Source organism: Cydia fagiglandana, chromosome 26 (genome assembly GCF_963556715.1).
Source record: "Cydia fagiglandana chromosome 26, ilCydFagi1.1, whole genome shotgun sequence".
NCBI lineage: Eukaryota > Metazoa > Arthropoda > Insecta > Lepidoptera > Tortricidae > Cydia > Cydia fagiglandana.
Window position 1 is genome coordinate 8899387 of NC_085957.1, and position 136152 is coordinate 9035538.

The following is a 136152-nucleotide window of genomic DNA, read 5'->3' on the forward strand; positions in this document are numbered from 1 at the left end:
GACCTTTTAGTGTGTGCAGGCGCCCAGAATGCAAGAGCGCGCGTAGCGCGCTGAATGTCGGGCTTCGCCCGATCTTTCTAGTGTGAGCAGGCGCCCAGCATGTAGGAGCGCGCGTAGCGCGCTGAATGTCGGGCTTCGCCCGACCTTTCTAGTGTGAGGGGCGCCGCAGGCGCCCAGTATGTAGGAGCGCGCGCAGCGCGCTTGAATGTCGGGCTTCGCCCGACCTTTTAGTGTGTGCAGGCGCCCAGAATGCAAGAGCGCGCGTAGCGCGCTGAATTTGCCCGACCTTTTAGTGTGAAGGATGCTTGGTAAGTGCGCTGGAGTCATTTATATGCACGGTAGCCGGCGGCCGGAGCCCTCCACCACCACGACCAACCCCCCTATAAGCGACTCGGAGGTATATATACGCGACAGGAAAAATTTCTATAGCGCGATGTAGAACATTCCAAATTCGAAAATTTAGTGATGGCTGAAATTCATAAATATGAGCGCGAATCGTTGATTTCCTTTTTTTTTTAAGTGCCAGGTACTCTGTTCCGTAGCGGGTTTTATTCTATTATAGTTTTCATGCCAAGTGTTACGCCAAGTATGGAGAATATAGCGACATTTTGTACGCATTCTTACTGCCAAGTTTGCATAAATGTTTTATTCTCATATGTTTCTGAACGCACCCTAAAAAAGTTTCAAGATAAAAAAGTAAACTTTGGCGCGGAACACCATTCACAGGCCAATATTTATATACTTTTCTTTCATAAATATAAATGTTCGTTTAAAATGAGCCGTGCAAAGCGTAATCGTAATCGCATTTCTTATTACGAACCGGAGGAGCCTAGTTTCGACAACTTTATTTGTAAGTTTAATTTATGGCCCACAGAAGGTGTTTTTTATATTTTAGTCGGCGTCTGTAGTCAGAACGGGAAAGTAGGTAACGTAAAACAATACGGTAAATAGGCGTTGGCATAGGCTAAGCTAACTAAGAATTTACCAGAAGAAAAGTAAGGGAGTGTCATTATAAACGCCCAAGTTTTATAGTAATTTGATGACATTACCATACCTACTTTGTAATGCAGTTACCACGTCTTTGCTTCCAGTTTGCTCGAGCTGTGGCGACTACGTGTATGAGTACTGCTCCATCCACGGACGCCTTCTAGTCATTCCCGACGATGAGGTAAATAAATAAATATTTGGGGACAATATCACACTGATCGACCTAGCTAGCCCCAAACTATGCAAAGCTTGTACTATACCTACTAGAGATGCAACGGATAGTTGTTTGGCCGGATAGCGGATATTCGGCCTGCGGAACTATACCTACATTTCGATTTTTCGCACCTGAAACACATTGCACATTGTGCGTTTTGAGCTGTTTCGTAGTGAACCTTCGCACGGATTCATTTCTAGGTTCGAAATGAGTGCACGTGCAAGTGGGTGGAATGTTTAAATTGTTTTAAAATAATAAACGAGTACGATTATGACCGTGACTGTTTCTTATTCCAATTGTGTTTAATCCGAAATCAATTAATGTTACTATCTGGTATCGGGCCGGATACCGAATAGTGGCCTACTATCCGGCCGGATACCGGATAGTAACATTCCTTGATTTCGGAGTAAACACAATTATATGTTAAAATAATGGCCGGATAGGCCGGATACCGGATAGTAACCGAATATCCGGTGCATCTGTGCATCTCTAATACCTACGTTGAGACGGAACATTCTTATGGTACCTAGATGTCGCTAAAGTTAGACCAACAATACCATTTATTATTTTATTACTAGACCTATAAAGGGATCATCCATTAATTATGTCACACGAATTTCTAGGTTTTTTGACCCTCAGTCACACTTGGTCACATTTTGCAAATCCCTCCCCACCTGGCGTGACGTCACATTTTAGGAAATTTTGTTTTCAACGAAATCGGCAATACTAACTCGGCATTATTTTTTTAATAAAAAAAATATTTTTGGTAAAAGAAATATTATTAATTTTATAACAGTACAAAACCAATTAGGAACGAAAATTACCTACTTCCAAAACCTCATTATTTAAATGTACAGCGAATAAAAAAATATAAATTAATTTTCGGGTACTGATGAATAGTGATGCTGATGAAGTTAAAATGACGTCACAATGTTTGTGACTCCCCCCTCCCCCATGTCACATTTTCTTGACGCCCTCCCACCCCTTAAACGTGTGACGTAATTAATGGATGACCCCTAACGAGTATTACACGTTGTATATTATACATGTAGGTGCCCCCTCCGCCGGGGCCCCCCGCCCCGCGCGCCGCCCTCCCCCTCCCCCGCGCCGCCCTCTCCCTCCCCCGCGCCTTCCTGCACTTGGCTCCCTCCACCATACCAGGTATACCAACCTTGAACTATTATATGATCTGTTGCATTTAATTAAAATCATCTTTTAAATGGAAATGTGCTGTACCGGTACCTCCCCATTGGTACATACTAGAAATGCACCGGATATCCGGTTACTATCCGGTATCCGGCCTATCTGCCATTATTTTACTATCCGGCCGGATACCGGATAGTGACGTACATCCGACCGGATACCGGATAGTGACGTACATCCGGCCGGATACCGGATAGTAACATTGCTTGATTTCGAATAATCGGCCGGCGGATACCGGATATTCAGCCGATGGTCAGGCCATATATCCGGTATCCGGCCAAACAACTATCCGTTGCATCTCTAGTACATACAGAAAACATATTATTGAATAAAGAGTAACCCCCTTATTCATAAACGCACTATAAACCTCAATTAGCTAATAATCGTTTGTCCTTATCTGTCATTTTGACTTGTGTATTTGTAAGAAAGGGATAAAACATAATTTAACTAAATCAGGCCCGTAAAGTTTTATGAATAAGGGGGTAAATAAATTCAATAAAGAGTATTTGTATTGTATTGTATTGAAGGTAAATGTAAATCCTAACAATAGTGTAAAATTCTAGTTTATTTTTTGAATTTTATTATATCGATGCCGATGCTCGTCTTTTGCTCGCTTTAAGCTAAAAACTATTAGAAACAACAGGAAACCTATGCTGGCGACATCTATAATAGTTAATTGTTTTACAAGGGAGCAAAGTTGTTGATGAACCCATGCTAATATTAATATACCCAAGCAAAAGGAGTATTCTAAAATTGAGCCACGAGCGTTAGGAAGTCGTTCGAAAGTTGAATCTTGAGCGTTGCGAGGGTTAAACAAACTTTGCTGCTGAGTGAAAACCAAAATTTTGACCACTAACTGAGGTGGAGATTCAAAATCATCACTTAAACGTGAATGTTAATAGATACCATCTTTTGCTTTGCCTCTCTTGTGAATAACATGCAACTTTCTAATAAGTTTTGAAGAATAAATAGAGCCTTTTTACGAGCTGGTGTGGTATATAGAGATGCAACGGATAGTAGTTTGGCCGATACCGGATATTCGGCCTGACCATCGGCCGAATATATGGTATCCGCCCGCCGAATATTCCGCCAGCGGAACTATACCTACATTTAATATACGGTATCCGGCCGGATAGTAGGTCACTATCCGGTATCCGGCCGGATATTAAAATAATGGGCGGATAGGCTACCGGATACCGGATAGTAACCGAATATCTGGTGCATCTCTAGTATAAAACCTGTGACAAGCCCATTTTACATAATGCAGGTGCAGGGATAGGAGTGTTCAGTACGCTGACGCTGCCCACAGGGGTCCGCTTCGGGCCCTACCGCGGCCTCAAGACACAGGCCGTGACCTCGGCCTACTGTTGGCAGGTAGGTGTCTAATTATTCCCACTAGTTACCACCAAGTTGTTACCGTTTCAATAAATATAGCACAGACCACATATATACAGACGCTGCCATCCCATACATTAAAAATGCGCCAGCCTAAAAGCGCATCGTTACCAGATGGCGTCACTAAAAATGCGCTATTGCCTATCATGGACACGAGATAGCGCTGTGTCACATCCAAATCATAGAACTCCTAACGACATCTATACATCTTCATTGAAAGTTAGTAGACATATGCCGTTGCCAACGATTAGGAATAATCAACAGATGTCGCTTTATAGTGAATTGAATAAATCATGAATCTACTCACATACCACATATATACTATAGCCACCTTATACTAAAATTAATGCTGTTTATAGGTGAATAGAATTAATTTTTAGGAATTACCCTATTTTTAACCTGTCTTATATAGATTTTCGACGGCGAGCGCAAGCCGTCACACGTTCTGGACGCGCGCGACGCCAACAAGTCCAACTGGATGCGCTACGTCAACTGCTCGCGGCACTTTAGCGAGCAGAACCTCGTGGCGTTCCAGTACCAGGGCCAGCTGTACTACAGGCGAGTACTGGACTAGCACGAGTACTAGACTAGACACAACAATAAGTCCAACTGGATGCGCTACGTCAACTGCTCGCGGCACTTTAGCGAGCGGAACCTCGTGGCGTTCCAGTACCAGGGCCAGCTGTACTACAGGCGAGTACTGGACTAGCACGAGTACTAGACTAGACACAACAAGTCCAACTGGATGCGCTACGTCAACTGCTCGCGGCACTTTAGCGAGCAGAACCTCGTGGCGTTCCAGTACCAGGGCCGGCTGTACTACAGGCGAGTACTGGACTAGCACGAGTACTAGACTAGACACAACAACAAGTCCAACTGGATGCGCTACGTCAACTGCTCGCGGCACTTTAGCGAGCAGAACCTCGTGGCGTTCCAGTACCAGGGCCGGCTAGGTACTACAGGCGAGTACTGGACTAGCACGAGTACTAGACTAGACACAACAACAAGTCCAACTGGATGCGCTACGTCAACTGCTCGCGGCACTTTAGCGAGCAGAACCTCGTGGCGTTCCAGTACCAGGGCCGGCTGTACTACAGGCGAGTACTGGACTAGCACGAGTACTAGACTAGACACAACAACAAGTCCAACTGGATGCGCTACGTCAACTGCTCGCGGCACTTTAGCGAGCAGAACCTCGTGGCGTTCCAGTACCAGGGCCGGCTAGGTACTACAGGCGAGTACTGGACTAGCACGAGTACTAGACTAGACACAACAACAAGTCCAAGTGGATGCGCTACGTCAACTGCTCGCGGCACTTTAGCGAGCAGAACCTCGTGGCGTTCCAGTACCAGGGCCGGCTGTACTACAGGCGAGTACTGGACTAGCACGAGTACTAGACTAGACACAACAACAAGTCCAACTGGATGCGCTACGTCAACTGCTCGCGGCACTTTAGCGAGCAGAACCTCGTGGCGTTCCAGTACCAGGACCGGCTGTACTACAGGCGAGTGATGATGATGATGATATCCTGTTGTCCCTAATAGTTGGTTAAGACTGTTAAGAGCGAGTGTTCCAAAAGGTCGCATATTCGAATCTTGCCCGAAACCATAGAGAAATATAAGTAATAATACTTATAAATCTAAATCTTTACTTTTATTTCTCTATACCCGAAACGGTGAATTTCTGCAATTCACATAAGGTTTCGTCGCAGAAGAAATAATAATACTAGGTACAGAAGACTAACTCTCTAACAAAACGCGATTGTTACGATCAGCAGATCAGCACAGATATGGCCGCTAGGTGTCGACAGCGCCACGCGCGGCTTATGGCAAACCCCAAAATTGGGGTCGAAAGAATGTACTTTTAGCTACCTGTAGCAAAGCGACGAAATCGCGGAGTGAGCCACGCCTGGTTTCGTTTCGTCTAGACCGCGGGAATAGTAAAAAATGATTAAAAAAGCTGTTATCTTCAGGACAATAAAGATAATCCCTCGCTTCACGGAGCTGCTGGTGTTCTACGGCAGCGAGTTCGCCAGCCAGCTGCGCGTGGACCTGCGCCGCTACCACGCGCCCTGCACCCACACACTCGGTAATAACATAAAGTAATTTTCACCATACCAACCCGAAGCAAATATTAAATGTAAAATATCATTCAAAATCAAACCAAATCAAATACAAATGAATGTTATTAAATATTTATCATCCATAATCATAATTTAAAAGTCAATTCTACCAGCAAACATAAGAAAACAACTCAAAATTTGCATTCGATTACTTTGCCTCACATGTGAATAAAATGCAACTTTGCTATCAGTTTTTGAAGTGCAAAGTAAGCCTTTCCGAGCTGGTGTGGTGAAAAGTAATATACCTAAAGAAAGAGTGGTAACTCCATAAATCAGTTTTCTTCCCAAAACGCGCTTTATTTCCTAGTCGACATCAAGCGTCATTTAGCGGAATATATCAGTACTGCTAGTCGACAATAGATGTCGCGGCGAACAAAAACCCTAATGCTCAATAATTTTCTACTAAATATTATAACCGGATTACTCGAAACTCTATTTTCAACTCCTTCTGCTTCTAATATTAATTGTAAATTGTTTTAGCAGTACATTTTTCGTCGGTAGCGACACTTGTGCCATCTGGTGTCAAGTAGCGGTACTAATAGTTCCAATACTTGGCGTTAGATGTCGACTACGAAATAACACGCGTTTTAGTATTAAAACTGGTGTTTGATGTATGAAGTTACTACTCTTTAACAAAGCGCTGGCCGAATATTACAGGGTTCTATGTTTCACTTTTATCGAACTGAAATTTGAACATTGTCACAGTGACATTAAGTCGAATTTCAACTATCCTGAAAATGTAACATAGAACCCTGTAATATTCGGCCAGCGAAAGTTACCTACCAATCACAACCATATCAAAACTAAGAATCAAGTATTAATATTATTGTTTTCCAACAGTAAAATGTGAAGCTGAAAATGAGGAAGACACTAAAATACCAGAAGAGAAGCTTGTTACTGAGACTGCGGTTGATAATAAAGAAAACGTGATTCAAACCAGATACCCTCTGGAAGTTGAGCAGATATATGATGACAGTAAACATTCCTCTGAGGGTGATTTTTTAGGCTTTCGTTTGAACGAGTGGAAGAATGTAAATGTGGTGCAAAAGCCAGATCCTCTGGAGGAAGATATATATGATGAGATTGAAGAGAGTAAACACCAGTCCTCTGAGAGTGAAAGTTTAAAAAGTCATTTGAACGAGCACATGAATGAAAATATTAGTGTAAATGAAAATGAGAATATTAGTCTAAATGAAAATGAAACTATTACTTTAAATGAAATGGAAAATGATAATTATAGTAAACGTGAGCAGATGTTTGATGAAAAACCAATTTTCAATGACACAACACATAGTTTTGTTAAAAAAGTAGCTACAAATGATCATAATAAAATGAACACATATTCATGCCCTATCTGTGTGGTTGCATTTTCAACTAAATGGGAGTTTATCAACCATGACATTAAAACTCATAATTCCAAGAAAAATTACAAAGCCTGCAACATATGCGATTATAAAACTGAAAAAAGTTTTCGTTTAAAAATCCATATGGAATCTCACAGTATGCATAAATATAAATGTGATATATGTGGGTATGAAACTCGGTATAGCAAGTACTTACAAAGGCATACAAAGACTCATGCCAAGCCTACTTGTAAAATCTGCAAAGACACATTTGAAACAAGTAAAAGATTACAAACGCACATGCGACTTCACAAGGAAAATACATATGATTGCACAGTATGTAAGTTGAAGTTTATTATAGAAAGTGAATTTATCACTCATTTCAAAACTCATACAGAAAAGAGACCTCACACATGCACAGTTTGTGGGAAACCATTCAGAAAACCGTCGTGTCTAAAAAGGCACATGATGACGCATAGCCATGATAAGCCGCTTGCATGCGAGATTTGCAAACGCGGTTTTGCACAGATGTACCATTTGAAGCACCACATGAAAGTACATACCAATGAAGTACCTTAGATTAATAACTAATAATGGGATAATTTTTATAAATGCATGATAACTAAATTACTTAAATGATATATTGTTCAGTGAATTTAAAATTTATGAAGTATGATTTTAATAATAAATTTAAACAATGGGTATTCAAAGGGAATAAGCGTACCATTCTGTAACATAATATTGTTTTGTTTTGTAATTATTTTGATTGTGATGATTCATAGCATTATGTTGATTGTTTTGTGATTATGATTGAATTATTTTTAATTGTTAATGTATTTTAATCTACCATGGTGTTCTGAAAAGCAGGAGAAAAGAAAGAATAAAGCAAAAAAAAGCAAATCTTTTAACCACTTTTATTTGTGCATTATTTTACAGTCCATTTTATGGCAGGAGGACATCGCCCCACAAAATTATTTCATCCTCACATGCCGTTAACAAGTAGTCTTCTGTAGGATGGTGGCTCAAAGACACCACCGGCTTATTCTTACTATGAACTAACTTACTACTAACATTACTGCTAATTAAATCCCAGAAAAATATTTCCCCTGTCGCCGAGCCAGAGATAATATGACTATCTTTAGCATTCACTGCATTTTCTAGCAAAAAGTCTTTACTCTCGTGACCAGTAAATGTATTAAGCAACTCTCCGGAATCCTTATCAAATAACTTAACGGTACTGTCTGCACAGCTTAGAATATAACACTGGCCATCGTGAGTTAAGCTCCCATATGTTATTATATGTCCAATATAGTCTGAAAACATCTTCCCCACCCTCATATCATACCGTCTTACGTGGGAATCTACGGAACAGGTCACAATTTCGTAATCTGTCACTTGTATTGAGGTTATAGTGTCTTTAGCATCCTTTAAAACTTGCACAGGCTCTTGCCGACGGCTTAGGACATCCCAGAAGGCGACTGTGTTGTCCACAGAGCCGGAGACAGCCATAGTAGATTCCTCGTTGTACTTGACGCGAGTCACTGAGCTGGCGTGCCCGCGGTATCGTCTCAGCGGCTGCCCTGTCGTCACGTCCCAGAGAATAACCGATTTATCAGCACTGCAGGATATAATTTGACTGCTATCACAACTCCCGGCAGCATCTAGGACCTCATTCGCGTGTCCTCCGTAAGTTTTAAGCAAGAGCTGTCGGTGTGGGTTCCATAGTTTGATCTTCTTGTCCGCGCCGCAAGTGAGGCAGTAAGTGCCGTCAATGTTGAAGCGCACAGCTCGTATGACTTGTTGCTTACATTTTATTGTAACTAGTGGTTTTAATTCAGTCATAATGTAAAAATAATAAATTTAAACGCGAAGCAGACGAAAGGTAAACAAACATCAACTAATATGACAGTGACAGTTAAGTAGCTGTCTTTTTTTAAAAACAATTATGGCCTGGATGCGAGTTCTTTAAGCCATTAACTGAAATACTTTCCTTGGACCTGGATTCTAGTTTATTAGCCGGATTAATAATCCCCTTAGACTCCTTAGAGCAGAGTATATAGTTTGTCAAGACTATCTCATCCCAATCATAGACAGAGAGAATCATCTATCTTTGTCTCACACCAGTAGTAGCAACCAAAAGAAAAGGATGAGTATAGTTTTCCTGATTCTTACTGACTGACAATTTATTGGTTTGACCAACTATAGTAAGCATATACTTTATTTTACTCTTTGGCATGATGCAAGATTTTTACTATAACATAATAGTCCACGCTACGAGTATGTCTGTGTCAAAGAATATAATACTGTCTGTGTACTCTTGTGTATGATCCTGAATTTTGAGTAATTTTATTCGAGAAGCATATTTTTGTGCTATGGTAGCGTAGCACGGTCGCGTTTTTATCCCTTGTCACCATACCTGTCACGTTCTAACAAGTACGTAAGTGCGAAAGGGACGCGCATAGTGATAGTCGATAAAAATGGAACCGTGCTGCGCGAACGGGAGTGTGTAGGTATTCGTTTTCCAAATAAGAATAAGAATCTTTTATTTGCTATAAATATTACCAGTGCCCCGTTTATCAAAAGCTTGTAACTTGTAATACAAGTGGAAGTCCGTTTCTAACAAACGCTGTCAATGAGGGACTTCCTCTTGTATTACAAGTTACATGCTTTTGATAAACAGGGCACTGGTGTACATCGGTGTTCATGCGATAATAAGACAATTATTGTTGTGTTAATATCAGTCTTTATTATACAAATCAATGAAATATACCAAATATAGTTATTAGACTCACTTGTGTTTGTGTTGAGTGACTAAAAACAAGTAAGTCTAAACCGTCTAATTATTCAATGTTAGTATGTCTCACAACAGTTTAAATTCGATACAAAATATAGTGCATCAGCCATTTTAGTCAGTAAAAAAGACACTATTTTTAGTGACAGTTTTTAGTCCAGACTATACTTGTAATAACTAGAGTCCGTCAAAAAAAACTGGACACAGATCTACACTAACATTTAAAAAAAAACCGGACAAGTGCGAGTTGGACTCGCCCACCGAGGGTTTGTTGTTATAGCGGCAACAGAAATACATCATCAGTGAAAATTTCAACTATTTAGCTATCACGGCTCATGAGATACAGCCTGGTCACCACACAGACAGTGGAGTCTTAGTAATAGGGTCCCGTTTTTACCCTTTAGGTACGGAATCCTAAAACGTGAAGTTATCATAGAAATTTGACGCTATGAATTAGCTAAGTCCGACTTATGACGAGTTTTGCCTACCATCTTCATCACAGGAACGGGCCGCGGTAATTAGGTACCTACCACAGAAGGTAGCATCCTATAGAAGTGGTATACGCGTGCCTCCGTTAGGGACAAAATATACGCAATGCGACACTATGATTGGTCGAATTTATTTTTTGCCCATCGTAATACATATACTTGGTCAAGCAGATCTTGTCAGTAGAAAAAGGCGGCAAATATGAAAAATGTAGGCGCGAAGGGATATCGTCTCATAGAAAATTTGAATTTCGCGTCTTTTTCTACTCACAAGTTTTGCTTGACCATCTATACCAGTGAACGCATATATTTAGTATGGAAACCGCCTTTAGGAACATTACCGTTCAAATTCTCGGGCCAAATTAGCACACATACAAAATTACGCCTACATTTAAATAAGACGACGCGTTTACAGAGCCTGTAATCAAAGCTGGTAAACAAAATAATAGTCATCTTTATTACACTAATGGTACATAGCTAAGTGTAGATGAAATGCATATAATGTCAATAACTACCAATCAGCGACATTAATCCGCTAATAACCTTCTTGCTGTACGTACTGGCCGCTGAGAGTTTGCGGTTCATATTTGATTAGAATATGACTTGGACAGGGATAGGTTTATGCCATACATTGAAGAACCAGTCAAATAATTCACGTATAATAATTTAATGCAGATTAAAAGATAACTAGTTAAAATGTTGTTATGAAATGACAGACTGACTCAACATAAGTAAATATATCATTGTTGTATAAATGTATTCCGCTATAATAAGTATTTTGTATATTTTACTATCAATCTGTATGGCAGTGCGAAGTCACGTTCAGGTATAGTCTGTCCGTTTTTCTAAGATCAAGTACGCCATTGTAATGTATGGTAAACTTGATCTTAGAATTCGGACTGGCTATACAGCCTGCAAAATTTACATGGGTACACGAATCGGGTCAAAAATGGCTTGAGACAGAACCGACATATATGTGACGATAGAGGGTGGATTCGAATGATCAACATTTTCAGATAATGTGTGTATTTGTTAAATTAATCCAGTGGAAGTGTATCTACATATAGGAGACCGGGTATGATTATCTCACGAGTTATATCTCATGAATAGAACATATTCTAGATATCTTTCCAGGCATCCACTTAATTTCATGTCTCTCTAATTGGACAGCTTTTTTCCATAGTTCTCTGCGAATAGCATCTTGTGGGAATCTGAATGGAAAGTAATGTAAAATGATAATATCAAATTTGATTATGAATTTGAAAGAATAAGGTAGTTTTTTTACAGCTCCGTCTCATGAAATAAAAAAGGAAAATACAAATCTGTAAGAAAGAATTCATTACCTACTACATTTATAATTATATAGAAAATACCTAAACCAAGCACAAGTTAATAAAATAGTCTACTTCATTTGGCATAACACCATCCCTATTATCCTTGCAATTTAAAAAGTCGTATGTTGTTATGAAAGTCGTATGCAGTTGTTACGTTTTAGCTTAGCACGGTAGTATTGAAAACAAATCGTCATGTTTATTCCAAATTTTACTGAAGTTATCTGTTTACTACAAGTGAAAAGTGATTCCACTATCCTTGGTATGAACTAAAATAACTTCTGCACCACTTCACGACACATGAAGACATTTTTAATTACAAAAAAACGTTGTTTTTATAAATCAATTTAGCCATCCGTCACTGACTGTCATCTCGGACGAACTGAAGTTGCGAATCGAATAGTTTGTAAGCACCGCCTACAATCGAATAGTTTACGTTGGGTCATAACTGAGCGGACAGAATACTTCCATGTATAACAGTTCGCTGATCTATACTAAATTTACGGTGAGGAATACAAAAAAAGTGAGACAAACAAAAGCGCTTTCGCTACTACACCTACTGAAAGATAAGTACATAAGACTATCCCGTTCGGTCATTTCCCCCCACCCCCCATGCCTGATCCAGTTATATACTAGAATCATGGTACCGGCATTTTTTATTTATTTATTAAGAAACAAACAGTCTTATAAAACAGATAAGTTTATAGAGTAACATTCTTCTAGTAATAGACTTATAGTTTCCTATATGTAAACAAAATATTATAATAAAAACGAATTACTAAGTGAGGAAATCTTAATTTAGGTGGTCATACAAGTGTTTTTTATTTTAAAAACTATTTTTTTAAACAACCTTAGCTGCTAAATATGTCAACGTTTTGGCACTTTACACTAACGACGTGGCTAAAATCACATTTTATGTGATTTTAGCCACGGTTGGCGAGACTATAGTGTGACCAGCGTGACTATAGTGTGACCAGCGTGACTATAGTGTGACCAGCGTGACTATAGTGTGACCAGCGTGACAGTGAACCATGTGTGAGCTAGTCGTCGTCCCGCTGGTAGGCGATGCTGTTGCTCTGCGTCTGGTGGAAGATCTGCACGAGCGGGGAGGTGGGGGAGAGCGCGCCGAGCCGCACCCACTCCTTCAGCGTCGACGCGATGTCCGGGCTCTTTAGCTCTATGGTCAGGTTTATGTTTTTCTTCAGCCTGCAAAATATATTTAGTCTGTCAAGCCGCTTCCGTCAGTAAAAAGGCGGTAAATTTAAAAAAATGTAGTCGCAAAGACTGGTCGTCCCTAGACAATTCGAATTTCGCGCCATTTCTACTGACAAAGTTGTTTGATCTGCTATATTATACGTAATTGAATCAGTCAACTTTTTTTTACAGTATTTCAAGGGTCGCGGTAGTGGAATATTGTGTGTTGTTTTTTATAGTCCTAGACAGTATTCTGCGTCTATAAATGTTTTTTTACTATCCAAATTATAAAAACAAAACACATAAGTAATAAATAAGTACATTTTTTGCTTCTTTCTGGATGGCTATCTTTTTAGTTTTATTTTATTTATATGTATGTTGTTTACATGGGCTATGATAACCGCTTACTATCAGGAGGTAAGCTTGTTTATCAACAACACAAGGAAAATGAAAACACGTTAAGGACAATTATTGATACGGCCCGCAAAAAATAAGCGAAGGTCTGGCATAGACCAGGGCTAGCATAGAACAAAACTGTACCCAACATTACCTATTAGGGTCAAAGAAGGGCTCGGAGGTCTGTATCTTGAGGTCCGTCATCAGCGGCGGGTTGGGGCCCATCACCAGCTCCATGTACTCCTCATTGTAGCCCCTGGGGAAAGAAAGTACCCACATTATAATGTGACATAAAATATTTAGTCGAAATTAAATAAAATAAAACTAAAAATATCCATACTAAATTGTTGCCATGTTTAAGAGCCCATCAACGTGCACACTACCGCCACTGCTAAATAATCGTGATTATTTAACTTTAAGGACATGTATTTAAAAAAAGGGGCCGCTATATACTGTATTTTGTATTTGAATACATACCTTTTGAATACATCAAACTAGTTTTAATGTTGCCGGATTCGTTGATCTATGAACTCGAAACAAAAACGGCCGTTTTAACTTAGGACGCATAGATTGGCAAACTTATCCCTTTCAGTGTTCACTTTTAGTTTGGTAATTATTTTACAATAAACAAAGTTATAAATGTGTGCAGCAAGGGTCCCTGTGAGCAGGGCTAGGACTCACTTGTAGGTGAAATCTATGCCGTTATCGGTGAGCAGCGGCTGCGGGCGGTACTCCGGCGCGCCCTGGAGGAGCCCCGCGTGGTCGCCGCCGGCGCCGCGCCCGTGTATACGCAGGAGGGACGGGATGTCGCGGCCGTGCAGGCTCTCGTCCGTGTAGGTTTTGTAGCCGAGACCTCAGATCAAATATAGTTATTATTATAGTTCGTTTTTTTTAGCATTAGAAAGAATTTCAAAGAAGGTAAGCGATCTTGGCATGTCTTTTAATTGAAAAACGCTTTTTAAAAATCAATAACTATTACTTATGAAAGCAGAAGAATATAAATGATCGTATTAGATTCATAATTGTTACATATTTGCCGTAACTTATTTTTAAAATGTGTTTTTCAATTAAAAGACACATCAAGATTGTTTACCTAATTTCTAATGCTAAAAAAAACGAAGTATAGTTATGTATTAAGGGCGGTAAACAAGAAATTACGAACGAGCGTGAATTAGAGACCGAAGCCGAAGTCGAGAACTTAATTAACACGAGTTTGCAGTTCCCGTATTGGCCGTGGCGCACAAAGCTTTTAATCACACTTATGAAAAATAAATTCAAGCTTCAAACTTCAACATTTATTCAGCAAATAGGCCACAAGTTTAGGCCAAAGGTATGGTGCAATCTTTTCGAGCGATGGCGCCATAACCTTCAGCCTACTCTCGAGTAGATGGCGTTAATATCAATATTTAACAAGTTAACACATATCAGAGAAAGAATAATGATCAAAATCAAATGGTGTTCTAACAGTTTTAATTGTCTCTCGAAAGATGGCAGTAAATGTATTGCAGCTATCATGACAGTAACTCTATATTTCAAATTCTCTTTGCTATCACTTTTGGCAATTACCTTCTACGATGGCCTTCAGCATGGTCTTGGCCCCGAGCGAGCTGAGCAGCGCCACGGGCCGGCCCGGGGGCACCGCGCAGTACAGCGTGTTGCCCTGCCTGCTCGCGGACACTAGCTGCACGCTGAAGTACACCAGGTCACCGATGTTCACCGACTCAACCTTAAAAACAATTTTGGGAATAAATATGAGGAAAATTTAATGTTCTTATGAATGCGCATTCACACAGGTATATTATATTATATCACACAATTCGTACAGGAGGTGACATGAGCACATTCGATGTAAAATTCTAAGTGGTTAAGGTTAAAGGGGTTCTACTGTATACAGTTTTCTGTCATACCACAGTGGTCATATTCTTGGGCGCCTTGGCCTTCCGCAGCGCGTGGCGCACGCGAGACGTCATCGCGGCCGCGGACACGGGCTCCTCGGACTCAGGCTCCGAGAGTGACACCAGGTGCCACACTCGGCTCTGGGTTGCTACCACTGCAATGCATTATTTAATTTATTCGCTTGCTTCCATAATATCCCTTCTTTAAATTTAATGGCCTTGTAGCAAAAATGTCATGAGTAAAATGTCCCTCTCAATAGTCTCAATCCTAAAATTAATCCATTATGAAAAATGTACAGTCAGCATCAGATATGTCAGACCAATCAAGGTGTTCACCAATATCTGATCATAGCCCCTATTATTAAAATGTTAAGGTGTATGTTCAGATATTTTCGAGTACTCTGCAAAATGCCCCTTCTCTGAAATTACCTGACAACTTGTACACAATTACTTAATTATATACTCTTTGTATTATTTGTCTGACATCTTAAAATCTACTTTTTAACTTGTCATTAATTGTGATACTTTTAAATTGAAAGAAAATATAACAGATGTGCAATTATGGCCTACTTACCAGCTAGATATCATACTCAGGCATATAAAAGAACCTTGGAGGCCTCCTTAGAATACATATTTCAATAAAGTTTACTCACATTTAAGCTTCAATCGGTTCAACAAGTCATCATATTCTTCAGCCGGTAGCGACCGGGCTATATGTTTGCAGAGCACCCTCGCGGCGCTCGCTGGCGTCATGGGCAGCCTTGAGGCGCGAATAGCGCGCGACACGTCGCCCCAGAGGAGCCCCAATTCCGGTAATACCGCGACACAGCACGCCTCCAGCGACATTTTGGAAATCGTTGCTTGAAGCTCGGATAACTCTGAATACATAATAATAGGTTAGTTATTTGAAATAAAATCACACTGCAAATGTCCAGAATTTACTATTTTTGCAGAAAGACAGTGGAAGTACACGTAAAGGCATTCAAATATCAAAATCATATTTTACTAAATTAAAATGCAACTGTTCCATAACTGTTCGTATAGGGCAGCAATTATATATTTTTATCACTTACTAAATTTAGGATCAGCGGTCATCTTGGAGACTTTTTATCACTATTAATCAAAGCAAATCTCGAAAATTGATATAAGATTTCGAAAGATACAATCTAACCAATTCAAAACATACGTAACGGTACGATGCTGTCAAAACAAAGTGCAGCCCATCGACACCCCATACTTTGATAAATTAAGAACGTACTTGTTACCAACATTGAGGCATAGAAATAATCTTATCGAATTAAAATGACTGCTGTTGCATTTTGGTGGCACATACCATACTTGCTTTTAACATAGACGTATTATACTTACTTTTCTTTAGGTTGGTATGATTGGTAGTAAAACGTCAAACGTCATTTGAATTGTCGTGAACGTGGAAATACGTGGTTATTTTTTATTGTAATTGGTAAAATAACTTTAGCTGTTATTTAAATGGGGGCCAAATCTTTAAGAAAATGTGAAGTTTGTAGTGGGTGTGTAAGAAGACTAACTAATGACGCATTTTTGGCCAAATTTCCACTTGATCCGAACAGGTCGATAAACTGATGTTTGTATGCAATATTTTCATTTTTTACTTTGAGTCGTTAACAGTTAATAATTTAATTAGTTTTAGTCGTGTACAATCCATGATTAAAACGAAAATATTTTGTGAATAAAGTATTTTTAAGTAAAAAACTAAGTAACCTATGACACGAATAGTGTACGACCAATTTATCGATAATCTCTTTATTTCAGATGTCGATTATGGGCAAAGCTGAGGAAAAGGAAATGAGGATTTGGCGTATTTATTTACCTATTCAAAAGCTGAATGGAAACAAGTTCATTTGTGGAAATCATTCTCCATCCAGTGCCTTCAATAAAAAGGGACCAGATTAAAAAAGAATGCGCGCGAATTCAGCATAGTGTAATATGCCTACTTGAATAATAAACTATGGTTTTTTTATCATGTAAAATAAAATTGTTTATATATATAATGTTCTTTTATTTTATTAATCCACGTGATTCTCAAAATGTACTGTTACAGTAGTACTGTAGGTAAATACAGCAGCACGTATCGCACATTTATCGATATCGATAAACAGTAGGTACTGGAAGTGTCGAGCCCTAGCGTTGTTTTTTTTGTGTTGGTAGTATTGTGTGTGGTTTTTTTTTTAACAATTATGGCCTGGATGCGAGATCTTTAAGCCTGTATTTGGTGTGTTGGGATATGTACGTTCATAATTCGGTTCGAGGATTGTTCGAGAGTGCCGACTCTTAAAACGTAGTGATTCAGAGGCGTAGCTAGAGGATATGGCGCCAGGGGCAGGCACCGAATTTGCGCCCCCCCCCTCCCTCCTAACGAAAGGTCTTGTGCATTTTGGCGCCCCCCCGTTGGACGGCGCCCGGGGCACGTGCCCCCTCCAACCCCCCCCTAGTTACGCCACTGTAGTGATTATATGCTCTTTGACAAAGTGCGCCAAGAAACCATGGACAAACTGTTTTTTATCCCATAATAAAGCCTACACACATGTGCCAAGTCTAAGGTTAAGGTACACTTCCAGAGAAACTTGGCACATTGATATACTGGGCTTCTCATGATCACGAAATACGTTATAAAGTAGAACGCTTGTATTTACGCAAGTAAATAGCTATTATTATTTTGCTTTTTATTATTGAATTTCATCAAATAATGATTACGATTTTAACTTGGCAGCTTGGCAGTTTAAGAATATTTCCAACTGCATAAAAAAATTCTCCCGCCAAATGTGGCCATGTTTTGATTTGACATCTTGATAATTTGAGTTGAAGATGGTCGACAACTGCAATAAGTGAAAGCCTTTTTCTTATACTGTAATGGAAGAAAGTTACTGAAATGAGTGAATTAAAGTGATTAAATACAATTGATATTAAAATATATTCAAGCTACGATTTACGGCTTCCAAAATGGCTGCTAAATTCCTGAAAAAACGGGAAGTAGCGAAGCTTGTTACTGAAAACAGGCAGCCTTGTATTTTCTGCAATCAGGATGTGGACGATGAAGTGATTTTCGGCAAATTATACTCTTATGGTGATATACAATGTCATTACTTCTGTGTGGTAAGTTGCAGTTTTGTCACCATCATGTAAATTATGAAGCCCATCCCTTTTTAGAAGACTTCACTCTTTAGTGTGCTTTTCTGGAAACATATTCTTCAGTAGCGTTGATATATTTTCCCAAAACATGCACGATACTTAAAAACTACAAATGGTTAGTTATTGCAGAGGATATCTCTTCTATAATAAGTAATCAAGCTGGAAATTGTATCTGTTGGAAATTTAAAAAACACACTAAGCGATTATTAAATCATAATGAATCAACTACATAACAATCAACTCAATACTATCCATCAAAGCATCAAAGGAATTGAAGAGATGTTTACAAAAACAACATAACTGACTACACCTGAAATGATTAACAATGTTCTTAAAACAGTGTCAACTGCTCTAAGCAGTTATGTTGTTTTTGTAAACATCCCTTCAATTGTAATCGCTGCCTACCTCTTAGGAAACAGACATAGTATGTCATTTCTGATACGATTTATATTATGAGCTTATCTTGTGTTGTAATTTATTAGTTTTTAAAATTTTTTGTTTACATAAGTATTTATAGTTATTATTATCTTGTTTTTGCATTAACTACACAATTGTGAAATTTGTTGCATTAGCTCCAATTCAAGCTCTCTGAAACAGAGAGAAATCTAGTCTGTTTTTTAATATTATTTAGAGCTAATATTTATCTTTTGTTGTCATTCTAGAGATAAAAAAAGGGTAGGAGACAAATTAAATTAGTTTCAAATTAGAAACTTCTAGTTCATTGGATTGATATAGGTCATTGTGCTAGTTTTCGTCCGGCTCTAATTTTCGTCCACTTGACAATATTTGATTAAAAACCTACATTCCTGCACAAATTTGAACTTATTGCAATTCTTAATGAATAATTTTAAAAGTATTGGATATCCAGTTTTTCGGTTAACAGGGTTGCAATCCCTGTGCCATATAAAACAGAACAAAACGTTCAGAAATAAATGCAAAAATATGACTTAAATATAGTTCAGAACCCTTATCATGCACAGACTTAATACATTGTCTATTTTACATTTGTTAAAGGCCTGTAAACGCCGGATGCGTGTGTGTAAGACATACTAGTGTGATTGTAGTATACAAATTCTTATGAGAGGTGGCACACCGCTTGCATGACGTGTGTGAGTGTGAGGCTCCAACATTTTAGCACAAGTTCACGTCACGCACACATAGTGGGTGTGCTCTGGCCTTAATTCTCACTTTCATGTTTCAGCTGTTATCCTGCTGCCTGGTGCAGAAGGGTCGGGACTCGGAAGGCCTGTTTGGTTTCCTGTACAAGGACATACTGGCTGAGGTGGAGCGGAGCAAGAAACATGTATTGTACTATATGATAGCCTCCTGAGCCTCCTAACCCCTCCACAATCTATTCTGAACTTTTGTTTATTGACAAAAGTTTCCAATTTTAATTTATTTTAACAAAACAACTGTACCTGGGGCTCAAGAGATGTAAAAAAGTATTTGGTTTATTTTTGAAAACTTAAAAAAATACATTTTGTACTCATTGGGTTAAGTAGTTTTAGTTAGATTAGGGTTATCTTTTCTAGGGGGCAATTGCACAAAAGATCCCTATGGGTCGAAGTGTCGAAAACAATAATAATAAGATAGATTAATGTTAGTTTACAATAGATTGGTGAACCTTTCAAAAAAATCAGGTTTAAAAAGTTTAATATAAATGTAATAGGGAACCCTAAAAAAAAAGTTGGTAGATATGAAAATTTGAAAAAAAATTGTTATAAAATTGCGACAAGTTAGTTGATATTTATCTTGCAGAAATGTTCGTACTGCGGGCGCGGCGGCGCCAGCCTGGGGTGCTCGGCGGCGGCGTGCCGCAAGCAGTTCCACCTGCCGTGCGGCCGCCAGAAGAATGCTGTCTCGCTCTTCTACGGCAATTATAAGTATGTCTCTTTTTACAAGCTTTTATTTAGTTTCACCTGACCGTTGTCTGTAATCAAATCTTGCAAGTTAAATTTGATCCACTTCCCGGTTTCCGATTGAGCTGAAATTTAGCATATCTACGTGAGTCGGGTGACAATGCAATATTATGGTGTCATCGAGCTGATCTGATGATGGAGACCGGAGGTGGCCATAGGAACTCTGTGATAAAACAACGAAACCTAATTATGTTTGGGGTTGGGGTTTTTAGAATTGTCTCGATGAGTATTAGTTGCCTGTGGAAAGAAAAGTACAGTCAGTGATAAAAGCTTGTACCAAAAATGTAATTTTTGCCAAAAACTTATTAGTCCGTCTGCCCCATTATGGGTAATTTAGCATAATAAGCAGTACGTAATTTATGGACAGCCCCTAGGCCAAATATCATAGAAAAAGGGGCAAGCTATGATGGCGCCATCTATGCAAACCTTTGACAGTTGCCAACCGCATTAAAATTGCAGATCGTTCTGCGAAGTCCACGCTCCGAAGCAGAAGATATCAGACGCCGTGATGGCGAAGGCCAAGGAGCGGATGAAGATCGAGAAACTGAAGAAAGCGGGCAAGATACCCGCCAGTGGGCAAGGAAACCAACAGGCCGGTATGTTAACATTTTTTGAACAAAGACTTAGAATAACCTCTAGCGGCCCACCGTACAAGGAAAATTGGCAATCGAATTTGAATCAACGGTATTAGAAAATAGAGTTGAATTTGTTTTTAAAATCGAACGAAACGAAATAAAAGAAACTATTATTTCGTTGGAGGTAATTTGTACTAGTATTAGGACATTGAACCCCAAGAGGGTATAAAATTGTGTATGCGCCACTTGCACCATCCGACTAACCCGGGGTTATCCAGTTAAACCGTCAACCCAGTGGCAATTCATATTGGTAATCATGGTAACTCCAGGTTTAACCGGTGAACCCCGGGTTAGTGGGATGGTGCAAGTGGTGTTTAGTGAGTATTGTTTGTTTAGATTAGATCGTTATCACTACACCTTATAAAACAAAGTCCCCCGCCGCGTCTGTCTGTTTGTGTGTATGTATGTTCGCGATAAGCTCAGAAACTGCTGAACGGATTTTCATGCGGTTTTCACTTATCAATAGAGTGCCTTGAGGACGGTTTAGGTGTATAATTTGTTAAAGTTTTGTGTAACCCGTGCTAGCTGTTGTTGTTTTATTGTAAATCATAAAGATTGATATACCTATTTTTGTCCGATATTCAGAGAGTCCAGAGGACCCGGCGCTGGTGTGCGTGATCTGCTACGAGCCGGTGCCGGCGTACCCGGGCACGCAGACCTTCTGGCCGCCGTGCTGCGGCCGCGACGCCTGGCTGCACCGCACCTGTCTCCAGGTCTGTCTACTTCTTCCTCCTCTTCTTCCCCTTCTTCTTCTTATCTTCTTCTTCCCCTTATACTTCCCCTTCTTCCTCTTCTTGTTATAGTTAATTTTTTTTAGCATGGAAAATAAGGTGAACAATTTTGATGTGTCTTTTTATTGAAAAACACGTTTAAAAAATAAGTCACGGCAAATACAGGGTGGCCAACTTGGAGGTATACAACTTTTTTTGCCGCCATTTTGTTTTGGCGGCAAATATGACAGTTGTTGCATGAAAATTACTTTGTGTAGATTCGGCAAATTTGTTATGGAGCGTTTACAAGACGGGGACACGATCACGCGCCACGAGCCACATTAGAAACATTAAAAATAACGTTTCCCGGTCGATTAATTTCGTGAACCGGTGACATTGACTGGCCCCCAAGATCGCCTGATTTAACAGCTCCTGACTTTTTTCTGTGGGGCTATCTAAAGGGACGTGTCTATGCTAATAGGCCAACGAACCTTCAGCAATTAAAACAAAATATTCGAAACACTATCGCTGAAATAACGCCAGAAATGTGTGAAAAAGTGATGAAAAGGGTTCGCATCTGCCATGCTGCTAGAGGTGAACATTTGTCTGACATTATTTTCCATGTGTAATTGCTGACCCTACATATTATACTTGACAAGGAATACTTAATATTTTTTATGTTTTATAGAATAAAATTTCAAAAATAAAGTGTATAGCTCTTATTTGGCCAGCCTGTTTATAACAAATATGAATGTAATACGATCATTTATGATTTCAGCGGATGGCTCTAAGCGCGGGCATGCACTACTTGAAGTGCCCACTGTGCAACGACAAGGACAACTTCTACGATGCTGTGTGCGAGCAAGGCTACTATCTGCCAGACCGGTAAGGCTTGGAATATTTGATAAATAACTATACAGCGTAGGGGGCTTTTTAAACTTGTTAAAGTTATACTTATAGCCAACGGCCGCTTTCTATCACCGCACCGCTCGCCGTCGGCAGGGTGTTCATCCTCACACCCTAGATCATACGATAGCGTACTGTGCGATTTAAGAGGAATTTCCTCCCGCGGACGCTCCGGCTGTGGAATGAACTCCCTCCCGAGGTTTTCCCGAGGGTCTACAGTATGGGGTTTTTCAAAAAAGGAGTGTACAGGTTGTTAAAAGGTCGGCAATGTGCATGTAACATCTTTGAAGTTGTAGGCGTTCATAGGCTACGGTGACTGCTTACCGTCAGGCGGGCCGTATGCTAGTTTGCCCCCGATGTGGTATTTAAAAAAAGTTATAGTATTTGAGAGACACAGGTTAAACGCTTATTGTGTAGTTGACAGAGAGAATAATTTTAACCGAAACCGGTCTGGCCTAGTGGGTAGTGACCCTGCCTATGAAGCCGATGGTCCCGGGTTCGAATCCTGGTAAGGGCATTTATTTGTATGATGATACAGATACTTGTACCTGAGTCATGGTTGTTTTCTATGTATTTAAGTATTTATATATCCTATATATTGTTGTCCGAGTACCCACAACACAAGCCTTCTTGAGCTTAGGGCCCCCCCACATCTGGCGTCTTTCGAGCGTCGGCGTCTACAATTCTATGGCCGACGTCGACGCAACGTCGACGCAGCGTCGACGCAACTGCGCAGCGACGTAATTTTCCATAGCGCTGGACCGACGCCGACGCTCGAAAGACGCCAGATGTGGGGGGGGGGGGCTTACCGTGGGGCTTAGTCAATTTGTGTAAAAATGTCCTATAATATTTATTTACTGCAGCGATGCAGCTTGGGAGTTGGAGCAGAACGCATTCGCGGAGATATACAGTCGGGAGGCGTCGTGCGCCGCCCCGGAGTGCCGCTGCCCCTTCGGGCGGAGCCACGACGAGCTCGGGTAAGGGAACAAAACTAAACTCGAACAAATTATAATCCCCATTTTTAGGGATCCGTACCCAAAGGGTAAAACGGGACCCTATTACTAAGACTTCGCTGTCCGTCCGTCCGTCCGTCCGTCCGTCCTTCCGTCCTTCCGTCCGTCCGTCCGTCTGTCACCAGGCTGTATCTCACGAACCGTGATAGCTAGACAATTGAAATTTTCACAGATGTATTTCTGTTGCCGCTATAACAACAAATACTAAAAACAGAATAAAATAAAGATTTAAATGGGGCTCCCATACAACAAACGTGATTTTTGACCAAAGTTAAGCATCGTCGGGAGTGGTCAGTACTTGGATGGGTGACCGTTTTTTTTTTTTGCTTTTTTTTGTTTTTTCTTGCATTATGGTACGGAACCCTTCGTGCGCGAGTCCGACTCGCTCTTACCCGGTTTTTTTCTTCTTAACCGCTCCCCCATTGCTGAGGATCGTGACTCCACTTGCGCTTTATAAATTACCTCCAACTGTTTCGGTCTGTCGCTTGATGGAGGACGGTGGTGACAGGTAGCTCCAGCTGTTCGGAGATCTGGTCCGACCATCTCTTTGGACTTCGTCCTCTAGGTCTTTTACCCTCGACCTTTCCCGTCACCACTAGTTTTTAGGGTTCCGTACCCAAAGGGTAAAACGGGACCCTATTACTAAGACTTCGCTGTCCGTCCGTCCGTCCGTCCGTCTGTCACCAGGCTGTATCTCACGAACCGTGATAGCTAGACAGTTGAAATTTTCACAGATGATGTATTTCTGTTGCCGCTATAACAACAAATACTAAAAACAGAATAAAATAAATATTTAAATGGGGCTCCCATACAACAAACGTGATTTTTGACCAAAGTTAAGCAACGTCGGGAGTGGTCAGTACTTGGATGGGTGACCGTTTTTTTTTTTTGCTTTTTTTTGTTTTTTTTTTGCATTATGGTACGGAACCCTTCGTGCGCGAGTCCGACTCGCTCTTACCCGGTTTTTTTCTTCTTAACCGCTCCCCCATTGCTGAGGATCGTGACTCCACTTGCGCTTTATAAATTACCTCCAACTGTTTCGGTCTGTCGCTTGATGGAGGACGGTGGTGACAGGTAGCTCCAGCTGTTCGGAGATCTGGTCCGACCATCTCTTTGGACTTCGTCCTCTAGGTCTTTTACCCTCGACCTTTCCCGTCACCACTAGTTTTTAGGGTTCCGTACCCAAAGGGTAAAACGGGACCCTATTACTAAGACTTCGCTGTCCGTCCGTCCGTCCGTCCGTCTGTCACCAGGCTGTATCTCACGAACCGTGATAGCTAGACAGTTGAAATTTTCACAGATGATGTATTTCTGTTGCCGCTATAACAACAAATACTAAAAACAGAATAAAATAAATATTTAAATGGGGCTCCCATACAACAAACGTGATTTTTGACCAAAGTTAAGCAACGTCGGGAGTGGTCAGTACTTGGATGGGTGACCGTTTTTTTTTTGCTTTTTTTTGTTTTTTTTTTTGCATTATGGTACGGAACCCTTCGTGCGCGAGTCCGACTCGCTCTTACCCGGTTTTTTTCTTCTTAACCGCTCCCCCATTGCTGAGGATCGTGACTCCACTTGCGCTTTATAAATTACCTCCAACTGTTTCGGTCTGTCGCTTGATGGAGGACGGTGGTGACAGGTAGCTCCAGCTGTTCGGAGATCTGGTCCGACCATCTCTTTGGACTTCGTCCTCTAGGTCTTTTACCCTCGACCTTTACCGTCACCACTAGTTTTTAGGGTTCCGTACCCAAAGGGTAAAACGGGACCCTATTACTAAGACTTCGCTGTCCGTCCGTCCGTCCGTCCGTCTGTCACCAGGCTGTATCTCACGAACCGTGATAGCTAGACAGTTGAAATTTTCACAGATGATGTATTTCTGTTGCCGCTATAACAACAAATACTAAAAACAGAATAAAATAAATATTTAAATGGGGCTCCCATACAACAAACGTGATTTTTGACCAAAGTTAAGCAACGTCGGGAGAGGTCAGTACTTGGATGGGTGACCGTTTTTTTTTTTGCTTTTTTTTGTTTTTTTTTTTGCATTATGGTACGGAACCCTTCGTGCGCGAGTCCGACTCGCTCTTACCCGGTTTTTTTCTTCTTAACCGCTCCCCCATTGCTGAGGATCGTGACTCCACTTGCGCTTTATAAATTACCTCCAACTGTTTCGGTCTGTCGCTTGATGGAGGACGGTGGTGACAGGTAGCTCCAGCTGTTCGGAGATCTGGTCCGACCATCTCTTTGGACTTCGTCCTCTAGGTCTTTTACCCTCGACCTTTCCCGTCACCACTAGTTTTTAGGGTTCCGTACCCAAAGGGTAAAACGGGACCCTATTACTAAGACTTCGCTGTCCGTCCGTCCGTCCGTCCGTCTGTCACCAGGCTGTATCTCACGAACCGTGATAGCTAGACAGTTGAAATTTTCACAGATGATGTATTTCTGTTGCCGCTATAACAACAAATACTAAAAACAGAATAAAATAAATATTTAAATGGGGCTCCCATACAACAAACGTGATTTTTGACCAAAGTTAAGCAACGTCGGGAGAGGTCAGTACTTGGATGGGTGACCGTTTTTTTTTTTGCTTTTTTTTGTTTTTTTTTTGCATTATGGTACGGAACCCTTCGTGCGCGAGTCCGACTCGCTCTTACCCGGTTTTTTTCTTCTTAACCGCTCCCCCATTGCTGAGGATCGTGACTCCACTTGCGCTTTATAAATTACCTCCAACTGTTTCGGTCTGTCGCTTGATGGAGGACGGTGGTGACAGGTAGCTCCAGCTGTTCGGAGATCTGGTCCGACCATCTCTTTGGACTTCGTCCTCTAGGTCTTTTACCCTCGACCTTTCCCGTCACCACTAGTTTTTAGGGTTCCGTACCCAAAGGGTAAAACGGGACCCTATTACTAAGACTTCGCTGTCCGTCCGTCCGTCCGTCCGTCTGTCACCAGGCTGTATCTCACGAACCGTGATAGCTAGACAGTTGAAATTTTCACAGATGATGTATTTCTGTTGCCGCTATAACAACAAATACTAAAAACAGAATAAAATAAATATTTAAATGGGGCTCCCATACAACAAACGTGATTTTTGACCAAAGTTAAGCAACGTCGGGAGTGGTCAGTACTTGGATGGGTGACCGTTTTTTTTTTTTTGCTTTTTTTTGTTTTTTTTTTGCATTATGGTACGGAACCCTTCGTGCGCGAGTCCGACTCGCACTTGCCCGGTTTTTTCTAAATTGTTGGCCCCTCTTCGTGCGATATGTGGCCAAAGTAGGTAACAACACGGTGTAGACATATAGAGAACAGACGTTGGGTGTTCTCCATTCTGAGTTCTTTGAGGACCGAGGCGTTTGTGCGGTGGGCTGTCCAAGGACTCCTTAACATACGGCGCCAGCACCACACTTCGAAAGCATCGATCCTCTGCCTATCAGTGGCTTTCAGCGTCCAGGTTTCGGCCCCATACAGAAATATGAAGAAGACAAGTGTGCGGACGAGATATATTCTGCCGAGTTGGGTCATTGCTGTCTTAGTCATGCCGATACGTCTGCGTATCTCCGGTTTACAGGTCCCTTTTTCCCTATATTTTTTAGAAAAACGGGACCCTATTACTAAGACTTTATGTCTACCGTTCTCCAATTTTCCCTCAACTGCTCAAGGGTTAATTGGAAGAGATCCCTGAAAGGGATAAGTTCGCCTTTGTACTAATGATGTGTGTTCTTTCATGTTTTATGTTTCTTTTTGTACAATAAAGTATTTTACTACTACTACTAGTACTAAGACCCTACTGTTCGTTTGTCCGTCTGTCTGTTTGTCACCAGGTTGTATCTCATGAAGCGTGATAGATTTTCACAGATGATGTAGGTATTTCTATTGATGCTGTAACTACAAATACAAAAAAATACAGAACCCTCGATTTGTCCAGTTTTTTTTTTTTCATATTAGAAGTCGTAGTCAGTTAAAATTCTATCATTTTTAAAAAAGGAACAGGTTTTAATAGGTATGATGACACACGTTAATCGTCGTAATAATATCTAGTTAAATGTAGATATGGAATTGATAAAAATAATACAAGATTTTAGTTTGAAAGGTTTTAAGTTTATTAAATAAATTAAAAGTTGTTATTATTGGATTAAATAATGAATGTTATTGGAACAAAAATTGTGTATATGTACCAATTTTTTGTTTATACATGTTTCAAGAATCAAAGTTTAAAGAATTTTCTTAGTACTTTTTGGTGATTTTGGGGATATTTCAAGACAAAGTCTACCCGTGGTACCGTCATACTTTTACAGCGATTGTGACATTTAGACCGTCCGAGCCTGTACGGAGGTAGGTCGGAGGAAGTAACTATAGTTTGTCTTTTTTAGCATTAGAAAGAACTCGAAAGAAGGTAAGCGATCTTGACATGTCTTTTAATTGAAAACCGCTTTTTAAAAGCAGTAACTATTACTTATGAAAGCGGAAGAATATAAATGATCGTATTAGATTCATAATTGATACATATTTGCCGTAACTTATTTTTAAAATGTGTTTACAATTAAAAGACACATCAAGATTGTTTACCTTTTTTTTTAATGCTAAATGAAACGAACTATAGATGTTGATGTTTCCAGCACTTGGGACATCAAGCTGTGCCTGCTGTGCGGCAGCTGCGGGCAGCACGCGGGCTGCGCCGCCGCGCGCGCCGTGTGCGGCGCCTGCGCGCCCGCCGCGCAAGGGATCGAGCGGCTGGAGGCCAAGCTCACGGAAGGTAATACTTATTTACAGTTGGCCAACGGCATGGCAAAGTAAAAAAAAATTAGGCGCGAAGGGTTGAATTCCCTTAGAAAATTTATATTTTCTATCTACAAAATTAGTTTGCTAGAATATAATTATATTAAACTATAATCTAAATCCGTCAGCGATTCCTATGTACATTAACTCGGCAGTCTATCACAGCGATTTTGTCTATGTTTCACTATTAATCTTCCGGTTCTTTATTTCTTGCATTGTGTAAAATAATTTATTTTAATAACTGTGAAATAAGCTGACGGTTTATTGATCGACTAGTTTTCGGTTTTCAGTGATGCTGGCGGAGCAGGCGCAGACGGCGCAGCGCGCGCGCAGCGGGCCCGTCATGCCGAGCCGCATGTCCCTGCGCCGCACCAAGGGCCGGCTACAGACACACAGGTATAGTTCGTAGCTTTGTAACTAATCCTATTGTCTAATGTTAAGTAAAACCGCACGTGCTACTTACCTGCAAAAAAGAGTCATACTTATTATATCTGCCAATTGAGCGCGGGCTAGTCAACGCTCAAAAAACCAGTGTAGGTGCGCTCTCCGATAACGCGCCTTTGTTACGCATCTCGATGACACATTTCAGACTAGTTCTGTAGTGTTCGACTCGCCGGCACTCAGTAACCGAAGTACGCAGGTGGTTGTGGCACGTGGCACGAGCGGTTTTACTTAGCAATAGACAATAGGATTAGCTCTGGCTCTATTAGAAACCTACGAACTATATACTCAAACTATAATATATATCTTTAGGTATTTAAATAAAAGTAAACAAACGGTTTATAAATTCTCGAGCAGTCCGCCTGGACTAGTCACTGAACGACGAACGACTTTAACCTACATTATTTGATTGTGTATTGTTTTTTGTCTACCCTCAACTGGCTTAAGGAGCCACTTGAAGGTAGATTTTGTTTACAACTTATTTAAATACCAAAAGATACAGAGTATAGCGAAGAAGGCTGAAGGATATAGTACTTCGCCTGCGTTCAATGATAATGATGATTCATAAACACCAACCACCACCATTCAACCAACCAACCAACCAACCAACCACCAACCTACCAGCCAACCAACCAACCACCACCAACCAACAACCACCAACCAACCAACCACCACCAACCAACCAGCCAACCAACCACCACCAACCAACCAACCACTACCAACCAACCAACCACCACCAACCAACCAATCACCACCACCACCACCACCACCACCAACCAACCAACCAACTGCCGAAATTCTATGTGGAAAGTGTCTCTTGTTTATAGAATTAAAAAAAAATTGTTGAGTTATTCAAATTTTTAACTCATATTTGTGTTGCTTAACTTCAAACTCGGGTAAATCCATTGGACCCTCTCAGCAAATATCTACCCTATTACGTTTTCTTAATACCAAAATCGCATAATCTGACAGATGGATTTACCCGAGTTTGAAGTTAAGCGACTCATTTCTTTCATTTTCAGTGCTTCAAGTTCATCACAAAATTTGCCGAGTCACGAAACTCAAATCAAGACTGAATGTAAGTTGTTTTTCAAATAATTTTTAAATTATATAACGTCGGGTGACAAGCAAAAGTCATTAAGAACTGTCAAAAAATTTAAGTAACAATGCACTTTATTACACTTGTAACACGGTTTATTGTCCAATAAGGGGTCATCCATTAATTACATCATACGTTTAGGGGGAGGGAGGGATTCAAGAAAATGTGACATATTGTGACATGGGGGAGGGGGGAGACACAAACTTTGTGACGTCACTTTAACTTCATCAGTAACCGAAAATTTATTTATTTTATTTTATTCACTGTACATTTAAATAACAAGTTTTTAAAACGATAATCGTTTTTCTTTTAATTTTCTTTCCTAAGCAGTTTTGGGTTATAAAATTACAAATATTTATATCGTCAAAAATATTTTGATAAAATATTAATAATACTTAGGTACTTACTTAATTCGATTTGGCGATTTCGTAGAAAAAATGTGACGTCACACTAGGGAGGGGAAGGGGTTTGCCAAATGTGACCAAGTGTGACAAGGGAGGGGCCAAAAAACCCAAAAATTCGTGTGACGTAATTAATGGATGACCCCTAATTTCAGTGGTGTTAGTTAGTGACTTTTGCTTGTCACCCGACGATAAGTTCCCTTATAACCCTAACCTTCATATTTGACCTGTCAATTTGTAAATTTATCAATAGTACATTTAACATTACGATACAAATGCGAAAAATAGAAAATTCGTAGAGTGGCGATAAATTAAAACACGACCGAAGGGAGGACCGTCTTATATTCTCTTAAGAGCCCTTCAACGTGCACACTAGCGCCACTGCTAAATAATCGTGATTATTTAAATTTCACGAATGATATTTAAAAAAAACCGGGCAAGTGCGAGTCGGACTCGCGCACGAAGGGTTCCTTACCATAATGCAAAAAAACAAAAAAAAAACAAAAAAAAACGGTCACCCATCCAAGTACTGACCACTCCCGACGTTGCTTAACTTTGGTCAAAAATCACGTTTGTTGTATGGGAGCCCCATTTAAATCTTTATTTTATTCTGTTTTTACTATTTTGTTGTTATAGCGGCAACAGAAATACATCATCTGTGAAAATTTCAACTGTCTAGCTATCACGGTTCGTGAAATACAGCCTGGTGACAGACGGACGGACGGACAGCGAAGTCTTAGTAATAGAGGGTCCCGTTTTACCCTTTGGGTACGGAACCCTAAAAAGGAGGCCGCTACGGACTGTATTGTGTATTTAAGTACCTTTTGAATACATCAAACTAGTTTTTATGTTGCTGGATTTGTCAATCTATGCGTCCAAAGTAAACACGGCCGTTTTTGTTTTGAGTTCCTAGATCGACGAATCCAGCAACATAAAAACTAGTTTGATATATTCAAAAGGTACTTAAATACACAATACAGTCCGTAGCGGCCCCCATTTTTAAATACCTGTCGTTAAATTTTAATAATCACGATTATTTAGCAGTGGCGCTAGTGTGCACGTTGAAGGGCTCTTAACAATAAAGTCGCATCAAGATCATTTTGAACACCTGGCCCGCTTAGCAACTTTTGCTGCTGACTGTACTGTAAAAACATACTATTTGACTAGAGCAAAGACATATGTAACTTCGTATAAGATAAATAAAGTCTAAGAAAAAAACGTGCCCCGGAAATCAAGAAAAAGTCATTCTCGCATAGATGGCGCACACACTTTTGGCCTATGCACAGCTAGATGGCGTGACGTATTTTTTTGATAATTTTATATGTGTTTATTTTGAGTTATAGTCGTGTGTCGAGAGATAGCAGTAAATTTACAGTGACTGCTACATTTAGTATGACAGGACCCCTCTATACTATCTATTCTTTTTGACTAGACTAAAGATCGGTTTTCCTAGGATAGCGGTGCCGCCATATAGCGGCCGTCTCCATACTAAATAATTCGGCTAAATATGGATGTCGCAGTATTTGTATGGAGACGGCCGCTATATGACGGCACCGCTATCCTAGGAAACTAGAGCATAAACAAAGACATATGTAACTTCGTATAAGATGAATAAAGTCTAAGAAAAAAACGTGCCTGTATAAGATGAATAAAGTCTAAGAAAAAAAAGTAATTCTCAGATAGATGGCGCACACGCCTTTAGCCTATTCTCGGCTAGATGGCGTGACGACACCGTTTCATATTTAACAATTTTAACACGTAGATATCAGTGAAAAAATTTGAATTTTTTTTTGATAATTTTATACGTGTTTATTTTGAGTTATAGTCGTGTGTCGATAGATGGCAGTAAATTTACAGTGACTACAACATTTACTATGACAGGACCCCTCTATACTATCTATTCTTTTTGGCATTACTGACTTATAATGTTACCACCGTAGATTGCATTCCAAAAACACCAATTTAATTTTCCAGCACGACCCACCGACCGTGTGGACCTGAACCTGAAGACCCCCCGCCGGCCCAAGCTCCTCGCCCCTACCCCCAAGGAGCCAGAGTCTAGACTCCTCACCCCTACCCTCAAGGAGCTGGAGTCCAGACTCCTCTCCCCCATGAAGCTGCTGGAGCAGACGTACCTGGAGAAGGGTGGGGGGGACGTGGTGCCCGGGGATGTGCTGGAGACGATTCGGCTGCGGTTCAGCAAGCCGAGGCCGCTCAGTGCGAAGAAGAAGATTGTCAAGTGAGTACCGTTAGGGCAGTGGGGAGACACTCCTCCCTTCGGGTAAACTCGGCTCCTTTCGGCTTAGCATTGCTCAGAGCAATTATTATTGGCACAACTTGAGTAATTACACCACATATTTTAAACTTCCGCGTTTTGAATACATATTAACTCACATTATAGACGGGTCTAACGCGAATTATATTCAATTACCTTGATTTACCGACGTTTCGACACAGGTTTCACTGGTCGTGGTCGCGGCTGACACCAGTGACGACCAGTGAAACCTGTGTCGAAACGTCGGTAAATCAAGGTAATTGAATATAATTCGCGTTAGACCCGTCTATAATGTGAGTTAATAATTATACCACAGGTATAATTACTTCAATTTTGACAACTCCAATGAGCCGTAAGGGATAGTGCCCTAAGTTAGAAAGGGATATCGTTATTCGGCACAACTTGACGTCCCTTTCCGTGAACGACCACAGGTAAGATAATGACTTGAATTTTGACAATCCTAATTAGCCGTAAGGGATAGTGCCATAAGTTAGAAACCCTGTGTAGACCCTGAATCGCTGTCAAACTTCGGTTTTGTGGGAAGTTTTCTTTCTGTACGGTAAGACTTTCTGTCTGTGAGACTGCGACAAGGACAAACAATAATAGCTCTTTCGCTGCTACTCCTACTAAAAGATGCATAAGACTATCCCGTTCGGTAATTTCCTCCACCCCTCATGCCTGATCCAGTTATACTAGATTCATGCTTATAGGCTAATAAAAAAAAACCTTTTTTATTTTCCAGTGAGATCTTAGACGACCTATTCAAGAATGTCTTCAAGGAAAACCAGAAGAGCAAAGACCCGGTCCGGGAGTGGCACTCACCCAAGAAATCCTGTGACATCACTGCCGACATGAACCAAGTAAGTGTTGATATTAGGATATTACTATAGTTTGGCAAGGCATCTCCGTCAGTAAATAAATAAAAATGATATCACATTTTTACACGAATTGACCAAGCTCCAGGGTAACCTCATGCAGGCTTGTATATCATACCATCACTTATAGTAAGTTTGTCATTTATAATTTTAGTATTGATGCACTATTTTTTTCTCAACAGGCAGTAAAGGAATTTATGGAGCCAACTCTTAAGACGAATGAAGAGGTTCAACAAAATACAGAAGAAAAGTCCAAGAAAGCTGATGAAGGCGGTGGAAATCAACATGAAAATGATAGAGAAAACATAGAAGATAAATCAGATATACTTGATGAAAACTCAAGTGATAAAGAAAACAATATAAATCATAACAATGGAAACGACGATAAAAGCGATGACGAATCGTCATCTAGCACCTTCCGATTGCCTTCAGAATTTATAGCCGACAGTGATGACAGCTTGCCAATCATCGACACACCGAAAAAACTCAAAATGGTGGACATTAAACAAGACTCCATTGAAATATCGAAGAAAGATGAGATAGTTAACATAGACGTAGTGCAAATAGGAAGCGGCAAAGAAAAGGAGTTTGTGAAAAACTTAGATTTGAAGAGTCCTGTTAAGAATAAGATGTTTTCGTTTAAATTCAGTCCGTTGGACAAAGAGCCTTTGAAAAATGATGTAGATATGGACGTTGAGAGTTTTAAAGACCAGTACCTGAATGAGGTAGATAGGGACAAATGTGTTAAGCATTCTACAGAAGAGAGAAAGAAAGTTGATTCGACTGGCAAAAAATGTAAGAAGAGAAAATTAGAAATGACAGAAGAAGTACGTAAGAAAAGAAAGAAAGACGGTAAACGGAAGGATGGTGTGAAACATAAGAAAATTAAACTCAAAATAAAGGTAATAGATCCGGAAAAAGGACAGAAGAGAATGAAAAAGATGAAGAAAATGAAAGAACCTAAGAAAATAATAAGAGATAAGCATGTAAGCATTAAAATAAGACTAAAGGATGGAAATAAGTGTAAAGCGAAAAAATCCAAGAAATTACAGAAGGTAAAGAGTTATAAGCAGTATGTGTTGAAATATTCGCCATTACTGAGCAGTAATATTGCCAAGCCGGAGACAGATGTTACTCCAATGAAGAGGAAATATACGAAGATAGAGAAGTCACCGTCGGACAAGCTAGTTCAGACTTCTATACAGAGTTTCTTTAAAGCGAAATAGACTCCGACCACGCCAAGTTTGCACTAAGTTGGGAGTAACAATCTCCTTGGATTTCACGGGCCTGTACATCCCGGTCGTTTGATAGGCTTGCGTGGGGATATAGATCCAACACGGAGAGGCCCCTTGGAGAGCTTTAATGTCATGTAGAACGCCTGCTGGAACCCGTTCACAGGCGCAACAATAGACACCCATGAACCGGTCGCAGCAGGCATTGGGACCATTGTAGAAAAAGTGAACAGTATACTGGTCTATAGATTGAAGTTTGGGTGGACAATGAGACTGGGCTATTGTAGAGAGGTCGGACACCTGCCATAACAATGTTTTACACGTTATCAAGGCAGGCGGTTACCGCTGACTAGATGGGCCCCTGAAACTGCCGTCGCGAAGACGACCAGGAGCAACATCATCAATCTTATATTACGGCGCCCTTCCACACACTTTCATCCATCGGGATCTTATGTGTATTCGCCCCCTCGAGAGCTCCCTTTAGTCTACCCAAGAGCTTTCTTGACCGTTGACCGTCATAATGTGTCGAATTATGGAGCTCAATGTGTGAACTTTGAATTCCTTTGGTTCCAGATAGCCTTTACTCTCCGTATAAAATTAGTGTACCTAGCCTGACTAGATATGAGTTTAAAACCATAGGCGCTGATAATCTGAGGGGGTAAGAGACAGGTGCGAGTCAAACTCGCCCACCGAGGGTTTCGTACAAAAACTGCTTTACGAACTTGTAATTTTCATATTTTTCCCTGTACTTGTAGTATAAGACGATATTATTTGCCAAATTACATAATTCTAGGCCAACGGAAAGTATCCCATAAATGTCGATTTCCTTGAGAGTGTCGAGATAATTAAATGGTGAGACTTGAATAGACTGACGGAAAACAAAATCCTAAAAACACCTATGTGCCTTTATATATTATACAGTTATACAATTTAAAGTATACAAACAATAATGTGTAGTTTTTTTAATTGATATTTGAATAAACTAGTTCTATATATTATATCTGCAGATGTAGTGCATAATTATTTTCCATAGTTTTTTCACACGTACGAACATGTCTTGCTATTTCAGTCAGTCTCGGCACAAAAAGTACTGAGGTTGACTGAAGTAGCATGACAAATACGAACGTTTCCGAGAAAACACGATGGAAAACAATTATGCACTACATCTGTAATTTGGATCGTGATTTTCGGATAGCCCATTTCTTCATGATGTCTTTAAAAACGTCCAAAACTATGTTAAGCTAAGTTAGTTTTGAAAAATAACTAAAATAAGTAGTATTACAGTGTTTCTTAATATTTAATTTTAAATTTATTTAGATTGTATGCCTAATTATAAGATATTTATATAGAGTTGTTAATGTGTTCCATCTAATTTAATATGGATATAAATTTATTATGATTTTTTAATCTGTTCTTATCTGTAATTCTGTTCTGACCCTATCATGTAGAAATTATAGAATATTAAGTGCCAAGCTTATGTTTTTTCATATACCTATTAACTGTTGGTGATAACTTTAGGAGGTGCCTTTTTATGCAAGATAATTTTGACATAATTGTGCTTATGTTATTATTATATATCAAATTGAGTTAAGTTTACTACGTAGCCAATCTTTTAGAGGTTAAAACTTCTAAAAATCTAAATTATAACTTTCATCCGTCAATTCAAAATATTATAAAACTTAGTTTTGAGTGCTATACCATCCGTCCAATGTGTATTTTGTCTCACATTTTGCTTAAATGAACGAATGAGACACACTGACATTGGATAAAGAAATTGGACAGGATACCACCCTTCGAAGCGTTTTTGATTTTTCATGATAAGTCCATAGTATTTTTTATATTTTGTACGGTAGAAAATAGAGAACAAAGAATAGAATTAAACTTTTTCAAAGAATAACAAGATTTTATTTATTATCTACACCCCACACACATGACGAGCCTCATAAACAATTATTTTTGCTAGTTGTTTTGAATAGTATAGCCCATCAAACAACTTTGCCAGTAAAAAAGGTAACAAGACGACCCTTCGCGCCTACATTTTTTAAATTTGGCGCGTTTTTCTACTGACTGAACTGGCTTGACAGATCTAGTCCTTAGTGTTGCTACAAGTAAGAAAAAACTACTACTTATTTTATATTTACACCTTTTGTTCCTTTTACTTACCAGTAATTCTCTCGGTAGCTCATTCACGGCAACGGCATATTCGAGCGATAGAAAGGCAGATAAAAGAAATTTAAATTTTCACGATAAGGCTTGTTATTATAGTTGTAATCTTCCATTTGAACAAGCCAAATCAAGGCTTCAGTCTATCTATACCTATGTAAAGGCCCCTGTACATATTGGGCCAACGCAGGCCAGTCCAAGGGACGCAGCCATGCGGTAGAATGAGATAGCAGTCAGTTTAGTTAATTAAAATATTTTGCATAATAATATGACAAATTTCTGTCACGTACGTCCCGTCCCGCCGAACAAATGAGTTCGCACGGGGTGATTTGATCGGACAATTTAATTAGATTGGCGAAAAATTGTCCCCGTCTGGAGAGGCCTTAAGATAGTTTTGCAACAATTTTGATAGCACACTCAACGAATAAAGTAAGTATATAGGTAGCACACGCAGTGCAACTGTTATTTATACGTCATAAGCCCCCTCCAGACTATGCGCGTGAATCGCGGGCGAAGCCGCGAACGCGAGTGTGGAGTCGATTTCGCTGTCTGCGAAAATCGACGCCACACTCACGTTCGCGGCTTCGCGCACGAGTGTGGAGGAGGCTTTAGGCGAAACCTTAAGCCCCCTCCAGACTATGCGCTGTCTGCGAAAATCGACTCCACACTCGCGTTCGCGGCTTCGCCCGCGATTCACGCGCATAGTCTGGAGGGGGCTTTACCTAGGCTCTTTGAAAATTACCTATGCAAATTAAGACAGATCCGTTCTAGTTAATCCTTTTTAATTTAATATTTATAGTTCGTCAAACCAATTTGTCAGTCAGTGAGAACCAGGAAAACTATACTCGTCCTTTTCTTTTGGATGCTAGTACTAGTGTAAGACAAAGATAGTATGATTCTCTCTGTCTATAATTAAAATCCTTTGACAAATTATATTGATGTTTTATTAGCTATAAATATAATACAATTTCAATAAATCAATTAGAAACACAAACAGGGAGAAACAAACAAATAAAGTTGGTCAAGCAGATCTTGTCAGTAGAAAAAGGCGGCAAATTTGAAAAATGTAGGCGCAAAGGGATATCGTCTCATAGAAAATTCATTTCGCGCCTTTTTGTACTGACAAGATTTGCTTGACCAGCTATAAATTAGAAACACCATAAGCCTCCTCCACACTCGTGCGCGAATCGCGGCGCGAAGCCGCGAACGCGAGTGTGGCGTCGATTTTCGACGCCACCCACACTTGCGTTCGCGGCTTCGCTCGCGATTCACGCGCATAGTCTGGAGGGGGCTATAGGTGTTCTAAGTGTAATACCTTTTTTACCATGTAATTAATTGTAGTAGTTTTAGTAGCTTTTTCGAATGGACTCTGGCAACACAGCGTCTTTGTTTGTTTACTCCTACCCAAACGAAAACAAGCTCGCTTCGTTTAATCAGTTATTTTTACACTTTCTAGCGATTACTATCTTATAAAAAAAAAGTAGTTCTTTTTTGACATCATTTTGTACGTTTGTAGTTTTTAAACTAGTAAACTTGAGTTATTTATGAAATAATAGTGTTTTTTAAACATAAAAGACGGGTTTTCTTTGTTCAAATAAATTCAAAGTGCTTCAAGCTGAGCGACGTTGCCGTTCCGCCATTCTAGTTTTGGGACAACGAAAAGTAATACTTACGTTGATATTTTGATGTTTTTTCTTGTTGGCCAAATACTTTAACATTATTTCTGTGGAATTAACAATAAGTTATGATCAAGTGTCTTGAAATGTGTAAATCTGAACGTTCTCAAATTTCTGATGCAATAACCATTTGGCAACAGCGCACGGAATCGGATTGATACCAGCCATCTAGATGTATTAGCAAAACTCACGAAATCGTGACTTATCCACATAAATCTTCAGTTCATGAGGTGAGTTCGTAATTTAGGCCTATTTTAAACGTATTTATGAATTATAATTTACTTTATTTTAATTAAAAGTATGTGAAATGACATTTTTTGTATTTCCCGCCGAGTGACGTAATTTGTCTAACCATCCTCCATCTTTTTTTGGACGGCCAGTCATCTGTCAAGCGTTCAGTCTTATTCATCCGAAGTGGAAAAAGAAAAATTATCCGCTCATAGGGTGTTTTTAACGCGAAAAATTATCACGGAGGCATCCGGGTAAGTCTTAAATTGTCATTTCTCATAATTATTTCTATCATTTTCATTGTGTTATGTTTGAAAATTGTCTTTGTTCGGAACCTAACCTAAATGGGGTCTTAGAACCGTAAGGACTCGTTTTTTGGGTCAACCAGTGTCGTCTTCGTCAATAATTCAGTGTTTGCTTGGATAAATTTGCATAATCGTCACTCAGAGCCCCTTTTACGTAGGTGAAATCTGTTTGACTTCAAATCGCCTTCGACGTAGGTAGAAAGTCGCGCCTAGTAACAACTTGTTCACAAATCTGATGATTTCGAGAATTTTCTATGAGGCTATATTAATAGATATGATTTTTCTTATATAAACGTAGAAATATTTTGAACAAAATTCTAAAAATATCTAGGTTTTTAAAGAACTTGTTCAAACTTGTCTTAGGAATTTGCCCAATGTTTTATCATCTGTAGGTACCTATTAGTCATAGGTGTAATATGAATAATCCAACTTTGGATGATGTATAAAAATAAAATAAAATAAAAAAGCCCTTTATTCATTGTAAAAAGTTTACATAAAAAATTTAAAATAAAACTAAGACTTATATAATATGTGTTTTACTAATGAATCCCTAGTGGGTAAAGGCCTCCTCCAATGCTGCCCATTTGTCCCTGTCCTGTGCTGTCGCCATCCAGTCTGTGCCGGCTGTTCTTTTTAGGTCTTCATCCCAACGCATTTGTGGTCTGCCCCGGCCTCTTTTGCCAAGTGGACCTCTCCATTTGGTGACTATTAATGTCCATCTCTTATCTGTAAGTCTTGCTGTATGGCCTGCCCACTTCCACTTTAGTCTTTTTGCATAGCTCAAGGCATCTGTTGCTCCTGTTTTTTCTCTTATTTTTGAGTGTCTTATTTTTTCTATTTTTCTTATATTGAGCATGCTTCTTTCTAGCGCCCGTTGGATGATGTATTTTCATCAAATTTAATATGAATGTTTTCACTTTCAATAATTTATTTTAGTACAATGAGGCGCCAACATTTCTAACGGTTTCCAAAACTTGCACTTGCGAATTTTCAGGTTAAAAAAGAACTAATACTGACCATGCGGTTGTTGGCCGCTTCCAACATAATTTAAAAAAAGAAGAAACCATACTCTCTTGAAGGAAGTTTGGCTGAGACATAATTCCATAGACATTGCCGTTTAATTCATTTTACGTTCATTACAATTATGAGAACAGTATCGCAATTGTCTTTATTGTTTTCACTCGTTTTCAATCTGAATTGAACCTTTTATATTATAAGCCAAATAAAGTAGAATTTCATTGGCTTCATTGCTTTCTCAAACGAAATTTATCCCTATTTACTATACAATAAGATTCAAATTAAAAACAGGAAAGTTTGTATGGTGAGCCTTACGAGGATAGGCCACTAGGCACCTAATTTATTAACAGGCCTGTTTTTTTTTTTCTTTTTCGATGTGGCGCGCGCACATACTTATCTCATCTCTAAGATACTTAGTCATGGCGCTAGTTTTGAGGGCAACCAGCGAATACATAATAAAAAAAAATTGAATTAAACTTTACCTTACCTTTTCTTTTGGGTGCTAGTGTAAGACAAAGATAGTATGATTCTCTCTGTCTATGATTGAAATGAGACAGTCCTTTAATGATGTAGGGCCCCCCACATCTGGCGTCTTTCGAGCGTCGGCGTCTACAATTCTATGGCCGACGTCGACGCAACGTCGACGCAACTGCGCAGCGACGTCATTTTCCATAGCGCTGGACCGACGCCGACAGACGCCGACGCTCGAAAGACGCCAGATGTGGGGGGGCCCGTAGTAGTGTAGTATTACCTACTATCATATCATAGATAGTTCTAATGAAGAACACATTAGCTTAGCTATCTGCTACTCTGCTAGTGCCTCATTTAATATGGCAAACATAAATCAATAAATTGTCGGGTGACAAGCAAAAGTCACTAACTAACACCATTGAAATTATTGGACAATAAACCGTGTTACAAGTGTAATAAAGTGAATTGTTACTTTAATTTTTTGATAGTGCTTAGTGACTTTTGCTTGTCACCCGACGAAATACAAGTACAATTGAGCATAAAAGGGCTTCTATTTGAACAGCCTTCAATAATCCAACTAGAATGCTGATAAGCATTTGGGACGGTGATAACACAGCTCAGAACCGAAAGGCAGTGCCCGTGTGTGATAATCGTTAATTTCAAATCATTTTATGTTTGAACAAGAACATGTGGCTAATGTTTTGTAAAGTACTTTATCTGACCCAGTTTTGTGTAGGGACAGTTGGTTAAAATGGTAAAATACATTGAAAGAGCGAGAAAGAGGTATTGGTGCGATAGTGTGTTACCACTTTTATATACCTACCTATACCTGTATATGGTCACTTAGGTTGCCAAAATGGGTATCGTCTTGGGTCGTCCCATTCGTTTTTCGTCAAGTTCTTAAATTAGTCCTATTCTGCTTTCGTCACTCATTCTACATTGAAAGCCACCGACGATTGTGACGAATGTAGAATGAGTGACGAAAGCAGAATAGGACTAATTTAAGAACTTGACGAAAAATGAATGGGACGACCCAAGACGATACCCCAAAATGCTTCTGATCCTGACTGTACAATATTACACCATTTGCAAAGAACGTTTTTCTGAAATAAACATGGAGTGCTCATTGTATACATTTTTTTGCACATGTAAAAAAACTCTTACCGTTTTGGTAACTTATTTGTGGGAATATAGGTTAATTCGTATTGTCATTAAAGGGTAACACCATTTTAAACGTATGATTCGTTTATGAAACTGATCTCATTAGTGATTCATGCCAATATGAAACAGTCGCCATCAGATATATCGAAGCGACCGAGGTACCTACTCAAAAATATCTGAACATGCACTCCTTGACATAAGAGCCGTCTTCAGATATTTGTGAGCATCTTGGCCGCTCCGATATATATAAGGCGACTGTACATTTAAGTCTTTAAAGCTTTTATAACGAATAGATTCGCTATAGGTACCTATTTAGTTAAAGTGAACCTTTGTAAACTTTCCTGTTTATAGTCTGTCTTGCAGACATACAATACATCCTATCAGGCTATCAGCACAAAACAGATAGGAACAGAAGTCAATCACATGTATGTACTTTACTTTTCATACCTACGCTCGGCGGTCGCTCTAGGGTTGCGATTGTTGCGAACTATGACTTATGCACAAAAAACTATCGTGGTAGTGGTACTCGTGTCTATCGTATCGTATCTCGTATCTAGTTGTTTGATTTATTGTTGAGGATGAAACGGGAAGAAAGGAAATATAAATTAATAATAACATTAATAACTCAAATAGGTATTTTAATTTTAATGTCATTGTTATATTACAAATTTGCCACAGAAAATATCTTGCGATGATTTCGAGATAGGCGAAATTCACGATTATTATATTTTAAAGTGTAATAAATACGCATTCTCATGTACAATGTAATAAATTCGCATTCTCATTCTCTCTGAAACCACTGGTAGCTTAAAAAACGACACTTCACAGGTTAATGTTGAATTTAAACAACCGTCCACTGTACAGTTATAATAACTTTTTGTTTTGTTTTTCCATTATTGCACAAAAAAGTTCACAGACGCGTGTCTCAAGCGGATGGCACTCGCGCTCGCAGTGGTCCCAACCGGTCCGAAATATCGTGTCCGTGAGCAGTGTCTATGTGTGCGTTGCTCGAGCGCGCTTTGTATGTAGATTGATTTCTGTACCTATCTGTTTTGTGCTATCAGGTATTAACACGAAACACTCCTTTTACACCGCATTATCTATGAACTAGAACCTAATCGATATTCAAACCCCGCTCATAACCTGGAAGCCTTCTGAAAACAGCATTGTTTAAGACGACGCGGTCCATCCGAAAACTCGCGACAATGCGTGTTTATCCAGGTGGCCGGGGACTTATTACGCAGTTACGAGACTAACATAAGTACGCTGTTTCCGTATTCGGAAATTAGTTTAGGCCTCAGGGTATCCTCGTAAGACCCAGGGCAATTTTGGCGCTTTTGAATTTGGAACTTTCTTTTATTTCTATATGACATATGAGTGCAAAACTCGAATTTAATTTATACTTGTATAGTCAACAACAGAACTATGAATACAGGCAAAGTGTCAAAAATATGTATGTACAGTACTTTATTGCCTGTACATTAAGGTCGTGTATACATATTTTTGGCACTTTGCCTGTATTCATAGCTCTGTTGTTGACTGTACATGGGGACTTAACGAGGGTATAGTATTTCAGGGGCTACTTACTGGTTTTTATATCGCTGTCATATCAGTTTACAAGTCGTTTCAGAATGTCGTGTTGTTTAAAAATTTCTTACTTGTCTTACGGGCAATAAGAATGGGGCCAGGACAGCGGTGTGACACCGCTACGACGCGATTGGTTGATGAGTTTGCATCACGCACGCGATTGCTCGTAACTAGTTGCGTTAGACTGCACGATTGGCTCGAATTCGTGAGTGACACCGCTGAACTAGTACCATTTTTGGTGCCCGTATGGCCCGTGCTTAGATATTATACCTACGTCAATGCCTAACAAGATGCATCACTTGGATAAATATAAATGCATGACGCTTACAGCTCACATTGTCATGTCTATCGCCATAGCACCTGCATTTTAAACATAGGTAATGAGCAACCGGCCTTACACAGAGGTTAGGGATACACCAAGGTCAACACCCTTCGACCGTGCACAACACACAGCTGTTGCATGCACCACAATGAAATCTGCACCTAAACGCGTAAAAAATAAAGCACTATTTCTTTTACTGCAACATTGCTTTACGATTGTAAACCTTACCTACAAAGAATAAGGCTGTTTTAGTTCCCCCTTTAAAAATGAAACGAATCGACACGAAACGAATCAAAAGAAGACTTATTTACGCGAGTTAAAGTTCATTTTAGATTGCTTTCTAAATGTATTCAGAGTTAGCGGGCGTCAGAAACAATTCAATTATAAAGACTGGGTTGTATAAAAGGCCTGTAACCTGTAATTGACCATAGTTATGCAGAAAACGACCAACTCAATTTTTTTGACAATGCAGAAAGCGACCAAAGCAACTGAGTTAGAGTGTAAGTCACTTTGACAAAAATAAAACGTTGGTCGCTTTCTACAAAACTACGGTCAATTATGTGTCTCTTTCTAACTATGGATGTTAGAAACAGCCAAACAGATATTACAGGTTTACATTTGACGCGAAACCTGGAAGTCTCGGGACAAGCGTTTCTCGTCATCGTTGTAGAGTCGCATTCGCATAGCTGCGGATTATTGTATTTTAAGGGCATAGCGCTGGGCCAGCGCAAGGAGCAGTAGGTCTATCGCGAAAAATGAAAATCGAATTTTTTTTATCTGTTTGTATCGCCCTTGCATAGAGAGGCAGATAAATACATTTCGATTGAGAGGCAGATAAATACATTTCGATTTCAGTTTTTAGCATTACAGCCTCAGCTCTTTGGACGTACCACTGTGGCTCTTTCAGGGCCCATAAAAAACGACAAAACATGCGACTTGACAGTCTCTGCCATTTCCTTATCTCTGACTAGTTCTCACGACCATTGTCTAGTCTAGAAATCTATATCTACGTGTGAAGGCAGTAATGTTTTATCAGACGGTGTATGTTTCGCGAACTCATTGTTTTTTGCTTGTTATCTGCGTTCGCTGTTAAATGATGTCATAAATGGTTTAAAAGTCGCACGGACATAGCCGCCTCCATACAATCGAAGTCCCACTCTCTTTTTAAATCGACATGCTGAAATGAAATGCAATTTTACATGAACATTTATTTACATAAATAAATCGATGTCTGGATGGTAATATTCGACTCCTTTTCCGGTTTTGCTGCTGAGTTGCTGACTGAAATCTTCGCCTAAAAGGGCCCTCGACCTGTCAGTTAAAAGCAAAATTTGTCAGCTCCGAACAACTGACAGGCTGATAACGTCCGGCGAACTGGTAATCTGTGGGCCTCTTAAATTCTATCCTCTAGCCGCCCATACGTCAAACCTTGCCAAGCAAACTGAAATTTTATTTTGTCAACACAAAGTTCAAATTAGAATGGAACTGGAGACCTTTTTATAGGTCTCTGGGCGGCTAGAGGTTAAGTAAACTGTTTAGTAAATTTTTCGTTATTTATTCCTTTGCGTGAGTAAATTTGCATTTTGCAGCCCCAAACCCGTTGGCAGGCATCGATTTACGAAACCTTTCCATTGCGCATCTGCTTTCCTGCAGACTGGCTTGACCGCTTCCGGCCAATTTATGAATCACTCGAAGGGCCTACCGCGAAACCCGAAAATCGAAAGTTTATCATTCTTGCCTATTCGAACGATAGAGATGCAAATAACGAAATATCGATTTTCGTGTTTTCCGATAGGCTCTTAGATGCCTAGAGCGATGTAGCTCTCAAACTGATGGACCAATTTGAGTGCGTTTTTGTCGAGTCTTGATACGGGTCTTTGCTTTTCGATGGAAATGTGCCGAGAGTTTTAAATTGTAACTATAGTTAGGTCAGGCAATTTTATTAAATTTTACTGTATTTAAAATCAAAAGAAATACAATACATGTATGGAGGATGTCCCAGACTCAAAAACGAGGTAAAGTTAGAGGTTATGCGAACTTATTAACATAATGAATTGAATACCTACCTACAGCGCCATCTGCGTACATAACATACTACGTCACGTGTCCGAGGATAGCACGCAAATGTACCGCGCCTACAACTCTGTAAACAAGTTCATATTACTAGTTGGTTACCTTCGGTTTTCATTATTAGGTTATTTTGGTAGTAAGTAAACAGTGCATAAATGCGATGTTCCACAGAAAAAGGTACCTTATGGCGGCCGGCGCTTACGTCGCATAGCGCCGCAATAATATTGGGACGGCGTTAATAATAGCGTAAGGCAACCGCTATAAGGTACCTTTAACCCGTGGGACGTCACAAATCTCTAGTAATATCATAATGTGAAAGTTAACCCTGTCTGTTACCTCTTCACGCTTAAACCGATTTAGATGAAATTTGGTATGGAGATAGCAATAGCATGCAAACGAACTCGCGGACAGAAACTTAATAGCTAAAATAAAATAGAACATTAGTTTCATAAGTTCAATTGAAAGACAACGTTATATAATGTAGGTACATAATAATCATCCGATTGATATCTCAAACCTATCGGGCCTCAACATGTTTCCTTCTACTTTTTGCCCGCAAAAACATTCAAGGTGAGAGATAACATACAAAAACAAAACCACTTTTATATCGCAATATAATCTAGCTCGCGTTCAAAATATTTTCTTTTAGTTAAGGTATAAGATATGATAGTATAATATGCGACGTTATACGGCTAAATGTATATTATAACGTAAATGTATGTATAGTATAGATAGATATAGGTGAGTTACGTATAATAATGATACTATCATCACGTTAGGCATGCGTGCTGGATTTTCGTGCGTAAACACGTGTTACATCCACTTTTACTGACAATATGAACTTTATTGCAACGATATAAGATCTAACAATGGTTAAGTGTTGCTGCTAATACATGTGTAACATAGTTACTATGTAGCCGTAGTAAAAAAAACCGGGCAAGTGCAAACGCAAATGGGCAAACGCACGAAGGGTTCCGTACCATAATGCAAAAAAAAACGAAAAAAAAACGGTCACCCATCCAAGTACTGACCACTCCCGACGTTGCTTAACTTTGGTCAAAAATCACGTTTGTTGTATGGGAGCACCGTTTAAATATTTATTTTATTCTGTTTTTAGTATTTGTTGTTATAGCGGCAACAGAAATACATCTGTGAAAATTTCAACTGTCTAGCTATCACGGTTCGTGAGATACAGCCTGGTGACAGACGGACGGACGGACGGACGGACGGACAGCGAAGTCTTAGTAATAGGGTCCCGTTTTACCCTTTGGGTACGGAACCCTAAAAAGTGCCTCAGGGGACTTAAGTGTTTTAGGGTCGGAACATCCTCATGGGGCTTCTCACAAAAAGTCTACTTTGTCGGATATCATCACGCCAAATATCGTCGTCTTATAACTTTATCAAAAGCTTTACTTTGCTGTAATGCCTTTCGTGAAAATACTAAAATATAGGGAATCTTATTTAAATTGAGTAAAGTTTAAAGGCCGAGCCACACCGGCTTGCGTGTGCGTGACGTGCGCGTGTGCGTGCGCTAAAATGTTGGAGCTGCACACGCACACGTCACGCAAGCGGTGTGCCATCTTTCATAAGGATCTGTATACTACAACGACGCACGTGCACGTCACGCACACGCAGCCGGTGTGCACAGGCCTTTAGCATCAGCTATATTTGCGCTGTAAAGAGCCCACGATGTCAAGGATGTTTGCCGAAACAAACAGAATGCAAAAACGTAGAAAGTGCCTATACATAAAGTTTATACCTAATCTTTGATCTGAAAACGTCATTTCTTTATCAGTCATTCGTCCTACACGATAAATTCGCGGAAATTTCCTGAAAAAGTTATTGATTCAGCCATAATCAATACGGTTACGTAATGAATGATCATTGAGTGAATAATCACAATCTTATCAGATCCGTTTACGTCTGACACAGCGTCACACGAATAATTGACAAATAACGCTTGGCCAGTGGAATGAAAACAGATAAATAACTATCCTAGAACTATCTTAAAATCTGAATCTAAAAGACAGTTTTTGATGTTATAATGAGTATCTTTTGCGTCGAATCCTAGTGCTAACTTTACAATTTTGATAAAAGCCAAAAATGGTCCTCCGAACGGGACATTAATCGTCGCCAAAAAACAATGGAGGCCTGCCGTGACCCCAGTTTCGCAAGCGACCTAATTCACGGCCCCGCTGCGTCCGCGCTTGTACACACTGTAAAGCTGGCATACACGCCTGCGCAGTTTTGCCTGTATCAACAGGGCGGCTACCGCAAAAACCGAAATTCGCAAATTGCGGGGATCTTTCTCTTTTACTCCAACGAAGGCGTAATTAGAGTGATAGAGAAAAATCCCCGCAATTTGCGAACTTCGATTTTCGCGGTTATAGCCCTGCACAGTAGAAGCTGGTTAGAAAACTGCACAGTTGACTGCCACATACGCTACGATTTACCTGTGTAGTTGGCAAAACTGCGCAGGCATACGCCAGTGTGTATGGCCAGCTTAACACTCAACTATCGCTTGACCTTTATGTCCTGTGCAATAAAGTTTGTATTTGTTAGTAAACAGTGGACGAGCCGGCCTTCTGTGGAGGCGCATCTTGCGGCACGTACGCATCTGGCTGCGCGTTGCATGCATTGATTCACGAGTCTGTATATGTGTACAGGGTCATTTTAATATGTTTTTCTTTACCTTGAGTCGTGAATATGTAGGTTGTACTATGCTGATTACTAAAATATCAGGTTTCCAAAGAATACATCGATAGTCGCCGAAAGCTTTTGAAAACGACTTTTTTTAAGATTGTACCATGATTGAATTAACTTTTTATTATAAAAATAAACGATATAATTGCTTAGGAATTGCCAGAATAAATACGACATGTCACATACTTTTATATTAATCTCACTATATCAAGCCAGAAACATCGTTTGACCTTGTATCACTTAACGTGTACTCAATAAACGGCCAAATTTCAATAAAAACAAACGAAGCTGAACGTTGCAAAAACATTCGAATATGGAAAACATGTTAATTTTGACGAGTTACGCAAATTAGCACCGTCACTTGCTATATTAGTGACGTCGGATATCAATATTATCATATCGTCGGGTGACAGCAAAAGTCACTAACTAACACCATTGAAATTATTGGACAATAAACCATGTTACAAGTGTAATAAAGTGCATTGTTACTTTAATTTTTTGATAGTACTTAGTGACTTTTGCTTGTCACCCGACGATATTATTGTCACTGTGATGTGACAAGGTACGAACACGAACTAAGTGGGACAGAATTGACAGAAATCAAAATCCTTGACCGTACAAAAAGGGAAGATTTCTTTGTCTTCATTATATTATTTTCGCCGTCTAACTCAAAGGTCCCAAAGGTTGTCGGAAAGATATCGTTTATTTACAGTGATATGATATCTTTAAAACTCTTATTTAAACTCTTTATGTAATAATGTTCTTTTGTGCAATAAGAAATATTTTGTCTTCAGTATATTATTTTCGCGCTCTAACTCAAAGGTCCCAGAGGTTGTCGGAAAGATATCGCTTCTTTACGGTGATATGATATCTTTTTTAAACTCTTTATGTAATGTTCTTTTGTGCAATAAGGAATATTAAATAACTTTGCATTAATATAAAGTTGTGATTGTTCTCAAATGTAAGAGATAAGCTAAAGTAAACTGGCTAGTGGTTATATGCAAACATATCTTGTTTATACAACGCATCTTCAATATACACGAAAATACGTAATAGTTGGCGCAAATGTTTGAAAACGGACTTGAAAATTTAACAACACCTGCCTAATTCTCCAACGAAAAGTCACAAGAACATCCATTATTATTACACTTGCGATCTTTTCAAATACGCGAAGTATTTACAACAGAATAACGTAACAGTTCGTAATAGAGAGTCAAAGCCATGGACGTTTGCCCAGATTTTTGTTTTATAATCACATTGAACATTCATGAAGCTTCTACAGTTTATCCTCGTGTCGCCCAATGTGCATTAGGATGTACACTCAGTTTCGATGGAATGTCAATCTTAATTTAAAACAAAGTAGGTAGCTTTCATTTGTCTCGTAATAATTTCGAACAAATGAAATTCAACCTAATTGAAAATACAAGAAGATTCTCACTCGTTTGGCTATAATTTTGTATGGTGGGCGGCACAAGAATATGTGTCGTTTCCAAGCAAAAATTCCCACTTCGTCGCTTGCCATAAGGACGCTTTGACAGGTTATTTGTATAAAGATACAAGCAAATCTTGTCCTTATGGTAAGACAAAATGGGACGTTAATTCGTGAACATTGCAAAGATATTAGGTTCAGCATCGGTCAGTTTACTGTATTGCTAATACGTTTAATTTTAACCTCGTGAGGCCCAATATATAATCCGTTCCAATCTAATTGGAATCTTTCATAATTTTGCTATTTTGTTGCTATAAGCTGGTTGCAGATGAAAAGATGTATCATGATTCATGAATGTTTTGAAGGTGTCGAGGAGCGAATCTAGAGTGGGTGTGAGGTTAACCGTGTTGTTTACGCCAGAAGACTGTTATTTCAGTATTAGAAATAAAATGTGAATAAGCTAGAAAATGGTAGGTTGGGCAGGTGTCAAGAATTCTTTATGAACTCGATATTTTGCTCTGGAAATAGTAAAAAAACGCAGTCGTAACCACAGATCTACAATACAACCGAGTACATTTTGTAAAGCAAAACAAATAGACGTAAACATTCAAACGTGTCTTATTTAAAAACCGGGCAAGTGCGAGTCTGACTCGCGCACGAAGGGTTCCGTACCATAAAGCAAAAAAAAAAACAAAAAAAAAGCAAATTAAACGGTCACCCATCCAAGTACTGACCCCTCCCGACGTTGCTTAACTTTGGTCAAAAATCACGTTTGTTGTATGGGAGCCCCATTTAAATCTTTATTTTATTCTGTTTTTAGTATTTGTTGTTATAGCGGCAACAGAAATACATCATCTGTGAAAATTTCAACTGTCTAGCTATCACGGTTCGTGAGATACAGCCTGGTGACAGACGGACGGACGGACGGACGGACAGCGAAGTCTTAGTAATAGGGTCCCGTTTTACCCTTTGGGTACGGAACCCTAAAAACGCAGTCATAACATAACCACAGATCTACAATACAACCGAGTACATTTTGTAAAGCAAAACAAATAGACGTAAACATTCAAACGTGTCCTATTTAAAGAACAATTGCCTCTACTAGTCATTTACAAGTTGTTGACAACATTATTTAGGTTAATTGGAAACTATTAAAAGCGGTTCACTTCTGCATACATAAACTTGACACTAATGACTATACGATTGTTGTTGTCCCTAAATAGAGTCGGACCAAGATAACTCTGCATCGCATTTGTAACGACAGCGTGGCAATGTCAATTCTATGATATGACGTTTATAATGTCACTCCCTCACTTTCTATTTAAGTCGGTGCAAAGTTAGCTTAGATGGACTCTAGTTGTTATTTACTTGGTTAGAGGAAATCAGATCTTATTACTAAAGAGCTATTAGCGAAATTGCCTTAACGAAAACAGTTTTACAAAGCGTCTAGACTAGTTTTTATGTAGAGATTAAACCATTTTAAAAATACGCGCTCCGAATAATATGTACATAATTTATTGATAAAAGCCACGAAATGCCTCCTACTGGTATGGCTGCAAGAATCATTTTCGCTTGGCCATTTTTTAGGGTTCCGTACCCAAAGGGTAAAACGGGACGCTATTACTAAGACTCTGCTGTCCGTCCGTCCGTCCGTCTGTCACCAGGCTGTATCTCACGAACCGTGATAGTTAGACAGTTGAAATTTTCACAGATGATGTATTTCTGTTGCCGCTATAACAACAAATACTAAAAACAGAATAAAATAAAGATTTAAGTGGGGCTCCCATACAGCAAACGTGTGACCGTTTTCTTTATGCATTTTTTTGCGTTTTTCTTTTTTGCTTTATGGTACGAAACCCTTCGTGCGCGAGTCCACCTCGCACTTGCCCGGTTTTTTTTAACCTCTTCTCTTACTAGAACGATTACAATTCACAGATACTTTTTATCAAGTACCGATAAAATCACAGATTACATCACACTAGACCTTGACGGGGCCCCAAGTTCAGATGGGTTCGAAAATAGCTCCTAACTGGCCGGACGCACAGACGGTAAAACTGACAGGTGTCACTGCCGGCCTTGGTTTGCGTGTCAGTCTGCAAAATACTATACGCGGAAGATGTGCTCAGAATTATCTGCGTTTATTAAGTAGGTAACATAAGTCCTTCGCCGGGCCTTAAATTCAAATTTTACCTAAACTGATTTATCGATTTAAACATAAAGTGGTAACAGACAGACAGCTTGGGCCGGCTCTATAGTTCGTTTTTTTAGCATTAGAAATAAGATATACAATTTTGATGTGTCTTTTTATTGAAAAACACGTTTTAAAAATAAGTCACGGCAAATATGTAACAATTATGAATCTAATACGACAATTAAGACATGTCAAGATCGCTTACCTCCTTTCTAGTGCTAAAAAAACAAAGTATAGAATTCTCTGCACTTTGCGTATTTACTTTTTCACCACACCAGCTCGGAAAGGCTTACTTTGCACTTCATAAACTGATAGCAAAGTTGCGTTTTATTCACATGTGAGGTAAAGTAATCAAATGCTAATTTTGAGTTGTTTTCTTACGTTTGTTGCTAAAATTTACTTTTAAATGATGATTTGGGATGATAAATATTTAATAACATTCATTTGGATTTGTTTTGCTTTGATTTTGTTTGATATTTTACATTTAATATTTGCTTCGGGGGATCCTATCTCGTCGCATAATAATTGATTGTCATAATGTAATGTTACGCATAAAATTCTTTTCGCATATTTTTTCTCCAGCTGAAACAGAAAGTATTTTCTAAAATATTTTGCATAGGTTGTATAGAATAGGGTAGGTTAGGTTAGGTTTGTGTTATAATTTTTCAGAAATGTTAATATTTCCAGCACAATAACAATTATGCGAAATGAGTTTTATGCGTAACATTACATTAGGACAATTAATTATTATGCAACCTAATATGGACCCTTGCTTCGGGTTGGTGTGGTCAAAAATGATGTGTTTCACTCGGGGGCAAATTTTGTTTAACCCTCGTGCTTTGAAACCCTCGCGACGCTCAAGATTCCATCTTTCGAACCACTCGCTACGCTCGTGGTTAAATTTTGGAATCTTTCGCTTGCTCGGGTATCAACATTAGCACGAGCGGTTAAACAACAACTTTGCCCCCTTGTAAAACAAATAACTATTTCTTGCTGACTTTAATTCCAATAGTTTATTTATAATAAATCATTTATTCCAGACAACATCGATCCATAGGTATACATTTAAGATAAAATTAAAATATATTTAAAAAATTAGGTATAGGTATAACATAAAGATTCTTGACTAGACATTACAATTAAATTAAACTTAGCATTTGATAATAAATAATAAAATTCATTGATTATTAAAAGATTAAAATGTAATACTATAAAAAACACTGTAAATATATGCGCAGTCCAATTTAATTAAAATGTCAAAACTTAAAACTAAAATCAATAAAAATAGGTATATAATTTATAGATCCATGACTAGACATTAAAAATAAATTAACCGAGCATTTGATAATTGATAAAAATAAAATAAAATTAAAAATAAAATTGATAAGCAATAATAAAATATAATAAAATAATAAAATTTATATCTGAGATTTCATTTAAATATTAAAATTATGCGCAGTCAATTTCAATTAAAATGTCATGACATAAAAAAAAACTATTCTTAAGTTAGGATAAAGTGGGAACATGGAGACTATCCCAGTGCCTTGCTATAGGACAATCTAGCCTATTAGCCACCAGACTTAGGATGCTGTTGGAGCTCTCACGTACGCGGCGCATAAGGGAGGCGGTTCGTTTTCGTATTATGGCATGAAAACCATCTACTCGCGTATCCGCAAACATGCCCGAAGCGCTACAGAACTTAGGAAGACCCAACAGCATCCTAAATATGTTATTATACTGAACGCGCAAGGCGCTGACTGCCCTCTGGGTATAGTTGACCCACAGGCTGCAAGTGTAAAAGGATTGGCAATATGCCTTAAACAGAGTTATCTTAACTTCCTTTGTACACCGAGCAAACCTGCGAACCACCATGTTACCCCGGACAGCCAACGCCCTGCGCTCCCTCTCAACGTCTAGATCATCCGAGAGGTATTCCGTGACCCAATGACCCAGGTACTTGAAATTCTTGGTCCTATTCAGAGGTATTCCGTACAGCGCGATTTCCGGTACCCTGTCCACCTTATGCTCACGCGGCTGGAAAACAACAACCTCACTTTTAGCTCAATAGTGGGACCGGATTTTTGCACTAAAAGTTTTGATAATTCTAAAGTTGAAAAAGTGATACTTATCTGATATAGGACATATTTTTAAGCATATATGCTATATATGATGAAAAGTTAGAACGAGCGTTAGATATAAATTAGGTATTTATATATTTTTAGTAATGATTTTTTAATATTGAATTAAAGTGCAATGTTTAAGTACCATTGTTTATAATATGTATGGCGCTTTATAATGTAAAATTATTAGAATTTTTTTTAACGTGCTTCTTTGTCAAACTACAATTAGCTTATTATTTTGTCGATATTGAATTAAAGTTTAATAAATCCACAACAACATATCTAAATTTATAAGTTAATAGGCAAGCTAAAAAGCTAGAAGAATAAGATATATGCTTTAGAATTAATATGCGTTTTTTGTCCTATAAGATCTAATATTGAATTAGAGTCTGTAAAAATAAGTCTATTACTATAAAATAATATACGCAGCCATATTATGGAAAGTAAGAAATTTCTGTGTGTAGCTTGCATTGTAATAGTAAAATCTAGTTAAAAAGGCGCGAAATTCATACATACGCCGCGCTGGTCCGACAGTCGCCGGTGCGGCGCTCGAGAGCCTATCATAGCCTACCTATACCTCGCCCCTCGCCCCACCTCCCGCTCAGTAACACTGTCTGTCTTTTCTTATCATTCATTTGTTTGTTTACCGTGCACATATATAAATTAGATGCGGACATTACGTGAAATTAAAATATCTTATTAAGTAAAAATACCTACAGCTGGTCAATCAGATCTTGTCAGTAGAAAGAGGCGGCAAATTTGAAAAATGTAGGCGCGAAGGGATATCGTTCCATAGAAAATTTGAATTTCGCGCCTTTTTTTAGTGACAAGATTTGCTTGACCAGCTATATTTAATTATCTTGACTTATATTGTAATAAAAATGTACAAGATATTCACAACTATTTTTTACTATACATAGTTTGTCAAAGGACTGTCTCATTTCAAACATAGACAGGGAGAATAATCATACTATCTTTGACTTACACTAGTACTAGCACCCAAAAGAAAAGGATGAATATAGTTTTTTGTTTTTATTTACTGACAAATTGGTTTGACCAACTGTACCTATTTCTGGTTCCTATGGTCACAAGGGCCCAACGTTTTCTGTTCTCTTTCACGACGCAGCAACTAGTATCATTTCTCTCTCCTCGCTCTTTTAAAATGCCGTTTGTCAAAAAAGGACAACCATACTGTTGACAAGGTGGACTTCAAATCAAGTGTTGCCTTTCTTGATGCGCCCAGGCTGTGTATGTGTGCGTAAAAGCGTATATGTGTGCTCTTTTAGGGATGTGAAAAGTCGATTTTAATCATGTTATATATCGATAAACGCTACACAGCGGAACGAAATAGCGATTAATTGAAGCTTCAATATCTTCGTTAAACATAAACATAATTGAAATGCTAATGGATAATGAATATATTATAATATAATTCAATTATTGCGGAACACCTATTTTAGGAGGTATTTATGTATTTTAATTAAATATCTGAACTTTCCCTTGGTTCCCTGCTGGAGCGTGACTATAAAATTGTGATCTGATAACCACAATAAAGAATAAAAGCGTTTTTGGTCATTTTAGGTATCGACCTAAAAGTTACCTTTGAAGTAAAATTAAAATTGCAAGAAATGTCGATAGTTTATCGATATGAGTTTATCGACATGGCTACAGCAACGTGGGCCTCATTGTTAATCGTACACTAAACAAAAGTGGCAACACTGACAGCTCGCTGAGACACCGTCTTTATACACGGTGTAACATGAGTAAACCGAATAATTTTAACAGCGTATTCCTGATCATATTTAGAGACAAAAATGTCCTATAAACTTTTTTGATTTTCGCCTAGTTTCAGAGATATTATTAATAAAAAAAAAACAAGGTCTTATTGTTACATAGTGTAAAAGGCCTTCTTGATGGTGGTGTTGCTGCTATGGGACGTAGTCTAAATATCCTTATTGATAGATGTCAAAAAGTGACAAGTAACACTGCAAAAAGTAGGTTCTACGAAAAAAAAAATTAAAAATCAATTTTAAGTGACAAGTTTGCCAATAACATTTATTTTTTATGTACAAATACACTAAAAAAATTGAAAAAACAAAACAAAAAAATATTTTTTTTTTTGCGAAATTGACCTAAACTCATATTACATTTTTTACTTCTTTTGGCCTCAGAAATGCGTGGTTAAAATTATTCGGTTTACTCATGTTACACCGTGTATATTATTAAGTCTATGTATTGTCATGCCTTTACCCACAGAGGGGTTCTTGCATAATAGGAAATCAAAGTAAAGGAAAACCTAAAATAAGTGTCTACCTATAGTTCGTTTTATTTAGCATTAGAAAGAACTTGAAAGAAGGTAAGCGATTTTGACGTGTCTTTTGATTGAGAAACGCTTTTTAAAAATCAAGAACTGTTACTTATGAAAGCAGAAGAATATAAATGATCGTATTAGATTCATAATCGTTACATGTTTGCCGTAACTTATTTTTGGAATGTGTTTTTCAATTAAGAGACGCATAAAGTTTGTTTACCGAAAAACGAAACGAACTATAGTTATTTAAAATAATATTTTATAGATTAAAATTTTTTTGAACACTAATATACCTATGTAGAAAATAAAGAAAACTTAGATTCACATTCATATGCCTCTATATTAAATTGTAAGTACTTAGGTAAACTAATGTCATCATTCAAAAACAAAAAAAAACATTCCAACCTTAATTTGTAAAAATGTATGCAAGAAATAAAAGGCTTTTTTTTTTTTATTATTGTCATGTCCTGTCCTATTCAACGTCAATATCATAATATGTATATTATAAGCCAACTGCTCAATATTACACGGTATACATCCTGAATATACAATCCCATCAAAAACATTCTGTAAAAAACTAGCCAAGTCTCGATGGAGCTGCTTGTTTATCTCTAAAAAGTAATGAAATCTAGACAAAGTCGTGCCAAGTCTAAGGTTCCTTACTGCGATTTCTTTATTATTATAGTTAATGTTGTGTGACTTGGCCGTTGAAGGGTACATAAGGGTACAAAACCAGGTGCTCCATGACACCATTGCACCAATCTGTCGCTAGAACCGCTACCCATTGACGATGGAAAATTGCCACTTGGAAAACGTTGATTCAATAACCAGTCAATTGTAGGCTTGATAAAGCTGCGTATTTCAATAATACTTATGTATGGGCGAGCCTGAAACAAACACTTCTTTTTGGTGCAATGGCAGATTGGTGCAATGGTGTCATGGAGCACCTGGTTTTGTACCCTTGTGTACCCTTCAACGGCCAAGTCACACAACATTAACTATAATAATAAAGAAATCGCAGTAAGGAACCTTAGACTTGGCACGACTTTGTCTAGATTTCATTACTTTTTAGAGATAAACAAGCAGCTCCATCGAGACTTGGCTAGTTTTTTACAGAATGTTTTTGATGGGATTTCACTTCTTTTTGTAGAAACGTGGGCATATTGATTTATTTTATTAGATTTTCTTATTTAACACATTTTTTTTCTTTTTAAGTGTAGTTTTTTTATTATTACAAATCTTTCTTTTCTTTTTTTCCGGTTCTGATTCTTGTACAGTAGCAACAGTTTTTCGTATTGCCCATTCATTAAATCTAATAATTAAATAATAATCAGTAATCCGTCACTAATCATCATATAATGACTTGGCAATCGCACATAATGCTTTACTCGTACCGTACTCGTAAATATGTGTAATGCTCAAACTGCAATTAGCGCTAGCGTTATGTTCAATTAGAATTATATTTTTTAATAGGTGACGATGATCCTTTTGTCATTATGCAGCCGTGCGATGGCCAAGTCATTATACGTATTACAAATTAAAGATATCTTATTGATACGGTTTTAACACCCCCTGGCACTGATTAAAATAACCGACTTGGTTTCACATTACATCTCAAAACTTTTTTGTAGTAAAAGCGTTGCGAGACTTGCACCTTTTTACATGTAATGTTTTTGATGGGATCTCATCTCTTTTTGTAGGCAGTCCTTCTTTTCGGGTACTCATACCCATACTATGTATACACATATCATAACTAAACATATCTTCATTCATACTCACATCGTACATCGTAGTGTACCTTTACTTTACTTTACCTACTATTTGTAGGAACTGCAACAGTAACTTTGTAATATCATATATTTATATGGGATTACAAACTTACTTATGCAGTTCTTAGATCTTTATAACGTGACTGATATTACAATATTTTTAGGTTTTCCCTTTATGTGGCCATTAAACCCTAACTCTGTACCAAATTTCAGCTCTCTGAGTTTATGGGAAGTACTAGTTCTATTCTGATGATCATGAGTGAGTTTCATAAATGCGAAACTTTGCTTTCGCTTAACTTCGGAACTAAATGACCTACAGACTTGAAATTTTGGATTTTAAGTATGTGATTATAGCTTACTGGATGACCAAAATTTCTGCGTTCTGGTCTTATCCAGAGGTTCTCAAATAGGGGCCTGAAAATGCGGCGAAATGGTTCCAGTAAAGGATGGTACGGCAGTGTTTGCTTCGCGCTCGACTTGGCGGGGGCACTGCCGTGCCCCCCGATAAGGTAAGTGGCCTCACTTACCTTATTGTATATTCCGTGTGGGCCGTATATGCCTATATACAGATACAGCCCACCTTAAATTAAATGGTTTTTTTTAATAAACAGGAAGTATGAAAAACTCACTCAAATAGGTTTCTCATTTATTTAAGTTTCTTCATTATACCAAAATAGCTATAAAAATATTACGATACTCTTGGAAAATATACCTTTTATAAAAGTCCTATTATGGGCCTTATTGAACACTACCAGTGTATTATACTTGGTCAAGCAGATCTTGTCAGTAGAAAAAGGCGGCAAATTTGAAAAATGTAGGCGCGATGGGTTATCGTCCCATAGAAAATTTGAATTTCTCGCCTTTTTTTACTGACAAGATTTGCTTGACCAGCTATACTTAATCCCGCAAAAAATAATCATTTTGACAGTAGGTAATAACAGATTTTATTGTTTTTAACTTAAGAGTTATACTTATACAAATAACAATATTTGATACTTCATAACAGGAGGATTTATTTATAATAAGTGAAAATAATTATTTTGGGTCTTAATAACTAAAGATATAAAAATTGTCTAGTTTACGCGAAAATACTAGGTAACTAAACATAAATCTTTATTAGTTACAGTAGTCTCATCTTTTAACATCTGGGGGCACGGCAGTGCCCCCGCCAAGACGAGAAAAGCGCAAGGGCACTATCTACCTTTTCTCGAAGCGCTTCGTCGTTTTTTGGAACCCTCATAACTTGGGGTTGGATTATACCAGATAAACAAATTTCTCGGACTTATTAAGCATATCAATTGCATAGCTCTTATACTTTAGATTTTATTCATATCTAAAAACTTCGATTTCGTCACTGACTCACTCACTTGATGATCATCAATACCGGGTACTTCCTAAAGTCCTCTAAGAAGCTGAAATTTGGTATGTAAGATAGTTTTAGTACACAAACAACAAATAAATTAAAAAAAAAATTATCCCTAAGGGGATGAAGATGGGGTTTAATTTTGTATGGGAAATCAATAATCGCTGAACCGATTTAGTTGAAATTTGGTATGTAGATAGGTATTGTTATGGGAAAGGATATAGAATAGATTTCAACCTCAAAGTTTACCCTTACGGGGTGAAGGCAGATTTCAACCCCAAAGTTTACCCTTACGGGGTGAAGGGTTTATATGGGGAATCAGTAAGAAGTACATTGTGTAACAGATGCCCCCAGATACTTATTTCAGGATTTTTAATAGTAAATCACCCCCAACCCTTTAAATTTGGATGATGGAAGATTGTCATAAATAACTTACAAAAAGAAGTGAAATCCCATCAAAAACATTTTGATGTAAAATGTTGCCCAAACGAAACCATAAGGCTCGCACTGTCAAAAAGTTATCAGATCTCTTGCCAAGCTTCTAACTCTACAAGCCCTCTAACTTTACTAGCTCTACACCAAAAGTGTGTGGCTTGGCCGTTTCGTTTCTACAAGAACTATTGTATGTAAGTATAATACAAAAACCGCCCAAATGCGAGTCGCACTCGCGTTCCAAGGGTTCTGTACATTACACAATTTTTAACAATATATTTTTTTTAGAGAAAAGTGAGTAAAATGTCTTTAAAAAACTCGTAGGGATCGGAAAACTAGGTACTTAAGTCCGACTCACGCTTGACTGCACATTTCTAATAGGTTTTCCTGTCATCTATAGGAAAAGAGCTAATATGTGTATTTTTTCATAATTTTAGACCCAGTAGTTTCGGAGATAAGGGGGTGGGGGGAAAGGTCATTTTTTGCGTATTTTCTTAAATAGCTTCTAAGCTATTTATTTTAAAATTATGAAAAAATATATCTGAGATTCTTACAATGAGCCCCTTCATTTGATATATATATATTTTAATTTATTGAACAATAAGCTAAATAAAGTACATTATTATTACAAGACCCATCGTGGGCAAAACCTTGAGGAGGTTTGTATGCCGATGGGGAGTTCGTGACAATATACATATCTATCTTATACTAATTAAAATTCTAACAAAATTCTCTTATATTAATTCTTATTCTAATTCTCTTATATTAATTATAACAAGATATAGTTTTTTTTTTCTATTTATCATTCATCTCAAAAGTGACCCCTTTATTTGAATTTCTATTATTTACTTTACATGTATGTCCTTGGGCTATAGACTTACATGTGTATACCAAATTTCAACTTATTGGTGCAGTAGTTGCGGAGCAAATAGGCTGTGACAGACGGACAGCCAGACACACGAGTGATCCTATAAGGGTTCAGTATTTTTCCTTTTGAGGTACGGAACCCTAAAAATAATGAATTTAATAAATTTTTCACCTTATGCCCATGTGGCGGTAGCGAAACAGCCAAGCCACATATTTTGACTAAGGTGTAGAGTTAGTGAAGTTAGGGCTTGTAGAGTTTGAAGCTTGTCTCGACAAGAGAGCTGACAACTTTGTGACAGTGCGAGTCTTATGGTTTCGTCTTAGCAACAAAATTTACATGAATATGTGTTTGGTGGGATATTTTTTTACAGTATAAATATTTATTCGTAACAGTAAGTATTATCTTTTAACATAATTTTTACAGTACATCTGGTGCTACATTACGACACCGGTGCACGTTAAAACACTCCCTTTGACCGTGTTTTAAAATTCGTCACTCGTTGCAAAATATCTATTTTTCGCAATTCTATCGTAAAAGAAAAGAAAACTAACGAAGAGGTTTTACGCATACGAGGACCACACTGAAAGTTTTGCGTAACTTTTGAATAAAACCATTTATAACCATAATAATACATTTATTGCTTCTCAAAATGTTTCCCTTTACATTCTATGCACATATTCACTCGCTCGGACCATTTTTGGAAGCATGAGGCCCAATCACTTGACTGCATGTTTTCGACGTGGTGATGAAACGTAGTAACTGCCTTATCCGGGGTCTTAAATGTCAAACCCCAAATTAAATCCTTAATTTTGGGAAATAGATAGAAGTCACAGGGTGCAATGTCTGGATTATAATCCGTATAAGAGACATTTTCCACGTTTTCGTAATTAAAAAATGTTTTTGCCTTTATTGCGGTATCGGTGGACGCATTATTATGACGCAGGAGGATGCGGCTTCTCAGTCGTCTCTCGCGGTCTTTTTCAATGACTGTGGGCACACAAATGGTAGTGTACTACTCAGTATTTAACGTTCTTTTATTATTTAAAAGTACGGTACAAAAATGTCGCGTTTAAAAAAAACAGACGATCAAAATGTTTGGCAACGCTTTTGGCTTGTTGAACTTCTATGGGCCTCCTGTCACCTTCGAAAGACCCATTGACTGGACTAATGCCTTTTTTCCGGATCGTAGCAGTAAATCCAGGTTTCATCTCCTCTAACGATGTTATATACAGCATTTGAACTTCCTTGCTTATACTTACGCAGCATTTCTCGGCACCAGTCAAAAAGTACCTGTTTTTGGACTGAAGTTAATTCGTGAGGAATCCAAAGACAACAAGGCTTCCCGACTTTTAAATATTCTTGTAAAATCTTTTGTATTTGTCTCATACCTATCCCTAATTGTCCTCAAATTTCGTCATAGGTGATTTGTGGGTTTTCTTCAATGAGTCGTCTCACAGTAGCCACGTTTCCTTGAATGATCGCCGTGGACGGTCGACCTTCACGAAAATCATTATCTAGAATAATACTGTCTCTACTAAATTCACCATACCAACGCCTCACGATGCTCAGATGTGGTGCTTCAATCCCAAAAGCATTTTGAAGGCAAGCACTACACTCTTGCGGAGTAAGCGAACTTTTAAAATCATAACAAAATCATAGCTCTAAAAATATTTTCGCGTTAAAGCCACGTTCAACGCACTGACTTTGACAAGCCATTAAAAACAAAAGACGATCGATTTGTCGCCAACATTTGTCACATTCCATAATCAAAAGCCTGTATTTTTTTTTAATATACAATTCATAATTTAAATGTTTACCAGTGGCCAGTAGTGCAAAACATTCAGTGTGGCCTATGTAGTAGGATAGAGGAGGAGTTTGTTAAGAACTATAGACAATAGAAGAGGAAGGATGCTTGGGCACCTGATACGACACGACGAATTTATCAAAAATATCATAGAAGGGAAAGTTGAAGCAAACAGGAAGAGGGGAAGACCAAGGAGAGCGTACATGGATCAAATAAAGGAAAAGATCAACGTCGTGTCGTATCGGGCTGTCAAAGAGAAGGCGGAGGACCGCCAAACATGGAAATTGCTCCACCGACAAGAGTCATACTCTTAAATATAAATGATGATGATCGTAAATACCTACCTATGTATTAACAAAAAAAAGTCACTTGTAATTAGTTACTGTCTTTAAAAAGTATAAGTGCCTCAATGTTATTAGACTTTTTGATTCTTTAAAACGTCTTTAGGTCAATAAAGCAAGTGAAAAATTATTAGAGTTAGACCAAGAAAAGTCTGCAGCAATTTTGACAGCCCACGCAGTGCAAGTGTTATTTATAAGTCATAATTTCATAGAAGTTTCTTCAAATCGACCTTATTAATAAGAAATTAAAAATATTGAAAATTGTCTTAAAATATTTTAATCTAATATTTCATCTCATACGTTCAATAAGGCCCGGGACTAGACCTTTTTACCTGCACTGACAGTGGGCCTTCTTAGCAACAAGTACAAATTCAGAATAATTGGAAATAATAGGGAGCAACTGTTATTTTTGAATGCTGGGCCTTGTTACCCGCCGGGCCTCATATGCCTGCACCTCACCTACCTTATTTATTTGTTTTACAATGGGAAAAGTTGTTGATTAACCGCTCGTGCTAATATTGATACCCAAACAAGCGAAACATTTTTTTTTATTAAATTGGAGGCAAACGAGCAGACGGATCACCTGGTGGTTAGCGATTACCGCCGCCCATGGACACCCGCAACACCAGAAGGGTTGCAAGCGCGTTGCCGACCTTTAAGATGGGGGTCTTTGAAGGTTTGAAGGTCGTATCGGACAGTTCATTCCACAGTTTGGCTGTGCGAGGCAGGAAGCACATTCACAAATTCATTCATTCTAAAATTGAACCACGAGCGTAGCGAGTGGTTCGTAAAGTTGAACCTTGAGCGTAGTGAAGGTTTCAAGGGACGAAGGTTGAATAAAATTTTCACCACATCAGCTCGTAAAGGCCCTCTTGATTGTTCGAAACGGATAAGAAAAGTGGCATTTAATTTGATGCAAATTTTGAGTTGTTACCGTGGGTAAATTGGATCAGTTGGTTGGTAATATTGACTTTAAAATGATAAATATTGAATAACGTTAGTTTGAAATTGATTTTATGATAAAGTAAATATTATCGGAGATGATCGCTCTTAAAAAATATATGTCGCTAGTCATTTATAACCTAAAAGCGCCAAATTACGCAAAATTATTTTGAAATGACACCTGTGTATTGAATTTGAAGAATACTTTAACAAGGGTAGTTATCTGTATGACAATGCACCTAAAATAATTTTCAAATGTATCTATTATTTCTATACTTAACACGATAACGAATTCTACGTAAACGAAACCGCGGACAATCCCTAGTACATATAGAAATAAATAAGGGAAGGTAAGTTTCCATTAGTGTACTGTGTAAAATAACTATTTACCATTGATAATAATTTTATAAACGCTTTGCGTATTTTTAAGGGCACCGCGCTAACCGCTAGCCCGCGACCGTCGATCGCTGCCTCCTGCCACGGCGCACAGCGCGGCGCGCGCAAACGCCGCGCGTTTGAAATGTAACTTAATATAAGCTCGGAATGCATACTTACGTATCAGTATTTAGTGTCGCCGTGATTTTATATTTCTAATCTTTTGTGTGAGAAGTAAGATCTTTATTATGACCGTGTAATATTAACTCTACAAACTTTAATTCAATATTGGCTATACTGCTTAACGAGAAATCAATATCTAGACAAGCACATTGTCTACATTTCTAACTTTTTACATGTATACTAAGTTGATAGATAATATCGTAATTTTGCAATATCAGCTACTCTAATTCTGTATTTACATAATAATTCCTGTTTTTACGTTCACCAGAAAGCAGCTGTTCCAGATTTCTAAAAACCGAATATTGTGGATAAATTAAAGTGTTATTGAATATGTTAAAGTTTTTTGTAACTTTAATTTTATATTTACATAGTTATTTAGCAAAAATTGAAAATTTAAATATGGCCGAACGCACCACCTGAAATTTTCTAACTTTTTACATGAATGTTATTTAACATGCTTACAATAACATATCAAAAAAGAAAAAACTTTAATGTTATCAAAACCCATTTTTGTTCCACCGCTGGTCTATTTTAGCCACATTGTACCTAAGTCCGTGAGTCACAGCATACTCCTCGCACTTACTCAAAAGTTTTCTGATTGCACATACAGAGGGCCCCAGCAGCACCATGTCATCCGCGTAACTAATATTGTTGACCATTTCCCCGGTTTCCATTTATGTTAATTACAAAGCTCACAGTAGCCACCATTTTGAAGTCCCATCACAAACCTCTGATTGAACCCATTGGGAACCTCGCACGTTATCAACACAGCCGGTTATCGTTTTGAAACGAGGCTGAGCGCGTACGAGTGACCTTGGGGCCAGTTTGATCCAGTACTGTAACTGATTAGCATATAGCAATGTTGTTTTTCAAGCCTTTTGTCATTTTAATTTAGGGCCAGCACGATAAGGTCACTTAGAGGGCTCAAAAAGCCTAGAGTCAATCACATTAAGTTTTTACGCCAAGTGCTACGTCAAGTATGGAGCTTATAGCGTTCTTAGGGTCCCCCCACATCTGGCGTCTTTCGAGCGTCGGCGTCTGTCGGCGTCTGTCCAGCGCTATGGAAAATGACGCCGCTGCGCAGTTGCGTCAACGCTGCGTCGACGTCGGCCATAGAATTTTAGACGCCGACGCTCGAAAGACGCCAGATGTGGGGGGGCCCTTACTGTCAAGATTGTGCAAAGTTAGCGTGGTCAGAGTCTAGCTATGTAAATGAGCTTGTTGAAATATTTTTGAACACCTTGACAGTCTGTTATAAATTATAATAAAAATTTTCATTTTGTCACATTTATAATTAAAATAATTTGTAACTGCTAATTTGTAAAATACTTTAGAAACTGTTGAGTAAACGCCAAAAGTCTTACGTAGCCGTGACATCATCCTTTTGTAATGATTCAAGCGGCCGCGGTCGTCACTTTACCATAAGCCGTTATTCCAAACGTTGCGCGTACGCAAGCGACTCGAAATTTCAATAGCTGCCTCTATCCCTCCAACCAAGAGAGTTAGAGAGGCGGATGAAGAGGTTCGATGTTCGCGATAAGCTCTAAGTATAATGTTGGCTATGTGCGAAATGTGGGGAGATACAAGATATAAGTGGTGGTAATGCAAGGCATGGGAAAAATGACAACACTCCCGGGTCATTTTCATGCTATTTGACAGCTGTGAAATTGTCGTATTGCTCGTATGCCCCATACCCTGCGCCACCAGTTATTGCATTGCACAATTTGTACATTACCATATTTGTTAGAGATGCAAACAGAGAACTATTTACATGTAGCATTTATAATAAGCTGAAAACTGACGGAAAAATGCCTACGCTTACTAAGCAACGGGAATATTATAGCGAGGCCATGACGCAATTTTCCTTTTAAAAGTTTTAAATGTATATTGTAGTAAACGGTAAACTTTTAGGCGTTCAAAATCGGACCTTAACTCGACCCAATTAGGTCTATAATGGCAGTAGCGTAAATAGTAAATTATTACTGTTTTAAATGTGTTCGAAAAGTCCAAAGGAAAATCCTTCTATGACGTTATGGAATTCAAGTTCTAATTGCGGTAGACTTCTGTTTTATTAGTAGTAAAAATAATAGTTATAGTATAATATAACGTCAATTATGGTTTATTATTTAACTAGTTTTGCTGTCTGTACAAGCCAACATATTTGGTAAAAGTTCTTGGAGCTATGGGCACAAAAGCTAACGGTGCCTTTAATGGCTCATGGGCCTCATGGCGTTAAAAACAGTTTAAATATGTAAGTAATTGCTAGTATACATTTGTAAATTTATTATTTGACCTAAATAAACGAATTCCTTGTTTGTAAATCAGTACCAGTAGCATTAACGCATAATACGGCGAATAACGAAGCATGACCGAGGAGAAACGCGTATGGATACTATCTACGCAGTTTGAGAATCATTTCACCTTTTCTCTAACACAATACTTGTTATGTGTGGCATACACTACACACACCGTGTAGTATGTATATATAGTATAGTGTAATGTAAAGACTACAGAGACCACCACATTTTAAAGAAACGCGTAAAAGGAAACTTTCTTTTAGAAAATGAAACGACCCCCATACAAAAACATGAAGTTTCTGAAGTTTTCTATGTGCACATCAATACAGTCTACATCTCTATGTTATAGATACCTAGTTACTTCGAATTGAAGTCGGTAGTGACACTAGTGACCTAGTGACCCTGCCTAAAAAGCTGGAGGTACCGGGTACGAATCCCGGTAAGGTCATTCATTTGTGTGTTCATCACGAATATTTATTCCTCAGAACTGAGTATAAGTATGTATACATATCGATCATCGCCTATACATAGTTTTGCTTACTCTGGGGCTAAGTCGATCTGTGTGTCGATCCCAAATATTTATTCCTATTTTTGGGAAGTATAAACTAGCGTATCTCTCGTAGTATTCACGAGGACATAGTTGCCATAGGTGTACTCGTAACCTCGTCTCGGTAACGCCCGTGGGCGTTATCTGTTATCTTACCATACATGGTAACGATCGCTGGTATTGCCAAAACATTTCGTCATTTATTTTTCAATCAAAATACATGTAAAAGACACTAATAACTAAACGTTTTTATAATAGTTATTATTGTTAAATCCCTTCGAACTTAAACTTACTAAATACGTACACAACTATTGATTTAGAAATCTATCCTCAGTCATAGATATCTACCTAATCTCATTTATCACGTGTGACCCGTGCTGTGCCGTGTGACGCGTTCCATGCATATACCCATATATACACACATACATACCTATTACTATTACATATATGTACATAGCATTAGTCCTTACACGTGGAAGGTATTGTAGTAAGCGGACACCACAATAAGATAATGATTCCAATTACGCAAGCAATGGCTTACAGTAAAGTATAAATAAGAGTGGACGTTCTTTTTAAAATCTGCATTTCTGCATACGCTGATAATCAATAAAATTTAAACATTTTCATAGGGGCACTCCTAATGAATATTTTCTCGAAATTATTTATACCTATATCGCAATATGTCTTTACCATCAAAAATAGTTCCTTGAAATCCTTACGTTCTTTTCTGATAGAAAGGTCACATTTTTTTTTAATCCGTTAATATACCTACTCTTCCTATTCTATTTTTGTACCTGTATCTAAAAAAATATTTTTTTTTCTACATGAAACTGAACGCCTACTACATTGATGAATCTGATGTTAACTTCACAAACTTCTTTATAACCGCCCCTTCTCGGCCCACTTCACGCCGATTAAGCCAGAAATAGAACGATTCGGAATTAGAACGTCGATCCGTCCGCCATTTTGTTTCTGTAACGGTCTTTTTGTCATAATTCTCGTGGCGTATAGTAATTCGGTGTAACGGTGGATTCCGGACAACCGGCGTTGTCGCACTTTGCGGTTCTGTATCTGTTTTGCATATTTTTCACGATAATTTTCTCTGTAAAACTTTTTAATAGATATAGTAAGTTATCCTCGTCCTCAATTCGTAACCTTATTGCAGATAAATAAAATAAAGTCGGCTTGTTGATAAACTATCTAAAAACAGTCTCTTGTTATTCTTAACAAATTATTACTTTCGCTGAATGTAATGCTATGTCTTGCGAAAACAAAATTCTAATTTTAGATAACATTTTGCGTCCAACTGTGCGTGACATTTTGGGATAATGACAGTCAAACTCAAAATGTTCAATTATCTTTTGAGAGATGCAAACAACAAACTACTTCGTAGAGTAGTTTAAAATGCCCTCATTTTAGTCTTTATCCCTACCAAGTTCACCAAATACTTATTTTATTTTAATTCTTAACTTAATATGATTTCATCTTTATATTTTTACATGGTTGCGTAGGGCTTGTGTGACGTAATCTCAAGTAAAAATGAAATTTATTACCATATAAAAACCCCAACGCCATCTTATTAGGTTTATATTGCATGAATATGTATGTTACTATGCGCATATAAGACTATAAAAAGAAAGTTTACAATACATAGTTATATAAAGACACATTTATAACGGTTGGGTACACACGAATTACATACTAGAATATATAATTTCTATGGACGATTAAGTGTGAATGCCAATCCGACTAATTTTAACGTAGTTTAAAATAAATCATATTTCCTTGGTCTTAACTATGCTAGTCAAGCTAGTATGTAAATTAATAAATTATTTATGCCGAATTGGAAAGTATTTGCGGTATGGAAAACTACATTTTTGTGGAAACTGTCTTACGCAAGATGTATCTCGGATAGAGGAGTCAATAATAAAGATAACTAATATTGACAGATTTTGGTACTACCTAAAAAGTGCCCGAACTCGCCAGTAAAGAATACGTTAAAAACCGTTATTGTGTCATGTCATGACACTTAGGTATAATTAAATAATAACAACGCTTTTACCGAACATAACGGAATTCCTCTTATCATTTGTTTTTTTTGTGCGATTTGATACGAAATTAGTGCGCGAAATTAAATCGCTATTGACTAAACATGCTTAGGGCTCAGAGAAAGTTGGATTGTTTTCGAAAACTGGCCTGTTATGAGTGAATTTATTATGTATATTTGTATTGGCGTGGCTATAGTTATAATTGTAGTGTATAACATAGGAATAGGAACCAGGAATTAAAATTCAACAATTCATTATGACAATCGTAAACCTAATAAACTCTGTTCGGTTTACCAAAGTTAGTTTACTACAAATATTACGGAATTCCAAGTTGTTTACCTAGTAGCGGGTTTCGTGTGAGAAACCAAACGTTGTGCGCCATTAAACTCCCGCGCACCTAATTGACAGCTTACTGTTGTTATGATTTACTATTTACTCGCATAGCTGGCATCGCAAGAATAGTGAAAGTGCACGTGCTATCGTTGTGTGACGTTTGTCGAATAAGGACCTTAGTGCACATGTAGTAAGGACGAAAATGATATAAGCGTTGAATTTCAGTTTATTTTTCAGTCATGTGGAATTATAATTAAGATTAACGCAGAAATGCTTAGTGATGTTTAAAAAAGTTTTTTTTAGAAGAGAAGACGTGTTATAGATAATAGTGCGTCTTATACAAGCAAAAACAGCCTTTCTTGTATTATATGATTAACTTAATAATCAATAGCGCTTCTTTGTAACTTAAACAAAAGTATGAACATATTTCAACCGATTAAGTATTAGCCAATCGAGTAAATTAAGATGTATTGTGCGTATCGTCGCGTGTGAAATCGTACCTCGCACCGTACCCTTATAGTTAGAGGTATGACGACACCGCAACCAAAGTGTGGAAATCATTTAAATTCTCTACGCGAAGATATAACTAGGCGTAGCATTCATATAAAAACTACTGAATCTAATATAACTTGGCCCCGATACTTACAACAGTTGTGAGTGACTGTAGTTCTAACTTAAAACGGTCTTTAACTTTATGGTGAATTTGAGAGAATAGCGGTACATTTGGCAATGGCAACCGTCCGATATGCTTAGTTTAAGAGACCGCACTAGCAGAATCTTCGTTGGCCGTCGGTGTACCTTATGTTTTGGTAATAAGGTTTAAGATCACTTAAATGTAGGCGACGAAACAAAAGTAGGGGATTTAACGCTAGTGACGTCATTCGGAGGTCACGCATTAGTAATAAAACCTTCGGAAAACGAAATACCAAACTTATGAAGTTTGTTATTTCGTTTCGTCGCTCAGTCGCTGTCGTCTTCAAATAATTTATTGAGAAATCTTGGCATTTGTTTAAGAATATTGTAGAGTCGGACCAAGCTAACATTGCATGGCATTTGCAATGACAAATTGTGACAATGTCTTCATTAATGTCAAATTTCTATGAAAATATGACGTTATTGGGTTGTTTTTTTCCAATAGAAACAAATAGAACTACCTGGGCCTACGTCGTCCTTGTAAAGTAGTATAGTTCGTTTCTTTTAGCATTAGAAATAAGGTAAACAATCTTGATGTGTCTTTTAATTGAAAAACACATTTTAAAAATAAGTTACGGCAAATATGTAACAATTATGAATCTAATACGATCATTTATATTCTTCTGCTTTCATAAGTAAAAGTTTTTGATTTTTAAAAAGCGATTTTCAATTAAAAGACATGTCAAGATCGCTTACCTTCTTGCATGTTCTTTCTAATGCTAAAAAACACGAACTTTAGTAGTAGGTTATGATAAGAAATTACCATAAGAAGTAGAGCGTTAATATCAACGCCGCCCGGTCTTCGCCCTCGTTGCGTAAGCCCGTGATAATCAACCATTGCGTAGCTAAAACCGTTGTACATTGTAATTGTAACTGATATGTGATAATTAGGTCAAGCATACACGAGGAAATCATCACGCAGTCAGCAATGTACAGTCGCCATTAATATATCGGAGTGGCCCAGGTCACAGAATAAATAATAGTACTATAGTTCGTTTTTTTTAGCATTAGAAAGAACTCCACAGAAGCAAACGGGTAGTTTTTATCAGGCTCTTTAATTGTTAATAATTATTGAATTATCTAATGTAACATGGTCAATACATACAATTTACTTCAAATTATTACCGCTATAAGTGTTGGATTTGGAACCACATGCTTACTTCTGCGAAGTTCTTTCTAATGCTAAAAAAAACGGACATTAGGTACAGAAGACTCACTCTCTAACAACACGCGTCTGTCACGATCAGCACAGATATGGCCGCTAGGTGGCGACAGCGCCACGCGCGGCTTATGGCTAGCCACCAAAATTGGGGTCGAACGGACGTACTTTTAGCTACCTGTAGCAAAGCGACGAAATCGCGGAGTGAGCCACGCCTGCCCAGGTGCAATGTGCTCAAAAAAATCATTTAAACTGAAAAACACGTTTATGTTCAAAATATTCTCTTTTGGTTTTGATCCACAAACACAAATGTTTGTTAAAATTACTATATTTTCGTGGGCTGGATTTATTGTCACAGATTTAGACAGTCAACAAAACATTTCACGTTCACGTATTTTAATAATTTTATTCAGAAATTCGTTGAACTAAATGCCGATACCGTCAGGGTATCCTTTACTTTAAATTTAGTCACTGGAGATTAGGTTCGATTGAAACAAAACCTTACGACGTAATATGATTTTTAAGCCTACAATGAAAGTTCGGTCGCAATTCTAACTAACACAACATACTTGTTTTGCATAGTTTATTGGCAGTTAGAGTCATCGACTCGCTATCAAAACACGGTTCATCGCCAGCTGTTGATAGCCTCAATACGTGTAATTAAGTAATTATACACATACGTCAATAGCAGACACTAGTCAATAATACTTCTCCTTACGTACTCGCTTCTTCTTCGTCATTAAACACATTTAATGTGAGTAACATGCCATTAAAACGTATGTGTCACACGTTTTTACGGAAAACGAACTTCAACGAAACATGATAAACGGGCGACGTACCACACTATTTGAAATCAATTAAGGGGCCCACTGATTAACAGTCCGCCGGACGGTATCGGCCTAACAAGTAACTATAAACAGAACTTTGTGAAAGTGGGAGTGTTATCAATGGACATATCGTAATGCTACGAAAGAATGAGATTCAAATTGTATTAAAACCTGCAGTTTCTGGTTTTAATCTTTAATTAATAATATATCATACATTAGTATTTTCAGGCTAAATTGCACCCTCTTGTATACATAACAAAGCAGATTATGCGACAAACCGACGCTTTGATAGCATAAATAACAAATGTAACGATGATTTCTCGTTTTGGTGATATTATTTTTATATTTCACAATCTAAATAACCTTCGTATTATCAATGTCATGCGTTACTAATGTTATTAACCCAACATATGTGACGTTCCACGGCAAAAGGTACCTTATGGCGGCTGCCGCTTACGTCGCATAGCGCTGCAATAATATTGGACCAGCGTTAATAATAGCGTAAGCGCCAACCGCCATAAGGTACCTTTACCCGTGGGACGTCACATATTACGGCTACGGGTATGTAATATAATAAAAAAAAAATAGAATAGGTTTACAGTCAGCATCAGAAGTGGCAAAGCGGGACCTATTATGTCTGTCAGTGTCAGAAGTGACGTTTCTGGTTGAGGAAATGTCACTTTTGACACTGACATATCATATCCATAACAAATACTGATCAAATTATAACCCGTTATAAGTTTTATAACGATTAGAATAAGCCTCCAGGTGATTAAAATAATCCTGAATATAATATCACCACTTAAAATATTCCCGACTAGAGTATCTATCCAGTCACTATATAATGTCGCAGTCAAACTACTTTTGACCAACATGCTCAGTCAAAAGCAGTTTTGCCTGTTTCTGTCGGTTAAAAGTTCTTTTGACCAGTTCACACTTTTGACTGCAACATATACACTTATTTCGTCTAAATCTACCTACAGCAGGTACCTATACCGATACAAATCTTATGTAAAAACTTGTGAAACGCGGGTCAATATGTCATACAGTTTTTTTTTTCTATTGTCAAAGTCCATTGCCATTGCATTGTTTTGCTCACAATGTTAACAACAACGTGGCGCTCAAGTATAAAAATAAATAATAGAACGTAATTCACGACGACACTGGTTGACTGACCCCCCCACATAGATCACATCGTCATATTCATGTTTTAAATATTTACAGATATTCATACAAAAGTTCCAAACATTGTACATTTCCCTGTCAAGCGACCCGATACGAACTCACGTTCGTTTAAAAGTAGTATTAAGGGTTAGCATTAACCCGGTGTATACTAGAGGGTCAAGGGAGACCGGGCCTTAAACTTACCTTACAGCCCTGCTGTGTGCACTGTGTCTCGCTAGAGCTCAGTGCCTGCCCTACATCAGTGTTCAACCGCTGGTGTATAGTACTGACAACAAAGAGAGCCAAGGCGGCTGAGCAATTGTCTTTCAACAAGACATTGACTCGGTAACCTTACTGAGCCTAATCCTAACCCAGTCCCAGAGGCATCCTAAATCTATCCAGTAAGATTTTCTAGTCAACTCCTAAAATCCAGCTGTATTCCTTCATTCCTCACCCAAACAAGGGAGTGTTTCTTAGTACGTCCAAACTGCCCTCCTGGTCATCGCTCAGTGGCCACGGCCGCTCTGTGTTGACCGCTCTCTCTCGTCAGGTACTAGGGCCGCCGCGCCCGGTCGCGCACTCGGGACGGACGAAGGGGGAATCGGTGCAGGCACATACAACGACTTCACGCCGCTGCTGCCCACTGCACTAAGTTAGGTGAGTTGTTGCACATTTCTTATCTCCTGATACCTGAAAGGATCAAACCCATGTTTTTACCAAGGTCATTCTAGAAAGCTTTAAAACTAACATTGAAAATGGAAATTTCGTTATCTGACTCTCTAGCTCCCTGCGATCAATATTCAAGAAAAACACGGGAGCAAATAACGAAATTAAGATTTTTCATGTTTGAGATAGGCACTCCGCATTCTGCTGTCCGCGAAAGGGTTATTTACAAGTCACAATTAAATTATTTTAAAATGTTGTAAACCAAAAACTAGTTAAATTTGGCGACTGAATATATCGATGATATTACGTCAAAATAAATGAGCTGCACATTATGCGTAACCTTAGCGAATGTTAATTTGTAATTTGTTTATTATTGTTCAAGGTACGTTATAAATACCTGACACAGGGGCGCCTAGATATTTGTTGAGACGCCAACTATGTTTAAATATAAATGCAATAACTATAATTGACAATGGAATTTATTATTTGTGTCTGCATCTCATAAATAGATCGACTATGCAGCGGACAACACGACAAACAAAAATATTATTAATTTACTTTCTTTTTGCGGTGTTCTGAATAAGATTTCGATAATCCGAAATCATCACGTCGCAAACTGTGCGTGCTAACGTTGCAAGAATTTAGGGAATCTTGTGAAACCACAAAAATCGTAGTTAACACGTCCGCTATAATATTTCGAAAGCATTAGATTTGCCTTCTTGGTGTAACCAGCATTTTCCTCACTGTAAGGAAAAATGTTATTTGCCCCGGCAGTAAAGTTTGTTTCCCCATCGTGCCCCCGCGACGCACAAGAGTTCGCTTTTTGAATATTTGATATCTTTCGATCCAGCTTTTAATAGTCAAGTTCCACAGGTAAAAGTACAAATTACAACTTAGAAAACTATTACTTCAAAATATCGAACATAGCAATAGTTTTAACTTCCTTACTGTACAGGTGCCGATTCACCCTCCGCTCGCACAAAGCCCGACGATGCAGAGAGCGGGCGCGAGGCACCCGGATGCTAGCCCGTCGACCTCCGGCGCCATGGAGGAGCACTATGCTACGCTCAACGAGTACCTGCAGATGGAACACAAGTTCCAGCCGAGACTGTGTCTGCCTAATGAGTCCGAGGTACGTAGCTTACACCCTAATGACACGCTCGCTGTCAGGATGGCCTAGTTGGTGACCGACAACTCCGCCATCCTGACTGTGAGGGTTTCCTGTACCTTTAAAACAGTGTAGATTCTTTTAAAAAGATAAAGATTCGATGTTTGACGACTTTAGGGGCCAAATTAGTGCCTCATAATCGGCGCTCTTCTGATGGTGACCATTTGACGACATGATATTGCACGTCAAACTGCGTTATTTTATTTAAAAAATCTTACGCAAATGATTTGAAACGATTTTGGTGGTGACTGCATATCTTGTTTTTTGAATATCAAGTTACTTGATATGTATTTAACTAAGAAACAAGGACAATTTATTTAAGCCTCGCCTTTGTTTAGCTAGAGACCTCATAACTTCCCGATTATAGTTGACAGATATCCGCGCACATTCTAACAAATTTAATACATCCGCGACCCCAACCGTAGGAAGCGATCAAACATCACACACGAAACCGATTCCTAGCCGACATCAAAATCAAAACTCTGCTCTATTACCTGTTTTATACGGTTTCAAATCGAGCGACTAAAACGCACCATGAAGGGCAATGTTAAACGCGACTGGTTCGGCCTTAAACATTCACCATTTTGCATTAAATCGAGGTCTTTCGAAGACGATATACGCTATATTTCAGAAAGCTGTATGAATGTATGAACCACGTTGGCTTGTACGACATTTTAAAATTCAGTAGGACTTTGTTTACGTATGCTGGTCGACTACGAACCTGTTTGAATTTCGATATTCAAAATCTATGGATAAGGAATGTTCGCGAAAAGTTTCTATTATGGAGGTCATACTGGGCACGGTGCTAAGAAGCCTAAATGTTTTTTTATATGGTCTGTCTTGTAAGCTTGACCTTCATATCTTTTTTTGGTAACGTTTCATTGCATAACTGACGAGTAACGTCCTAGGTACAAACCTGTCAAACCTGGCTTTTATCGATGTGATGGATGTGTGCGGATATTTGTTCCTGTATTATGGAGATTTTATGTTTTCAGTTGTATCAAGTACTTATCTAAAACAAGACTTAGCGCTTAGATTGATAGTGTTTTTACAGCCCGCATACTAATATGAGAGTTCGATTTCTCGCTGTATTATGAGAAATTGCAATATTATGGTACCATCGAGCTGATCGATGATGGAGACAGGAGGTGGCCATAGGAACTGTGTTATGATAAAACAACGTTCTGTGTTTGGGGTTTTTAGAAGTGTTTCAATGAGTATTCGTTGCCTGTGGAAAGAAACAGCGAGAAAAATGAAATTTTTGCCAAAAACTTATTATTAACATATGATTGTTTACCGAACTTGGGTAAATTATAAGTACTTAGGTACACTAATGTAATACTTCAAAAAAACCAACCTTTATTTGTAAAAATTGATGCAAGGGATAAAAGGCATTTTTATTTTTATTTTATTTTTTATTTATTATGTTTACAGAACGGTGAAGTAACAACTGGGGCCCGCGACGGCGCGGCGCACGTGATGCGCTGCCTCAAGGTGTGGTACGACCTGCCGACCGAGGTGCTCATAGACGCCGTCAGCCTCTTCGACAGGTGACCATCTCGCACTTAATACCCCTAATCATAAAACTTCGCACATCTATGCTGCCCTGCTAAGCCAAAAAGCGATATCTCAAAAGTATACTAACTTAGCTAACTGGTATCGTCTTGGGTCGTCCCATTCGTTTTTCGTCAAGTTCTTAAATTAGTCCTATTCTGCTTTCGTCACCCATTCTACATCCGTTACAATCGTCGGTGGCTTTCAATGTAGAATGAGTGACGAAAGCAGAATAGGACTAATTTAAGAACATGACGAAAAACGAATGGGACGACCCAAGACGATACCAGCTAACTTTTACTTTAGTTTCTATAACTGAGAATTCAATTATCAAACTCATTTGTTTTTGAGATAGCGCTATTCGGCTTTAGTACGTCTCTTTCGAACAAACACAACTGTCAAAATGGCAGAGAGGAACAAACGATTATCAACGCGGCTTGTTAGAAATAGTACCATAATCCCCTGAAAATAGAACCTTTTAAAATATTGTAAAATTATATTTAATACTACAGATAACTTCAAACTACAAAATTAAAGCATATTACATTCACAATAGAAATATATCATTATCATGTAAACAAACTCTTCTCGAAGACATTATCACACTTTTCTCTGGACAATAATAATCACTTTAAAAACTCGCAAAATACTGAAATCAACCAAATAACCACTGAAAAATCACTTATAACGAAATTATCATCATTGTCATCAATAATCGCAATCGTATTATAGGAATGACACTTTAACCTCAAGTTTTATTTATATGATAAGACACGTGTAGGATGGAAGTCAGTAGGGGTGCTTGCTGAACCCCTTTGAGGGGTGATTTTATATGCTTCATAATGAGTGTGTATTCTGTATCTGACATGTGTATTGTTTGTTGTACAGGTTCCTAACAAAGATGAAGGTGCGTCCGTGCCACGTGCCGTGCATCACCGTCGCCTGCATGAACATAGCCATCGACCAGCACGCCGCGCACACTAAAGAGGCCCGCAAGGTCTCCGTCGAGGAGCTGGGTGAGTGACATGTCTTCAGAGATACCAGGCTGGTCCTCATAGAAAGAAAATTGCCGCGCGATCCGCTAACTTCCTAGTTGGTGGTCCCTATTTGATAAGACCTGAAGATTTTGAAATATTCATGAAATGTCCGTGAGGCACTGACATATCTACATGTATACCTTTAAACGAGCAATTGTTGTTTATTTATACGTATATTTCGGGGATCTCGGAAACGGCTGAGAAATGCGCATTTTTGAGTTTTTATATGATTTACGAGCAAAGCTCGGTTTCCTAGATATTTAAATGTATCAAACCGGAACACTTACTCGACATGTTTCCTCCTGTTCCAAGACCATTGTCAGTTCGTTAGCTGAAAGATATCGGTGAGCATAGAATTATTATAGACATTTATAAGTTGTATTTGTTGTTGCAGTGTCGATCTCGCAGTCGGCGTGCACGGCGGGCGACGTGGCGCGCATGTCGCGCGTGGTGGTAGACAAGCTAGCGCTCGCACCCGGCACGCACGCCGTCACCGCGCACCACTGGCTGCGGCTGTTCGTGCGTCTGTTGCAACCGCATACACCCACACCACCAGAGGTTAGTGCCTCTACTATCGTCTTAGGCCTCAGGGCCACTCGCACCACACCACTAACCCGAGTTAACCGGTTAAACCGCTAAAACAGTGTCAAATTGTACTGGTAACCATTGTAAGTGGTAACTCCAGGTTTAACCAGTTAACCCGGTCTAGTAGACTGGTGCAAGTGGCCCTTAGGGTCAGTTGCACTAACCACACTTGACAGACTAATCAATGTGACTCGTCAGTTTACTATGACACTACATATAATGAAATTTAGCGAACGCTTTACCGTTGACAGATGCTTTGGTACTACTTATCCTAATTTACTCTCCAAATTGTGACCTGTGGGACCTACCGAGGTGGCTCGCGAAATTAAAGCGCGAGAACAGAACTGCAACCGAAAAAGTCAAGGCATAGTCATCTTACTTGCATGTTTTGCTGTATGGTTAGATTTATATTTCTATTGTGCGTCTGGGTTAATAAGTTAAGAATGTTTCGGTCCAGGTCGTTATAAAGAATCTTCTGAAAAGGTGGTTACTAGATAACTGAAAAAAAAATACAAGTAAAAAACACATATTCATTCAACACCTATATTGCCAAGAAAAACATTACATAATTAGGTTTATCATTTATCAACATTGAAATATAACTTGAGACCGGAATCTAAATTTTATGAAAATATACGCCCAAGAACGGAACCGTTCCTTAGTTTTCATGAAAATTCCACGCTGTTTCGATACAAATGAATGTAAAATATTTTTTTTTTATGTCAGGAGGCGGAGCTGCTGAAGTTACTGGAGATCGTGGTGTGCGACGCGTGGTGCGCCAACGCGCGCTGCAGCGAGCTGGCGCTGGTGCTGCTGTACCACCAGCTGGAGCTGCAGCTGGTCCAGCTGGCCCGCCAGGCGCCGCTGCCCGACCACGCCTACCAGCTGTTCGAGCTCGGCGCGCAGCTGCAGCACTACTGCAACGTATGTATTCTTAATCTTAGTAATAACTTTTTGGAGAGTTCTGTAATAGGGTATTTGATTACTAGTCAAATCAGTTTCTTTTTTCGAATTGTCAAAATGATTTTGCTGCTATGGAATTTATACGAATGTCACAATGAAATTATATATCTACTCTTTATAGTTTTATATGGGTTCTAAAATAAAAACTTTGTGTAAAAGTAACTGCTGTCTATGTTACTTAATTAATCTTTTAATGTTTTATTTCATGCATGGTGTAAAATAATTTATTTTAAATATAGTTAAATACTATATTGATGGAATGCTCAGACATACTTTAAAATTTTTGCTATCTGTGGGGATAATTTATTGGTCAGCGCGTCGTATCTCATTACGACATTGCGCGATTGGCTTCGGCTAAGGGCCTGTGCACACCGGCTTGCGTGTGCGTGATGTGTACGTGCGCGTGCGCTAAATTCATGCACACGTATGTTGTGGCCATTTGTGTTAGTCGAGTCCGTGCAGAAAGCGAGGAAACGTTCGAGGCGACTCGGGTCATACAGACGTATTACTGAATCGCAATTAAAAAGGGATCGAGATAGCTGTCAATCCATATTGATTTTTACGTAAGTGTATGGAAATCTGTTATTTCTAATCCCTTTCTGATCGCGGCATGATAATACCTCACTCGAGGCGTTCGAAATTGCGCGTGACTTTATGGCTCAATTCGCCTGAATCTTCCCATTTATAGTGAAGAGGTTTCTCTCGTAGTTGTAATAAGAGTAACATTGATTTCCCCTTAGATGAGCGACTTGTCGCTGGTGAGCACTCGCGGGCTGGTGGCGCGCGTGCTGGCGCGCTACGAGGCGCGCGCCGCCGCGCCGCAGCGCCAGCGCCTCGTGTGGCGCCTCTCCGAGCGCACGCTCAAGGTACACACGAGTCACACACACCACAGAACTAATTATACTACTAGCTACAGAACACTCGCTCTCTAACAAAACAAGTCTGTTACGATCGGGACAGATATGGCCGCTAGGTGGCGACAGCGCCAAGCGCCGCTTATGGCTAGCCACCAAAAATGGTGTGGGACGGATGTACTCGTAGCTACCTGTTGCGAAGCGACGAAATCGCCGAGTGAGCCACGCCTGAACTAAGAACTAAACTATGATGTGTCAACTATAGTTTAAAACTCACTCTAATAGGTATCTTCGTCCGAGCGTGAATATTATTTGAATATCGCAGTACTCGGCCAAAATATCTTCATAAAAAGTAAAAAAAAAATCAAACAACCACAATAAGAAAATTAGTATTAATACTTTACTGTGTGTTGAACTTGTGAACCATAGTTGTAGTACCAGACTTATCCGTACCACATTAGTCATCAATAGATTATGTTTTCTTATCAACATATCTGCTAAGACGGGGGTCTCGAAACCTTTTGATCTGAGAATCATATTGCGCCCCAGAAACTTCGCGCGAGCCACCGTCGACGCCTCGGGGGAGGGGGGTTGTATCTGGTTGCTGCTGTGAGACCTGAACTCCTGGAGCCTGGCTCCCGCGGGCCGGGTGGGCCGCTGTCGACGGGCCGGGGTTTGGAGAGCCCTATGCTAAGAGAAACGTTTCTAACTGTATATTTTGTTGTGCAGGTGCTGCGGCCGACGGACCGGCTGGGCTCGCTGCTGCCCACCATCGAGGAGCAGCAGTACGCGGCGGAGGCCACGCCCAACAGGAACAGGTACGACCACCGTAGCCTAAGTTAACCCTCGGGTCGCCAGAGACGTGAACTGACGCGCGCAGCTATAGACTATGTCAACCTTCGTGCATTCCCGACAAGGTTCACAATGGCACGCCATGTACAGTCGACGTCAGATACATTTTTCGCCTTATTACAAAGGAGTAAGGTGCAAAAGTGTAAACATATCTTTGACGGCGACTGTACAACAGGCTTAGCGTTCAAAGGATTAAAATGCCATTTCGATTGCATGCATTCAGATAGTTCCTTCATAAGTTTCTATCGATATAAAGTAGTGGTGGGCAAAGTGCGGCCCGCGAATGGATTTTATCCGGCCCGCCGCCGGTGCTATGAAATAACTAGTATATGGCATTGGCCCACGATTATCGCAAATTAAAAATAAATTTTGGCTACAATTCTGGCCCTCCACTTAAATTTTCTAAACTTTCTGCCCCTGTGAAGAAAGTTTGCCCACCACTGATATAAAGCGTTCCTCCAATATTTTTGTTAATGCTGCAGAGCTCGATTTCATTCTTTAGTTCAGCGTTTAGACCGATTCAGGTTCGGGTACGCAACGCTATCTCTTGAACAGAAAGTGCGAGTTTTTTGAGCATAAATCTATGGCCTGAACAAAATAGATGAAACTAAAATCTCTGGTTAAAGTAACCCAACGTCCATTCAATAGATGGCGCTAAATATTGAAGTAACACGACTATGTATGTGTTTGATTCACGTTTGTCAAATTTTGAGATTTATAGTAACATAAAAAATGATTAAACAAAACAAATAAGCTAATAACATGATTTCGTTAAACAGATCCGGCAGCGAAAGCAGCGAGAACGAGGAGACGTCGGACTGGCCGCGCAGCCCCGTGCTGCCCGTCTACTGCGACCACTGAACACAGCGCCCGCCGCGCGGGGCCTCGCGCCGCTACCCGCACTACTCATGTAACAATACCCACACGTTTGCAACACCACCCGACTACGGTCTAAAGTCTAAATATACAGTACAGTCTATAGTCTATCTTTAGGTATTTAAAGAAAATTAAGTAAACAATTTGTACATTTTCGGGTAGTTGTGACATGTATTGGTTAACCGACCAATCATAAAACCGCCTGGATCAGTCACAGAACGACCAGACTTTAACCTACATTATTTGATCGTGTAATGTTTTCATCTACCCTCAATTGGTATAGGAGCCATTTGAGGGTAGATATTGTTTACTTCTATTTAAATACCTACAGATACATTGTATAAATAGAGGGCTAAAATGACCTAGTTACATGGCGACCCCGCCGATCCATAATGCATGGGTTAAATGGGGTACTTTAGCAATCTATCACTTGGGTACAAAGTATTTTGTGAACACAACAATATTGTTACATTATTATAGATGTTTTTAATGATCTGATGTGGACGCGAGGCCCCTTGCTTGTCGCCGTCTTCAAATATGGCTGGCACTGTCCTAAGTGGTCGTTTACCTGGGGGCTGCACTCTTTTAAAGCTTTCTCGATCTTACACGTTAATGACACGAGTAGTTTCTAATTGTGAAATTATATTTATTTTGATAATCAAAATAGTGCAGTCTCCAGTACCTCAGTATAGATATGTTTACCTGGTATTAGGCAGCTTGGATGTCAACTGGATGAAAGTATGTGATCCCCATTTTTGAAAAAATAGTCAAAAGTCCGTGATCCTGAAAGATGGTGTGTTTATGAGTATTTAAAGTAAATTGTGGTCTTTTACGATATTTGACTGTGTAGGCTGATTATTATTGTTCTGATAGTCTTTAAAGCAATAAAATGCAAAAGTGTTAGCATTCTGATTTAATAAACTAATGAGGAAGTTTATCGGCCGAGCGCAGTGAGGTGTCGCAGGAGACGACAGTATAGTTTAGTTTAACGGTTAAGACATGGTAGAGTGCCAGTTCAAGCGTGTTTTAACGTTTTATAAACGAGAATAGGTAATTTTTCTACAAATTTACAGTTTTAAGATTAAATAGTGCAATTCAAGTCGAAATTTGTCTTGACATTTTTGGAGTATTATTGAATTTCGTTTATTGCATGCGTCCCGGGCGTCGCTTATTCCAGTGACGAACTCATACGAGCGCAAAATAAACTTAAATTTTTAGGTCTAAGTTAAACTTTCTTTTCTTATTTTTTTTTCCTTGATTGCGCTTGTATGGGCGAGTCGTTATTGTAAACTAATATCAGTCTTTTTAAGCTTTATTAAATTTAATTGTAATTAATAGTTTTTATTTCGAGTAAGCGGCGGCCGTGTTGCCCATAGCTTTCTACTGTGATGATTTTTATAAGAAAATGTTGAAAGAAAATTCCATATTGCGTAGTTATTAAGGATACCCATGCGAGAACAGCGTGTATGAAACGATATCCACCGAAATGAAGTGTACATGAGCAGTAAGTTATTTACTATAATATGATAATTAATATATTTTTTCTCTTTAAATACCACTGACTAACTCTCAAATGAAGAGTTTCTAAATTTGATAACATTTAATCTAAAACGTTGGCATTATTATTTTCATTTATTTACATTTATTTTATAGCTTAATAATAATTCTTATAAAATATTTCGATTATTTCATAATTATGTCTAGCTATAAACGAATAAATGACAAAAAAATTACAAATCTTTGAAAAAATAAAAAAAATGATCTCAGGTAATGTTTTCAATCTGTCGCGATGAAGATAATAATAAAAAAAAACAAATGTGAAAGCGTGAGCGGCGTGTCTATGGTTTGCATTTTCCCGCTTCTTAAAAACGCACGCCGCCTGCGCTTAAAAAAAATCTTTCTAAGATTTTTACGTAGCCTTTAACAGAGTCATGTATCGTGTGTAGCGAGTGAGGTGAAAATGTGTCTTAAAAAATGTAAAAAAAAATGTCCAAAAATCCTTAGTAGCTAGTAAAACTCTGTGATTAAGTCTTATCAATAATGTTTCACTTTTTGAGCATTTTTACTGGTGCAAAAAGCCAAGAAATAAATATTAATAAGAATTAATGATAGTCTAATGTCTTCTTTCTAATAATAATTTGTAAACACATGACATTGCGATTCGTTTCTTTTAATTAAATAATGTTGAAACATGTTTTTACAAATTATTATCTTGTATCATTCTTCTGAATATGATTAGCTTAAGTGTAATTGGCATTTTGTGTGACTGTGGATGCAGTCTGTAATAGACTCGACCTCTTAAACTAACATTATTCTTCACCCACGCTGTGAACTACATAATATATATAATTTTAAACCCTTTAAGGCACCTATACAGTAACTCACACAAACACAACTCTGTACTTTTGCTATTTGTGTCAGATTTATTTCTAGATCATGTCGATTTAGGTGCCCTGGGGAGAGTTGCACAGTAAAACATAAAAAAAAAACATATTTTCATTAGATTTTGCAGCATTTTATTAGCGTTGGTGGAGGTAGAGTTGGTTTCGCGTTGGTCGGGCGAACATCAGTGTAAGCTTGAGTGTTTTGTGGTACAATCATGAAACGGAAAATATCTGAAATCTCGAATCAATGAGAGAATAAAAGTTGAGACTCTTTACTTTTGTGTTTTATTTTTTATACCATTGGAGCTAAATTTTTCAGAAATGACCCTTACAAGTTATTATTAGGATTAGGTGACCGAGCGGAGATCAAGCTAATTTTTATACAGGGTGGAAAGGCACGACGATCCTTTCCGCAAAAGGCGGATTGTTTAGCCTAAGCTCTACATTTCCTCCATAGAAACTATGTTAATACGGGCAACCGTTTCTAAATTATGGCCTTTTAAACATCCATGCAAAAAACTACTTTGTTCTAACCCTAACAGGTGACAAGGTCAATGAACTTACTAGTAAACAATCTGTATACGACAGGAAATTGTACTAATTTGTTGCCATCCAACTATTCTTAGGTCTGCTTACAACTTACAACACGGTAAGAATCGTTGAAGGATTTAAGCTTTCTTAGTGATTCCACTTGTTCAATACTTGAATGAAGTAGTTATGTTATTCCTTAATATTGATAATACTAACCACAACATTGTTTACAACGACAGTTTAAATTGTGACATTGACAACCACTCAAAAGTACGCAATCGTCTTATAAATATCTCTGGTTTCCTTGACTGATAAAAAGGTTTTAGTTTCTTAACACGTTTCACAAAATTATTTTCGAATAATTGGAATCTATCTAAAATAATAAAAAAATACAAGTAGGTTGTGTTTGATAGACTAAATGAATTTGCAAAAATGAAATATCTACTAAGAATACAGAGAAAAGAATAAATAGGTACTTCTTAAATACCTAACTAACAAACCTTCTTGCGTGGTAGGAAATAGACAAGACGTCTGATGTTTGAAATTAAATTGTCATTGAACTTTACTTATCTAATGTCATATTCTTCAAATAAAAATACCGTTGTTAGATGCTCGTGGTTATTTAAATTTGTGGGACTGTGTAAAAGATATGGTGTACCAAACGGAATGTGAAACTGCGGACGAAATGAGACATTAAAGGCTAATTGCTGCTTTTGACAATCTGCGGAGGAAATATGAGGAACATTATCAAATATCTACTACAAAACTCTTCTCTTTCTTCTTCAATGAAATGACATGTGGGCAATGTGCGCGGGCTCGGGTGCGGGCTGCGGCGTACATTATAAGACACGGAGGTACATTTGAAAACCGTATGTGAAGAGAAGATAGTGTTAAATATTGGCAAAAAGTAGTGTCCGACCGAAGGTTCGGTTTCAGTTTCGGTTTCGGCCAGTTTCGGCCAAAAAATCATGTTTCGGCCGTAGTTTCGGTTTCGGCCAAAATACGGCCGAACCTTTCGGCCGGGCCGAAACTTACGAAATGGTACTTCGGACAAAGACCAAAAGTAGGGGAATAAGTAGGACAACAATATTAATATCTAGGTACATATACTGATTCATGTATAGGTGGTATATAGGTACCTACATAATTTAATTGGTTTATTATAAAACACAATTCCACTAGTGAGGGCGCCACTGGACGGTCGACTCAGTCTTAAGAGGCTGTCAATACCTATAACGCGCACACTGTCTAATTGTATCGGAGTGAATGAGATAGCACTGTCGCACGTAGCCGTTGGCCGAGTATCCGCTCGGCCCGAGTCGAACGATGAAACGATGAACATTTTCCTATCTACCTCTAATGACAAATTTTAAGCGAGGCTAAAGGTTACGCTCAACTAGTGCTGCAAAGTTGATTTTCTCAATAGTTAATATTTTGCGAGGCTGAACAGCTGACTATTGATTAAAACGAAGAAAAAACCCTTAAAAGTGCCCCCAGTACAGTTTTTCATACGAATGCTTAGCCTCACTTTTTACCTCAATTTACCATTGGTTTGTGTTCCACATGTCCTCTACTTCAGCTTAGCCTTTGGCCTCGCTGCGCCATGCTCAGCCTGCGGTCTCGCTTTTTAATACAATGGACATTGGTTGGAGTCTGTGCTCAACAACTTATTTTGAAGCCTGAAGCACGGCTTTGACTTCGCATGAAAGTTCGCCTCACTGGGGCACTTCGGACTTTTAGGCCCAGGTGAAGATCGGTACCCGGCCTTGCGATATTATTAACAAAAAATTTCGCGCTCGCTGCGCTCGCGTTTTTGGTTGACCCTGTATCTACATGTTAGCTTGACTGGTGAATGAATAGAGTTACACCAAGAAAATTCTGCAATGATTTTGATAGCATACGCAGTGCAACTAGTGCAAATGTGATTTATACGTCTTATTTCATAGGAGTGTTGACGTTTAAAATAACACTTGCATTGCGTGTGTTATCAAAATCGTTGCAGAATTATCTTGGTTTAACTCTAGTAATTTTCTTAAAAAACTGCTTAAGTAACATAAATTTCAAGGACATTGGGTGTTGACAGCCTCATAATATGTGTGTAAAAGCGGTTTTATGAAATTTTTTCAACGATTCTAACAAGTCTACACAAGTTTCGGTTTCGGTTTCGGCCGAAACTAGAGCTAAAGCCGAACATTCGGTTTCGGTTTCGGTTTCGGCAAAAAAACATGTTTCGGTCGGACACTATTTTAAAATAACTAGCTAGATTGCTCTGAAACTTAGCACTTACAATTAGTCATGTAATTCGTAGCTTCAGATATCATAGAAAAATACAGCGAATTTAAATTAATACCACTACAAAACTTGTTTTTGCTCTATTTAGTTTGTTTTATAAGGAGCTATATAATTACAGGACTACTTGGACTAGATATACCTCATTGTATGTGCAGATTAATTACAATCCAACACTTTATGGCAAGGTGAGATTCGGCCGAGCATGCTGGGGACTATTTTAGCAGTAATGTCGCTAGATATATCAAGCGAAATCATTCGACTTCGCATGACTTCCCACCTACACATGGGATATGGAAATGGCTTGTTAATTGAATTTAAGAGTAGTGTGCAGAAAGAGATGAGTCGTAAGTCGTAAATGTATGGGCACAGAATAAATAATAGTACTACCGTACAGAAAGGAAACTTCCTACAAAACCGCAGTTTGACAGCGGTTCGGGGTCGAATCATGCTATCCCTTTCTAATATATAGCACTATCCCTTTCGGCTATTTAGGGTTGTCCATAGACTTATAATATATAGAGACGGTGTCTCAGCGAGCTGTCACTGTTGCCACTTTTATTTAGTGTACGATTAACAATTTAACACCACCTTGCTGTAGCCATGTCGATAAAGTCATATCGATAAACTAACGACATTTCTTACAATTTTAATTTTACTTCAAAGGTTTGACGATATCTAAAATGAACAAAAACGCTTTTATTCTTTATTGTGGTTATCAGTACACAATTTTATCGTCACGCCCCAGCAGAAAGTTCAGATATTTAATTAAAATACATAAATACCTACTAAGATATGTGTTCCGCAATAATTGAAATATTTTATTATATTCTAATATATTTATTATTCATTAGCATATCAATTATGTATATGTTTAACGAAGATATTGAAGCTTCAATTAATAGCTATTTCGTTCCGCTGTGTAGCGTTTATCGATATATAATACATGATTAAAATCGACTTTTCACATCCCTAAAAGAGCACACATACACAGCCTGGATGCATCAAAAAAGGCAACACTTGATTTGAAGTTCACCTTGTCAACAGTATGGTTGTCCTTTTTTGACAAATGGCATTTTAAAAGAGCGAGGAGAGAGAAATGATACTAGTTGCTGCGTCGTCAAAGAGAACAGAAAACGTAGGGGCCTTGGGGCTGTCAAAATTCAAGCCATTATCTTATCTGTGGTCGTGCACGCAAAGGGACGTCAGGTTGTGTCAACCCTAATAATTGCTCGGAGCAATGCTGAGCCGAACGGGGCCGAGTTTGCCCGAAGGGAGGAGTTTCGCACGCCAGGTATGGGGCCCAATCTATTCCACGACTCTTCTCTTTCGCACAGACTATGTGTGGGGTGTTGTGAGGGATTACTTTCATGAATAAAAGTAAAAATAAAATCAAACATCAAAGGAACATTTACTAATATAATATACTTAATAGTAGCATATAATCATATGACAAATAAAAATAGATTCTTTTCCTTAAGCAAATTAAAAATAGCGTTTTACAGTAATATGGCAACACCATGATTGCACCCAAAGATCTGATGACACGGACAGAGATCATTTTAAAAAGCAAATAATACCATAGACTATTAAAAACCAGGGAAAGGCAACCTGTACCATAGATTACATAACTCAAAATATAATTATAGCTTGTAGACATTACTGCCCGTAATAACTATAGAGTTAGACCAAGAAAAGTCTGCAGCGATTCTGATAGCCCACGCAGTGCAAGTGTTATTGTAAACGTCAAACTTCTATGAAATTATGACGTATAAAATAACACTTTCACTGCGTGGGTTATCGAAATCGCCGCAGACTTTTCTTGGTCTAACTCTAATAATATACAAAGAAAAACTGAAATGTACGGCAAAATATTGTATCATCAATTTTGGTAACCGAAGTAGATGGCGCTGTGCGTAACTAGATTTTCAAGCGCTAACATTTGACAACCCATTTGTCCCCGCCCCACGTGACCGCCGCCATATATGAGGCGGGGCCAGATGGGAATAATTTACATGAACGCGTCTGTGCCTGGCGGGGCCAGATGGGAATTTACATGAACGCATCTGCCCGGCGGGGCCAGAAGGGAATAATTTATATGAACGCATCTGTGCATGTCGGGGCCAGATGGGAATAATTTATAAGAACGCATCTGCACCCGGCGGGGACAAATGGGAATGACAATCTAGTACACAAAGTAGGTACATCGCTATGTACTTTTGGTACAATGTCCTGTACATACAACTTTAGATAACTTTGAATTATTTGAATGCAGTTGTAGTGAAATCATTGAATATTTGTACAAACAACAACACTCCTAACCTTATTACAAAAGGCATAAGGTCCACAGTACAGTTAACAGTGTGAGCGATGGTACAAGCCGCCTTCCATTGTCACTTAGGCCCACTTGCACCAATCCACTAACCTGGGCTTAACCGGTTAAACCTGGAGTTACCATGTACAATACAATAGTACAATTTGACACCGAGTTAACGGTTTAACCACATAACCCCGGGTTAGTGGGATGGTGAAAGTGGGCCTTACTGATCAAGAGTAGACCAAAGAAAATATGTCAATGATACAAGTTTTAAAAAACAACATGTCTTTCATGTAACCTAACTTTTCCTCCTATTCATTAAAACAACATAATACCTTAAAATTCTAAATAAAAACTCAGTTTTCAATAAAACTATAAAATGGTCGCTTCAACTATATACTATTTCATACATGAGGCATAATCAGAGCGTTCGTCCCCCTATTGAGCGTTCTGTTGAGCGTTCCCTTGTTAGGGCAATTTTTTTGATGAAATGTTTCGTCATTTTAATAATATTTAAGGCTCCGTCACACAGACGTGTTTTGCGGGCGGCGCGTGAGCGGGGCGCGCCGCTTTTACATATAAAACGCTCACGCCCCGCCGGGAAAACGCGCCTGTGTGACAGAACCTTTAGTATCTGGTAGAGGTGCCTGACTACAGCCAAACTATTTGAAACACGTTACATTTACAGCCTGGCAAAAAAGAGTAGAAATTAAAAAGTGGCAACACCGTAGTGTCGTCCCGTTCTCTTATACATATTGATTTGAAAGGGACGACACTACAGTGTTGCCATTTTTAGGGTTCCGTACCCAAAGGGTAAAACGGGACCCTATTACTAAGACTTCGCTGTCCGTCCGACCGTCCGTCCGTCTGTCACCAGGCTGTATCTCACGAACCGTGATAGCTAGACAGTTGAAATTTTCACAGATGATGTATTTCTGTATTTCTGTTGCCGCTAACAACAAATACTAAAAACAGAATAAAATAAAGATTTAAATGGGGCTCCCATACAACAAACGTGATTTTTGACCAAAGTTAAGCAACGTCGGGAGGGGTCAGTACTTGGATGGGAGACCATTTTTTTTGCTTTTTTTTTGTTTTTTTTTTTTGCATTATGGTACGGAACCCTTCGTGCGCGAGTCCGACTCGCACTTGCCCGGTTTTTTAATTTCTACTCTTTTTTGCCAAGCTTTACAACAGTATTAAACGTGCTGTGGTCGTGGACTTCCACGGTAAATTATAAAAGCGACCATTACATGCAAAGTTATTTCATAAAACTTGTATCAAGTTCCAGCAGACGCCAAATGTTCATTAATGAATTCAGAGCAGATCCTTAATTATCTACATTTAACTATATTACCTTTCCATTTTCACAATAAAACTTTTGACTAGCTAATATCAAATATACAGTGCGACATGACTTAAAGGGACCATTTTAAACATGTTGTCAACAATAATTATTTAGTTTGGATATTTCATAATCTCAATGGCCTCGAAATACCATGTTCTGTGTCTGTAAGCGACCCTGAAAGAATGGTTCTTTAAATTTTCGTACTTTTGACAATGAACTTTTCCAGTATAGCAAGGAAGCAACATTTGTAATTTAACATTTTAAAAATGTATACCTAGTTATTTTTTATTTTATGTCCCTTTTAGTCTTGTCCCACTGTATAGACAAGCAGAGCGAAATAATCATACAATATTTTCTCAATAAAATTAATAATTACTTAGCACCAATAATTTAAAAAAGAACATACATAAAGTATGGGAAACTTAATTGAAACTAATTATTTTTCTTACTAGCAACATCTTAGCATAGACAACAAAACACTTTTAATTGCAACATTTTTAACATCCAAAAAACACCGTCGTACCAAAAGTTCTAACTACAGGACCGACTTATTTGGGCTGGCGTTGAGACCATATTTTTTAAGACCATTCGTTTCTACTACAATTCGTCTATATCTGGACTAGAATTAAACCACGAAAAGTCTGCAGCGATTTTGATAGCCCTCGCAGTGCCAGTGATATTTATACGTCATAATTTCACAGAAGTTAGACGTTTAAAATTTACTTGCACTGCGTGGGCTATCAAATCCGCTGCAGACTTTTCTTGGTCTGACTCTATAACCGCGAAAACCGATGTTCACAATTTGCGCGTCTCGCTCTTTTACTCAATTAATGCGTAATTAGAGTGACTGAGAAAGAAAGTTGCAATTTGCGAATTTCGGTGCTAGCGGTAGGCCCTCTGCGCCGATTTAACAATCGACTAAAGGCTTCCACAGACGTTGCAACAAATGCGAATAAATCATTAGTCGAACATAATATTATATTTTTGGAAGGTGGATTTTTTTTATTGTGTTTCCAGCCTAAATAAATCAGTGCTCACCCCAACTCACCTTATTATACTAACTAGAAAGAGATAGACATTTTCCTTGACGAATTTTAAAAACACTAATTTTTAAACAGAATTTTTGTACTGAAAAACGGCCAATTCTATTCATTAACGGGTTTGCCATAGACAACCTTATTTTTTTGTTTTTAGCCTTTTTAAAAGGCGGCCAAGCGCGAGTCTAACTCTGAAATAATACTTCTCTTTTTAAAATGTTAAAATGCTTAGCATACCGAACAACAACATTTTAATATAGACATGCTAAGCGAAAATGGCCCAGTATTTAATTATTTATCTCGCACAGGATATGATAACTTCAATGTAAGTAATACTCTCTACCCTTCAAACGCCACGACTATGGTGCGCGGCGCGCCATTGTGAACCTTGTTAGAATGCACGAAGGTTTATATTGGGCTGCAGCCGCGCGCGTCAGTTGACGTCTTTAACGGTAAAAGATTTTTTTCATCTCTCCTGTTCGGAAAGTTCACCTTTCATAGGCTGATAACCGGGTGGAAAATTGCATTTCACACCCTAGGGTGGAAAGTATTTTTTTTTTTTCACTTCGAGCAACGGCTAACAGCCATATATGCCATATTATTCAGTTAAAAGCTCTCATATTAGCTTTCGCACTACTGAAATTGGCGCCGTTTACATTTTCAAGTGATTCGAGCGACTTATAGTTATGTAGTTTACCTATAAGAAATATACTTACCAATAATAAACCTACATTTCTCGTGTTTGACTTTCCTCATAGTCGAAATGAAAAGTAGAGTGTTTAACTCGTGTAAAAGTAACCATCTCACCCTCGAACTATTGGCGCTCTCTCTTCGTTCGAGCGCCAAAATATCTCGGGTGAAATGGTTCACTTTCCACCCTTGGTTAACAATCTACTATTTTTTTTATTAAGGGAAAGAAGATTCGTCTATCTTCCTTACGAACCTTACTGAATATTTTGTAACCAGCTTTCCCCTTTGATTTTTTTTAATTTTCTTAGACTATAGAACTCAGTCCCGATGAAATAGCTATTGTCTATGGCAAGCCCATGGTCATCGATCTAAACTACGATCACATTATGCCTTCAATCACAGATATTTGACCCTGCCACGGGGTTCATTTCGTGCTGTCTTGAAAGTATAAATACTCTGCGGAAAATTACGTAGTTTTTTCAAACGTAAGAAATACATATAGTCTGACAGAAAAGAGTAGAAATTAAAAAGTGGCAATACTGTAGTGGCGTCCCTTTGAAATCAATATACATACTAGTATATAAGAAAACGGGACGCCACTACAGTATTGCCACTTTTTAATTTCTACTCTTTTCTATCAGACTATAGAACTCATCTGTTTTTGATTGCTGAAATGAAAAGTAATCGCTGCTTTTGCAATATCTCACAGATGGATTTGTAAAATTTTTAATTTACTTAATTGAAAAATGAAAAAAATACGTGTCATTATTTTTTGTATTCTTCAATCACGAAGGGTACGGTGACAGGTGTCATCTCCAATCTCAATACAGTTTATAACCTTATGGCTCTACACGATGGGCCAACGCCGGCCACGCCAAGGGACGACATTTATGCGTTAGAGGGAGCAAGCGATATTGCTATCTAATTCTACCGCACGGCTGCGTCCCTTGGAGTGGCCGGCGTTGGCCCATCGTGTAGAGGAGCCATTAAAACGCCACATCTCCCAAAATGGTATTAAAATGACACCTGTTACCGTACCCTTCGTGTATGAAAACTACTTTATTTATAATGTTTTTGAAGACAAAGGCGTATCTTCCAATTCTAATGGCTCTTCAGTGACCAGTCCACGTCAAAAATATGTATACGCTTTTGCACCTTACTCCTTTGTAATAAGGCGAAAAATGTAAACATATCTTTGAGGTTGTTTCATCCGTTGCCCGCCATTTTGTTTAGTGAAGTCCATGATATAATAATATACTCCGCCTGGTACTCTCTTCCCGTCTTTTCGTGGTCACGTGACTGACACAAGCCTACGTCATCATGCGACAGCGCTATATGATAATATGCGATAGCGCTATATAAAGTGGCCATGTTATTGTGACGTAGGCTTGTGTCACTCTGGGAAGAGAAGACCATGTTTTATTATGCCATGATCAAATCATTTCTAGTTTTAATAAAAGCTATGTTTTGACAAATCAAGACAGCACGAACCAACCACAAATGCTTCAATTCCACATATCACTTCAACCATTTTTAAAACGTCCAAAAATCACACCGAAATCCTTAACACTATTAAACAAAACATCCTTACAACTAAAACAAAGTTGAATGTGCGGTCGGCGAAATATATAATTAATACAAGTTCGTACAAAACGTGAACCAGCTAAGTCGACGCCGAACGCACATTTAAGTTTGTGCAGCGATTCTGTTTTCGTATAGTCTCTACTTTAGGGCATTTAAAAGACATAGACTAGGAATCCTCTAGACCGAGTTTAGAGCAATTATTTCATGCAACCGATGATGCCAAAAATGCGGGGGTGCGCGGGACGAGGTGAGCGAAGTCCCGTGCCGTGATTGGTCCGTTCACAGACACGGACGTCACACAAAGACGCTTTCGACTCGAACATGGAGTAAAATTACCGTATGCGTGGCAGAGGGGGTAGCGCGACTATGCTCAGTCTGGAGGATGTCTTGTCTGTGTTAAAAGAATGTTAACAAAATCATGTACAGTCAGCAGCAGAAGTTGCTAAGCGAGCTAGGTGTTCAAAATGATCTTGACGCGACTTTATTGTTAAAAGAATAAGAGCGTGTCTAGGTCATTTTGAACACCTCGCCTGCTTAGCAACTTCTGCTGCTGACTGTACTTTACCTATAAAGTAAGGACCCGATGCACGAAGAATTTCGCACATTGCCCCGCCATTTTCTACGTCTGTCGCACGCGCATCGTTATAGGGCTGTCCTGCTTGCACAGTGGCGTAACCGCCGGCATCATGAACGGGACAGCAATATATTTAAGCGCGTGCGATAGAGATAGGAACAGGCGAAATTGGTCGAATTCCGGACGTTTATTATTTATAACTTTATATTCTTATAAATACCTAAATGAAGACTATATTTTCAAAACTGCGTAACCGAAAACGGAATCGCTATCTATATCTGTCCTCTTTCGACACGTGGTCTCCTGATATGGTAGATAGAGACGGCATTACATTTCGAAGTTCACACTTTTCTAAATTTTTTTATAATTTCACTATCATTTTTTATCAACTTTTGTATGTAACTAGTCTCACAAAAAAAGAGAATAAACTTAAGAAATTGATAATCATGTTTACAGAGACTTTGAGTCCGTCCAAGCTAACTCTGCACATTTCGACATGACATGACAAATTGTGGAATAATCACAACAAACGACATTCTTATACAAATCATACGTTTCTGATGACATCTCCACACTTTGTCATATCTGTGAGTGTGAGAGTTAGCTTGGTCTTAACTCTAGTCGATTTAAATGTCAAAAATTATTTATTTTCAGTAATAAAGTTGATAAAAATGCATTTTATCTAAAAAAATATGTCTTTTATGAATTCTTCATATCGATGCTTGCCGCAAAGGGCCAACGAACTTTTATAAGTTGTAGCACATTATATGCTAGAGTGAGACAGCGCTCGTTGGCGAGTACCTTAAGCCGGACTGTTGTCTCTTTCACGCTTCCGGGGATCGTCCGGAGTGATGTGGGTCATATTCATGTGGCGCCTGCAAATAAAGATTTTGCTAAAGAAAGGCGATGCGGTAGAGATAGGAATATGGGGTTAATGTACGCAATTCTTCGTGCTAGTATCTTTACTTTAAATAGATATAGATATTATAGTTCGTTTTTTTAGCATTAGAAAGAACTTGCAAGAAGGTAAGCGATCATGACATGTCTTTTAATTGAAAAAGGCTTTTTAAAAATCAGTAACTATTACTTATGAAAGCAGAAGAATATAAATGATCGTATTAGATTCATAATTGTTACATATTTGCCGTAACTTATTTTTTAAATGTGTTTTCAATTAAAAGACACATCAAGATTGTTTACCTTATTTCTAATGTTAAAAAAACGAACTAGTCATTTAAATGGTAATATAAATAATCTATGTAATGTATCTATGTATATAATTATGTACGCCAAAATGACCTACCTTTGTATCCTAAACCTCTGGCGCGCTGGTGGCCTAGCGGTAAGAGCGTGACTTTCAATTTGGAGGTCGCGGTTTCAAACCCCGACTCGTACCAATGAGTTTTTCGGAACTTATGTACGGAATATCATTTGATACTTACCAGTCGCTTTTCAGTGAAGGAAAACATGGTGAGGAAACCGGACTAATCCCAATAAGGCCTAGTTTAATCTGGGTTGGAAGGTCAGATGGCAGTCGTTTTCGTAAAAACTAATATGTCTTCTAATCTTGGGATAAGTTGTCAAGCGGACCCCAGGCTCCCGTGAGCCGTGGCAAAATGCCGGGATAACGCGAGGTAGAAGAAGATAGGGGTGGGGAGGGGGAGTCAGTCTATTCTTATTATTTCTTACGTAGGGGGGCAGGGGGTCAACAACTGGCAATAATTGTCTAATGGCCTGCGCAAACTACTGGAATCAGTTATGTAACGCTGCCATAAATGACCCAATTTTTTTTTATTAAGCTATGAGCTTCATCACATCTGATATTTGAGTAATTCTAAGCATTTCTAGCCTGGGGTGGGGGGAGGGTGGGGTGCAAAGACGGCCGCCACACGACATCTTTAAAAAAAATCTATTCTGATCCTAGTGGGTACTAGGGCAAGTTTGGTATCATTTTCCTATAAACCAAAGACGTAGAATTCATTGCTGATATTTGTTTTTTTCAGTGGTTTCATAGTAATTTTACAAGAAAAACGTAAAAAGGTGAAAATTTGGTTGGAGATTTTTGCTACGCGGAGCCGAAACTACAAAAGATAGAAAGTTGAAATTTGCACACTAGATTACATTTATAAAGTGTACAAGAGAAGAAGCGATTTTGAGAAATTCAACCCCTAAGGGGGTTAAAAAGGGGATGAAAGTTTGTATGGGGTTCAAGTTTGTTTGGGGTTAAGCTAGGAATTTGAAACTTCGTAAAACGATATATTATTAAAATAAAACTAAATTCAGCGTTTTTGAAAATTCATCCCCTAAGGTGGTGAAAAAGGGGTTGAAAGTTTGTATGGATATCAAAAAATTTTTCGAACGCGAGACTTGAATCTTTGTATTTGGGGATATTATTAAAAGACAGGAAAAGTAATTTCAGCGTTTTGTAAAATTCATCCCCTAACAGGGTTAAAAAGGGGTTGAAAGTTTGAATCCATTACAAATCCGAGTAGACACACATTTCTTATTGCCTCCCAGGCTTGAAATGCTTAGAATTACTCAAGGAACATATGTAATGAAGCTCATAGCTTAATAAAAAAATTTTGGGTCAACTTTATAACTGCTTCCGCTAAACCGGCGGAGCGCAGCGCAGATCACTTTAAAATTATCAATGTATTTTCTTCCCTATTTCAATTACCTTCAGGTATAAATTTAAGAGTAAGAAGAGTACCTTAATCCCCTCTCGCCTCTAAAGCACAGACTGCACATGCTGCACGCTTTCAGCTCGCTCTTCTCCTTCTCTATGGTGCTGTCTGTCTTGTCTCTGGTCTCGCCCTTGTCTTTGGTCCACGGCTTCCGCTCCGGCGTCTTGATGCGCGGCTTGGCGTCTGAAATTACATATAAATAAAAATAATAATAATTCAGAATATATACGTCCCACTGCTGGGCACAGGCCTCCTCTCATGCGCGAGAGGGCTAGCCCAATGCGGATTGGGGACTTCACATACACCTTTGAATTTCTTCGCAGATGTATGCAGGTTTCCTCACGATGTTTTCCTTCACCGAAAAGCTAGTGGTAAATATACTAAATATCAAATGATATTCCGTACATAAGTTTCGAAAAACTCATTGGGACGAGCCAGGATTTGAACCGGCGACCTCCGGATTAAAAGTCGGACGTCAGATCCACTCGGCCACCACCGCTTGTAATGTGTTTTAGTGTTTAAGTCTACCATTCCAAATAATCAAATCAAATATCATTTATTATCAGGCAAGGCCCATAAGACCCATAGATACATACCTTACAAACTAACATACATACAATAGTAAAATCTTACAAGCTAAAAAATTACTTCGGCGACACGGCGGTTTTCAGTAGTGTCGCATGTTCCGGTGTAGGATTTGGCAGATTCCCACGGAACCGGTAATGTATGAGTCATTATGATACTCGAAATAAATTAATTTTAATAGCTGTCTCACCTTTAGTGATGATCACTATGTTGGGCACCACCCGCTCGCCCAGCATGCGGCTGAGCGGCGCGGCGGAGTCGCTGGAGGCGTCCGAGTCGGGCTCCGCCACGGGACGCTTCTTCACTCTCTTACGGAATCTGGGGACAGCAAGATATACTTGAACATACACTTTCAATAATATACTTACTTGGCTGGCGCGATGAACCAAAATGAGATGAGATTTGCTGAATAAATGTTGATGTTTGATGTTTGATGTTTGATGAGTCTTGATAACAGAATAAATAATAGTACTACCACACAGAAAGGACACTTCCTACAGAACCGAAGTTTGACAGCGATTCAGGGTCGAATCATCCTATCCCTTTCTATTATATGGCAATATCCCTTTCGGCTATTTAGGGTTGTCAAAATTCAAGTGATTATCTTATCTGTGGTCGTGCACGCAAAGGGACATCTAGTTGTGTCAACTGCTAGTGTATGCCGAGCCGAACGGAGCCGAGTTCGGCCGAAGTGAGGAGTGTCTCTCCACTGTCTTGATAAATAGGTTTACCGAATATGACGCTAGATGGCGCTGTACTGAGCGTGGCGATTCCTACAATGCGCTATCGAAATTTTTATTGGGATTGTAAATAAGGTTTGGTGATTATTTTTAATATATTTGCTTTAATTATGGTTGATTGATAATTTGACATGTTAACTCGTTGGGTGGACGACATTCGGAAGATTACGGGTCAGGTCCGGGACAAACGGCATACTCGATGATGCCTAGGGGCCAGTGTGCGATATGATGATGATGGTTGACATAACGAACTGCATCGCAGCCATAATTGTGTGTTTTTAGTTTTTAAGATATATTTTATGGGCAATATTTTATATTTAATAGTTGCCTGAAAATAAATATTTTCATTCATTCAGACACAGTACCTCTTCCTCGGCCGCCTAGAGACCGCCGCTTTCTTTTTCTCCTCGTTGTTGTTGATGTTGACGGCCCTCGCCGGCGCCTCGGCCTCCAGCTCCGAGCTGCTGGATATGCTGCTCTTGTCGCACGCGAACAAGTCCGTCTCGTTGCTCAGTTCGTTGCTGTCGATCACGTCACTGTGACAAACGTGCACTCATTAGAGGCCATAGAAGTACAATAATATAGAGATGAAACGGGGGAGGAGTTAAATGACCGAACGAGATACACTTATACAACTTTCAGTAGGAGCAGCAGAGAAAGCGGTACTATTGCTTGTCCTTGTCACAGTCTCACTTTTTGTTTGTTTCCCACCATAAATTTAGTATGGGTTATGGTGGGCAAGAAATAACCCGACCGAATTACGTAGATTGTTTTTGGTATATTGTCAGGAATGTTAAAACGTGTTTTTAATATTGTCTCACGCAGGCACGCGCACACCACTTCTATAGGATGCTACCTTCTATGTTAGAGGCACAGAACAAATAACGACCAGTCTGGCCTAGTGGGTAGTGACCCTGCCTGTAAAGCCGATGGTCCCTGGTTCGAATCCTGGTAAGGGCATTTATTTGTATGACGATCAGACATTTGTTCCTGAGTCAGGTTGTTTTGTATTTAAGTATTTATATATTATATGTATCATTGTCTGAGCACCCACAACACAAGCTTTTATGAGCTTGCCGTAGGGCTTAGTCAATTGGTGTAAAAATGTCCTTTAATATTTATTTACATTCAAAAGGAGGAGACTTAAGGTAATTGTCCTGATGATGATGATGATGCTCCTAACCGATTTCGGCCACAGCGACTGTGTGCTCTGGAGTAGGCAATTTTTATTTTGCAATATTACAGTGTATCCTCTCTCTGAATACCAGTAACAGGACGACTTCATTTTACACACTATTATTTAGCCTCACCACTGAATAAATAATAGTATTTATATATTTATTTAAACTTTATTGCACAAAACATAAAAATAATGTACAAATGGCGGACTTAATGCCTAATGGCATTGTCTACCATACGAAAGGAAACTTCCTACAAAACCAGAGTTTGACTGCGGTTCACGGTCGAATCATTCTGTCCCTTTCTAATATATCGCACTATCCCTTTCGGCATAGAATAAATAATAGTACTGCCGTACAGAAAGGAAACTTCCTACAAAACCGAAGTTTGACAGCAGTTCAGGGTCGAATCATGCTATCCCTTTCTAATATAATATATGGCACTATACCTTTCGGCTATTTAGGGTTGTCAAAATTCAAGTGATCATCTTATCTGTGGTCGTGCACGCAAAAGGAAGTCAAGTGGTGCCAACCCTAATAATTGCTCGGAGCAATGCTGAGCCGAGCGGAGCCGAGTTTGCCCGAAGGGACGAGTTTCACACCCCTGCCTATACATATGTATATCTACTATCCACAAATAGAATTTAAATAGCATTGGTCACGTATCATTCTCTATTTTTACTTCAAACAGGTTTATTATTATACTGTCTGATACCTAAATGCATTTTAATGTAAATGTGTCTATTTTTATGCGAAAACCTGTTTTGGTCTTGGAATTCTGATTTTATATTAGACAAGTTCCTGTGTTGTACATTTTGAAGCAAAATAAATGTCAAATGGAATAGAACTTACAGTCAGAGCTAAGAATAATTATTCAAAATTTCAAATATATCATCATCATCTCAGCCATAAGACGTCCACTGCTGAACATAGGCCTGCCCCTTGGACCAAATATATAAAACTGTCAAAATTATAACGTCAATAAGCCAACATGAGGAAACAATTCAATATTTGCATCTAATTACTTTGCAACTCTTGTTTTCTTTTTGTTTCTAATCTGTTTTTGAATAATAAAGGCTCACTTAGACGGTGCGAGAACTCGCATGCGAGTTTCATTACATTGAAGTGTTTAATTGGTCGGCTGAATTGGTTATAACCAGTATTAGTCCTCAATATAACTAAAATGGAAATCGGCAGGACATCTTGCCAGGTCCACAGATAATAGATGGACAAAACGCGTCACTAAATGGATGGGGCCAAGTGGCAAAAGGAGATCCGCAAAACCAAAAGACCGTTGGGTTAACGACATCAAAAGCATAGCGGGGACAGACTGGATGGAGAAGGCAAAATACCGGAACGATCGGAACAGTTGGAGGAGGCCTATACCCAAAAAGGGGCCATGTCTTAATTAAAATTGTTTGTTTTTAGCTTTATTTTATGTAAAACAATGTAAAGTCATGGAAATAATTATTGTCATTTACATAACCTCGGGACCATGGGGTCCCGGAATTGGCACAGTGGCCAGCCAGAGGTGAGAGTCCTGCGGCCCCTGCTCAGTGTTCACTCCAGCCGGCCAATGAAGGCAAGCCGGAGAGAGGGGCCTGACCGACTCTCGGGGGTATGGGACCCAAGGGACGTCACTTCCCATTCAGCTCGCCACAAGCTACCCTGGGGGCTAATTATTATTATGACTAAAATCGCATACGAGATCGCACACCGTCTAAATCAGCCCATAAAGAGAGCCTTTACAAGCTTGTGTGGTGAAAAAATAATTTTGACCCAACTACACAGACTACACTCTCAACAATAATACCATTCTTACTAACAGTGTCATATTAGATCTTTGTTTGTGGACAACTTTGTTCCTATTTCATTGAAATCAGCACATTGAATGCTATTTGATCAACGCCAATTGCCATTACAGCCAACATCAGAATTGAAGGTCAAGCTTATTTATTGCATTATCGAATATTAATATACAAATTGATTGTTATTAACAAAAATATACAATTTTGATTCAAAATATAACATGCCTTCATTCCATCCCATTAAAAACTCAAAGTTCTTTTTGTGAGAAATAATTTGACAGACAATAATTATAATAGTAAGAAATACTTATCTTTTCAATTATTTTTATTGCTACAAATATTACTCTTTTTGTAGCAATAAAGATTGTTGTGTATTCCATTCCCATAGTAATCAAAAATAAACCAATTTTAGATCAATATGGTAAGTTAAATCATTAATTATTGACCAACACACATATTAAAATATATTGCTCAGCAGAGGAAAAATAAAATAAAAATACCTTTGGTCCGAATCATCACTTTGAGTCCCCGTTTCCAGTTTCTTAATTTGAAATGTTATGTTAATTCTCTTGTAAATTTCCTCGGTGATATTTCGACATTTCTCATACTTCTCGTCAAGGTTACCCCTAGAAATGTTGGGCCACACTTGTTTGGTATCTATTGCTGACATCCTTATAATTCTTATTGGAATCTTATGTGTTTACCACCAAATCCCTGTTTCAGGTTGTTTGAAAAGCTTCCACGGCCGAAATTGAGCAATACAGCCATGTTTCTCGTAGAAAACACAAGGCGGAGTGTTACGAAATATTACAACGAACCACAATCTATGGTCGACGATTTTAGCGTGATCAAACCTCGAAATACCTGCTTTCGAAGCTGTATAAGTAAAAACAGTGCGCAACAATGGTATTCTAGTCCACAAAACACTTAATCATTGGTCCACGGCCACAGAAATAGGCGAGTTGCAAACAAAGGATCGTCAATCAACAGTTTTATGGCACAATAACATGGTCATTGCTTTGGAATTGCGAGCTAAAATACCGTACATACAACTAAGACTAGATAAAATTATGGTTGGAGCACTCTTTAGGAGTTTATGTTAATAATAATTAAACAAATAACACTAAAAACTAAATAAACTACAATCGCCTTTGCGGCTTTTTTGATTTTTTGACGTTTAAAATTTAGTGTTGCTTGACGTTAATTGCTCATAATTTTTAATGAAACATCATTTTTTTCCCATAGACAATCATGTACCTTGAGATTTTTAGTCTGGCAACTTTATCTTTACATGGATGAGAATCGAGTCGAGGCGATGGTAATCGATATCAATCGTTTCCTTCTTTTTCACCAGTATCAATAAAATCAAATCAAACTAATGTTAATAATTACCAAAAGTATGACTTATTAATTTCACTAAAATTAAATTCTTAATTTAGGTTGGAGGCCTATGTCCAGCAGGGGACGTCCTCTTCCTCTGGGTGACACGATGATGAAGATGAAGTTCTTAATGTAAGTGCAAAGTGCGGTGTAAGATTGATGCTCATTTGATTGATTAGAAATCAACCAAGAAGAATCTTACCACAAACATTTCCAATTCTTCTTCTAAATGACGTTAAATCAAAATAACACTGACGTTTCAAAGAATGAAACATAAAAATTCAATAAACATTTTACTTAATTTATATATGAGCTCTAATGTTATTAATTAATTTTATATGGTTAGTGTTATATTAGGGAGTGACCTGTTATACTCCCATAAAGTGTTACTATTGTGTTTAGATCTTGAGATAGGGAGGTACTGCTTCTAAACTGTTGAAGTCTCCAACCCGCTCTGGGCGTCGCGGGGCCTATAGTTATTTGCTCAATTTTATCGTATGGGGTTTTGCACAAATCACGCGAGGTGCTTTCGGCTACTTTTTGACCCCCCCTCCCCCTTGATGAGGTTTTTGGCTACCCCCTCCCCCCACACAACCTCACGTGTATTTCTTTGAAATTTTTTCGTTCGACCTAATTTTGAGATAAATTGTATTGCATATAGAAAATCTTGTATATTTTTCTATTTTCGTTAAATAGACTCGCTATTTTGAAGTGCAGAATGAATATTTATCATGAATCTAGTATTAAACTGGATTGGGCATGAGTGGTGGGGATAACTGACAGAACGGGATAGTCTTATGTATCTTTCAGTAGGAGTAGCAGCGAAAGCGCTATTATTGTTTGTCCTTGTCACAGTCTCACATTTTATTTGTTCCCCACCTTTTTTTTAGTATTGATAATGGTGGGCAACAAATGAATTCGACCAATCACAGTGTCGCATTTGCGTATGTTTTGTCCCTCACGGAGGCACGCGTATACCACTTTTATAGGATGCTACTTCTATGATATTTATATATTTTTAACGAAACCGAGAAACGGTTTTTTCGTGATTTGTGAACCTCGCGTGATTTGTGTACAAGCCCTATGTAATCGCATCGTTGGAAATTATATCATCATCATCATAATGCCTACTATGGCTAGATTGAGGGCCTACTTCATTTGTCTGTTCGTTCTCCTATTTGCCTCTCTATCACTCGATTGTACAAGAGCGAGAGAGGCAGATAACGATATTTCGATTTTATACATTTGCGTAGGCCCTTCGCTTCTCACCACTTATTTGTTTATTTTTATGTTTTATTTTACAGTATATTTTATTTAATGGTGCTTGTAAAATGCGATACTATATCTAAAAGTGAAACTAATACAGAGTCATATGATGGCGTAGCTTACTCTTTTAACAAGCTGTATTTGCTACAGGATGCCTCAGGTAAAGTAAAGGGATCTAGACACTGGCCACGCTAAATTTGCACAAACTTGGCAGTTAAGAATGCTCACATATCCCTACAAGATCCATACTTGACATAGAACTTGTCAGAAAACTAGAGATGCACCGGATATCCGGTTACCGGCCGGATAGGCCGGATACCGGATAGTGACCTACTGTCCGGCCGGATACCGGATAGTAACATTGCTTGATTTCGGAGTAAATAAATTTGATTTAAGAAACGGACACGGTCATAATCGTACTTGTTTATTATTTGAAAACAATAAACAAGTACGATATAATCATTCCACTGACTTGCGCGCGCACTCATTTCGAACCTAGAAATGAGTCCGCGCCAACGTTTACTAGGAAACACGTCAAACCTGCAGAATGTTCTCCTGAAAAACGAAATGTAGGTACCTATAGTTCCGCTGGCCGAATATTCGGCGGCCAATACCGGATATTCCGCCGAAGGTCAGGCCGACTATCCGGTATCCGGTCAAACAACTATCCGTTGCATCTCTACAGAAAACTTAGCGTGGTCAAAATCTATATTTATTTTATACTAGCTTTGTCCGCGACTCCGTTGGCGTGAACCCTTATGTCCTTCCCAGCCGGGCAAGCACATGATCGGCGGCGACAGACTACCCGGCTCTGTTTAATATTTACAGTTAGGGGGCTATTCATAAATTAAGTCATTTCAAATGGGGGGGGGGGGGTCCACGTAGGAGGAAACGGGGTCATTCGAAGCATGATTTTTTCGGATGATTTTAGGGGGGGGGGGGGTCGAAAATCGTCAAAGTCGATGACGTAATTTATGGACAGCCCCTAGGTAAAGACCAAAGGCGTATCCAGATTAGTAAATTTTTCGGCAATCTGATTCATTTGCTCGATCGAATCAGGAGCCAAATACCAATTTGGCTCGCCGAATTCAACCGCCGATAATTACCGATATTACCGATAAAATAAGATGCGGACGCAAGAATACCAATTTGTGAGGCCAGTATTTTTGTTCTGGGGATTTTTTTCAATTTAGAGGGCTCTAATATATAAATCATGGTAAATCAAATAATATAAATCATGGTATAATAATAGTTATACTCCGCCTGGTACTCTCTTCCCGTCTTTTCTAGGTCACCTGACTGACACAAGCCTACGTCATCATGCGACAGCGCTATATGATAATACTAGCTTTTGCCCGCGACTTCGTCTGCGTGGAATTAATAATTTGGGTACCATAACTTTTTAACAAATTGCTTTTTATTACACCCTTCTTCACCCCCAAAATGAATGACTAATTAGTCAAAAATGCGAATTTTCTTTATTTGTAACTAAAGATCTTTTGAGCCCTTTTTAATTTAAGATATATTTTTTTTAATTTATTTATTAATTTTGACGTGATAACGTCTTATAAATCGATGAACACCGGTAGCATTGCACGAAAAAGTGTCACTTTGTGGACAGATCTCCATGGTAACGTTACGTAATGTTTTCTTATGTCGTTATTGCGCAAAAATATCGTCCGTAAACCGACTTTACAGACAACCATAATTTTGTATCTTAACATCACTTCCACCTCCTCTCCAACTTGGAGGTTCGAGAAGTTGAAGAAGTTGTAGAAGTTGAAGTTAGAGAAGTTAAAGTTGAAGAAGTTGTAGAAGTTGAAAAAGTTGAAGAAGTTCGAGTTGGAGAAGTTGACGTTGAATTTGAAGAAGTTGAAGAACTTGAAGAAATAGGAGGAGTTGACGTTGAAGAAGTTTAAAAGGTTGGAGAAGGTGAAGATGAAGAAGTAGGAGAAATTGAAGTTAGAGAAGTAGAAGTTGAAAAAATTGGAGAAGTTGAAGTTGAAGAAGTAGGAGAAGTTGAAATTGAAGAAGTATGAGAAGTTGAAGGTGAAGAAGTAGGAGAAGTTGAAGTTGAAGAAGTAGGAGAAGTTGAAATTGAAGAAGTAGGAGAAGTTGAAGGTGAAGAAGTAGGAGAAGTTGAAGTTAAAGAAGTAGGAGAAGTTGAAGTTAGAGAAGAAGTTGAAAATATTGGAGAAGTTGAAGTTGAAGAAGTAGGAGAAGATGAAGTTGAAGAAGTAGGAGAAGGTGAAGAAGTTGAAAAGGTTGGAGTTGAAGAAGTTGAAAAGATTGGAGAAGTTGAAGTTGAAGAAGTAGGTGAAGTTGAAGTTAGAGACTGTTGAAGAAATTGAAGAAGTAGGAGAAGTTGAAGATAGAGAAGTTGAAGTTGAAGAAGCTGGAAAGATTGGAGAAGTTGAAGTTGAAGAAGTAGGAGAAGTTAAAATTGAAGAAGTAGGAGAAGTTAAAATTGAAGAAGTAGGAGAAGGTGAAGAAGTTGAAAAGGTTGGAGTTGAAGAAGTTGAAAAGGTTGATGAAGTTGAAGTTGAAGAAGTAGGAGAAGTTGAAATTGAAGAAGTAGGAGAAGGTGAAGAAGTTGAAAAGGTTGGAGTTGAAGAAGTTAAAAAGGTTGGTGAAGTTGAAGAAGTTCGAGTTGGAGAAGTTGACGTTGAATTTGAAGAAGTTGAAGAACTTGAAGAAATAGGAGGAGTTGACGTTGAAGAAGTTTATAAGGTTGGAGAAGGTGAAGATGAAGAAGTACGAGAAGTTGAAGTTGCAGAAGTAGAAGTTGAAGAAGTTGAAATTGAAGAAGTAGGAGAAGTTGAAGTTGAAGAAGTAGGAGAAGTTGAAGTTAGAGAAGTAGAAGTTGAGGAAGTTGAAAAGATTGGAGAAGTAGAAGTTGAAGAAGTTGAAAAGATTGGAGAAGTTGAAAAGGTTGGGGTTGAAGAAGTTGAAAAGGTTAGAGAAGTTGAAGTTGAAGAAGTAGGAGAAGTTGAAGTATTTGGAGAAGTTGAAGAAGTTGGAATAGTCGAAGAAGTTGGAGAAGTCGAAGTTGAAGAACTTGAAATAATTAGAGAATTTGTAGTTGAAGAAGTTAGATAAATTGAAGAAGTTTAGGAAGATAAAGAAGTTGGAGATTTGAAGAATTTGTAAGATGGAGAAGTTAAAGAAGTAAATGAAGTTGAATACGCTGGCGCAGTTGAAGAAGTTAAATATGTTGGAGATGTTTAAGTTGAGAAGTTGAAATTGAAGAAGTAGAAAAGGTTGGAGAAGATACAGTTAAAGAAGTAGGAGAAGTTGAAGTTGAAGAAGTAGGAGTAGTTGAAGTTATGGTTGGCTATGGCTGACTGGTAGAAAATGTCTATAGGCATTAAGTCCGCCATTTGTACATTTTAATTGTATTAAGTGCAATAATGTTTAAATAAATATATACCTACAAAAATTTGTACCTGGTGAGGTGTCGGGTCTCGAGGCTAGACATTTCTAGAACAGCCCAGAACATTCGAGAGTATTCGAGAGCATTCCACAGCATTTCAGAACATTCTGGAATGTTGTCGAATATTCGAGAAAATTCTAGATCATTATGGAAGATTCCAGAACACTTTCGAATATTGTGGAATATTCCAGAACACTTTCGAATGGTGTGAAAAAAAAAAAAAAAAAAAAAAAAAAAAAAAAAAAAAAAAAAAAAAAAAAAAAAAAAAAATCTCGGTGGGGGGGGGGGTCGGTCGAGGGTTGGGGGGGGGGGGGGGTTTCTAGAACAGTCCAGACCATCCGAGAGTATTCGAGAGCAGTCCACAGCATTTCAAAACATTCTGGAATGTTGTCGAATATTTGAGAACATTCTAGATCATTGTGGAACATTCCAGAATACTTTCGAATGTTCTAGAATATTCCATATCCTTCCCCGGGACTCAAACTATCTGTATACCAAATTTCAACCGAATCGGTTCAGCGGTTATTGATTCCCCATACAAACTTCCACCCCCTTTTTCACCCCCTTAAAGAGTGATGTCTGAGATAAAAACTACCCTATGTCCTTCCCCGGGACTCAAACTATCTCTATACCAAATTTCATCAAAATCGGCTCAGCGGTTTAAGCGTGAAGAGGTAACAGACAGACAGACAGACACACTTTCGCATTTATAATATTAGTATGGATGCGATAGCGCTGTATATAGCGGCCATGTTATTATGACGTAGGCTTGTGTCACTCTGGGAAGAGAAGACCATGTTTTATTAGACTATGCCATAAATCTAAAATTATTGGATTTTGACGCCAATTTCATTTCGGTTCAATCGGTTGATTTGATCAGTCCCGTCTGGAAACCACTGAACACAAATTATTTTCATACCAAATTCCATCTAAAGCCCTCTCCAGACTATGCGCGTGAATCGCGGGCGAAGCCGCGAACGCGAGTGTGGAGTCGATTTCGCTGTCCGAAAATCGACGCCACACTCGCGTTCGCGGCTTCGCGCCGCGATTCGCGCACGAGTGTGGAGGAGGCTTGAGGTTTGAGCGTGAAGAAGTAACAGAGCGGCTACCGCGAAAACCGAAATTCGCAAATTGCGGGGATCGTTCTCTTTTACTCCAATGAAGGCGTAATTAGATTAGAGTGACGAGTGACAGAGAAAAATCCCCACAATTTGCGAACTTCGATTTTCGCGGTTATAGTACAGACAGACAGAGTTCCTTTTGATAACAAAACTTCCGTGAGACACAGACATATTAAATATATTAAGAACGGGTCACTCACGTATTTTAACTACGTTACGTTTTTAAATACGTGAGTGACCCGTTCTTAATATATTTAATAGAGTTCCTTTTGCATAACATTAAGTAGCGATTTTCGCTTATCTATCGCCGGCCATCCACATTTAAGACGAAACAGGAGCTGAGTTTTAAATATTTTAGGTAAATATACCCGTCTCGCTAACGGAAGCGGCTCCTAAAACTAGTGCGATAAGGACATTAAGGACAAGGCGAAAAATCCTGCGTAAAAATCTCAAAAATCGAGGTTTCGTACTCGACTGTTTCCTCCTCCAAAACTTAACCAATCGTAACCAAATTTGGAAATGTAAATGATTATGAAATTATCTGTGTCGGACCGTTTTGCTTTTTTGGCTAATTGATATCAGTTATGAATACTACGCCTCTCATTGCGGCATAGTCAATAAGGCCATTTTTAAAGGGCTCTAGCGCCTTAAAAAACAAAAATATAAAAAAAAGCAAAAAGGTCAGCAAAATATAATCAGTGCGTGTCGATAGCTTGGTATAGATTAGAGCACGCGCTGATTCAGTTGTGATATTGTATGTGTCGCCGCCGATTAGACTTGTGATGTAAAGATAATAGGATGTATAAAACGCCTAGGAATGATTGAATAAATCAGTCTAAGATTACCAGTCCGTTGTCTTTTACTCACCCTACACAGTCCCGCTAAAAGGTCCGACACGGATATTGACAATATTAATCTGTGTTGAAAAAATCATTGCTCTAGCATCAAAACCCACGGAGGAAACAGTCGAGTACGTTTGTATGGAGAAATGACCACTCCTGTTGGGTCTTCAGCCGCATGAACCGATTTCTTTTGATGTTACCTACTGCCACGCTCCGGCACCGAATTTTTTGCGCGTTTTAAACTTTCTATGTCTCATCTGTTTACAGAACAATGAACTTAACCTCCAGTTTTGGGTCTCAGTTTTGTTATATTTACTTACCGAAATATTTTTACATAGCACTTTGTTATAGATCACGGTTATCGAACGTCGGAAAGATCACTCGCAAGCACTTGGAGATCGTGGCTTACTACGACGGTTCCGTCTAGTGATCACACAACTGCTTTGGAGGAAGTCCTCAAGAAACTGAAACATAGAAATTTACAGCAGATTGCCACCTCCCCATTCGCTAGCCTGGTTATCGCCACAGGTTACGGTTACGGTAAAAAGGTAAAAAATGTTGGGGTTTCTTCCAAACGCAAAAACTTGAATAGACCAGCAGAAAACACATACGCAAATGATAGTAAGACAGAATTTGATGAAACGGATTGTTCTTTAGACAATTTGAGAAAACAGGAAGCTCGAAATAAGCCACGGAAAGTAAAAGAAGCAAAAAATGAAGAGGTTGAGAAAAAAAAGAAATGTAAATTCAGAGTAAAAGATTTATTTAAATTTCTTCACCCCAAGAAGAAAAGTCCACCAGGTGTTGCAGTGATAAATTTAAAGGATCTAAAAGACGGGAAACATAATACTAAAGTTACATATAGAGCTACAATTGCCACAAATAAGGATACGGATAAGCATGGATCAAAGAAAATTATTAATGCAGCACAGAAGAATAATCGACATAGACGAACCGTCGATCAAAACAACGATATGACAACGGCGCAAAAATACTTCAATTATAAATGGTTACCCAACTTGAAAAGGCAAGAACCGGTTCGAGTAGACGGCAAAATATACGAAAGTCTTTTAAACAAACTGGCTTATAAAGACTTTGTGGACGGATTCAAATATTATTTAAATTTCGAGAGAAATATGACGAGATCGAACTTTTCGGATTTGGTGTTGTATGAGGCGCACAAGCAACACAATGTTGATGATATTGGCAAGTTTATACTAGAGAAGATCCCGCAAATACCGAGCACTGAAAGTTATAACAAGAATTATGAGTTTACTGATCAATCACGAGAGTCTGAGGACATGACCACTGAGAAGGAACGGCTTGACGTGAGCACTGAGTCATACTCAGGTAAGCAGGGACAGAGAAAGTTGATAATTTTTTCTTTGGGTAAAATTTTTGGCATAATATTTTCAGAACGTTCCACACGTCTCGAATCGCGCGAGGAAGCCCTGAAATTTAATGATTTTTGGTTAGTAAATTTTTCGATGTAGGTCGCGGAACAAAAAAGCGATGATATTCGAGGAACAAGGAGCGAACTTAACTATCGTACTTACATGAACTGAGGGGCTACCGCAAAAACCGAAATTCGCAAATTGCGGGGATCTTTCTCTTTTACTCCAATGAAGGCGTAATTAGAGTGACAGAGAAAAATACCCGCAATTTGCGAACTTCGATTTTCGTGTTTACAGGCCTTATCTGATCTAAAGCGAACTTAGTGTCGTTTTTACCACAACGGGAGATGTGGTCTGGAGGGGACCGCCAGGGCAAGATATGTCTCTGTTAAAGAATATGGTTCAAGGATTCCAAATTCTGTAGAGCTCGGGGGCCCCGCCATGGGTTAGGACGGCCCTGGGACATATGGGACTTCTTTAAGGAAATTGTTTCCAATCTTTTTATTTTAACCTAAATGATTGACTAAAACTTTTTAGAGTTCCGTACCCGAAGGGTAAAAACGGGACCCTATTCTTAAGATTCCTCTGTTCGTCTGTCTATCCGTCCGTCTGTCTGTCTGTCACCAGGCTGCTCATGAACCGTGATAGCAGGACAGTTGAAATTTGCACAGATGATGTATTTCTGTGTTTCAGAATAAAATAAATATTTAAGTGGGGCTCCTATACAACAAACGTGATGTTATTGGTTTCAGATGAGGGCTTAAAAATATATGTTAACACACAAACAATGACAAACAATAAGCGCCCGAATAGCGTTGAAAAGCGATGGTGGCTTCATAAAAATTCAATTAGCCCGTATTTCGACTCGGAAACGAGAAATCCTAGAATCCGTAGGGGTTTCAAGCGTCGAACTCAAAACACCATCCGGTTTGATACTAATACCGAATACCCACACTCACTCAAAAGTGATACAGCAGAAATGAAGGATGGCACCAAAAACGTAGCATTCGTAAAAGTAACCTTAGTCGAAACTTCAAAAACTAAGAAACCCTTCAGAGGTTTTTTTAGAAAATTCAAAAAGAACAAGGCGAAACGTGATGCGGGTGGCATATTAAAAAAACTTCGGAAAATATTTTCGAATGGCCTAGCCACGTCCGCCCCGCCCAAACTATTGACATTCACATATGGTTACCCTTCCAATCTATATGACGACATCAACTTAAAGTATCCAACTCTGGGAATGACTGATGATGAATTGGACGATATTATAAAAAAATTTAAGAAGCCGGAATCTGAAACTACTCCGCTTTCGTACATGGAATATTACGACACGGAACAGAAGATGTATTCTGGTGAGTTGGTAAAGGCCTGTCCAGACGGGATCAATTTTTCTCCAATCTGATTAAATCAGGTGGTGCCACTGAGGGGCTACCGCGAAAACCGAAATTCGCAAATTGCGGGGATCTTTCTCTTTTACTCCAATGAAGGCGTAATTAGAGTGACAGAGAAAAATGTCCGCAATTTGCGAACTTCGATTTTCGCGATTATAGCCCTGGTGCGGACGAAAACGCCAATTTGGCTACTTTCACCAATTTTACATTAATGGTGATATTTTAGGGCTTTAAATTTTAAAAATGCCTCCAAACTAACGTCAGAAATTGGTATTCTTGCGTCCGCACCCCATTTTATCGGTAATATCGGTCATGATCGACGGTCGAATTCGGCGAGCCAAATTGGCACGGCCTGATTTGATCGGACAATTTAATCATATTGGCGAAATATTGTCCCCGTCTGGAAAGGCCTTAAATAATATCAGGTGCCTAGATAGGTGCTAAGATGACAATCACACATCGACCAACGCCAATTAAACAAAAAGAAAATATCTACCCGGATGACGTTACGGATGCTACAAAAAGCCAAGTGACTATTTCCTTACATTATTTTAGTTTCCATCATTGACATAGATATCTAGGGACTGGCTTTACGCCTTACGGGCATTAATAATAAGGCATGACAGGGGCCAGTACAGTGGTGTGACGTGACACCGCTACAAAGCGATTGGTTGATGAGTTCGCATCACGCACGCGATTGGTTGATGAGTTCGCATTACGCGCGCTATTGGTCGCAACTAGTTGCGTTAGACTACACGATTGGCTGGAATTCGTGAGTAACACCACTGAACTAGTACCATTTTTAGTGCCCGTTACGCCCGTCCTTAGATATTATACGTCAATGTATACAACGCATTTTGTCATTATCGTTCATCAAATCATAATACGCTTTCTCAATATTAAGCCTCCTCCACACTCGTGCGCGAATCGCGGCGCGAAGCCGCGAACGCGAGTGTGGCGTCGATTTTCGCAGACAGCGAAATCGACTACACACTCGCGTTCGCGGCTTCGCCCGCGATTCACGCGCATAGTCTGGAGGGGGCTTTAGGTGCCTTATCTATTCCAGAAAATGTTCACCCAGATCCAGATGTGCCCTTCGAGCTAACTACGCCGCTAATAACAGAAAAAACGCTTGCGACAAAGCTACACAAAATGCAAAAAATATATGATTCCGTAGCTGCCAGGGTTTTTGAGTCCAAATACGACGCTAATAGTAAACTAAATCCACTACCGACGACTTCTGATAGTTCATACAAGCTAAAAACTTTTGAAGAGCCTGCGGATTTAGGTATGTAATTAAATGGGTGCTTTTACTCGCAGTTTATTGGTGTTCCGTGCAAAACTTTGTTCACGGAACACTTCGGTCTTGCAAATCATTTTATTATCATGGTCGTCCACGGCGATCGTAATCAGCGAACCAAATGGGCGTTTGCGTCCGCACGGCCTGATTTGATCAGATCAGATTGGCGTAAATTTATTTTCTTTAGGACCCCACTTTACAGTAGCCTTAAGCTGACGTATCCAGACGAGACAATTTTTTGCCAATCTGATGATATTCTCCGATCGAACAGGGCCGTGCGGACGCAAATACCAATTTGATTCCTCGATCACATCAGCAGGTGCGGACACAAAAATGCCAATTTTCATAGTAGAATGCAAATTGGTGATTTAATTTGTGTACGTGTGGACGCTAGATGAGATTGACCAATTATTTTCCTGAACAAATGACTGATTTCGTCAGTCCCGTCTGGATACCCCATAACAAGCCAAGCAGCCGACCGAAAACTGTTGTTAGAGTCTGTGCGGAAAGAGAAGAATCGTGGAATAAATGGGGCGAAATACATTTCACGACTCTTCTCTTTCCGATTTCCGAACAGAGTTAAGCCCCCTCCAGACTATGCGCGTGAATCGCGGGCGAAGCCGCGAACGCGAGGGTATACTGTTGGGTCGTCCCATTAGTTTTTTGTCAAGTTCTTAAATTAGTCCCATTCTGCTTTCGTCACCCATTCTATATTCGTTAAGTTAATCGGTGGTCTTTTTCATATTTGGTTATACTTGGTTGTTTGCCTTTTTCTTATTTCGGCTTATTCCGGTATTCGTCATCATCTTCTTTGGGCGTGTTCGATGTTAGTCAATTTCTTTTTTTAGTCTCATTCGTTATTCGTAATATCGTCTTTGGTCTTATTCTAATTTCGTATTTTTATTATTTAGGATCTTTTGAAATTTGGACACATTCTCTATTTGTCACGTTAAATATTCGTCCCGTTCGATATTCGTCCCATTTACTATTTGTCTTGTTTTTTGTTTTGATTCCATAAACAATAATCCTTATACTTAAATATTAATTAAATGTATCCTTAACAATACACATGTAGGGGAGATTAATTCAAAACGGGGACACGGGGCTTACTACGTCGTGCCATGCCTGGTCTTAGACCAGGGCACAGTAGTATGGCTACTTAGATAGTTTCAGACTGATTAAAGCTTTGGTAACTGCTGTCAGCCTTCTTCAGGGCGACTTCTATGACGCTCACGGGAGGGAAGGGATGATGAAATTGATAACCACACTGGGAAAAAGACAATCAACAAATATGACAAAGACTACCAGCGAAAGTGACGAATGAAGAATATGACAGAATACAGAATAAGACAAATTAAGAACTTCTCAATAACCGAATGGGACCAATATCGAACGTGTCGAAGAAAAATGACGAATAATGAATGAGACTGAATACGAGATAGACTAACATCGAACAAGCCCAAACAAGATAATGAAGAATACCGGAATGGGTCGGAATAAGAAAAAGGCAAACAACAAATATGACCAAAGATGAGAAAGCCCACCGACAAAAGTGACGAATATAGAATGGGTGACGAAAGCAGAATAGGACTAATTTAAGAACTTGGCAAAAACCTAATGGGACGACCCAAGACGATACCAACGCGAGTGTGGAGTCGATTTCGCTGTCTGCGAAAATCGACGCCACACTTACGTTCGCGGCTTCGCGCCGCGATTCGCGCACGAGTGTGGAGGAGGCTTTAGAACGATAAGAGATAAGGTAGTAGACTAGTACTCGACGCTGCACTAAATAGTATTTGACATGGGCACTTTATGTCAAAGTAATGCCACCTTATTATCCCATCGTTTCTCAAGTACCTATTTATTGCATTGTCCCTCGTGGCAGTTACAAAATTTAGGAGGCAGGGCTGCCAGATCGTAGAATTGGCTACGAAATTCGTATGATTTTTTTTCGTATCCATTACGTATGGTTACGACGGTTAGTCGGTATAATTGGATACGAAAAAAAACACCGACGTCAAACTACTGACATGCTTTAAAAACAGTGTGCCAATACTGTTTATACGATTTGATGGAACGGCAACTACTTAAATACACGTGAACATGGGCTGTAACCGCGAAATTTTAAGTTCGCAAATAGTGGGCATCGTTCTCTGTCAATCTTATTACGCCTTTTTTGGAGTAAAAGAGAAAGATCCCCGCAATTTGGGGCTTACCGCGAAAACCGAAACTCGCCAGCTTTTAAAAAATCGATAAAAAATTAATCGTTTTTTTTTAAATTTTGTACTCGTATAATGCAATCGAATTTCGTATAATTGCGGGCACTGGATCGTATAATCAAGATTTATGCCCCTGGTAGGAGGTGTTATACAAGCTCTAAGTACTAGACTATATTTGGAAACCGATTTGATGTTTTCCGTGAGAAATTAGGACCCATTAAAAAATTTACTAAAAAACCGGCCAAATGCGAGTCAGACTCGCACACGAAGGGTTCCGTACCATTATCTATAAAAACGGTCACCCATCCAAGTACTGACCCCGCCCGACGTTGCTTAACTTCGTTCAAAAATCACGTTTGTTGTATGGGAGCCAGTGGCGTAGCTAGCATAGCAAAATTCAATCAAAATTGTAAAATATATTTAAAAAGAGTAATTGTAATTTATGTTAAATAGCTCAGGGTTTAAGTACTCCATCGCTTTCATTTTCAATGATTTTACGAAATTTTTTATAGGTGGCGCTACTGATGTTCACGGTCAGGTGTCACCCCTAAATGGGTGACACCCGGGGCGGACCGCCCCCGCCGCCCCCCCCTAGCTATGCCACTGATGGGAGCCCCACTTAAACCTTTATTTTATTCTGTTTTTAGTATTTGTTGTTATAGCGGCAACAGAAATACATCATCTGTGAAAATTTCAACTGTCTAACTTTCACGGTTCGTGAGATACAGCCTGGTGACGGACGGACGGACAGCGGAGTCTTAGTAATCGTTTTACCCTTTGGGTACGGAACCCTAAAAACGGACTTTATACGGTTCAAACTACCCTTTTGGAAAATACGTCATTACACTAGATATGGAAATCAGAAATTATTTTATAGACCTGTCGTGAGCATGTGCTGGTAGGTAGACCGGATGTACCTACCTTAAACAATGGCAGTATTGGGATACCCTCCTCCAATTGAGGGGGGATTAAAATCTTCTCGAGGCAGAGGTGTAGGGTTGGAGCCGGTGTCTTACTTGAGTAAACTATTTTTTATCTCCTAATACAAAAACTATCTCCGGATTAAGGCATAGTTCGCCCATTCCTATCTGACTATTGGGGTCGGAATTTTTGAGAGAAAAAAAATCATTTGGTAAATGTCACGCGAAGGCTCTCTTTCAGGGCCTGTTTTAGCGGTAGCCGTAGTGCATTATCACCGGACAAACACGAGCGTGCCGTAAAGATGCAAGCGAGAATGATATGAATGCTGAGGATAGCAGAGATTTGTAGGGAGGAGTTTTTACGTTGGTAATGGTAGGTATTAGTAATTTTAAAAATCCTTGACTGACGCCTTATTTGTGTGTGTGTGTGTGTGTGTGTGTGTAGTTATGTGTGTGAGTTTTAAAATGCAAAAAGGGTGGTTTTATTCTCTACGGTATCATATAAAATCACAGTAATAAACACAACAAAAAAAAACAAACAGAAACTAAACATTAGCGTTGCACGAAAATTGAATATTCAAGGCCTCAAGGGCACGGTATCGTCTTGGGTCGTCCCATTCGTTTTTCGTCAAGTTCTTAAATTAGTCCTATTCTGCTTCTGCACTCATTCTACATTCATCACAATCGTCGGTGGCTTTCAATGTAGAATGAGTGACGAAAACAGAATAGGACTAATTTAAGAACTTGCCGAAAAACGAATGGGACGACCCAAGACGATACCAAATAAAGTTTGTCTGTTTGAAATAAAGTAAGCAGACTAAAAATCAAACCGGCTGGTTTAGGATTTCACTGTTCCTACATGTCGATTAACGTTACTATTTACTAATTTCAGCCGGATTATCCCAGAAACAACGACAACACGTGACCAAAGGATATGAACTTGCCACTGTAAGTAGAACAATTAATAATGATGTATTAGTACAAAAGTCCCTAGTGACGAACTGAATCCAATGTAATTTGCTTAAGTTAGTGCATACAAGGCCATATATTTGGCAGTTATAACATTGATCTGATGACATCAGCTTTTAAAGTTCAAATTAAAAAAAAGATTATTTTATATGATATGCATATGTACACTAGACTTTAGGATTAATGGATATAACAATATATCAACTATCAATAGTAAATGCGTTCATTCACCACTGAAGCCCCCATACGTACCCAAGTATGTGCGACGTTCAGTCATTATCGAAATTAATAAAGAAATAATTGATTTTTTGTTTTAGCTTAACGCGACAAATTCGCCGCACCATTATACCATAACCTGGGAAATAAATGACTCTGACTACCTTAAAGATAACTCTGCTCGAACTTCAACTGCAGCAACGGCAGGTACAAGAATTGACGATAATCCAGCAAACCATTACAGTATGCCGAATAACTTTGATGCTACTGAGTCTAAAATAAAACCTCCGAAATATAACACGAAATGGCTTAAGACAAAAACAACAACACAAGCAAGAATGACAACGATGGATTTATATAAAAAATATTTGTCAAAGGCATTTGCTAATAAGGCTTATAATCAGGCAGTAACTATGAATAAAGAAAACAATTACAAACAACTAAAACCTGACAGATATGTGGGTTCTCGTGTAGCTTCAGCAACGGGAGGTGAAGGAATTGACGATTATAGTATTAACACAAAAACAACAAGACAAGCAAAAATGACGATGGATTTATTTAAAACATATTGGTCAAAGGCATTGGCTTATAATCAGGCAGTAACTACGAATAAAGAAAACAATTACAAACAACTAAAACCTGACAGATATGTGGGTTCTCGTGTAGCTTCAGCAACGGGAGGTGAAGGAATTGACGATTATAGTATTAACACAAAAACAACAAGACAAGAAAAAATGACAACGATGGATTTATTTAAAACATATTGGTCAAAGGCATTGGCTTATAATCAGGCAGTAACTACGAATAAAGAAAACAATTACAAACAACTAAAACCTGACAGAGATGTGGGTTCTCGTGTAGCTTCAGCAACGGGAGGTGAAGGAATTGACGATTATAGTATTAACACAAAAACAACAAGACATGCAAAAATTACAACGATGGATTTATTTAAAACATTTTGGTCAAAGGCATTTGCTAATAATCAGGCAGTAACTATGCATAATGAAAACAATTACAAACAACTAAAAATTATCAGGGATATAGGCTTTCGTGTACAGAGTTTGCCACGAAAAATCGACAATGGTATCATTATGGTTCAAACAAGTACTCTACCAACAATTATAGATAAAGAAACGAATTACGATGATAAAAATGACAAGGATATTATTAAGATTGACAAGGATCGAATATCAGAGCAAGCTACAGAATTTGACCAAGGAATACATATCGATTCTGATACTGGAGAGATTCAAAACGAACAACGAGTAACTTTAAAAGTAATAAATGTAGCAAAGGATACAAAATCAGTATTCGAGGAACCATCGTTACTATATCGTTACTACAAAGAAATGGATGGTACAGTTACTAGACAAAAACCTGTAGCAAATGCAAAAAATCCAGGAAACATTCCAGGTATTAATAACAAATACAGATATAACGGAAAAAATGCCAAAAATATACCTTGATATGTGGGCAATAAGGCCTTGTGTTGTTTAGTAGGGTTAGTAAGGAACACAAATGTATGGAAGTGCATGCACTTTAGTCTCAGGCGATGCCGCTTGGCACGATTGTTCCTTAGGTCAAACAAAGTTGATCTGGCCCGGTAGCCAGGAGATCGTACCATGCAGACCCCCCAAAAAGGGGGGGGGGTGAAAGGGTCGGCTCCCAGGTCCAATCTATGCTATATTCCTTCCTAGTCTTAGCAACTAGGGCAAGTTATATATCATTTTCGTATAAATTAGGGACGAGGAATTCATTTTTGAAATAATTATTATGCCTTTCCATACAAAAAAAAAATGATTTTTGTACAAAACATGAAAATGTTATGTAATTATTTGTGAGAATTTTGGATGTTACAATCACAGTGTGGCAATTTGCACTAGATAAAAAATTGGACGATGTAGCCCATGTATTCTTTATTTTGGAAAATATCACTTTAAAGTAGGCATTCATACATTTTTATGTAATATAAAAATAAATTATAGCGCATGGCGGTAACGATTTCCATACAAATGGAACTATGCCCAAAATCAAAGATTAAAAATGTTTACTAAAACACTGTTTTTGACATTTTAAAAGTATATATATATTGTTTTAATAATTTTTCCATGCGTTTTTGCCCTTTTTTGGTACAAATTTGTTGTTTATATTTTTCTTCCATACAAACTTTCTCCCCCCTATTTGCCCCCCTTAAGCGTTGATTTTATAAAATTTTATTTTATCTTAAACTTAAACCTGTTGCATTTAATTGATGTTGAAAATTTCAGCTTTATATCTTCAGGGGTTTAGATTGTATGATGTCTGAAAGTAAGCAGAGTTTTGTTAGATATTATAATGTATGGGATATTATGAAATAAAATGTCTTTAGCTCAAACACATGTAGATCCCAAACTACTGAACATTTTAACCTGAAAGTTTGAACATCGATTAATTACAAAAGGTATATAAGGTATAAAAGGTATATAAGTTAGTTATAAAGACAAATTTAAAAATATCTACCCTTAAGGGGGGAAATCGGGGGGAGAAAGTTTGTATGGAAGAAAAATAAAAACAACAAATTTGTACCAAAAAAGGGCAAAAACGCATGGAAAAATTATTCAAACATTATATTTAAACTTTTAAAATGCCAAATTCAGTGTTTTAGTAAACATTTTTAATCTTTGACTTTGGGCATAGTTCCATTTGTATGGAAATCGTTACCGCCACGCGCTATAAATTATTTTTTTACTACAAAAAAATGTATGAATGCCTAATTTAAAGTGATATTTTCCAGAATAAAGAATACATGGGCTACATCGTCCAATTTTTATTTAGTGCAAATCGTCACACTGTGATTGTACCATCCAAAATGTCACAAAAAATTACATAACATTTTCATGTTTTATACGAAAATATTTTTTTTTTTGTGTGGAAAGGCATAATAATTCTTTCAAAAATGAATTCCTTGTCCCTAATTTATACGAAAATGATATATAACTTGACCTAGTTGCTAAGACTAGGAAGGAATATATCATAGATTTGACCTGGGGAGCCGACCCTTCCACCCCCCCTTTTTGGGGGGTCTGCATGGTACGATCTCCTGTCTACCGGGCCAGATCAACTTTGTTTGACCTAAGGAACAATCGTGCCAAGCGGCATCGCCTGAGACTAAAGTGCATGCTAAATGACCTTACTGACCCTACTATGTTGACTTATTTTTTGCAATAAGGTCTTTATGGGCATTTTCATTCTAACTTGTACTTTAAAACGCAACTTAAGTTGTTTCAGTTACGTCTAACCGTTACATTCTTCCTGACAAAATGTATACACACACTTACACACACACACACACACACACACACACACACACACACACACACACGCACACTTACACATACACTCACTCACGCACACACACGCACACGCGCACACACACATGCGTGTGCTGCGTGAATGATTGATCAGCGAGTGGGCGAGGTGCGGGAAGGTGGTGGGTACTGCAGGGTACATATTTTTGGAATTTGTCCGTGGCGATATTTAATACCTCGACTATATGTAGGTACCTTGCAAATAAAGTAATCGTGATTCACAGTAGCCGTGTAACAATTTACAGATAAACACCAGCCACAGATTTCACATAAAAACCCTGCAACCAAATTAGACACATATATGCAGCAAAACAAATACAAGGTTAGTACTATTGTTTCTAAAGATTCTGTATGTACATGTTAATGTTAATATTAGTCAAGCAGATCTTGTCGTCAGCCAGATATGGGCGGCAAATTTAAAAAAAAAATGTGAAAGTTAATATACGAAGTTGCTGAAACTTTACGTCGGTGAGGTCTACGGTTTACCAGTTATTAATTTTTACACATTTCCGATCTTAGGCTTACGAGCCCCGATGCACATGTTTTCGTCTAGTGAGACCATTTTTTGAGGTTCTCGCGTTTGTTTAAAAATAATGTTTTTGTTTAAAAATTACTAATATTTAATGCATATACTAATGTAATTTAATTTTATATGGTAATACTCTGCAATAACTAAATCCAAATACAAGAAATGCCGTTTGTACTGGAAGAAAAAAAATAACGATTTTTTATTTTTTTATTGACGGATAGGATTACAACATATGTGAAAAGGGCTATTACTAGGGAAAGCAACAGGGCTCTGCCAATGTACTGACAATTTTGTTCAGTGGCGTAACTAGGGGGGGGGTTGGAGGGGGCACGTGCCCCGGGCGCCGTCCAAGGGGGGGGCGCCAAAATGGGCAAAAGACTACCTATCCGCCTTGCCAAAGGCACAGCAGGGATACTTTCGTCAGTCGTATTTACCACCACTGTGAATAAGTGTGAAATGCGGATGGTAATCTGGCCCTCCGGCAAATTTGGTGCCTGCCCCGGGCGCCATATCCTCTAGCTACGCCACTGATTTTGTTTCGAGCCCATGCATGCAGCAGTGCTGTAGGAGAGGACAATATGATTTGGACGACGTTTTTGAAAAGTCCTTTTTTTCAGCAATAAAAGTCTCGTGCAATTTTATTATACGATCAAAATAAACTACATTAAACATTGCTATTATGGTTCCCATTACTGGGTCATTTTATGTTCATGTGTAAAATTTATTAAAATAAACAAAATTGTTGCGTGGAACTAGACGAAATAATTTGCATCGGGGCTCGTAGTTCTTTAATAACTAGAATACATACAAACAAACAATAAATGCTACTTTTTACTAGTTCTGTACCTACCTATCAAATAGTTTCTACATTCTATCGATAGATGGCACCAGTAACCGACACTTCCATTTTTATCAAAAAAAATATAATACAGTAATACATTTAGCGTTTGCGTCAAATCCGGTAGTTCTGATTTTTTGCAGACTTATTTATGATGTTGGTCCAATGAATAATCCAAGTTGGTGACCTCGAGCGCCGAACGCAAGTTTGTCAAAAATCGAAAATCCGGCGAAAATTTCTGTTTTTGTTTAGTTTGGCAATTCTAACCCTAAAGGACTAGTTTTTGATAGTACCTTCATTTGACGTTTTTAAAGAAGACTACATTTGCTACAATACGAGATTAGAACTGTCTCTGTAGATTGAATAGTTTCCGAGATAAAGGCTTTCATAATTTAGATTTACCCCGGAACCGCCGAAACCACACACTTCGGTACAGAATAAATAATACCAAGTACTGCCGTACAGAAAGGAAACTTCCTGCACAACCGAAGTTTGACACTTTCCCTTTCCGCTATTTATTAGGGTTGTCAAAATTCAAGCCATTATCTGTACCTAGTCTTGCACGCAAAGGGACGTCAAGTTATGTCAACCCTAATAATTGCTCGGAGCAATGATGAGCCGGAGCATTCCACGAAATCGTCTACCGTTGTCCCGTACGAGTACAAACGCGAAGTTTCTGAAGATTTAAAGGTATAAGAGTTTCCTTTTCTATGACAAATGGTCAAAAATATGCACAGTAAAATAAATGCCGAGAAAAAAGTCGCAACACTGGAAACAAAATGCGTTTGTACGGGACAGCCCGTGGAATGCTCCAGCCGAATGGAGCCGAGTTTGTCCAAAGTCAGGAGTTTCACACCCCTGACTTTGGCCAGGAGTCCGCGCTTGCGATGGATTAAAATTGAAGTGTCAGGTTACTGGTTTCCTGTCAGTCACTACTAACTTGGTGAAAGTAGTAACGTTATGCGAAATACAATTAAATATGTCGTTCTCAGGAAAAGGCACCTTTTGAAAGAAAGCGCTTACCGCACTACGGTCCCTTTTTCCTGAAAACAACACCACTGTGTTATTTATAGACAAAACCGAAAACTAAGCCGCTGCTGTCCACACCCTGGAATCTAGACGGCCTCGACATTCAGTCAAAATACGGTGCTGACTTTCCTGACTCTGAAAAAGAAGGAAAACGCATGACAACAATGAAAAGAGTTTTTGATTGGTTTGACAAACACAACCCCGTGATAACTATAGGCAAGCAAACGAAAAGTACAAAAATAGACAAGTGTGAAACGTCTACTGTTGGGATTAATAAGGATTGGTGGAAGACACAAGGCATCGCTTATGATGATAAAACGAAGCCAGCCAAAGTTGCTAATGCTAAAGATAAGAAAACACTGCAGTTCAAAGTAAAAGAACCTAGGATCGATAAAAAGGGAAAGCCAGTAAAAATATGTCCACCAGCAGGTAAAACAACAAAACCTACTGAAGCGTATGTAGGAGTAGAGGAAACTAGTCTAGCTGATGTTGGACGCCAAGTAAAGAATTGGTTTAAAACAACTAAAACAGTAAAAAGTAAAGTGAAAAATGACAAAAATGGGAAGACTGTGAGAGATATGTCAATTTATTTGCCAGACTATCTGGATAATGATATTTCTGAAACAAACATAATGTCAGCAAATAAAAACAAAAAAATAACAACTTTCAGTACTGCTAACGACTTTGCAAATAGATTATGGGATATAGATGTACATTATAATACTAAGAATGTTGTATCAACAGATAATGACCAATATTTGTTCAAAGCAGAGCCAAATTCTGAGGAAAAATTTCATGGAAACGGCCGGCTGCATAATCCAAACTTCTCCAATAAACATTTAGTTAGCAAATTAGACAACATCAATGGACAAACTCACGCCTCTGAACTAAGCAATTCTGAAAATGAAATTTGGAAAGAGTCTGCTTACAAACAAGCTTTGAAACATAATGAACCAGAGCGCAAAGGCCGTCCCGAACAAGCTGAAATTGTGCACACTTACGATATAATATATGCTGAGCTTGGCGAGATGCCTACCGCCAACCGGTGTAAGTTTTGTACCTAACTAGTTTATTTCCCGCGACTTAGTACCTACGGGTAGAATTAGTTTTTCCATATAAGTACCTACCACTCCCATTACTCCCAAAGCAAATTCCTGAAATTCCACCCCTCTGTAAAAAGAAATCTGGGATATGTCCTTCTCCGGGACTTAACGATCTCCATACCAAAGGTAAAGCGGTTAAATCCTTTCTTTTCCAGCGTTGACTTATGTCCATGCAATTATGAAAGAAATTTCTAATCTGAACAAAAGGAACCTACTCAAGTCAAGAAGTGAGTATTATTATTTTATTTTTATCTTTAACCAGCATGTGTCATTACATAATACCAAAGATATATATAACTGCGTATAAGATAAATAAAGTCTAAGAAAAAAACGTGCCTCGGAAATCAAGAAAAAGTCATTTTCGAATAGATGGCGCCATTACCTTTGGCCTATTCTCGGCTAGATGGCGTTGACGACACCGTTTGATATTTAACAATTTTCACACATATCAGTGAAAGAACATGGGTCAGTATGGAACAATAAAAAATATTTTTTTTAAGTTTTAATCGTGTTCGATAGATGGCAGTAAATGTACCGTGACTACAAAATTTACTTTGGCAATAGCACTCTATACTATATATTCTCTTTGATAATACATATACTCATTATCGTAATTTCCAGAAAGCTCACTGTTATAAATCGCAAAGAAAACGATTGAGAAATCGAAGATAATCGCGATTTCTCACAACTTCACTTTAATATTAGGCGATTCTCATACTGATGAATGGGGCGACACGTCAGTACAGTACTACAATAATATTACAGTACGATTATGTCGATTATAGATGTGCAAATTACGGAATGTTTCCATAGAGTTTTATAAGTCCTTGACAGTTTTAGAAATGAGGAGAAAACTCCTCATGAAAAAATGAAAACTATGTGGTTTGTTGCCATTATAGAAACTATCTGCCGGCAAATCGCAATGAAACGCGACAGCGCACGAAATGATCTTTGTGTCAATCTTCTAATTCTATGGCTTCTTAGCGAATAATTAGAGATGAACAACAAAATAAATAAATAATATTCTTTTTCTTTCTCTATTTATTCAGGAGCATTAAACCACAAGACAGACAAAGTAAACAAATCTCGTAGACGAAAGAGATTCACACGCACAGAAGTTTCTGAAAGAAGCAATAACCAGACAACTAGCAAGGTAAGTTTATGTTTTATAACTTTTATGTAGAAATATTGATATCCTTATTATTAAAGACTAATTATCCTATCGCACTAAAACACTCGTGGCCACGATTTTATCAAATTAAATTAACTAACAGAAACAATTTAAATGTCAATATTTAGATTTAGATTTTAGGCGCATATTGTGTGACTACCAAAACTCACGATTTATAACAAAAGTTAAGCTTTAGAGCAATATTGAATCCTATTAATAATTAAACAAAGGTTGATTTTGTTCCATTCTTAGTCTAGCCAATGTCATAAGCACTTGTAAATTATTTTTTCCACAGAATGGCGATTTTTAAGACGTCTCATGAATTCTCTCTTTATGAATTAGACACATAAAAGACGGAAATTTCTAGCCAAGTTAATTTGGGCAGCAAAAACGTTCCATATAGGCAGTTAAACAACCATGAATTAAACATTAGAAAACTGTGGATAATACAAAGATATAATTTATTGAACAGGTGTGTTCCAATGTCACCTCGGATGGCCCGGATCCAGAAGTGGCTGAAAAAAGAGCACATAATCAAAAGAGACAGACAATTGAAAAACAGAAAGTTAGAAATGTCGCTGCCTTAGAGGTGGTCATGGATATGATGAAAAACAACAAAGAAGTTCAACAAACTTTAGAAAAACCTCAACTGCAGCATCATGAGCCTGCGAACATTATTCAAGTGCATATAGCTTTGCCAAAAGACGAGAATATGAAGAGATCTCTAAAAAGAATAAAGAACGTATTTACAGCGAGACTTTCTAGTCCAGTAGATTTAGAATATCAGATTAAATCGTATTATGATAATCCCGAAACCACGATGCCGCCTGCTGTATCGTCAGGAGTATATTTATTGCTAGGAGATCGCAATCTGACTAGTAATGGTAATTATATACTGGAACCGATGCCAAATGTTTTAACATCTCAATTATCGCAACGCAGTTTGAAGTCAGCAAATTCAGAGCTATATAATGAAGTGGAAGAAACTACGCGTAGCGATAGTTTTCCTAAAGTTACTTTGAGTAAAGAGTTTGTTTCTGCTGTTAATGACCATTTGCTGCAATTGTACAAGACATTTGCCAAGAATGAAACTAAAACGTATGAAACTTCGCCTAGCACTCAATTAAATAAAGTAGCTTTGACTTTGAGCATTCCTGCAGAGTTGGGCCTGAAAGATATTAAACCTAAATTAAAGAAAAGAGAAACCAATTCGAAAAGTGAGAAGGCTATGCTAAAATGGAAAACTTTAAAGAATCTAAGTGAAGATACTGACAGACTTAATAAAAGAGTATGCGAACCAAGTGCCGTCAATGGTTTAGCTGGCGCAATGACTGGGCTTGTGTTAGAAATTAATGACCTATTAGAGTATATGCACGAACATTGTACTGAAATACAGACATACTTTTGGAATAATCCCAGCGGCGGAAGGAAACTTAGAGATTCGGTGAGGAAAGTAAATAAGTTGCTAGATAAATACTCTAAACAATACACAGCACGCAAGTCTTGTCATTGTAATAACGAAGATAAGAGATTATCTAAAAGAGACATTGCTGAAATAGTCGATGTTTCTAAAAAATTTGAGCTAAATAATTTGATTGTTGACATAGAAAACTTGGCTTCTGACATTATTAACGATACTAAATCAAGGGCATATGTCACTGAGATGATGCAAAACAGATGTAATAAGTTAGTTAATGTTGTAGATAAATGTGTGTTAAATGTAGGGAATAGTAACAAAATTCCTAAACCAACAAACGATAGAGACACGTATTTAGTTGATAAGGTTAGGGTTAATATAATTTATAATACTAAGCCTCCACATAATCCAACTCAAGTGGCTTCTTGTTTGTTATTTGAAACAACAATGAAAAAGAAATGGAGCTTGAAAGATTTTATCCTACGGAACTACTTAAAAAAGGAGAGTAAAAAACTAATGACTGGACCCTGGAAAAGAGAAGTGGGGAGTATTAATAGCCCTTTAAATGCTGACCCCAGCGGTTCTTTTTGGATTAACTATATTCACAAGTTTAATAACCAGTCCAAAAATGAAAAAAGGAATACCTTTACAAAAACGAATGTAGTTACAAATGATGTAAAAGGGTTTAGAAATTTTAATGTCACGAAACAAGACTATGTAACAGCAGAAAATACTAAATACAATGTAAATACTATAAATAAAGGATCAGACCAGGAACTAAACGCAACGACCAGTGTGTATAAGGTTAAAAACGATACATCTAACAGTAACAACGGTGAACCGTGTTTTACCACTGACGTTCTCAATACTATAGCTGATACGCCTACAGAACGTAGTATATCAGTGGAAACGATAAAACTTAATATAAATAACGTATATGTCAATGAAAAGGAGCCACGCAGCATCAAGTCTAAACACAAAGAAAAACACATGAAATTCAAGATATCAAACACATCCAGACCTGTAACTAGTAAAGGCAAAAACGATGATGTTATTGATAATGCAGTAATTACTGATGATAATAATAATTGGACTCGCTTGACAACTCAAAGAAAACCTTTGTTTCAGACTCAGTTTCAGAACAAGGAAATATACAAAAGTTCAGACATAAGTTCTGAATCGGTAATTCCTACTATCAATCCAAATACAATATTTACTACAACACCAGTTAATAAACTAAATATAATTCGTTATTTAAGGGAACAAATAAATAAAATAGGCGATAAATATGTTAAAGACAGCAACCATAGTACAGTCAAGTGCTCTTATGAAGGCGATGTTAAACTTATAGAAGCAAACGCTTCAACTGTAGATCTATCAGAAACTAATAAACAATTGATTTCATCAAAGCCCGATCTTAGTAAAGTTCATGATCGCAGTTTTAAACACCTGCTTCTATCGATTCTAAAATATGAAACGAAGAGGATGAGTAAGGATGCAAATTTGCTAAAGACTAACAATTTTAACGAAGAACAAGCTTATGAAGAAGAAGATTCGAACGAATATATTGGCACATAAATAAAAATTACTATGATTCTTGTGGTCCGATAATGAAGTTTTTAAGATTAATATTGGTCTATAATAAGAAACATTAATGCAAAACCGGATTTTATCCGAAGGCTCGGTTTTGCTCTAGTTTCGGCCGAACCGAAAGTTTTTTCGTTCAATCGAATTATAAATAAAACTAAACCTCTTCTCCTACCTCTAGCCTTCTACTTTGCTCTAACTCTAACAATCCTGAAAGTTAGGCACGAATCTGATGCTAGCTAGACAACGGTTGTAAATATGAATTTTATTGAACAGGTGCGCTTCAATGCCAACACGGATCAAGATCATGAAACCAGAGCACAAAAAAGAAAGAGACAGAATGTACACGAAGATTTGGCATATCTCGCTCTTAAAGATGACCCTCTTATGATTTTGGGTGAACCCACTTCTAGACCCATGCCGCGTGGAATGTACTTATTGCTTGTAAACTGTAGCGCGACAGTGCCTAGAGGGAATTACTTGTTAAAACCTCTTGGAGAAGGAGCTTTTAATAATGTTTTGGCAAAGATCGCGAGACCAACTCACATAACAGATAATCGAGATGTCGCCAGCGTCTCAAGCCACGATTTCGACGTGCTGAAAAAGTCGGACGTGAGAAAAGGTGAGAAAACGGGGAAGAGAAGAAGACGTGCTTGTAATTGGAAGGCGATCAAGGCCATAAAGAAATGGTTGCATGGACCCAGGGTATGCAGTTGTAAATGCCAGCCCTATAAGACTATGTGCCCTGCTTGCGCCGCCAGTGACGCTGTCATGGCAGATGTCATTTTAAGACTCAGAAGTATAGTTAACTTCGTGAACGATCATAGCCCTGCAATAGCAGTGTATTTTAAAACCAATCCAAAAGGGGCGGAAGAATTTAGAAATGCGTTGAAGGAAACTGGTAAATGTTTGAACAACTATTCTAAAAGAATCAAGGGACAATGCCGCGGGAAGGCGTGCGAAGCTTTCAAGTTTGTCCAGGATAAAGATGACGATGATTATAAAGATGTTACTTAAAAACTACTATAATGACGGTAATTTATGCTGAACAGGCCCCGTAGACAGCATGCCAACGCAACTATCACTGTCACACAATATGGAAGAGTGATAGAGAGACACAAAGCTATTCGATGGCGAAGCTATAGCGATTGTCACGGGCTAGGGCGGCTGCTCTAATGTAATTTAAAAGAGAATTATTTTATGCATCATGGCTATAAAAATATCTTATCAATAGAACAGGCTGTTTCACTTAATTCTATTGAGTGACGTGGCTTAAAGAACTCGCATCCAGACCATAATTGGTTAAAAAAATATATTGAAAGGTGGTGGCGCCAAAACATAATTTATATTTGCATGTAAGCGTTTACTTTTAGATATATTATTGCCTCATGTTCAAGGGCCTATTTTAGTCGTTACGTTAAGGCACGTCAAAAATAAGTCGGTGAAAATGAATGATTACTTTTATAAGCACATTGTTAGTTATTTTTTAGTATTTGTGGAATGTATTTTTAGAAATAAAGTGAACCATCATAGATATAATAATTATTATAGTTTTCAAAATCGTAGGTACCTATTAATGTTTCATACTCGTAAACACTGGGAAAGAAAAACATACTTACTAAGTAGTAAGTGACTTATGTGATGTGTTATTTCACGCTAAAGATAATAAACATGTTGGTTCCAAGAGTGTTTTTATTTTTTCTGTACTACTTTTTTTTTGCTTTGTTAGATTAGCCGATGTTAATAATGTTAGGTGTACAACTGTCCCTGTAGCGTCTTATTAGAATGTGGAGAAATTGATGTCGTTCAAAGGAATATGTACAGTCAGCAACAGAAGTTTTGGGTAGTTAAAAGATCTAAACACTACTCCGGTTATTAAATGCTCTAAGATTTTTACACTTAAACTAGTTTAAGTTAACTAAGGCCCACTTGCACCATCCCACTAACCCGGGGTTAAGCGGTTTAAGCGTCAACCCAGTGTCAAATTGTACTTCCAACCAAAACCAAATAAAGTGTAAATTGTAACCATGGTAATTCCAGGTTTAACCGGTTAACCCCGGGTTAGTGGAATGGTGCAAGTGGGTCTAAGTGCTTCGATCATGCAAGTAGTTCTTTTATTAAATGCGCAATTCTCAAAAAGTTTGTACGTTTCGATCACATCTTAGATTTCTATAAAAATAGGTATGCTGGTAAAGTACATGAAGCTGAACAACTTCCACTACATTTCCCAAAATGTCCAGAAAGTTTCTAAGAAACATTTATTTTTTGTTACCAAATGTGTAAGGAAATCTGGTGTGATCGAAATGTACAAACTTTTTGAGAATTGCTCAAGTATTTTGCTAACGGTGTCCTGTACGGCTATGATGGTCGTTTTTGTCTACGTGACAGCATGATAAAACGGTGTCCGTCACTTTCTATCCCACGGTGTTGAAAAGTGACAGTTATTTTATCACGTGGCTAAAGATGGATAAAGCTATCCATAATACGCCGGCTGTATGACTAAGATCAAGCTAAGATGGTCGGCTCTTTATCATTTGTCACCACGCCTGTCACGTTCTAACGTGCGAAAGTGACGCATGGCATGACTGGTGATACAAATACGGTCATGACACAGAATAAATAATACTACTAGCTACAGAAGAATCGCTCTCTAACAAAACGCGTCTGTCACGATCAGTACAGATATGGCCGCTAGGTGGCGACAGCGCCACGCGCGGCTTATGGCAAACCCCAAAATTGGGGTCGAACGGGTGTACTTTTAGCCAAGCGAATCCTAGGTCTATGCTTTTAGCTACCTGTAGCAAAGCGACGAAATCGCGGAGTGAGCCACGCCTGGGCATGATCACGCTTCTGATAACTGTCTAAGGGTCAATTGCACCAACATGCACATTTGCCAGACTGATCAACGTCAGCCGGCCCGGCGCTTTACTATGAAACTTTCCATACATAAAAATTTAGCGAACTCTTTAACGATACGAACAGTTTGGTGCAACCAGTGAACGCATATATTTAGTATGGAAACCGCCTTTAGGAACATTACCGTTCAAATTCTCGGGCCCAATTAGCACACATACACAATTACGCCTACATTCAAATAAGACGACGCGCTTACAGAGCCTGTAATCAAAGCTGGTAAACGAAATAATAGTCGTCTTTATTACACTAATGGTACATAGCTAAGTGTAGATGAAATGCATATAATGTCAATAACTACCAATCAGCGACATTAATCCGCTAATAACCTTCTTGCTGTACGTACTGGCCGCTGAGAGTTCGCGGCTCATATTTGATTAGAATATGACTTGGACAGGGATAGGTTTATGCCATACATTGAAGAACCAGTCAAATAATTCACGTATAATAATTTAATGCAGATTAAAAGATAACTAGTTAAAATGTTGTTATGAAATGACAGACTAACTCAACATAAGTATATCATTGTTGTATAAATGTATTCCGCTATAATAAGTATTTTGTATATTTTAGTATCAATTTGTATGGCAGTGCGAAGTTACGTTCAAGTATAGTCTGTCCGTTTTTCTAAGATAAAGTAAGTAAATGTATGGCGAACTTGATCTTAGAAATCGGACTGGCTATACAGTCTGCAAAATTTACATGGGTACACGAATCGGGTCAAAAATATTTAATCAGGCGGAGTCACAATAAATCCCCACTTCCAGTTCCAATGGAAATATTTTATATGTATATAGCCGGTCAAGCAAGTTTGTCATTAGAAAAAAAAGTGCAAAATTAAAATTTTGTATGGGACCACAGCCATTCGCGCGCTTACTTTTTCTAAATTTGCCGCTCTTTTCTACTGACGGAAATGGCTTGAGAGAGAACCTACATATATGTGACAGTAGACTTAGAGGGTGGATTCAAATGATCAACATTTTCAGATAATGTGTGTATTTGTTAAATTAATCCAGTGAAAGCGCGATAGAAAAAAATGTATCTACATATAGGAGACCGGGTATGATTATCTCACGGGTATATCTCGTGAATAGAACATATTCTAGATATCTTGACAGGCATCCACTCAATTTCATGTCTCTCTACAATTAGAGCTGTCCAATGACAGCTTTTTCCATAGTTCTCTGCGAATAGCATCTTGTGCGAATCTGAATGGAAAGTAATGTAAAATGACAATACCAAATTTGATTATTAATTTGAAATAACTAGGTAGTTTTTTTATAGCTCCATCTCATGAAATAAAAAAGGAAAATACTAATCTGTAAGAAGGAATTTATTACTACATTTATAATTATATAGAAAATACCTAAACTAAACACAAGCTAATAAAATCGTCTACTTTATTTGGCATAACACCATCCCTATTATCCTCGCAATTTAAAAAGTCGTATGTTGTTATGAAAGTCGTATGCAGTTGTTACGTTTTAGCCTAGCACGGTAGTATTGAAAATAAATCGTCATGTTTATTCCAAATTTTACTGAAGTTATCTGTTTACTACAAGTGAATCACTATTCCACTGTCCTTAGTATGAACTAAAATAACTTCTGCACCACTTCACGACACATGAAGACATTTTTAATTACAAAAAAACGTTGTTTTTATAAATCAATTTAGCCATCCGTCACTGACTGTCATCTCGGTCGAACTGAACTTGCGAATCGAACAGTTTGTAAGCACCGCCTACAAACGAATAGTTTACGTTGGGTCATAACTGAGCGGACAGAATACTTCCATGTATATCAGTTCGCTGGGTGCAACCGACCCTATAAGGGTCAGTTGCACCAAACTGCCTGTCACCGTTAAAACGTTCGCTTTTTATTGTATGGGACGTTTCATATATGTAGTCAGACCGTTAAAAGTCTGCAGCGATTTTGATAGCCCACGCAGTGCAAGTGTCATTTTAAACGTCAAACTTCTATGAAATTATGACGTACACAACACTTACACTGCGTGGGCTATCAAATCCGCTGCAGACTTTTATTGGTGCGACTATAGTTCACTGCTGAGTGACGTTGATCATTCTGTCAAGTGTGGTTGGTGCAACTGGCCCTTAATTGATGGTTATAGTTCATTTTTTTTAGCATTAGAAAGAACTTGAAAGAAGGTAAGCGATCTTGGCATGTCTTTTAATTGAAAAACGCTTTTTAAAAATCAATAACTATTACTTATGAAAGCAGAAGAATATAAATGATAATATAAAACATTTATAGGAGCACTATCGGCGCGGCTGGTTGACACCACAGGGGACCCCAGGGCTGGTGCGTACCTCTCTCAACGTATTTCCCTGGCGATACAGAGAGGTAATGCCGCCAGTGTCATGGGGTCCATGCCGCAGTCCGACCTGTTGGACGGGGTGTTCTTTTTATAGTTTGGTTTTTTGTAGGTAAGTATATTTTATAGTTTGTATTTTTATTTTATTTCTAGTTTAACTTTAGTTTTAATATAAATGATCGTATTAGATTCATAATTGTTACATATTTGCCGTAACTTATTTTTAAAATGTGTTTTTCAATTAAAAGTCACATCAAGATTGTTTACCTAATTTCTAATGCTAAAAAAAACGAACTATAAGTAAAAGTCAAACAATGATATAAAAGCAATCTTACTTTATTCATATGTACACGCTTACATAAAAACAACACATCTCAGTTACATGCAAATCTTACATTTTTTAGATATTCCGTATACTCTGGCAGCTGGCTGGGTAAGCAGTGGTGGCCGAGTGGATATGACGCCCGACTTTCAACCCGGAGGTCGCGGGTTCAAATCCCGGCTCGTACCAATGAGTTTTTCGGAACTTATGTACGAAATATCATTTGATATTTACCACTAGCTTTTCGGTGAAGGAAAACATCGTGAGGAAACCTGCATACATCTGCGAAGAAATTCAAAGGTGTATGTGAAGTCCCCAATCCGCATTGGGCTAGCGTGGGGACTATATAGCCCAAGCCCTCTCGCGCATGAGAGGAGGCCTGTGCTCAGCAGTGGGACGTATATAGGCTGAAATGATGATGATGATACTCTGGCAAGCCAGCTTTGTCAGTAGAAAGGCGGCAAATTTGAAAATAGTAGGCGCGAAGTTTTGATCACCCATACAAAATTTGAATTTCGCGCCTTTTTCTAGTGACAAAGCTTGCCAGAGTATAAATCATAAATATTTTAGGATGGGTTTAACAAAAATTGCCATGTTTCGTGAAGAAATTGGTACTTTTACGCCGTTTAACTATATTGTAATAAAATCCTGTAGTACCATAACAGTTCCAGTCATACTACCGTCAAAGATATATATAACTCCTTATAAGATAAATAGTCTAAAAAAAGTGCCTCCGAAAATCAAGAAATATTTACGCTCGAAAAGATGGCGCCATATCTTTGACCTATACTCGTGTAGATGGCGACACCGTTTGATATTTAACAATTTTAACACACAGTGAAAGAACAAAGATTAAAGTCAAATGGCGATCTAAGTTAAGTTTTAAACCTGTATCGAATGATGGCAGTAAATTTAATAATGACTACAAAATTTACTTTGACAATACGCCTCTTTACTAATTTCTCTTTGCTACCGTGTAGTAATCAAATTTTGGTGTTTTAAACAATTTCGTAATAATGGTATTATGAATCATTTGTATGTTGATTATGGTGGATGTATGGAGAGGGGCTATTCAGTAATTTATGTAGTATTTATTCTGGACATCGG

The 136152-nt window shown here is 38.4% G+C and overlaps 6 protein-coding genes and 1 long non-coding RNA gene across 8 annotated transcripts; 3 read left to right on the forward strand and 4 right to left on the reverse strand.

The window, feature by feature from the left end:
• Window positions 1-774: 774 nt before the first annotated feature.
• LOC134677356 (histone-lysine N-methyltransferase PRDM7-like) lies at window positions 775-8148 on the forward strand. Its single transcript, XM_063535791.1, has 8 exons — window positions 775-790; window positions 1092-1168; window positions 2254-2362; window positions 3672-3778; window positions 4212-4357; window positions 5772-5887; window positions 6762-7013; window positions 8132-8148. The coding sequence occupies exons 1-8, from the start codon at window positions 775-777 to the stop codon at window positions 8146-8148; spliced, it is 840 nt and encodes a 279-aa protein (XP_063391861.1).
• A 33-nt stretch (window positions 8149-8181) lies between these two features.
• On the reverse strand, window positions 8182-9148 carry LOC134677715 (WD repeat domain-containing protein 83). The gene has a single exon (XM_063536178.1). The coding sequence runs from the start codon at window positions 9104-9106 to the stop codon at window positions 8207-8209; it is 900 nt and encodes a 299-aa protein (XP_063392248.1). The 5' UTR covers window positions 9107-9148; the 3' UTR covers window positions 8182-8206.
• A 3762-nt stretch (window positions 9149-12910) lies between these two features.
• On the reverse strand, window positions 12911-16557 carry LOC134677379 (uncharacterized). Its single transcript, XM_063535814.1, has 7 exons — window positions 16430-16557; window positions 16010-16234; window positions 15369-15511; window positions 15028-15187; window positions 14143-14314; window positions 13616-13717; window positions 12911-13077 (listed from the first exon to the last, which is right to left on the reverse strand). The coding sequence occupies exons 1-7, from the start codon at window positions 16449-16451 to the stop codon at window positions 12912-12914; spliced, it is 990 nt and encodes a 329-aa protein (XP_063391884.1). The 5' UTR covers window positions 16452-16557; the 3' UTR covers window position 12911.
• Window positions 16558-18234: 1677 nt separating this feature from the next.
• On the forward strand, window positions 18235-36210 carry LOC134677643 (uncharacterized). Its single transcript, XM_063536102.1, has 14 exons — window positions 18235-18488; window positions 19726-19827; window positions 20283-20407; window positions 20903-21039; window positions 21664-21791; window positions 22567-22673; window positions 23558-23671; window positions 28321-28457; window positions 28771-28876; window positions 29546-29731; window positions 29944-29999; window positions 32396-32660; window positions 33439-33556; window positions 33754-36210. Exons 1-14 carry the CDS (start codon window positions 18336-18338, stop codon window positions 34795-34797), a joined length of 2778 nt encoding a protein of 925 aa, XP_063392172.1. The 5' UTR covers window positions 18235-18335; the 3' UTR covers window positions 34798-36210.
• Window positions 36211-38388: 2178 nt separating this feature from the next.
• On the forward strand, window positions 38389-84047 carry LOC134677434 (cyclin G). 2 transcript variants are annotated; one of them, XM_063535903.1, is made up of 11 exons: window positions 38389-38628; window positions 38783-38872; window positions 74253-74359; window positions 75324-75500; window positions 76971-77086; window positions 77979-78106; window positions 78522-78685; window positions 79439-79636; window positions 80416-80541; window positions 81259-81347; window positions 82161-84047. In XM_063535903.1, the coding sequence occupies exons 4-11, from the start codon at window positions 75360-75362 to the stop codon at window positions 82240-82242; spliced, it is 1044 nt and encodes a 347-aa protein (XP_063391973.1). In that variant the 5' UTR covers window positions 38389-38628; window positions 38783-38872; window positions 74253-74359; window positions 75324-75359; the 3' UTR covers window positions 82243-84047. The 2 variants fall into 2 exon arrangements, with proteins under 2 accessions (XP_063391973.1, XP_063391972.1); XM_063535902.1 differs by lacking the exons at window positions 38389-38628; window positions 38783-38872 and adding an exon at window positions 38994-39124.
• Window positions 84048-88853: 4806 nt separating this feature from the next.
• Window positions 88854-92487, reverse strand: LOC134677621 (uncharacterized). Its single transcript, XR_010100062.1, has 2 exons — window positions 90974-92487; window positions 88854-90467 (listed from the first exon to the last, which is right to left on the reverse strand). It is a non-coding gene; the product is annotated as an uncharacterized LOC134677621 (long non-coding RNA).
• Window positions 92488-95658: 3171 nt separating this feature from the next.
• LOC134677449 (uncharacterized) lies at window positions 95659-103308 on the reverse strand. The gene is made up of 5 exons (XM_063535923.1): window positions 102507-103308; window positions 99386-99556; window positions 98471-98598; window positions 97722-97878; window positions 95659-95886 (listed from the first exon to the last, which is right to left on the reverse strand). Exons 1-5 carry the CDS (start codon window positions 102674-102676, stop codon window positions 95814-95816), a joined length of 699 nt encoding a protein of 232 aa, XP_063391993.1. The 5' UTR covers window positions 102677-103308; the 3' UTR covers window positions 95659-95813.
• Between the last annotated feature and the right edge of the window lie 32844 nt (window positions 103309-136152).

What these genes read in the sequence shown, in the direction of transcription:
- LOC134677356 (XM_063535791.1), top strand. An exon ending in GGCTCCCTCCACCATACCAG is followed by an intron (nt 2,363 to 3,671) that starts GTATACCAACCT and finishes TACATAATGCAG; the next exon opens with GTGCAGGGATAGGAGTGTTC. An exon ending in GCCCTGCACCCACACACTCG is followed by an intron (nt 5,888 to 6,761) that starts GTAATAACATAA and finishes GTTTTCCAACAG; the next exon opens with TAAAATGTGAAGCTGAAAAT.
- LOC134677715 (XM_063536178.1), bottom strand. Translation starts at nt 9,106, where the DNA reads ATGACTGAATTAAAACCACTAGTTACAATAAAATGTAAGCAACAAGTC.
- LOC134677379 (XM_063535814.1), bottom strand. Translation starts at nt 16,451, where the DNA reads ATGACCGCTGATCCTAAATTTA. An exon ending in GGCATAGATTTCACCTACAA is followed by an intron (nt 13,718 to 14,142) that starts GTGAGTCCTAGC and finishes TTCTTTCCCCAG; the next exon opens with GGGCTACAATGAGGAGTACA. An exon ending in CCCTTCTTTGACCCTAATAG is followed by an intron (nt 13,078 to 13,615) that starts GTAATGTTGGGT and finishes TATATTTTGCAG; the next exon opens with GCTGAAGAAAAACATAAACC.
- LOC134677643 (XM_063536102.1), top strand. Translation starts at nt 18,336, where the DNA reads ATGGCTGCTAAATTCCTGAAAAAACGGGAAGTAGCGAAGCTTGTTACT. An exon ending in CTCTTCTACGGCAATTATAA is followed by an intron (nt 20,408 to 20,902) that starts GTATGTCTCTTT and finishes TTAAAATTGCAG; the next exon opens with ATCGTTCTGCGAAGTCCACG. An exon ending in TGCACCGCACCTGTCTCCAG is followed by an intron (nt 21,792 to 22,566) that starts GTCTGTCTACTT and finishes TTATGATTTCAG; the next exon opens with CGGATGGCTCTAAGCGCGGG.
- LOC134677434 (XM_063535903.1), top strand. Translation starts at nt 75,360, where the DNA reads ATGCAGAGAGCGGGCGCGAGGCACCCGGATGCTAGCCCGTCGACCTCC. An exon ending in GCCGTCAGCCTCTTCGACAG is followed by an intron (nt 77,087 to 77,978) that starts GTGACCATCTCG and finishes TTTGTTGTACAG; the next exon opens with GTTCCTAACAAAGATGAAGG. An exon ending in GGTCTCCGTCGAGGAGCTGG is followed by an intron (nt 78,107 to 78,521) that starts GTGAGTGACATG and finishes TTGTTGTTGCAG; the next exon opens with TGTCGATCTCGCAGTCGGCG.
- LOC134677449 (XM_063535923.1), bottom strand. Translation starts at nt 102,676, where the DNA reads ATGTCAGCAATAGATACCAAACAAGTGTGGCCCAACATTTCTAGGGGT. An exon ending in AGTGATGATTCGGACCAAAG is followed by an intron (nt 99,557 to 102,506) that starts GTATTTTTATTT and finishes CGTTTGTCACAG; the next exon opens with TGACGTGATCGACAGCAACG. An exon ending in CATAGTGATCATCACTAAAG is followed by an intron (nt 97,879 to 98,470) that starts GTGAGACAGCTA and finishes ATGTAATTTCAG; the next exon opens with ACGCCAAGCCGCGCATCAAG.